This window comes from Hydra viridissima, unplaced genomic scaffold, assembly GCF_058129835.1.
Source record: "Hydra viridissima isolate aposymbiotic clone 2 unplaced genomic scaffold, HvirCarnegie_v1 scaffold_5, whole genome shotgun sequence".
Taxonomy (NCBI): Eukaryota; Metazoa; Cnidaria; class Hydrozoa; order Anthoathecata; family Hydridae; genus Hydra; species Hydra viridissima.
In genome coordinates, this window is record NW_028324304.1 from 10,262,591 (window position 1) to 10,363,795 (window position 101,205).

Below are 101,205 nucleotides of genomic sequence, written 5' to 3' on the forward strand. Positions count from 1 at the left end.
TTGTTTGCACAGATCTTTTAAAAAAGTTTGATAACGACATTGGGCCTTGAGTATATTCACCTCTTGGTGGAACAAGTATGGATAATTGTCCCAACTGTCAAACGTTGGAGTGAGTTTTTCTCTTTCCTGCTTATAATAAAATAATGATTTAAATTACAAGCAATATGATAAAATAATGATTTAAATTACAAGATACTATAGATCTCTTTATCCTTTATAGTGATGTTAGTTTGCATACAAATGGTGTAATTTTCTTTCGGATTACAGATCTTCGATGGCTAAGAAAATATGTGGGGATCTAATTTCGACGATGGACAATTCTTTTTTGACAAATTTTTCCGTTTATCTACCACCTCAGTCTAAAAATATTTACAAGTATCAAATAAAAATTCAGCTGGTGGAGATAAATTTTGCCACAAACTTGTAAAATCAGTGCAAAAAAGATGTAGTGTGGAAAAAGCAGTCTTCTGTAAGTTTAAAACCATTTATTGATATTTACAACTGAGAAGTTAAAATACAAATACTTCCAATCATAATTATAATCAAAAACTGAACTGCTAAACAAAATTCTGAATAACTAAGACAAGTTAAGTTTACCAAGTTGGTTGCAAAGCTCACCAGCTTAAACAAAATTAGATAAAAAATCCACTTGAGCTGTTAAAGGCTAAATACATGAATCTGGTCAATCGTTTTCTTACGAGGAATCCATAATAAAACAAATTTTTCTTTCAAAATAAATTTAAACAGGTTGCTAATGGCTGGATCATCAGTTAAACTTAAAGTTAACACAACATCACCTATAGCAAAAAACGTGTAAGTAAGATCTTCATTGAGAATTAAAACATTTAGTTTACTATAATAATATTGCAACAAGAGCAAAAAACTAAAAGATTTACTTTTTTTTTTTTTTTTCTTCGCTCTAAAATTAAAAACTAATTTAATCAAAAAAACATTTAGAAACTCAAAAAAACTAAAGATTTTTTTGAGGATGTTTCTAAATGTTTCACTTTTAAAAACAGAAATTTTCATCAAACATTATGACTTTATTAAATAATTATTAGTATCACCTTCGACCCGTTATAAATATTTATAATTATTTTTTTGTACACGTTTTATGCATTTTTATTACATTTAGTAATTGATTGTTTAGAGTTTATATAAATTATATGATGGGAAGATCCGAACTAGTGGTCACATTTTTTATTCTTTTATCGTTTCCGCGGAAGGCTACTAAAACAAAACATACACGTTAAAATGTTGTGACTCCGCTGAGATAAACAATTTATTTTGAAAAATGAATGAAATAAGAAATATGTTAATTTATTGTTGGAAAAAACTTTTCAGTGAAGTTCATAAATCCAGTTTTATCACCCGAATGGCTTTGATAGGTAGTTTTGGTAAGTTGACCAGTGCTTTTACGCTTGTTATTTTTGGTTTTCTAAATACATGAAACTGTAGAAGAAGCATCAAAAAGTACATTTTCAGAAATTTTTAAGTTGTCTTTTTATAAGCCACAAAGACGTCCAATCTACTCAAATGAAATGATTAAAATCTGCAAAGATAAAAAAAAAACAGGCTTTAAATTTAGAAGAATTTCCACTTCCTTTATTTTCTTAATTAAAATCACTTGCGAAAGTTGCGAATTAACTCATTTTCGAGATCTTCTCTATTTCGAAACTGTCGATTCCTCATATGATTATCCAGGGCCAAAAACAGGTGATAGTCGCTTGGCGCAAGGTCTAATGAATACGGAGGGTGAGCTAGAATCTCCGATTGTAAACGTGCTAGAGTTTCCCGCGTGATTTTTACGGTGTGCGGTTTGGGGTTGTCCTGGTGGAATACAACACCTTTTCTGTTTGCCAAAGCTGCTTGTTTTTGGTGAAGAACAAACGAAACTCTGTCCGATCGGGCTGAGTATATCTCAGCAGAAATGGTTTGTCCACTTGGTAGCAACTCATAGTGAACGATAACTGCTGTAGTCCACCATACACACAGTAAAACCTTTTGTTGGTGAATGCTTGGTTTAGGAGTCATCGGTATTGGATCGTTACTGGCTAGTCAATGATATGTTCGTTTTTTGTTGCAGTATATAATCCATTTTTCGTCGCACGTCAACATCTGGTCAAAAAATGGCACTAAATTGTGGCGGGAAAGCAATGAAGAACAAATGGTTAAGCGCTGTAGCTTGTTTGTTTCACTCAACTCATAAGGTACCCATTTGCTCAACTTCCAACGTTTTCCAAGTTGGTGCAAATGTAAACGAATAGTTTCATCACTCACATTAAATCTTAAAGCAAGGTCCTGACATGTTTGACTGGAGTCCTGCTCGATTGCCAGCTTGATATCCTCTTTGTTTACGATGGATGGTCTTCCAGATCTTGGTTAATCTTCAAGGTTTTCATTTCCAGAAGAAAATTTTTTAAACCACTTTTGACCCGTCCGTTCTGCTATGGTACCTTCCCAAAAGCAGCGCATATCTTACGACAAGCTTCTGCAGCATTGGTTCCAAGTTTGAACTCATAAAGTAAACAGGCGCGAATTATCGCATCTGACACAGCCTTACTCCACTTAAGACTTTTAATTTTAAAACGCACTAATAAAACTTATGAAACACACTGATTGATTCTCCTTAAAACAAGCTTTAATTTATATGCAAAATCATCCCCCCACCACAACCAGTTTTCTTAATACATTTCTTAGAAATAGGCAATTAAGATAAACTGCACGAACTTTTTGGTTGCCTGATAATACCATACTTACAACACTGAGAGGTACTGCAACTCTTATGGAAGATTGGTGGGCTTTAAAGGCCAGGAATGGCTGCAAATTTTTAAATATATTGGCTTAAAGTCCTGTTTGGTTTAATTATAAAAAAAACGAAAAAAGTATGAAACATTTCTAACATTTCCCCAATATTTTCAAATTTTATTTATTTGCAAAAAATTCATACCAGTCAAAGAATTGTGAAAGAAAAACATCTGGGGTCTAATTATCTCTATAATATTTAATGAAGCCTTCTGACTTGATTAAAAGGACTCAAACCATGACAGGTCATCAGGTGTATGTGAATGAAACTGCTCAAAGTGTTCATGAAATCTTGTAAGAAGACTTCATGAACACTTTGACCAATACTTGTGGAATGAAGGAAGGGGTAATCATGCAAACAGTTGTGACACTTCAACTACAAATCAAAGATGTTTTCTTTGAGTTGTAGTTGAAGTGTAAAAATAAGAAGCAAATGAGTCATCATTGCTTTCACTCCTGTCACTACCAGATCTATCATAATATGTGTCACCACAAACACTATTATCACTGCTTTTAAAGTCACTTGTGTTATCTGCAGTTGTCATCAGCTCTTTAATTTATGAAAGTTCAGACTTATAATAGAGTCCTTGTAAAAGACTTGCAAACGTGGACAGGTTTATGAGTCATTAGAAAGTTTTGGGAATAGGAACAAGCCAATTTTTTAACACAAGGGTGTTGTATGAACCCTCAAGGCCTGGCACTATCTTTAAAATCATCCCAAAAGATATATGTAAATCTATTTAAAGAAAACAGTAATAGTAATTTGCCACCAAATGGTCAATATTATATGCCATAGATAATATAGTAACGTTAAATTTTAAAATTACTTAAAATCAGTATACTAAAATTTGTGGTAACATCATTTTGTATTAATTTATATTTAACAAATATTTTTTATCAAAATAGCAAAACCTCTCCAAAAAGTACAAGAAATACTAATATATATAAAAATACGAAATAAAATCTTTAACTAATTGCAGCATATTTACTCAAAATTATAAAATAAATGTAAGAAAATATAGAGAGGTTGACTAAATCATTTATAAAAAATTACTCTTTATAGTATTACATATTGTATGTAAAAATCAGCTTGAAGAAAAAACTTGATTGAGTATAATTAATAAGTTATTACTTGTAATATAAAATTTTCATTTAAAAATCATCTAAAGGAACCCAATTTAACCATCTCAAAAATTCTTGAAATGAAATAATATTGTTTCCATCCCGATCAAGTTCTGATAACGCAGCATCTAGCTTTGATGGTTCACCATTAACAGATCTAAACAAACGTTTAAATTCTTCTCGATCAAGTGATTGATTATTGTCAACATCGAACTTTTTAAACATCTCTACAGCTTGCTTTAATCTAAAGTATCGCGATTTATTATTTACATTTTTAAAATTTTCACCACTTTTTAACCAAGCGACAAATTCGTTAAAAGAAACTTGACCATTACCATCTTTGTCCAGCAGTAAGGAATAAACTTCGCATTGCTCTTTCGTAAATCCGAAATCTTCCTGAAACAACACCTTTAGCTCATCTTTATTTAATTGACCACTTCCATCAGTATCATACTTTGAAAATAAGCTCTTCAAAACAACAGTTGGAGCATTTGAATCAAAGTAGGTCTTCGGCGTGTCAACCATTTTTAAATAAAATCAAACCTCAGTGGCAAATTGAGAATGCAAGTTTTCTTCAAGTTTATTTAAAACAACCATCATGCAATTTAAATTTTTTTGATGACAAAATTTTAATTTTGAAATTACCTGCGGTGAAATTCTTAAAACGACTGCGGTGATATTTTAAAAACGTGTGGACTTATTATTTAGCGGAAAATTTGCTCAATTTAAAATTGTTAAATACTATATTCCGTGGTGTGACCTAACAAAGTCCCTATGCTTTAAGAAAGTTTTATGTAACAAATGATAAATTTTTTTATATAGTAAAATAAATATTTTGGGAAAATAATTTTGTTATTTTAACTAGGTTAAATAAAATGACAAAATTAAGCTGCAATATTTAGGTTTCTTTATTTAAATTCATCATCGCGTTGAAAAAATGAGTTATTAATTTTTTCAGACTGAGTTTAAAATAAATAAAGTTGGTCAAATAATATTGTTTCCTATACTTTTCCTAAGAAATAAAAATTTAAACTGCAGGGGTTTTTGTTATGAAATAATTACATACATAATTTTAATTGCATATGTAATTTGGTTCATAACAAAGACCAAAATTTCAAGACCAAAAAGAGGTGAATTTAATTATAATCTTGTTTTTACTTTTTATTAATGCTACATCATCATATGAACTTGAATTTGAGTTTACTAATTTTATAAAATGATCAAATGAATATTTTTTTTGACTTTCACAATTCGCTACTAAGATTTAAAGTATATGATTTAACCCTATATTATACAGTGTGTCTTTAAATTATCATACCATATATTAGCTGTTTACAAAGTTTAACTAAAAGCAGGTAACTCAAAATATCATTTTACTAATATAGAGATATGGTACTGAGCATTTTAAGTATGACTACTTTGCAAAATAAATTTTGATTACCATTTTAAAAACATTTGTGACTATTAATTTAGAGATAACCGTCTTACTACAGATTGTAAAACTTTAATAAACTTGCTTTAATATTTCAGAGCAAAATTTGAAATAAAAAATATTGATTTTAAGATAGCAACCTTGCTTTAGAAGCAACCCACCCAACAACAAGTCGTCTTAAAGACAAATTGAAGATGTCTTGAAATTGGTCTTAAAGATATCTTAAACTGGTCTCAAATGAAACACAGTAAGTCGTCTAAGACATCTTAAAGTTGCCTTATTTAAGACATCTTAAAGTGGTCTTAAACTGGTCTCAAATGAAACACTTCAAGTCGTCTTCACTAAAACGTCCTAAAGTTGACTTATTTCAGACGTCTTAAAGATGGCTTAAACTGGCCTCAAATGAAACAGTAAGTCGTCTTATTTAAAACGTCTTCAAGTTTTCTTATTTAACACGTATTAATGACGGCTTAAAAAGACGTGTATATATATATATATATATATATATATATATATATATATATATATATATATATATATATATATATATATATATATATATATATATATATAGGGGTAAGATGACGAATGGGGCAAGGTGACGACTTACCGCTATCTTCAAAACTCAACTAAATATGAAAGCTGACAGTAGCTGAGAGGGAAGTAGATTACATCTACTATAGTCATTTATGGTTTCTTTAAAATATTATTTTCGGGATGAAAGTAAAGTATTAAAAAGGTTTTTCTTATATTAAGAAGAAAAAAATTTATCCACTTGAATTTGATTTATTTCATCTTTACATCACCAGCTAAAGGTAAGGAGAATTTTCCATTCAGTTTTACGCCATGCAATTAGTATATTAAGCTAAGATAACCTATTTATGCATAGTTCTAAATCATTTTGAAGTTTGTGTAGCCTAGGGGCATGATGAAAGGGGCAAGATGACTCGTTCGTCGTTTTGCCAAGGTATGTGTTTTACTATAAACTTGTATTGCATGTAATTCTTGTGTAGCTTAGTCACATTGCTTTATTATGCATTAGAATATTTTGTTTGATATTTGCTTTATTTTGTTGTGTTGGAATTTGCTATGAACTGATAAGTAGGCTTTTTTTGCATGCTCATAATAGCATCCCTAAAGTGTATTGTGAAAAATGTAAAATAAATTTATGTTTTCCACCTGAGTCTGATTGTTTTAAAGATTTTCACAAAATTTAACAAAAATAAAAATTAAGTTAAAAAATTTTGTTTTTTCTCCATTTAATAATGTTGTTTTACGTTAACAAAATTTATATACAAATTTAAATTTTTTCTTTTTTTTTTTAACATTATAAAAACATGAGTGGTATTATAATTCCAGACTAAAATATTTTTTTATTTTTTATTTTTTCTTAATTCATGAAATATAGGATTAATGACAAATTTTCACTTACTAGTAAAAGTTTGACTTTGAAAACTAAGTATCTATTGTTTAGTTTGAGGGGGAAATGATAACCTTGATTAGTTTATTACAGTAATTTACAAAGAAATGTCTCTAGTTACTAGTGTTGTGACCAAAACTAAAAATTGTAACTAACTTAACTAAAAAAACCGTCACTAAATTTTGTCTACTAACATTTTAGTTTAACTAAAACTAGTCGACTAACTTTTTAGCGTAACTAAAACTAGTCGACTAACGTTTTAGTCTAACTAAAATTAGTCGACTTTTTAGTCTAACTATAATTAGTTTACTAAATAAAGATTTAGTGTTAAAAAAAACTGAATAGCCTTTACCATGAAATTATATGAACATGATATGAATTATAACAAATAAGTCAATTTAAAGACATTCATCAAAATTTATTGTTTTGTACGTAATATAATTTGTGACAATTAGATAAAAAAAAAATGTTTTGTTTGTACCTAGTATTGGCCCAAATTTTCTTTTATTGAATTAAATAAAAATTGGTTTGTTAGAAGAATAACTCCGTCAGAAACAGCTGATATTTTATACCGAAAACATAATTAGTTATTAGCATTTTAATAATAATTTTTGAAAGAAAAACAAAATTGAGAGTTGAACGAGATATATGTTCAATTACACAATATAGAAGTAATAAAAAACATTAATCGCCTAACTGTTTCAATCTTATTGTGGTCAACTGTCTGCGTTTTTATGAGTGTAGAACGAAATAAATTACTAATTATTACCTTAAAAAATCATTGCAGGTAGAACGAAATAAATTACGAATTATTACCTTAAAAAATAATTGCAGGTAATATAATATATATAAAGGAAATCCGAAAATGCTTCTGCACATAACACACCTTTCAAAAACATGGGACCATTTTTTTTATACAAATTGATTTCACATGTGTTTGTTTCACTAAAACTCGAGTTCGAAAACTCAATGACGAAGTGCTTACAAAATATAATAGCTGGATAATTATGGATGACGAAATGTACATTAAATGTGACTTCAAACAGCTCTTAAGTCCAAAGTTTTACACTTCAACTGTTCGTGGACGTGTCAGCAACAAATTCAAGTATAAATCATTAGATAAATTTGGTATGAAACTTCTCTTCTTGCAAGCATTTTAGTTTGTTCAGTTATTCCCAGTAGGTTGGTCTTTTGACATTTCTTCAAAATTCAAAGTGGAAATTAAAGTCTACACTTGGATATAATGCCCATGGGGCTAATTTCCACTTTGAATTTTGAAGAAATGTCAAAAGACAAACCCATTCCCGTTCTTGTTCCCGTAACATCGAATGACGTACGGGAACAAGAACGGGAATTTCCTGTTCCCGTATTTTATTTATTACGGGAACAGGATCCCGTTCCCGTATTTTAAATACCAAAAGCAGGAACAGGATCCCGCTCCCGTAGTTCTCGTAAATACGGGAACTTGGCGCACTCTAGTCACAATGTCCCCTGTTGGTTCTGGCTTGATCTTGCTTCTTAACATTTTTCTAAGAAGACTGTAGAGTGGTACAATTCGAGAGACACCAAGTTCATACCAAAAAGCTTAAATCCACCAAACTACCCGCACTTCCGTCCCATTAAGAAATTATGGGGAATTGGCAAAGGATATTTGCGTAAGAGTGGCAAAACAATAAGTACAGCTAAAGATTTGATTGGAGAGTGGACATTAATAGGGAAAAAAATTGCCAAAGGCACTGTGCAGAAGTTGATGTCGTCGATTAGCGTAAATGTTCGCTTATTTATTCGAAATAAAGAAAAATATTAAAATAAAAAGCATTTTTTTAATCTTCAAGTTCCTTAGATTAAAATAAATATCAAAGTTTTTGTATTATTTATATTATTTTATTATTACTTTTTTGAATTTTTAATCGTTCCAAATTTAACGATCGCATGCTTTATTTCGCAAAAAAAGTTAAAGCTTTTTAAAATCATATACTTTTACCACATCCTATATATGCAGTGTTAAGCTATATAGTCTGTGATTAAAATAAAGTTTTTGTATTATAGCCTTTTTGGCCCATTTTAAAATAAAATCAAGGTCTTATTGTGAGAAGACTGCAATTGATACAAAAAACGATGCTGATACGGTTTTATATACCGTATCTAGTACCAGTTTTTGGACCCAAAAATACTTTTTTGTTGTTAGCCTCTACAAACATTTTTGAGCTTCCCTTATGCGTAAAATATTTTTTTATCTCTCAGTGGCTTTTTTAAGCGAAATGTTTGAACGAAACCTTATCTGATGTATCTTAAAACCTTTATATTTGATATCGTATCCGTTAATATGAAAAAAAAAAACTGCTTAATATAGTTCAGGATTTGCAACTGATTATAATCAGTTGCAAATCCTGAACTATAATTATCAGCAATTCAGAAAATTAAAGGCGTTGTCACAGTTTGAACTGTGGTGTCCAACTATTGTTATTATTTACAGCGATGCAAGAAGAACTGCGTTTTCAAAGTTTTAAACTAATAATTTTGCTTATTTTTATTTTAAGATGGTTTTTACCAACTTGGTGTTTAAAAAAACGAAAAAGTTCGAAGGAGCTAGATGAAGTTTAGGTTCAGTTTTTTTTTTTTATAATAGCTTATTATGAACAAGAAAGTAAAGGTTTTGTAACGCAGAAAATCGAATGTTAAAATCGAATGTTAAAATCGTAACCTTTTTAAATTAAATCCCAGAATGTAAGCTAATTCAAAGAATTTGGTTAAAAATTAATTTAAAATATTTTGTTAAAAATTAACTCAAAACATTTTGATCGTTTCTTTAGTTTTTTGCAGAAACAACCCCATTTTGATCGTTGCTTTTGTTTTGCTATTTCTGAAACGTCTCCCAGAGATTTTGAGTGATATAGAGTAAGAACTACTAAACTAAATAAAAAAAGGTTTAAATAAAGCAGAGAAAACCAACTTTATATAGATAAAGCTCACGTAAAAATATAAAAGTTTTACAAATTGCTTAAAACAAGCAGCTTAAATAAAACTACCGAACTACAATTTTTAACCAGTAAAGCAAGCTGAAATAAAATATGATCATTCATCAGGAGGCGACTTGGTAACTGTAATAATATTGATATTCTCCAAATCTCTATTGTTTAACTCTACTTTAGGGCCGGGAAAATTTCGAACTTTACTAGATAAAGTCCAGCTCTTCCTCGCCTTCACAGTCAAAACCATGGATTCTGGGATATCATAGCTTCGTATTTTTTCCCAAACACACGAATGGATTTCTTTTGTATTCTTCACCTAAATTGTTAAATAAGTTTACAATTAATAAAAAGGCAATTAACGCGCTAAAGATAAGCTATTCAAATTCAAATTTATAGCTCAATCGACTACTCATCAATTTCTTAAAAAGATGTTCGTAATCACTTATTCTGTCATTTATTTAGCTTACCATATCGTTGCGTTTCAGCAATTTTGTAAATTTATTTTGATAGCCAGGACCAGATTAGACTAATATGAGGCCAACAATTTAGTTGGCTAAATCGAATTTCTTGGTTATTAAAAGCATGCATTAAAGCATTGTAATTTGTATTCATTTAGATGGTTCTATAGATTTTTCAATTTGAAAACTGATTAGATCAGCGTATTGCATATTCAAAAACTACTTCATAAAACAGGATGTGGTATTTAGTAGACTCATCTGAAGTATGTGGCATTGTGACGTCACAACTTATTTAATTGAGAGGAAAAGTTTCTCATTAAAAGTTTCTTTAATAAAAATAAGAATTTATTTTAAGTATAGATTTTCATGTATGTATTTAGTAAAAAATACTTACACGAAAATCTATATAAAAAATATTACATATATATATACACTAAAAAAACTTCAAAATTTACACTAGAGTTAGGGTAAGGCGATTTTTTTTTTGTTGAGCACGGGATTTTTTAGAAAAGTTTTTTAAATTGTTTTACCAACGTAATTTTTGCAAATTTAGTGTTTATAGGATTGGCCACCGATTACAAGTGTTAAATGAATTCGTGTTTATTTCACGTGCGCACCTGGTTTTATTCAGAATGAGTTATGTTTTGACCTGAACTCATGTTTCCTAAAGAATCCTAAAAGTTAAAAAATTATGAAAAAAAGTTAAAAAATTATGAAAAAAAGCTAAAAAATTATGAAAAAAAGCTAAAAAAAATCTATAATAAATCAAAAAAAATTTTTTTGATAACATTTCTTACAAGAAACAAACAAAAAAAAACAACAACAACAATAAATAACTGTAAATTTATTTTAGTTTTATAAACATTTATTGTAAATATTTAATAAGTATCTACAGTAAGATCCTTTAGACTCAGATACTTTTAGGTAAGTTTGATGATTTAAAGCAAACTGTAAATTGCACACATTAAAAACAAAAATTTTAAATTTCCTAGAAAATATTGCAGTTGAGTCCATATTTAAAATTACTTACTGATTGATCAATATAGTCACACCATCCGCCAAAATCTTTTTTGCTGCAAATCTTGATTACATCTTTTGGGAGTTCTGTGTGGTCAATGAATAGCTCCTTAATATATGTCTTTTCTTCACAAATGTATCCCATGGTAAGTGGTCCGCTTATGTTTCTATACAAATATTCTGAAAAAAAATTCCAAAAAGCATCCCACACTCTTTGTATCTTAAAAACTTTGGACAAATTGTATAATTGCAATAAATACACTAAACATGATTTAACTTTTAAAATTTTCATATAACTTTAAAAGATTTTTATTTCATATAACAGAAATATTGAATGAAAAACTTAAATAATGAAAAGAAATTGTTTTGCAAACATAAACAGTTATTAGCAGGATGATTCATATTCCATTTGAAAAAATCCATGAGTTTCAAAGGTAGTTGGTTTTTCTTGTTCTTTTTTAACTACAGATTAAAGCTGTGAAAATTTCTTAAAATCTGAATGTATTTTGGGGCTGCTGAAAAAGTGTTTTATACTCACACATTTTTATCACTAAGTCTTTCTTAACTTTTGTGCATCTTAATGGAAGACCCCAAGACAATTTTAAAAGCCGACTGTTGCCAGCAGGATGTTTTGAGAACCAAAAAAAAAAGGAAACATTTTGTCAAATGGATGCTGTGAAAACTGTAATGTCAAAGAATTTCATAGCAACTTAAATTTTGAACACTTTACATAATTTATGCAGGCATCTGAAGATAAAAGATCAATAAGATATAATAAATTTAGTGACATAGCACTACACAAAAGAATACTCAAAAACAGTTTATTGGACCAGATTTAAATTTATTCTTCGAAAGTGGCTGAAAATGCAAAGAGTTGGTATATCAGGATGCCAAAACAACTATGAATGCACTTAGAGTTGGTAATGACAATGCAGTAAAGGGAATAGCTCTTGCATTAAGAAATAGTTCTTCTATAAGACTGTGGAAAATCGCCAGAAGCAATTTCCAAACCAATGAAAAAAAATCTGCTCAAAATAAACTGGCATCATTAAGACATTCGATGTAAAGAAATACTATGAACACTATATTATTTCAAATGATCATCCTAGAACTCTTCTGTGCATAATAATAACTGACCTTTCTTAACTTAGTTTGGGTTTTTATGATTGGAACTTCACAACTACACTTAAAGGAATTGTGGAGATCTTTTAAAAAAGACCTCCATGCTTTTCTTACCCATTATACCTAATACATTAACCTTTGAGATAAGAGCTAAGACTTTTTTTCCCATACTGCATTTTAGTGTGATTACAACTCTCTGTTTGCCTTCACACAATGGCCAACTCTCCTTTTCTTTCCATTCTTGTGGAAGGGGAAGGAAAAGGAGAATTGGCCATCGGACAATATTACTTCCTAGGTTGCCAGGTTTGACAATTCTGGTTGGACAACATTACTTCCTACCTATTCACTATTATTAAATTAGAAAAGGTTAATTTGATTTGAACTACTGTTTGATTGATCTGAGTTAATAACCAAATTTATTACTATACATTCTGCAAAGATTACTATACACAGAGAAAAAATGGACTACACTAAAGATGGGCTCAAACAAAGCAAAAAAAACAAATACTTGGGAACAGGTAAAGAAAATAAATTTCAACATATCTGTTAAAAATCTTTAGATGGTATCATTTTTAATAAGAACAAAGACACTTAACTTAAGTTTAAGTTCATAGTTTAATAAATTTAATTAAAAAAAGGTATAAATAATTGCATAACTAAAACTATGACCTACCAATCTCATTTGCAGAGGCAAAAGAGGAACTAGTTGCTACAATAATATGACCAGCATATATATTTACACGAGCACCACCAGGAATATACAGAGATTTTGGATTGAAATGGTCTGACATACTAACTAATCCAATTTTCTCTAAGAAAAAAGAAATTAAATTACTAATAGCAATCTTTATGGCTAAAATAAAATAGTAAAGATAATCAAGAAACACAAGTTCATAAATTTTTTATATGTAAAATATTTATGACAATCTCTGAGTAAATTAAGTTTTTAAAAAAACAACCAACCTTTAGGATCAATTTGTACACAAGAACCAGCCTTTGATAAATAAGAAAAAAAAAACATTATACTACACACTGAACATTACATATACACACAAATTAAAGCAAAGCTGCTCAAAGTTGAAACCTACTTGCTTAGAACTAATTTTAAGGACATGCTACTTAGAAGTACAGTCCTCACTAATAATTTAAAATTGATAAGTGTAATATAACCCTTAAAAAAGTTAGAGAGAGGTGTTGAAAACAAGCCTATAATTTTTTTATAGGTGTATGGTGAACAAGTATAAATTTTTATAAGGCTTTTTTAAAAAAATCAAACTGAGATTATTTTGCTGGATTAATGCACAATATTGTTAATCAATTCTATTCTGGTAATCCTTTAAGACATTCTCCTTTTAGTTGAATTAATAATTTTTTTTTGTAGAGCAAACTTTCATATCATTTCAAGCCTTCAATTGACTTTATCACAAAACAAAAAGCAGGATTGTCTTTCTTCAGAACATAAATCATCTTTTACTATCCAGCTAACCAAAGATATTTTGGCTAATTGACATAATTGTCATCAGGATATTGTTTGTGTATGAACAGAATCAAAACATCTTTAGTGCAATCTTTTTTGTACATATTTTGTTAACTGAATAACCAAATTAAGCTTGGTTAATAGTCTAGTCATAATCTTAAAACTACTTGTAAGCCAAACTAATACTTTGCTCTAAAATTTAGCTTTTCTTTTGTAATTGAGGTTTGGAGAAACATTCTTGGGTTTCTTTTCTTTTGTAATTGAGGTTTGGAGAAACATTCTTGGGTTTCTTTGAGTCATCGCTCCCAATAACTGAGAAGTTTCACAAAGTAAAATAATATTTGTCATCCAAAATATAAATATCATCAAAAAACATTTTATAAAAACATCCACATTTAAGGCAAGAACTTTTGAATTTCTTGGTTCCTTTTCTGATGGATGCTTTGAGATAACTGTCAAAATCAAGAAGCAAGCTGCTTGATTTTACTTTTTGTCATATTTGTACTTTTTCTTTTCAAAGTTTTTTTGATTTTCACACTCAGTCCACTTGCATCTTTTAACTACACAATATACAGTTATTCTTTTCAGAACATTTTCCACTTTAAAAAGATAAAACATAAAGAGTGTTCCTTGTGTACTGTTATTTTTGAAGAACTAGTTATGCATATTTTCATACATCCACCATCTTCGAGCCCATTTTTATTAAAAAAAAAAAAAAGCCATTTTTCATTAATACATTTTTTTGTAATTAAAGATTGTCTAGTTTACATAAACATTAAGACACGTGTTTGTATTTAAACTTTTGCACATAAGCCATGGCATTTTGTGCAGTTCTAGTTTTAAGGGAACACCTGTTAATATAATGGAAGAGCAAACCAAAAAAAAACAACAACTTTAGCTTACTTCTTTAGTTTGGCTTTTTATATCTTTATTTTGTTGAATTTTATCATCTAGTGAATTAAGAGTTTTTGTTTAATAAACAGTTTTAAAAAGGGGATCATTTAATATTTTGATGCTGTATCATGTTATCAATAAACAGAAGTGAAGTTGATGTTGTCCTTTGGTAATTTTTTTGAACCCTTTCAATAGATTTAATTAATATGCATTTTTCTTTTTAACTTTTTATTGATGGCTGTAACTACACCAAAAACAAATTCTTGTATTAAAATGTTGTCTTTTCTTTACAACTAAGTGATCCAAAATGTGACTTTAGAGTAATGGGACTTAGAAAAAACTTCAATAAAAAAAAATGATACTAGAGGTTAAACTAAAGACAAAAACTGTTCCATTGCTTTGCAAAAACAACAACTGATATAACTTTTGCAAATAAAAAAAAGGAACTAAAAATTTTAATTACCATATAAGGATTTTCACAGCCTCGAATGTATTCTCCAGTAAGATCTTCTTTTTTTGTAATAGTGAGTGAGACATAGGTTTTAGTTTTAATATCAATAACAGTAGGACCTTTAAATATGAATGCTAAACAAATAAAAAACACATTTATAAAAACAGCTAAAGAAATAAATAAAAATAGAACTTCAAGAATAATTCTTAAATGACTGTAGTTTAAATTTTTTTAAATTAAAATTTATATAAAAAGTAATATAATAAAAGTAAAAAATAAGGTTATTGAATAAAAATGACAGATTAAATAAACATATTAAAAAGTCTAACTTGTAATACAATTATAATAAATTCTAACTAAATATATCTAACTTTTTTTGTTAATTGTTATTGGGAATGATTTATTATTTCTACTTATAAGTATAAAAACATTTGTAAATGATAAGCAAACGGAATGGTAAATCATAAATAAAAAATAAACAACATCAACATAAGCAATAAACAGAATAGATAAAAGAGACATTTTGAAGCTTCTTAATTGTGTTTAACAAACCTCTTTAAGCTAGCATGCATTCAGAAAACAAACCAAGCCATGCACATTTACAACTGATGTAATGATGCTACCACATAAGAACAAACAAGTGTAAAAGCACAAATAACTGATAAATATTTCTAGCAATACTTTTAAAATAAATTACTAGATTAGTCATCACTACAGAGCTTTTGACAACATAGCTAATCTTATTTATTTAGGAAGCAGCTTCAATGTTATAGAGATGTTTGTTAAAAATAAAACAATTTGGAATTGTTAAGTAAATAAAATGTGAAAAAAATCAATCTAACTCTTATGATCAGCTTCATAACAAAAACATTGTAAAGAATTTTACCAAAATAATAAAATTACCTTTGCCTGTTTTTGGATACAATATTACTTCATACTTGGCTGAAAAAAAAAATCTAATTTAACAAAAACTTTAGAATATGCAGATTTTTATGCATACAGTAGAATCTTAATGTAACAAACTAAATTCTTAATTCCCTCAGGCTAAGTTACAAGACTTTTTTTATTCAGTTTTGTATTAAATTTATGCTTTATAATACAAAATGATAGTAGTGTAGTGTTTTATATTTTGAAATTATTAGTTGAAATAAATCTATTGGGGAAATTTTGTTGCAAACTATTTGGCAAATTTTGTTGCAAGCAAATATAAAATAATTATATAAATTTAGGAGATAATAAAATAATCTCATAACCTAAACAGAGGATACACAAAGAGTTGAAAAACTTATCTAAAATACTTTTGATAATGGGAAAGTAAACAAAAATTTTCTTTCAAATTATCAAATTCTAATTCATTTTAATTTACATTTTAATTACAATTTTATATGGTTTTAAAAAAATCTTTATTGAATTAATATTGATATTTGAAATTGATGCAGAAATTAAAATATTACTTTAACATTTCCAAAATGCATTTTAGATGATAGCAATACATTCATAAAAATAGTTATAAAAAAAACTTTAAATAACTTACGAGGAACAAATATAGATTTTAATTTTTCTACCCAGTCGTATTCACTGGACACTTCATGAAAACTGTAGTTGTGTTTATTTGTTTTAAATTGGAAAATTTCACCCTCCAAACCCACTTTCCTGCAAGCAATAACATATGACCCGCCATCATCTACTTTTAGGTCATTAGCAAACATTTTTACGTAGGCATCAATAAATGAGTATTCTCCAGGAAAACTGTAGTATTTTGAAACACAGCAAGTCTTACATGTTTTAGTTACATCACTAACAAAGAATAAAAAAATGCATGTCAAAGTTTACCATAATGACGCTATACTTAAATAGTCGGAACTTTATAATTCAGTCATACAAAATTCTCAAAATGACCTTGAAATTTGTTAAAAGTTGAATATATTTACTTACCTAGGTAAAAATCTACTGATGCATAATTTTTTACAAAGTATTGTAAATTTTCTCTTTGTTAAGTATTCAATTTACAACTATTTCATTAGAAGAATATTTAGTTTAGCTCAATTATATTTCTGATCTTAGACATTTTAGACTCATAGAAAATAATATTATATTTTTGATCCTAGGCATTTTTGAAAAGATTCCATGGTAACAAATTTTCTGAAATTTAGATCAAACAAGGGGACTTTTAAAAAAAGAGGTTTTTCATTTTACAAATTTTACACTTTTTTTTCTGTTTGCATAAAGCCTCCAGTAGGAAAACTTTTTTTTCAACTTTTTTTTTTTAAAGTTGTATCAATCATATTTTGCAAATAGCAATCAGTTAAATTAAACCTTGTTTACACTTCTTACATAAATCATCTCTAAAGCCTCAATCTTACTATTGAGAGAAAATGTTGACCAACAATTGACTCTCAAAAAATAACTTGTCAAAACATATACCTGGATAATAAAAAGCATAAAAATTGTGATTTTATTGTAATTTTTGTTTTTGTGTCTGAAAAAATAAAATAAATCAGTTTTAGGGGTTTAAATATTTATAATGACATAAAAAATTTCAACAGAAATGAATATTTCAAATTAACTTTTTGTGATAATATATTTATGATACTAAGCTTTAATTTTTAAGTAATTTTTTACACTTTCATAAAATAAAATGTTAAGGTTAGAATTTTGTTAGTAAACATTCAAAACTCACTTTAGCTAAGTGAGTTTTGAATGTTTTTTTTTTCAATTCAAATTCAATTCAATATAACTACCTACCTTGTCATTGGCTTTAGAAAATAATCCAACCATTTTTTATCCATCTTTCTCATCTCAGCTACTTTTCTTAATGAAGCATTGTACATAATTTCATATATTGGTTTGTTCTTTTCTTTTAATAACTTTGGATACAATCCTATAATTCGGAGAGCAAACATTTGTCTTTGCATTGAGAGAATTAAAAATTCTTGAACCTTTAAAAGGCATCGGTCACATGAATCTTGTTTATTACAATTTTCTTTGATGGACACTTCTAAATCAATTAAGATTTTTCCGCCCTAAACATGACAAAAAGGTATATTATATATATATATATATATATATATATATATATATATATATATATATATATATATATATATATATATATATATATATATATATATAAATATATATATATATATATATATATATATATATCTACATACATGTATCCAGACTAAACATATGGTAAAAAGTCTTCATAAACTGCAATTATTTAATAAACACAACATAGAAATTACCTGATCTTGATTTAAAAACAAATTCTCTTTTTCATTAATGAACTTTTCTAAATCTGAGTTCTTTATATGATTAGACTTTAACACTGCTTCAATATCAATTTCAGCTTGCTGAATACCACGTAAATAATACAGTGTGGCTGCTCTTATCTCATCATCTTTAAACTTTTGAAAAGCTTGATTAATTCCTTCTATTATGAGTTCTGTTTGCGATTTTGCTTTAAAAAGAAAATTAATCATCAGTCTAAATTAGTCAACATAACTAAAAAATGTAAAAAAAAAAAAAAAAAAAGTTTTTTGGTATTGTATAAACATAGACAAAATGCATGAAAAACTTTCACACGCAATAGAAGCTTTCACATCAAATCCAACAACCTGCAGCATTAAGACAGAAAATTAGAATGGAGAAAAATGCAGAACAGAAGAATTTCAGAATGGCAAAATGTACTCTTAGTGTGACAAAATTTCAGAGCCAAAAGAAATCAGAATGGAGAAAATTTAGAACAGAAACATGCCAGAACAGATACAAGAAAAAAACAGATTCAAAAAAATGTCAAATTAGAAAAAAATTGGAACAAAAAAGTATAAAAAACGAAATAGTCTGAAAAATTGGTTTTCTGTTTGAAACTGAAATTGAAGTTGAACTGTTCCAATTGTAGGAAAATTTTATTCAAAGATATTAGAAATTACACTCTAAGACAATTTTTTGGTTATGTTTGCAATATTAGTGCTTTCAGCCATCTTTCCAGACTTATAAAGTAAAATGTAGACAAGAAAATGAGCCAATGGTTTGAAAGCCAGTAAAGAATCTATTGAATTCTGAAAAGAATACAAATACCTGATATGAGTTTGTTTATTAACAACTGGACTCCAGAGAAGTGGAGAAAATTTATCTAGACCTATTTAAATCAGATAGAACTGTGGATTATTTTTTATTCTAATTAGGAAACATAAAGTATTAACTGCCAACTTTAAAAAATTACAGAGAAAAGAGGATTGTAAACATTTAAGCCAATATTCAATCAGACCTCAAATATGGTAATATTTGAGGTCTGATTGAATATTGACTAAAATTTAAAGTCGACAAATAAACAGGATTACTTTCAGATGATTAAGGATTCTTGATTTTTTTTACCTTTTTTAGACCCAAAAGCACATAAACCAGCTGAAATAAGAGACAGAATCGATCCAACTAATACACCTTTAGGGCCAGCATATGCTAGGATAGAGGAAATCATATTTAAACCACCACTCACAGTTTTTAACCAATCTTTATCCTTGACTCCAGTTATTACTGTAACTAGACCACTTCCAACTCCTTTAACCAAATCTGTAAAAAAAATATATACTATATATGAAGAGTTTAATTTTCATAACCTTTGGAAACTGCAAAACATCTACATACATCTAACATCTAGCTGGACAATCTATATAAGATTATTTAGACAATAACAGTATTATCAGAATCATTCAATTTAAAAGTTTTCAGGTGTTTATATATATATAGCATACTTATTAGGTAAATTTTACCTATGCTTTATTTCAAGAGTATCAATTATTTATGTATATTGTGCATGTGTTTATACCAATATTTTTTTTAGTTTTCTCTTTTGCCTTCTCTTTTTCTTCTGGTGATTTTTTACTTTCTTTTCCAAATACTTTTTTCCCTGAATCATACACTTCCTTGAACTTTGTTTTCAGTTCCTTTGTATTAGATAAAAGAGATAATGAGTTTTTCCCACTGCTAGGTGACTTTTCGTTCTAAAAAAAGTTACAATTCCACAGTTACTCTCCAAACTCAACTCAAGCTACAATATCTCAAGTATAATTTTTCTAACTACAAGTTGATCTTAGTCTCTCAAACTAAGTGAACTCATGAATGAACCAGCCATTTTTATATGGTTATTTTTTTCATTAATACACTCTTGAAAAATCTTTAAAAAAACCTTAAATTTTAAAAAGCAATTAATATGGCATCAAGGTTAGACAGAATTTTAGTACAGAGTTCACTATAAAAAGTGATAGGATACACCATGGAATAAGAGAATCTTTTATTTAAATCCCCTAAAGTAATTACTGATAAAACTATTTACAATAAGATAATTATATTATCAAATAAAGCTACAGCTTTATCATTTGTTGGAAGAAATGGGAAATCTTGACAAATATAAATATTTTTTACATTTAAATTTTCAAAGTACAAAATGTGAAGTTAATAAAAATTTTAGATATCTCTCATTTTAAAATATACTGTAGGTATTTGTAGAGGAGCAATAGTGAAAAATTTGAGTCTAATTATTTGTTTTCAAAAAGTTATTTGTCACAGAAAAGTTATGCATAAAGTCTTTTTTCCAATTATATTTCATTACTAAAAACCAGTTGGTCTTTTAGAGGTTATAGCAATTTTAAGGTAAAAATTCCAATTTTATAAATGAATATTTCTTTGCAAAATTTGGTGTCACCCTTGATATTACCATTTTATACACATAGAATCAATAATCAAAAAAAGTATAAAAATGTGTGATTTTTTCTGTATATTTATATATATTTTGGGTAATAAATTTTTGAATTTTTTATAAATGAGATTTTTTTTTTAATTGCTTTAATTTTCTTAGCAAATACATAGTAAGATTAATAATTTATCAAAAAGCATAATACTAAGTATTAAAAAAAAATAAATGTAGATTTGCTGCATTGAGAGTTAAATATTCAGTGTCATTAAGCTAGCCTATTTAAAGTTAACTAACTTAGATGAAATGAAGAACGAAGAAAGGAAGGAATTTACTTGGATTATTTAACAGGATAGAATGTGAATTTGTCTTATTCACCAAAAATATTATAGATCAGTAATGTTTTTGTGTTTCAATTGTAAATATTAGTTGAAAGTAAATGAGAACATTCATTTTATTTTGCATTTCTACATCATTAAAAAGTTCAAAAGTATATATAAAAAAAAAAAATTTTTTTGTTATTTATACATTCAACAAATAGAAACATAAGATACAGTGCTTTCAATTTTGTGGCCTATTTATACAGTGATCTATTCAACACTCTTGTTTAGAATACTTTCTAAAGTCGAAGAAGCAAAGTATCCTGAGAACAGTAAAGAAACAACAATCATATTAACAATGTTAATCATAGTATTATAAAGGAATACTCTGTCAATAAAATGAAAATTAGATCATTTTAAATTATTCCTGGCAACAAGTTCATAAAGTCTTAATTTCTGGTGGAATGAAAAATTAATTTTCTACTTTAGAGTTTCTTGCTATTGTAGTCCACCAGACAAACTTGCAGCCACTTTCAATACTATGGATGGTCTCTAAATACTATAATTTATCTCTAATATATATTCCAATGAGTCTTGAGACTGTGGTGAAGTGTTTCAGTAGCCTGCTCACTAAGGGAGTCTTGACTCTTGTATGAAGTGTTGGATGTAGTAAAACACTGCATGGACTTTTGGAGTAACACTTACTCAGTCAAGAACCAGATAAGTGGCCTGAAATGCTGAGATTTTTTCAATATAGTCTGATTAAGGTTGAGGCTTGATGTGAAGAGCCTTGGGCCACTGATCAGCTTTAGACCGCTTTCCTTCAATGCTTTGAACAGATGGTTGAGAACTTCAAGGAGGAGTTGGAGTTCCATTAGTGGAATGAGGTTCAAGACCAGAACATTATCAGGCATAGCTAAAAGAGGCTCATGAACCACATTCATAAAATCTTTGGCTCTATTTCAGTCCATGCCATTTTCCTGAAATTTTTTGAAGCATCTTCTCAATGAAGCAAATGTTTCATGACTTCCACATGCTGATAAGTCTTTTGAGTCACTATACACCAAGGACATGGATGAGAGCTTGAATGGGACTGTAAACCACAGACAATATTGACTAGCTTAAAATCATATGAGAGAAGGAATTGAACACCCTTAGGACAAATAAGACTAAAATTTTTCTAAAGTAGGTTTTTGATTTCAGGAACCTCTTCTACTAAAGCAACAAGCAGTTGTCCACTTTGTTTTGCTACTTGTGATACCAAGGTTTCCTTGAAAGGTTGAGACCTAGATTCCTCCATTTCTTGAATGCCCAGACTAATCTTAAAGAAGCCACCACCATCATCAAGTCCAAGATTCACAATGTGATAGTTTAGAATTGCCTTCAAAGCAGGACATCATTCAGAACCTCTCCTTAGTTTTTGCAGTGCATAACTAATTGCTTCCTTTTCTATGATCATTACCTATCTCAATGTCAGTTTGCGTAAAATCAGAAAATCGCCTCTTTCTGATAAATTTTTAAATACCTTTTGGAACTCGTGAGCCTGAAAAATTGAATATTGTGTACTCATGAATTGGTCATTCAACTCTCCTGTCACTTTTTCATCCAAAGGATCCAAACTATTTTTCTACAGTTTTCATGAATTCTCTTTGACTTTGGCATTTTTAAAAACTGTTCCTAAAATTTTGTTCCTTTATATTGTCAGTGTTCCGGCAAAAGTACAAGCTTGCAAAAATATGTATATTTATACCAATGGGTAAAACAACAGCTTATAATCTCACGTATTGCATCTACCATCAAAATACAATAAAATTCACATAACTATATTATTAACATTAAATACTCATTATTGAAATGCAACTGTCTAAAGATATACAAAAAAATTATCATAATATTTGGACATTTAATTGATTAAATATTTTTCATTAATTTTTTAGTAACAATTCTGAAGAATCAAACTACTAAAAATATTTTAAAAACATACAATTATTGATGGCTGTAAATGCTCTAAATTAGCAGATAGCTCTTCTAACTTTTTTAAATCTTCTACTGCATCCTTGTATGAATCTAATAAATCATCTATTTCTGCTTTTACAAATCGGCTTCCATAAACCACCAATACAACAAACACTATAAACCAATTCATTTTCACTAAAAGTAAACAATAACAATTTTTAGATTGAAATTATTAAAAAATTGTAAATTTTTTTTTTAAAGCTCTGTTAATTTCTGTTTGTTTGATAGTTGTAGTTTGCTTCTAAGGCGATAAGTTTTAAGGTTATAAGACTATATTTACACTGTTATTAAAGTAAAATCTTTTTAGTTTTCTATCACACCATCTTACAAGTTACATAATCATGATTTATAAGAATTTCCCCTTTTGACACTTTTTTAATCACCTTTCACTCTAGCACATTTATGTGTGAACTTGTGTAAGTTTAATAAAAACAAAAAAGATTAGAATTAAAAGTTTATGAAAGAAATTACTTCAAATACCACAAATATTGTAACAACCTTAACATTTTGAAACGTGAATACATGTTAAAAAAATATTAGAGACTAGAACTTAAAAGTTTCTTTTATATATTTCATACAGTATTTTTTTGTTCAAAAAAAATGCTTTAATTTCTTACATTGTTTTATTTTTCAATTTCAGCATTTTATTTATGAAGTCTTGTTTGTTACAAATGATTGCTTTTGTAGTCAACAGCACAATTGAAAAGATGTTTTCCATAATCTGGATGATTTGGGATGCGCTTGTACCACTCTCAAAAAAACCACAAACTTTGAGTGTAATGCTTTTGCAAATGTTCATGAGATTAATTGCTAGCAAAGTGTCCACCATGATATAGCTGGAGCTCAATGTGCAACAAATTTGGCCATTCTTTGGCACCAGACCATAAGTCCAAAAGGTTCTTGAAAAGATGATTGACAATTCCAAGAATAAGATGGAGTTCCATTTGAGGAACTTCATGCAAAATGAGTGCTGAATCTTCCATGATTATGATTAATGGTGGCTGGATTACATTATCAAAATCTTTTTGCAGACTTTGTATCTAAATCAGCACCAACAAATGCTTAAAATTTTTCCCTCATCAGGGAAAAACTTCTGGAAGTTCCACATTCTGAGAGATTGCCATAATCAAAATTGCACCAGCAACAAGGATGTTTGCTTGAATGGATTGAATTTCACAAATGATATTGGCCATTTTGAGATCATATTTAGTGCGGAATGAAACATTATTCACTTGATTGATATTCATCAACACTCTAACATTCTTATACACTTCAGAGACATTTTGAGCAATCGAAAGAATGAGCTGACATTTGACACCTGTTTCGAGGGTAGCTAAATTTGTCAATGATTTGGCAGCAGTTGCAAACTTCTGCTGGATAAGAGGTTAAACAAGTCAACTTCTGTTGCTTTTTTCAGTGTTGAGGCAAGTTGTCTCATTCCTGTGTTAGGTGGCCCAATGTTCAGCTGTACATTTAATAAGCTTTGAATTGTAACTATTAAACTGGTTCATTTGTGTGCAGATACAGGGCCTAAATAAATCAAATAAGATAATTTAGAAGATGCTTGCTTAACGTTATCACTTGTGGATGATCATAACATTTTTTGAAAACAAAAGTTCAAAATTGTGCAGAGGGCTATTATTACCTGGATTACCTGGTGTTAATGAAAATAAATGTACTCATCTTGTTTGACTCAGACGGATAGTTCCTCCTGGTGATGCATCTTTTGAGCTAATGGCACCAGATGCAATTTGCTCAGCTCCAACTGGATCTGACTGTACCAAAGCTTGAAGGTTTTGTTGTCTCGTTCCAATAGTGCAGAATTGTTTGAAGCCTAGAGCTATAACTAACAAAGATTGCTGGCATCTTTTTTGTGCTGACTGAAAGTGAGGACTTGAAGAAGGTCCAGGCTTGGAAGTTTCTCTTTCTTCAAGGTTTTTGGTCTGTTCTTTTGGTCCTAAGAATACTTTTTTGTTAAGCTTGAGCTTTCCAATTCGGCAAATGAGGTAGTCACATGCATGAGATGTTCTTGTCAATGGCTTGAAAACAATCATGGAGAAGTTCTAGATTGCTGGCAGCAAACCACTGATGTCACCAGTATCTCTTTTTATCAAGAGAGTTCGGCAAGAGTTGGAAAACCCGTAAACCCTTTTATCAGAAAAGTGTATCACTTTACACAAATTTATGAGTTCTTTCAAAGTCATTTAACTCTGTCACCTTTTCTCAAGCAACGAAAAGATACAGATTTTCTATAGTCTTTGCTTTATTTAGCATTTTAAATTTTGTTGTTTTTATAAAATTGAAATAAAAATAATAAAATTGAAATAAAAAATGAGAAGAAACAATAAGTTTTATTCTGAAATATTATTTCATAATTTTCAAGTTAATCTGTTTGTATACTTCAGGGGAAGGGGAATGACCGAATAGGACTTATCCCCTAATTATAAAAGAAAATATTTGAAATTTTGTGTAGTTAACTTTTAGTTTTGCGCACGTGCATGCATGCTTACGCATGTGCTTGTGTGCATTTTGATTCTTGAACCAATATTGTTAACGATGTCGTAAAAAAATAAAAAATTGATGATTACATTGGATTATGTGACCTCTAAAAGTCTGGGAATTTTTAGAAATAGATGAGTTGTTTAGTGCATAAATCAATTAAATCCACTTTTTTTAAAAATATAAAATTTCCGTGTCAAACTTAGTATAGTCATAACTTTTTATATCTATAATAAATTTCGTGAATGATAAAGCTTAATACCATTAAAGAACAAAAAATTTTTGTATTAAAAAGAAAATTTTAAAAAGCAATACACATCACTTCATTGGATTTCTCAACTTTTTGTTTTATGAGAGCAAATCGATTTGCACACTGAACGGCTCATCTAAGCATCGCACAGTGGCTCAAAATCCTTAAAAAGTGGCAAAAAAGGAAGAAAAATAAAGTCTTTAGTTTCTAAATACAAATAACTTTTAATGATGGTAAGGCCAGATGCATAACAATTTAAAACTTTTTTTGAAGCCATTGCAAGTTTGTGTATTAATTTGAAGCACTTTATTAATGCTTTTTTTATGACGAAAAAAAACCGGAAATGTTCGATAAAATAGTCAGTTTTAGAAATTTATTTTATGGAGACATAGTAGCTAAAGTGTTAGTATTTTTTATTAATTTATTAAAATTGTGTCAATTCACAATGTAATTGAATGATTTTTTTCTAATCATTATTAGGTTTAAGCTATTACTCAGCATGAAGAAATCTATTAGTAAAAAAATTTTTTTTTATTTGTAACACATTATTTGTGGTACAAGAACAAAAATGTTCCGCATAACTCCACGCTGATTTTAGTGTTTTTGAGTACTGTCAGCAATATACCATTTGATGGAATAAAATTTACCTGCTCCAATTTGCTCCAATCTAAAATAGAGCTTTTATCATTTACTCGCTAAATATTACCTTTAGCGAGTATACGATAAAAGGTTGGAGTAAATTGAAGCAAGATATATATATGTATATATATATATATATATATATATATATATATATATATATATATATATATATATATATACATATATATATATATATATATATATATATATATATATATGTATATATATATATGTATATATATATATATATGGATTTTCAAAATACTATTAAGCTATAATGTAAATGACAATAAGATTGTTAAACTATTGATAACTTTTGTGTGTTATGTTATAGATAATATATAAAACATGAAAAGAATTGATCTTCTTCAAAAAGTTAAAGAGCTAGGTTTCAATAAAGTAAATCTGCTTGAATCTTTGTTTAAAGAAGTTTTAAATGTTTATAACCTTCATGAAGATGACTTCGATAAATCAGAGCTTACTAACTTAAAGAATAAGTTGTCTGTTTTTAAAGCAAAAGTGGGAGCTAAGTTAGATAAGCATAATAGAAACTATGACAGATTGATTTTAAAAGAAGGTGTGTGGCTGCAGGTAAAGAAACAGAGTTATTTGTTAATAATTTTTTTTTTATGCAATCATTCTATTTAATTAAGTTTCTATTTACAGGAGGAGTTTTTCCCCGATCTTGTTAAAAGAGTTAAATTTAAAGAAGGTCCAGGTAGAAAAAATAAAGTTTGGGAAAATCTTGGTGAAAGAAGCAAAAGAACTAAAATTGCCCATTTAGCTGAAAACAATCATGAAGCATTGGCATTAGCTTCTATAAAAAGTGCAGCAACTGAATCCAACATTAGTAGAAACAATTTTATTTTTATAGTAAAGAAGGCTTTGGACCCAGATAAAGCAAATGAAATTAGGAAAAACATGTCTATGCTTGAACCTGTTAAAATGAAAGTTGAAGATGCTCTCAGCCTAAAAATTCAATGTGATCTGTCCGATGAACAATACCAGATAATCAGAAATAGCTCCTTATTACAAAATGCAAACATCTATCCGTCTCTTCATAAAATTTTAATTGAAAAAAAGAAATGCTATCCTGATAATATGACTTTTTCAGAAACATCTGCAGTTTGCTCCCTTCAATCTCTTTTTAATCACACACTGTGTAGAATCTTGAGTCTAAATAGTTGCAATAAAATATTTTCTGAATTATTGGTTAAAGATATCAATCAACATGGAATCATGCATTTCAAAGGCGGTTTTGATGGAGCGTCTAGCCAGAGTCTGTATAAACAAAAATATTTAGATACAGCTCTAGATGAAGTTATTAAAAATGAAGAGAGTGTTTTCCAAACATCTATTGTGCCTCTTAAACTGACTGTTAATGATACAGTGATATGGTACAACAAAAAACCATCTAGTACACATTTCTGCAGACCAGTATGTTTGCAGTACAAAAAGGAAACAGATATGCTAATTAAAGAAGAAGAGGAACGATTACGAATTGAGATTCAGAAACTTGAACCATTTGTAGTAAGTTTAGAGTCAGAAGCGGCTGAGTCATCTATGATGACAGCAACTATAAAGTATAATTTGGATTTGACTATGTTTGATGGAAAAGTTGTTAATGCACTGACAAGTAATACATCATCTCAAAGCTGTAATGTATGTTCAGCAAAGCCAACAGAGATGAATGACGTTAAATTGATTAGATCTAAACCTCTCAATAAAGAAGCTTTATCTTTTGGCCTTTCACCTCTTCACCTTTGGATAAGATGCTTTGAGTACATTCTTCATCTTGGATATAAATTGAAAATTAGGTCATTTTATGCTAAAACCTCTGAGCAGAAAGAATCAGTTAAAGAAAGAAAAGCATTTATCCAAAAGAAGTTTAGGGAAGAACTAAGTCTTATTGTTGACATGCCAAAACAAGGCTTTGGAAACACTAATGATGGTAATACTGCCAGAAGAGCCTTTGAGGAATCGATTACTTTCTCTGAGATAACTGGTGTAGATGTTGACATTATTTCTAGACTTAAAACAATTTTAAAAGCAGTTTGTTCAGGATATGATTTAAATCCAAGCTCTTTTCAAAATTATTGTAATGATACAACAGATAAAATTCTTTCTGAATATAATTGGTATGTTATTCCTCCAAGCGTTCACAAACTTTTAGAACATGGTTTACAGATTGCCGATGCATTAGAACTTCCCATTGGAGTTTATTCAGAAGAATCACTAGAGGCTCTTAACAAAGAGATTAGAAATGCAAGATTAAACCATTCATGCAAAATTTCAAGGATAAATGTTATGAAAAACCAGTTTAACTATCTTATGATAAGGAGTGATCCAGTTATATCGAGCATGCAATTCACTAACCATAGATGTGAAAATGGGAAATTGCTTCCAGTAGAAGTTCTTTCTCTTCTTAAACAGTCGTGATTCTTTTGTGAAATTTTTTATTTATAGTTAAATTTGCCATCAAAAATTAAATTTTTCTATGAATTAAAATTTAAAATAATTATAATAGTAATGCTCAAAGTAGAACTATTATCTACTCTTTGTTGATGTCTGAATTTTTTTTATTTATTAATGATAATTCTTTTAATCATTGTTTTTATCAAAAGAGGAGGATATATATATATATATATATATATATATATATATATATATATATATATATATATATATATATATATATTCATATCTGGAGAATTGCCAGGCCAATCAAGAGTTGATGACAGAAATTTTGAAAAAATTAAAATTTTCTATGAATTAAAATTCAAAATAGTTGTAATAGTAATGCTAAGAGCATTCTATTATATACTCTTTGTTGATGACTGAATTATTAATATTTTTTTTGAAAATTCTTTCAATCGTTGTTTTTAGCAAAAGGGGAGGGGCCCGGTAATAACTATGACTTAAATTTGGATGGTAGTGTACTGTGTGATCACGCCTGATTACAAGTTGGAGTGAGTTAAAAAGAGATTTAAAAATAAATTATGTATTATGCAAACTATTACTTGATTCGAGAAGAAAAAGTTAAAAAAAAAATCTGCTTGCGCGTGTAAAATTTCATACGCGCGTGTTTTTTAGATACGCGCATGTTTTGCTGGTTGTTGCACGTAAAAATAACTTAAAATCACATAATTGATTTTTAGACAAAAAAAACAATAACTATTCATTTAATACATATTAAAATGCAATGGTTATATAATTTTTGCCGTTTTTTCTTCACTTTGAGTCACTGTGCATCGGCGTTTGGATTTCTGGTTTTTGACGAACAACAACGCATAATGACCAACTCCTACCTCAGTCTTTTAAAGTAAATTGAATTTTTGTAAAACTTAAAATTCTTTATGCATTTAACATTGGTTATCGAAAATACGATTTTCGGCAGTTCTTCGATGAAACTCTCTCGATATTAATTTTGAATTTAGAATTTTCATAAATCTCCAAACAATATTGAATAGCTAAGCTAATTTCAAAAACCAAAATGAATTTCGATTTTCTAGATTGATTTCGAAAAGTAAAGCAATTTCTCAAAATGCTAAGTTTTTTTCGAAAAATAAAATTGATAATGAAAAAAAAAGTTTTCTTTTAGTAGCTCACATTTAGATTTTTATTCCAAACTATCGGTTTAAATTTATATGAAATATTAATTAACGATGAAATAAACGAAAAAAATATATATATCAAAATAGAGTGAGACACCATGAGGGGCGGGGAACCATTATCATGTGCTACTTTCTTTTAATATTACTATTTTTTATATTAACACTTTTATCTTTTTGACATTTTCTTATGATTTATTTAATTATTCAGCCCTAACAAAAAATGATCTTTTTCGAGATTTATATGTAAAAAATACTTTTCCAAGTGTTGCCTCCCCGTTCGAAGGTTTATCAATACTCTGTCTGTTCGTTTATTGCCGATTTGTTTCTTGCGTTTATTAATTCAGTTAAATGGCTGAAGTGCTACATATTTATTTTGAAATTATGCCATAAAGATTAAAATTGCAAAGCTATTATAATAATTTTTGATGTTTTAATTTGACAATGAAACTTTAAGTTTTAAATGTGAAGAACCGTTTCGACCATTTTTAGAATTGTAGCAACATTTTGTCAAAAATATTTCGATTAAACTTTTAAATTTTCGAAAGAGAAAAATTGTTTTAGTGCTATTGTCAGAGTTTTGATAAAAATAAAAAAAAATTCGATGCAAATTTTACAATTTTGAAAGAAAAAATTGTTTATAAACAAAATTAATTAATAGGCAATACCCAAAAAAATATATAAGGAATGCGTTGAAAAGATAATTTTGATTTAAAAAAAAAAATAGAAAAAGGTTTTTTATAATTGAAATTTTAACCATTAGTTTCGAAAACAACCCATATGTAAATTGCCAAAAATTCGCTCATTTTCAAATCGGTGATTTTAGAAGTTTGTTGTATTACCGATATCATTCGTTAAAAACCGAAAAACTAAAAGTCGATGCTTGGAAAGTATATAACTAACGGTTAAAAACGAGCAAAAAAAAAGATAATTGTAACAGAATTTATAAACTGTGATCGTCAGCCATTAATATTTTGGATTCGATAAACAAAAGGTCGATTGTTTCAAAATGTTATTTATAAATGCAAAAATATTTTTTGTCATTTCTAAGAGGCCAATTTATATACATTTCATCCACTTGAATATCATTTTATGATTAATAAGAGATAGCTACAAACCTGAAGCTGAAAAATCGTCGAAAAATTTTTCGAATGTTTTAAAAAACTAAAAAACTCAATCGTCATGGGTGAAAATAACTCGATTATTAGTGTTATTGTTATACAACGTGTGATAATGCGCGTAGACAGATTCTTACTTTCGCAACCATGGAAAAATTTAAAAAGCGAACTTTTTTTAGAATATTTGAAAAACTAACAAATTTATGCAAATATGCTTTACTTAAAGCTGAGTTAGAGTGTCGGAATGGTTTTTATTTCAAAAAATGTTGTTAAAGATTTTTTTTTTGAATACCTTTAAGCACATGTGCGTAAACTAAGGGGGGGGGGGGGGGGAGAATAATTTTAGAGCTATTTTAAAACAATCTTACGGCAAAAAAGCAAATCTTGAAAATAAAAAAAACCCTGGTACCTAAAAGAAACATACGAGTTCGAATTTGAAACTTGATAAAAGTTCGAAGAACTCGAGTACACTTGAACTTTTTGACAATCCAATATAATTTAAACTATTTGAGTTTGAAAAACTTGAAGAGAAAATTTGACTGGTTTCGAAAAACTCAATAAATTTGATTCTTGGGCTTATGATACTCTCTATAATTTTATTTTTTAATGTTTTTTTGTTAAAAAATTTTTGTTAAAAAATTTAGTTTTCCTCTTGTAAAAATGACTTCGCTGCTTTAACTTTTTTTTCCAAACAATAACAAAAATAAATCAAAAAAATCTAAATTTTTATTACTAAGTTTGTTTTTAAATCAATCCAAATCTGAAAAATTAAAAATTGACAAAGCCAATATTCCCTCGAACGCTATTTACAAGAAGGTTTTTGCTCGTTTGCAGGTGGCTAATTACATGAAGGTTTTTGCTCATTTGCAGGTAGCTATTTACATAAAGGTTTTTGCTCGATTGCAGGTGGCTGCGTCGCATGACCTAGAAAAAACTCTTTCTACTGCTGATGATTTAGCTAGAATGGAAAGAACATTCCGTGCAAATTTTTCGAGAAGAGGATTAGTGTTGGCTATCAGTTTCCACCATTGCAAGGTCTTTGTGTTTTTTGAAGCCAAAGAAGTGCTGAGATATTTGTTAGCTGGTAAATGCAATTCTGTCGCATTTACCAGCTTGTCGCTAAACTTAGCTAAATTGGTTCGGGTATAGGAGTTGATAACTAAAAAACCTGGATATTCTTCCTTATCAAATATGAATGCTAAGCCCAGGGCCGTCGAGAGCCTTCAAGCCGCCCGGGACAAAACCTTTTTTGGCGCCCTTATAGACTTCGCTTCATATATATACTTAGCATAGAAGCAAAAAAGTACATTATGCATTTATAGCTACTTTAACTTTATTTCATTTTTTGCTAACTAACCGCATCATAAACAATTCCTAATTTAAATAAAATTTTTGAGCTTTTTTAGAGGCAAAATTATAAATTATTTCATCATATTACAATGATTTCGCGAGATCATTTTCAATAGACAACATCATAAGATTTTAAAGTGGCTCTTGTCCCATGGTGGCGTTGAAATGGTTTTTTATAATCTTAAGTTTACGAAAAGATCTTTCACCCTCTGCAACGGATATTGGCATTGTGTGAAAAATGATTAATTTCGAAAATATTTGTAAATTGCTTCAAAAATTATATATATATATATATATATATATATATATATATATATATATATATATATATATATATATATATATATATATATATATATATATATATATATGTATATATATATATATAGACCTATATATTTCTACTAAATCACCTTCAAATCAGTATTTTGATTAGTAGCTTTGTAAAACCAACGTAATTCTTGGAGCATTTGTTTATCTTTTTCACATTCTTTTACCCTTTCGGAAGCCAATGCCCTATTTTGGGCACCAGAAAGTTTTTTACGATTCATTATTAACAGTTACTGTAAATAAGCGTACGCGTCAATAAAATAATGGCATTGTCAACTATTCAAATTCATCAAAAGATTATAAACTTAATCTCAAAAAGCTAATGTCATAAATCAATATTTCAATAGTTAAATATAAATCTTAAACATGAATTACCATAAGTTGATTGTAAAGAGTTGAAAAATATTTACTATTACTTTCTAAATTCTGAAATTTTAGAGGAATTAAAAATAATGATATAACGCGAGTAATATATACATTTCAATTATGGCATTTTAAGATTAAAAAAACTATTTTTATTTTACTTCGGCATCTGGCGCCCCATCGACATCTGCCGCCCGGGACAAACTGTCCCTTTGGCCCCCCCCCCCTCTCGGCGGCCCTGGCTAAGCCACTAAGTCTTTTGAATGACGTTTTTACCTCTTGTTGAACGGCATCTTGAATCAAGTCGTAGAATAAAGGTAGTTTCTGTCTGGAATATGTTGTACTTGACTTGACAGCCATTTATTTATCAACAATTAGTATTTTTAAATTTGTTTTTGAACAAAGCCGATTTTGATTTTAATTTTCAATAAGTTTTTGAATCACCATGTTATTAAAATAATGTTAACAAATTGTTAACACCGAGTTGATTGCTAACACCGTGTTAATTTCATGACGATTCATTAGTGGATTATTTTATATTCTCAATTATTTAAAGAATTTTGTTTAAGTTTATAAAGTTGATAACTTAGTGAAATTGATCAAAATATTTGAATAAGTATGAAAGTTAAAAAACTTGAACTGCTGTTATTTGAAAAATTTTGCTATATGACGAACTTTTATGGAAAAACTTGACAAAAATTTTTAAACTCAAAAAATTTGAACAAATTTGACACACTTGCATGTGCTTACCCAGCTAGCACACTTACGTTGGGCCAACGTATGTAAAACCATCGCGAACGTCGGCTGTTTTTTCCAATGCAAAACCAACGTTGATCCAATGTCATATGTTTAATTATGAAATTAATACCGACGGAACTAAAAACAACTGGAAAATTTACATTGGTCCAACGTATGTTTTTACATCGTAAAAAGTTAATTGCTTTTACGATGTAAATCCAACGTTGATCCAATGTATTTAAATTGACATTGATTCAACCAACGTTGAATAAATGTATGTTTTTACATTGCAAAAAGTTTATTGTTTTTACGATCTAAACCCAACGTTGATCCAATGTAATCCCAGCTAACACAGTACGTTCGGGCACGTTCTAAGAACGTTCTGTAAAAGTTCTTTGAGGTATTGAGTATTTTGAGTCCTCCGGCCGATGCCTTGCAGACTTGCCCGAACCTCTCCAGGGAAGACCCAGAAGCACGTCGACCCTGAGTTTGCCTCCCCTTTGAGGAACGGGCGGAAAAAAAGAAAAGAATCTGTTTAATACAAGTACACCGGCCTAGCCAGCTCGCCATCAATCCAAGTGACTACACTTGATCTTAGCCATTAGGCCGAGAAGCGTAAAAGTTCTTTGAGCATATTCACCTAACTTTTTTTTAGCTTCAGTCTGACATCAGTTTGGCATAAGTTAAAACTGTAAAAGTCGTAATCACCAAACTTGCGCAGTTGCGTTTCAAAAAAACTTTCCTAAGTTTTTGCGTAAGTTTAGCACTGTCGGTATTCACCAAACTGAAATGGTTTCACCAAACTTTTTAGAAACTTGCTCTCCTCAGTTTTCGCAAGTAAAGTTAAGTTTTTAATGAGCTGCCCTTAACTTTGGCGTAACTTTAAAATCACTAAATAATGAGAATGGCATTACATTATTATGATGCATATATAATTCTATTGTCAGATTGATATATTATTAGGGATCTTAACATACATAAATTATATATATTATAAAAAGGTTTAATAATAATCATAGAAATTAATAAAAAACAACTGAATTTTAATGATATAACATCTTATTAAGATGTTATATTATTATATATATTAAGCTTAATATATCTTATATGTAATGATATAGCATCTTATATTAGATGATATATTGTCATATTGTTAATATGACATAATTTAATATCTTTATAATGTATATATATATATATATATATATATATATATATATATATATATATATATATATATATATATATATATATATATATATATATATATATATATAAATATAATAGCATAACATCTTTATAAAATGTTATATTATGCGAGGATTTGTATTATACAAGTCCCTGTACAACAATATAACATCTTATAAAGATATAATATTTTTATTATTAAATATATTTTCTTCTTCAGAAATTTTTTTTAAAAAGGTACATGTCTTATTAAGTATTATGATCATAATTCATATTGTTGTTTTAACAACTTTATAAAAGTTTAGTCAAAATGGATATTCCAATTATTCTAGCTGCAGATGGTCAAGATCAAATTTGGTTTTGCTTTAAGCAATTACTCTGATGTGGAATGTCTTCAAAAACTTCATTTACCAAAAAATAATATAAGAGATATTGTCAACACTTTACACGATGATTTGTCAACAATCATATTGAGAAGCAGCCCAATTTTTTCAGAAGCAAAAGTACTGATAGCACTAAGGCTTTTATCAACTGGGAGTTTTCAACCAGTAATTAGTAAGAATTATTAGTTAATACCAAAAAAAATTAGCAACAATCTTATGATTCTTTATTGTTAAACATGCTTGTTATTAATGGATTGTTACAAATGCAACTTAAAGGTGGTGCTTTATACAGGGTTTTTATTCAACCTAAAATGCCTAGCAAACCTAAAGGTAGCAAAAATCCCAGGGAAAACCTGGAAAACTTGGTTTACAGAAGAAAAAGAAAAAAGAAATAAAATAAAATTTATTTTTTCTCTATATGGAAATATGAAACTTTATTATTGTGTAGCAAAAATCAAACAAACCCTAATTTTTTTAACTTAGCATAATAGATTGTCAAAAGATTAATTTTTATACTGCACCCTCCTACTCTTCCTAAGTTGTGATTTTATATTTTTGCAGACTTTTGGTAAGGTTACTGTATTTTTCAAGTTATTTAGAGTTTAACCTTGTCAAAGTTCACTTTTCTCTCAGATAACTAACTTGCTTTGTTTAATTAAAATATAATAGTCAATATGTATATTTCGTTCACATATTGTTTCATGTAATTTTAGGTGACACCTCTCATGGAAGCCAGTCAAGCTACAGTTGCACACTTTGCCAGTTTTACAAATATTTTATTCAGCACTATCATCACCTTGTCAGATGGTATGATAGTCCAGAGGAGATGGCTGAAACAAAGAGAAAGTACTTTCAATCATTCGGAGTTAAAGGTCTCCTTGGAGTAATAGATGGTACAATGATACAAATCAAAGGATTTACTATGGCTGATGAGCCAGCATATATTTGCAGGTAAACTCACCATTTTAATTTAATACCTGATCATTTTGATTTGATACCTGATCATTTTGATTATATTACTTTAGGTCATTAGTCAAAAAGTTTAAAGTATACACTGCTTGGCCTACTTACACAGGCATAGTTAACATGAGAAACTTAAAAAGCTTTTGTTTCACAGATTTATTCTGTCTCTGTATGTTTGCATGTAATGCATGCAAGGTTCAAAAAAAATATTTCTGCTCTATTATTCTTTATAAAAAAAAAACTATATTTCCTTTTTTTTTAGGTGCTAATGCTTTTTATGCTGTATTTTATTTCACATTATTATGTTATTATAAAGGGCTTCATGTTGTTAATAATATGTAAAAAAATATATTTGATTCATGAAGAGACATTTCTTCAATTTCACAAAGTGCAACATGTTTATTACAAAAGTTGAATTTTTTTTTAATATTTTAAATACCACATCATAGTTCTTTAAAGTTTGAAAACATCAAGTTAGTTAACATAAGTGCTAAACTTAAAACAATATTATAATATAAGGTCATATAGTTTAAGGTGAACAGCTGTTCTAACATGGTGTCAATGTTTCCCAAAAAGGTTTTAGCTGCTCTCAGGATTTTTAAAAATTTTAACATTTTGAAGATTTTTAGCTTCTTTTTTTTAAAAAAGAAATCCTGTTTTGAACTGTCAGGTTGTCATTGATGCTGATGGAAAGTTTAGAGATGTTGTTGCAAAGTATCCTGGATTGTGCCATGATGCCTTTATTTTTTCTAATTCTGCATTAAAACAGACATTAGAATATGATCCAAATGCAGGTTTCTCAAACCAACCAAATTCAACTTGGTATTTTAAGAAGAGCACAAACCAAAAACTAAATATTTGTAATTATAAAAAAGTGATTGGAGTCTGAGAACAAGAATGTATGTATATATATATGTATGTATGTGTATATATATATATATATATATATATATATATATATATATATATATATATATATATATATATATATAATAATACTAGGTCATTAGACAGTTGTCAACTTACACGTCGTCAGCAAAAAACTTCTCTGGGCTCAAATTCTTTTTGTATGACTGCACCTCGAATTTGGAATGGTTTATCTATGAACACGCGAAACTCAACCTCTTTAGAAACATTTAAAAAAAGACTAAAATATGAACTTTTTATAAATGCTTTTTCAAACTCATAGCTAACTTGTTTTAGTGCTTCTGAATTACTTCATCACTATTGTGATTGTTGTAAATAATGGCACTTTAATCTCTAATTATTATTATTATAATTATATATATATGAGCTTTTTCACTGCAAGAGGTGTTATTTTGTGTTACATATATTTTTAAATTGTATACAGTTCAGCCAGTTGTGTCCATTATCCTTGACATGTAATAAATAAATCATAGTCTTTCAAATAAGCTTGATATGTAATTCAGCTGATAAAAATAATAAATTTTTACTTGTCAAGTAAATCTCTGAAAGGTCAAAAAAGCATTACATGTATATGGTTGGTTAAGTTGTATGTTAAGCAGTAGCTTTATAAGAGTAAAGATTGCGTTTAAATTTTTAGTAAACTCCATTTGAAAATATTCTTCTAAAATTAAACGTTCAACTGAATAAATTTATATATTATTAGCTTTTTATATAGTATTAGCTTTTTTAACTTTGTTATTGTTTTTACTTTTACTATTTAGTATTGTCTTTACTTTATGCTGCTTTCCATCTTAACAAAGCAGTAAAATCAACCGATGCGGATATTGAAGAGGTGATAAAACAATGGTTAAGATATGCATGCGATCGTGATAGCGGAAGGAGGGCGGGAAACAGGAAACAACTCAAGAAAAAAATCCATAATGAACAAGAAAGCGATGAATTTTATGAGAGTAGTGATATATAATTTGTTTTCTTTTGAATAATATAATCTTTACCATGTTAAACGGTGTTCTTTCTGTATACGTATTGCCTTTAAGCGAAAGGGTTTATCTAAAGAATCTATTTAGAATGCGGCGCTAAGTATTCGGCATTTCTATATAGAGACGCAACGTCGAATCAAAATAAAATACGACGTTAATTCAACATAAAATACAAATTTGAATCAACATAAATACAACATTGAATCAACATAAATAGAACGTTGAATAAACATAAAATACAACTTGAATAAACATACAAAACAACGTTGGATCAACATAAAATACAACGTTGAATCAACATAAAGTACAACGTTGAACAAACATAAAATACAACGTTGAATCAACATAAAATACAACGGTGAATCAACATAAATACAACGTTTAATAAACATAAAATACAACGTTGAAACAACATAAAATATAACGTTGGATCAGCATAAAATACAACGTTGAATAGGCATTATATACAGCACTGCGCCAACGTAAAATCCTACACTGTACCGACTTAAAATAAATGTTGTTCCAACGTTGGATTTTTGTTGTTGGCGACGTCGCATTTGTAACCATAATGATATAAAAACAACGTTGGCAACCGACGTTGGGCCAACGCTCCGCGCGACATTGTTCTAATGTTTTAACAACGTATAAGTGCTAGCTGGGTATACATAAAAAAGTTTTTTTTTTAAAAACTTAAAGCGCTTGTTTAAAATTTTCAAAAATTCTTAGACTTCATGAATTAAAAATCTTTCTTAATTTTCACTTATGAAAATGTTCATTAAACGAATAATTACATAATTTTAATAATTACATACTTCATGTGGTGTAAACTTCGAACTCATTCGAATAAAAGTTGCTCTTTTAAATAGTGCAGAGAGGAAGGTATGATAATCGTTTAAGCATATCTTGATTTTAACTTTACCTGGTAAAATTACAAACTAAACTATTCATCACACGATGTTTCTTTATGCTTCAGCAATCCTGATCGTTAACAAAAACCCTTTTTACTAAAGCGAAGCACTAACGATAATCAAACAAATTGTAACGTTATTTTATCAAAAAATGTGAGTTTAAGTCATATGACTGTTTGACTTTTGGAAAATGCGACTGGTTTTAAGACACAAAATATGCTGATATGATTAGTGGAACTTTTTTATATTTACAGATACAGATTTTACAGATCCGAGCGACATTCTATGTACTACAGGGTCCATTTTTTATATGGGTGGAAGCGCAGACATTTTTTTAGTTTACTACATCAAGTTTTTTAAATATAAGCTTGCCATCAATATAAAAGGACCATTATCTTAACGTCAAATAACGACAACATTATTGAGAACTTATACTTTAGTTTTTTTTAAAGTCTTCATAATGAACTCAAAATGTTTTCTTAATAAACTAAAAAGTTAGGAAACATGCAGGTGAAAATGAATGGAGTTTACTTATCACGTGTTGTAAGAAAAAAAAACTAGTTTAAGATGCCAGTAGAAGTTTTACAAATTTTTACATTAAATTACCAAAATTGAATGAAGAAAAGGGAAGCTTCCCGATTTTATTTCTAATTTCTAAGTTATGACCATTTGAATATTGATTCAAATTGACAAAATTTATTATAGTTGGAGAAGGGGGAGAGAGCAATTTAGATTTTTTTAAACTTGATTAAAAGTGTAATATCTTCTTCAGGGTGCGGCAAAATCTTTTAAAATTTGGGAAATTCTATTTTGAAGGATGGATTTCTATTTATTTTTTTTGAAAATTGTAATAGCGAAATTCTTCCTTAACATACGCGAACGGTCCGCCATATTGCAAAAGGTCCTCAAGTTCCACAGATTGTAAAAAAGTATTCTGGTTTATTCAAGACTTATCTCAAGACAATAAGTCTTCAAGATTTATAACAAGAGTTATGAACCATACAATCTCACTTTATATAAGTTTATTCAGAGATTGCAATTTTGTAAATTCCCTACCTTGTTGAGTAAAACAAAGCTACACAAACAAATCTGAGCGTGTACTTTCTGATACGTCAGCTTTATGTATAAGAAACTATCAAATTTATAAAAAGAAATTAAATTTAAGAACAATTTTTTAAAATATTTTTCAGATGACTACGCTGGTCAATATAAAAGTTTTAAAAATTTTATAACTTTGTATCTTTAAAAAAAAAATTCTGTGAGCCGCCCTTGGAATATTTTTGCCAGAGATAATCTTTTTGCAAAAAATGAACTGTGGAATTCTGATTTTTAATACTAAAGCAGGTGAATCAAATGAACTGTTTTTGAAACCAAATTTACCTGCAACATTCGACTGACATTTAACACTTCAGATGCCTATTTTCCACTATATTTACTGATGAAAACTGCAAGTTCAATTCTCTATTTTCCACTATATTTACTGATGAAAACTGCAAGTTCAATTCTCTATTTTCTGACAAATGCTTTACTACAACAATGATTAATGCAAAAGTTCGGCAAAATTTTTGGTAAAATCTCTTCGTCTCTGGTACGATTTCCGCCACTGAAAATTGGTTTTTAGTAGAGAATGTAACCCGAAGACTTTTCTGCCATTAATTTCATCAATAGAAACAAACGCAAACTTATTACTTAAAATCTCGTGTATGAATTTTATTTATTCTACATTCAAGATTTGATTGCGTTGAAAGAATTGTTATCATTAGATATAGTAGAAAATATCGCGTCAAAATAAAAGTATGCACGGTTTTAGAATAAAGTTAGAGTGTTGGGATTTCAAAGAACCTCGAGGATTCCTTACACCTTACACGCTCAACCTTTAATCCCTATCCTGTACCCCAGATAAGAAACTAAATAAAAATATGAATTATAATTACAACCCTAGGACACAAAAACTAACGGTAAAAACAGTTGTCTCAGCCTCGATTATTTTGTCAATACGGCCTCCTGACCACAGGACCACGAAACCAATTGCACAACTCGCTGGAGTTGGGGTTTTTCTAAAACTGAATAATTCTAAATAACGCAACATAAATTTAACATAAGTTCAACATAAATGACAGCAACTGAATCATAGCTTCGCTTAACATTTTTATTCATATAGGAATTATAAATTTATAACAAAGCTGGTTGACAAAATTTTTGACTTTTTTTTCGGACTTCATATTATAAACATGTAAAGATTTTAGCCAATTCAAAGTTTAAAAGTAATATAAGCTAAGTTAAGTTTTTCAGACTTAAATATTAAGCTGCTTGTAATGAACATTTTTAGTAAAATACCCTAATTAAGGGTTCTTTAGTTTTGTAGCAGAAACATATACAAGTATTGCAAGTTAAAATAAGAATAAGATAAGCTATGCACATTAGTGATTGGTAGTTCATCCAAAACCTCCGAAAAACGGTTGAGGATTTTCAGTTTCTTCTTCTTCTTCGCCTTCAAAGACTTCTTCGAGCACAGTCTCCTTTTGATAATCTTCAATAAATATCTGGCAATAGTTAACAAACTCTAAAAAAAAAAAAAAAAAAAAGTTTTCAAATTTAGTTAAATTTATAATTCCCTGAAATCTATTTAGCATGGTCCTCGCTTTGTGATGCTATTCCCTAAAGCTTTAACTCATACCTGTAAAATCAAAAAGACCGTCGTCATTTGGATCACATTTACGCATAATAAATAAGGCTTCGTCTGGAGTTATCATTTCTCCTAATTCGCGATAAACTATTTGAACATCAAGTGTTGAAACAAAACCATCGCGGTCAAAATCCAAGAAATCGAAAACATTCCGCAAATCATCTTCACTTGTGTTTCCTCTAATAACTTCACGCATGACTGCTTCGAACTTGTCGAATTTCACTCCACCTACTCCTAAATTTAAAAAGCGAATATTCAAACTTTGGTAGTTGATTTGCAGCGACAGTTAGAATACCGTCTACGTAACAAAAGTTAGACAAATTAGTGATATCGTAGCTACCAGGAGGGCAAGAGGTCCCCACCCTCCATCCCTCCCAAAAAATATTGTAAAAATATACCAAATGTCTTCCTTTTCTTTGGCATACTTCTGCCTGATGATTGACAGTAATTGATTTATTTAAATTACATTCATGTTTTCTTTTTTTGCCGCTTCAAATAGAAAGGAATAATTGCCAATTATTATATTCATTTCGAATGTAATTATTTTAAAATTTTTTGTTTATTTGTTTTGTGTTGTTGAAGTCAAGTACACAAACAATTGAGTGATGTTGAGCAAAAAGTGTGTTGACATATCTTAATGGTTTACAAAAGCAGTATAGTCCGTTTAACTAAAGTTTATATTTTATCATTAACAATCTACTGAGAGATTTATGTAAAACTCGCTATTTTGTTAAACTTTGCTTTTGTAAATCTTAGCTTACCATTGTAAAATTACGACTTTTCAAATGTTAGGTATTACAGATAATCGATACCGCTGTAATGTTGCCTAGCATTTTATTTTATTATGGAATTGGGGTTAGATCGCAAAATCCAAATTCCGTCGGAATCAAATTTTTTTATATTAAACGACGAAACTTACAGATAAGAAATTTTAAGTTTTAAAAATTTCTTAAAACGAAATTTACAGATGAGATTATTTTTTGTGTTCCATGATAATTTGCCAGCTTTGGTTGTATTAGTGGGCATATTTGGGTAGAATTACACATTTAATAATCCTACCTTCATTGTCTACTTCTTGGATTATTTCTATAACATCGCTCATGGTAACCTCTTTTCTCAGGAACTTCATTGCGCGATGCAGTTCTAAAGGATTTATAATACCGTCCCCATTATCATCGAAGAGCTTAAAGTATTCCTCTGCCTCATCCTTTAGTTTTGTGCGAGGCTCCTCTTCCGAGTATTTATTCTACGTAATAAGAAATAAAATTTAAAACATAAATGATGAATTAAATTGTCTTTTTAAAGCAAATAACCTTGCTTCAACCAAAAATCTCGTTCTAAGCGAATACACTCTTTTAATTCGAAAAGCTTCGTTTAAAGCAAATAAACTCGTTTAAATCGAAAAGTCTCGTTTATAGCGAATAATCTCATTTAAAGCAAATAAAACTTTTCCACAACACGAGATTATGCCCTTAACAAAAAGCCATTGAGTTTACGAAGTATATTATATTAAAAGTAAGTAGTTTCAACATGGAAAAAAATACTTCAAAAAATTCTTCTTTATTATAATTTATTGTAATTATCCATTACAATAAATTATGATAAAATTTATCCATAAAGCCTGAACTAACATTCTTGCAGAAACTTGAAAAAAATAAAAAAATACTTCCACTATTTTATTAACTGTTTTTTTTAACATTCTTGCAAAATCGAAAACTTTTTAACATTAAATCATACAAGAAATATTATCAAATTGATCTATGAATTGTAAAAACTTATGGTAAAATTAGATAAACAAAAGATAAACCTCTTCTATTTTTTTATCTTGTTCTTGCTTTGCTGATTTTGCTGATGCATCTGCCAAAGATGTACCATCTTTGTATGAAGTCATGTTTGATTTTGCAATGTAATAATTTAGAAACTATCAATAACAGCAATAGTAATGAATATAAAAAAAGTTAGAACAAAAGTCTTATCAATAACATCAACATGAACATCTCAAGATGGTGAGAAGGCCAAAAGAAATTTGTCCCAGAAGAAAAATTGTTTGTTATATTTTCTTTTTTGATATTCGTATTTTTGTGAGATTAGTAAATTATTAGTCTCACAAAAATGCGATTAAAGTATGATTAACTAAACTTTGTTATAATACTTCTTTTTGTTTTTTATTATTTTTTTTTCAATATTTATTCCAAGCAACCACCATACTCTTCATAATGATAGATGATAGATACAAGACCTGACTTTGGTTATATGTAGATGACTAATTTTTTTTTCAGCGTTAATTCTCTCTCAAATTGATAATAAATCAGAAAGGTTCCTTTTCTGAAATGTTATTTTGTCGTCGGGTGATAAAAAATAAACTTGTAGACATTTTATTTTTCAATCCAATTTTACAGAATATATATATTTAAAAATATGATTAATATTTGTAACATTACTATGAAAACATATCCACAATTTCATGTAAAAAAAACTCAGGGCTAATAAAATCCAAAAAAATCCAAGCAGCCCTCAATACCTATAGAGATTATTTCAGAAAAATTCCAAACGCATTTTTGAATTATTTATTGGGAAAAATGTTAAGTATTAATGATGTTATTGAATAAGGGTCTGCGTTCGCTTCGTTTTTTTTTTTCGAACAATTCCGATCATAATTTCGATTTCAGAAATTTCATTCCAAACGATCGCGAACGGACACTATTGACGTCAAAATTTTTTTCGAACGATTCCGATCGCGAACGAGCTTTAACGGATTTTTAACAAAATTTTAAAAATTTCCGAACTTTAACGAGAAGTAACGATCTAAATTTTATTTAGATAAAATAAATGATGTTTCAAATGAAATTTATTTATTTTCAGTCAAATTAGTATTCATAAATTTAAATAAAAAAAGTTATAAGAATTTACTTGAATGATAGCAACGCGAAGTGTTTTTGATCTTCAACGATAATTGGAGTAGAGCCGAGCCAGTTCGGCTAGTTGTTCTCAGTTGAGTTCCAGAACCATCTGGACAAGGATTTATAGCTGGACCTGTTGCTGGTGGTTGAGTTGCAGCTGCATCTGAGCAACATTAGAATCGTCTATACACAGCTGATAAAGTAGAGTTGATTAACGGTTACCAAATTTTTAATTTAATTTTGGTTGACTGACTTCAATACGTTGAAGAGGAATGGGTTCAATACAAAAAAGTGCAATGGCTTATTCTTTTTCCATTGTGACAAACCCTCGCAATACCTTTTTGCATTACTGATCATCGCATACTGAGTAAAACCTTTTTCAAAATGTCTAGTAACACCACAGGTGCATAGACCATTATCAAGTAAAAATCTCAACATCTTTATAAACTAATGCTAAAAGAAATTGAGAAAATTTATTGAAGATAAATAGGCGCGATACAATGCCCCATAATGCTTACTAAAAACGAGAAAAAGTTTTTCTCGGTGTTTGGTTGACATATGATGAAATGTGCTTTCAACAATTTAATAATTTAAATACCACTTGACAGCCAAATCCTGATAGTTTAATCTTGATCATGGATGATTATATTTTTCTTTAATAACTTTTTTTTGTGTGTATTTGCACATGGGAAAGGGTGTGTATGTATGTGTGTGTACATTCACGCGCGTGTGAGTAAATAAATAGTTCTATAGTTTACCTAAGCTTAGCAAATAAAGATATAACAAACAAGAAAATATCTTTCTTGTAATGATATTAGATGAGCAGCAGCATATTTATAAGTTAGGTGTTAGGCATGAACGTTGAGCAAGAGATGCAAGAAGTATGAAAGGTAATTAAACAAGTGTGCGGAAGTTCAAAGTTCCTAATCTCAATTTTAAAGCAAAAAATAGGTAGGAGTTGATTGATTAGAGTAATTCACAGCGGACGCAGTCACCAATGACAATACAGCTCACTGATGAGCAGCTGGAAGAGGCAAAAGAACATCACATTCAGCAAGCTGATCTTTTGGCAAAGTTACCGTGCCACATGCAAGGCTGTTGAACATTGTGTAAAGATGGTTTATAAAAAATTAAAATGGCAATTATCAACGTTGGAGACTACTAGCAAATTGGTGTGGCGAAGACTGGCAAAGATTTAATCGGTTATTATGTGGCTATTTTTAAATAAAATTGAGCCATACTCATATTGAAGTGTCACAGCTTATATTTTATAATAAAACTTATATTTACAGTTTTTTTTCCAAAAAAATTCTGTACCTTTATTTTTAAAGTAACAATAGTTAAATTTTCATCAATTATAAAAAGAACATCAAAGTTTTTTTAGATACGATTTCTGAACTTCCCAGCAATCAGTTTTTGCTCTACATATTTCTTTGTGACTGAGTGGCGAAGACTCATGGTCGCATGCGAACAGTGGGTGTTTTACCCTACATTGAATCTTATTACTTTTGATTAAATGTTCAACTATAATTTCTACTTATAATTTCTTTAATATTAAAAGTTTTGTAAACGAATAAATAAAGGACAGAAGAAAAGCAAGAAGCTGCATAGCATCTTTTTCAAAAATCACAATATCTAACTTAGGTAACTTTTATTTCAAGCAAGATATATCCACATATATACATTAGTTGTCTTTTTTGAATAGTCTACAATAAACATTTTACAAGGACAATAGAAAATTAGCATAAAGAAACAAGCAAATAATAAAATAGACTAATATCGCACGTGACGAAAAAAACTAAGAAGTTCTTCTCCTAAAGCACATGCCTGTAAAAGCCGAGTCGAAAAATGCTGATAAACTCGCTCAAATAATTATAACATTCAAGTAATCGTTAAATTTATGATCGAAAAATATAAACGCTTTTATCTCCTGTTGATAAATTCAACTGTACAACGTTATTCGGTTTACAACCAGGGGATTGATAGGTTTCTCCAAGTCTACAGCAAGCCATCTGCTGCGCACTAATAAAATTTTATGTAATTCAATAAAGACTATCTCTGCGTTGGCTTATTTTGGAGAGCTTTTGGCTTTAGATTAGAATCAGTTTTTGAAGCAAAGCTTTTCTTCTCCCACAACTCTTTCTTGATCATTACACCGTCAACTTGAATGGACAAGTGTTTGGTATCTAATGTATAAAACTCCTTAGCCCCGCTATTGTACCTAAAAAAATACGTTGTTAACATTAAGGGTATAAATTTTACAAGGAAAAAAAAAAAAAATGTTTTGCAAGATAAAAAAGGCATAACGAAAAACATTTTTAACCAACCACATTAAAATGACTTGGGCTTACTTGTAATATTTGGAAATCATTTTTGGGGAGAGAATTTTTGGACCAATTCCGTATATTCGTGTTATCTAGAAACGTTTAACAGATACAAAAAAATATCTTAGTAGCTATTTATAAGAATTATTTCATTTTAACAACAACTTGCATGAAGTAGAACATTTTCATACTGTTTGTTCTTCTGGGTTGTAGGCATACACAGAGCGAAACTTTAAGCCTTCTCGAAACAGGACAAGAAAGTGATTGGCATCGGAGAGGGCTATTGTCTAAATAAAACATATAAGCAAATACACTATATCGCCTCGCAAGTAATTTCTGAGGAAAGAGAGAGGATTTCTCACTTCTAAACATTTGGATTTCGCTTCTTTGTTTACTTCTCCGCACAAACAGCAATGCATGATTGCGTTTTGCATTATCTTTTTATTGGACTTCCCACTAGGCTTTTGGTAATTCATAGGCCCGTTATATTCACTAAAGACACTCTGAACAGCACTTGCACCATCATGAATAGGAGAACTGCACGCGTTAAACAATGTTTCAGCGTTGGTGTAGCTGTGAGGCCGATAAGCGGGATGATTAGGAACGGAAGTTTGTGTACGATTTTCTTCTCGCTGCATTGGTGGTTTAACGGTTGTTGGCAACTGCTCCTTTCTATGCGTTGAAAAAGATGATAAAAAAATTTATGACGTCTATTGCACCATAACAATTTTAGGATTAAAATGGAGTTTTTTTCTTACAACATCATTTTTCAGTTTAAGAGATAAACTTTATCTAATGACTGGAAAAAAAGAAAACAACTTCTTCGTTTTTTTTTAAACTGATATCAACAACAAGTTGTGTTTTATATGCATTTGATTAATTTTTTGCAGAACTATGGACAAAGTTAACACCACAACTACACAGGGTATTTTTAAATTCTCAGCAAAAAATTTTAAAAACTACCTAGGAGCAGTTTTTGTGTTTTAAACCTTTACTTTTAACCTATTTAAAACGTGACCATTAAGTGAAGTAGAAAACGAGTAGAAAAAATAAACAAAACAGCTAATCCTGAGTAAATAAATCTTTAAATCGTTTTTATTAACATCGAATGCTTAATGCCGATTTAGCATTCGCTTCGTTTTTGTTTTTTTTTCTAAAAAAAATTACGATCGAAGTTAAGAAAAAACAAAAAAATGTGAGGCGTTAAAAAAGCAAAAAAATGTAAGGCGTTAAAAAAGCATGCTCGCTGACCTGGGTGGTTGGTTGGTGTTGTAAGTTAATTCGTGAAGCCGTTTATTATACATTTTACTTTGAAGAGAAGTTGCTTCATCGAGTAAACGCTGCTCTTTGAGTTTCTCTTGAACAAGCCGATTTTCTTCTTCTTGCAACAATTTTGCAGCTACCAGTTTTTCTTCTTCTCTAAATTCAAAATTATTTTAATATCATTTAACCTCCATTAAAAAATACCTGTTCAATTTTCTCAAATTAAACTTTGAAAAAAGGAAAGAATCATAAATTAAAAAATGAATTCCAATATGAATTTAACAATATGAAACTTACTTAAAATTTACCAGCTGTTTCAATTTACAGTACTCCTACCTTGATTTTACATTATAACAAATTACATTTAATTCTATTAATACAAAATGTAATCTTTACACTGAAAAAAAAAGAAAACTGCCCTAATATTTGAAAGATCATGTAACAACAGCTTCCAGAGAGAGAAAAAAAATTTAAACTATAAAAAAAACAACAAAAAACAAAAAACAAAAATTGTACTGAGTTTTCTTTTCGAGTGCAGCTTTTTTCTTTTCTTTTTCTATCTGCAACTTTTTCATTCTATTTTGAATAAACCTTTCTTTCTTTTTCTGTTGCTCTGGAGTCATATCCTAAAATGTTTTTATTTTCCATTTTTGCAGATTTATACTAAACGATATACCATGTAATAATAATAATAATGATAATAATAATAATAATAATAATAATAATAATAATAATAATAATAATAATAATAATAATAATAATAATAATAATAATAATAATAATAATAATAATAATATAAATAATAATAATAATAATAATAATAACAATAGTAATTATGACAATCATAATAATAGTAATAATAATGATAGTAATAATAATAATGATAATGATAATACAAATAATAATAATAATAATAATAATAATAATAATAATAATAATAATAATAATAATAATAATAATAACAACAAACACTTACATTTTCTTCAAGTGTAAAGCCATAACTTTGTGGAGACTTGTTATCAGCATCTCCTCCAATAACTTGATCCATAGCCATGTTTGGAGTATTACTTTGATAAGAGGGCATTTCTTTCATTTCTGAGGTGTTAAAATCTGCCTCACTGGGATGAGAACATTTTTGTGGAGTATGTTGTACCTCATTATTATTGATTGATTGATATTCAAAAGCCTGATGCTTATCAGGTGATGGAGAAAAATTCTCTTGTGACAAATTATTAGAACTATATGTACTAGTATTACTATTAACTACAGAATTTGCAAAATTATTTACCAAAGGAAGTGGCGGGCCTTCAAGAGCCTTTTCATTAAAATTAGCATAAGATGATGCTGTCTGAGGAGAGTTATGGTCTTGGTCCAATGTAACTGTTCCATAGCCTGATGAAGTAATGCCAGGTACAGGAAAAACTGGTGAAAAATTAGTTAAACTAGTTGTTAATGGCTCAACCTCTAAACCATTATCTAACTGTTTATTAAATGAATTAGATGGTGTAAAATAATTGTCACTAAGCATCTCATTAGATCCATTATTTAAAGATAATCTGTTTAAGCTACTTGAAACAGAGTGAGAAATTGGTTCACTTTCATTGTCAAAACTTTGTTTCAACTCCACTTTGTTTGCTTCTAATAACAGCTTCTCTTCATCAACCTGATATTAAAAACTCAATATATAGTTCAAACAAAATAAAACAAAAAAACTCATTTTATTTGTAATAAGAAACAGTACCAATTCATGAGACCATCTTCGTCTCATTTCAAACACTGCTTTTTTAAAGCATTACAGCTATAATTTGAATCACTCATAAAGATCATTTACTAGATTAACAACAAGAAGTTTTAAACTTAAAAAATTCAGAAAGAAAAAAAAAAAAGCACTGTGCTACATAAGCTGAAAGGATTATATATTCAAAGCTGAAAAAAAGACATTCCATCACTACCGTAATCCCTACAAATGTAATTAACTCATGTAAAATACAGTGAAACAGACAATAGCATAAAGCAATAAATCTAAAAAAAAAAAAGAATGGGTATATTGTTTTGTTAACCAATATTTTGGTGAATAGTAAAAGTCATCTAAAACATATGAAAAAAACTGTTAAAAAAACAATTTCCTATAACTGCTACATTATTTTATACTCTACTATAAAGGAGTCAAAAAAAACTAATTTAACTGTAAAAGAAGAGGTTAAAAACAATATCTCCTCATATGGCCAAAAAAGCAACAGCACAAACAACATGGTCCCTTGTATCAAAGTTTTTTAGTTGTGTATGAAAAATTGTACTTTTGGTACAACAATATTTCTACTTTAATGCTATTATTTATACCTTAGCAATAGTGAAATTCATGCCAGTAGGCTCTGCTTCATTGAAAATAGCACCTCATTGACATAATTCAAAAAAGTACTTGACATTTAATTAAAATTTTCATTTTTAACAAAATATTTAGATAAAGTTAACTTGATCAAAAACAATAACCGATGGAAGATAGAAAAAAAACACATCTTTTGGCCTAAGCTGGTGTCAACTCATTTCACCAACTCCATTATCCAGACTTTATGAATGAGAAAATTATCATGTTTATTTAAAAAAGACAACCTGTTACATTTAGAAACACTAATTCTGCATATAAGAAGCAAGGTAACATTTGAATTTCTTTATCTAACTACCTTCCTGTCTTGAGAATACAACAAAAGCTTAAGAAGAGGTTGACCAGCATTAAATAAAAACAAATGCATTTAAATAATTATGACAAATATAGTCATGAATGAACCTTACTTTTGTATAAGATGAAGGTAAAAAACTAGCAGAACTGTTGTTTTTATAACTTGAAACCTCAGGTGAGAATGTGTCTCCATTTAACACTGGTGCTGTAAACTTAGAACTCTTCTGAAGAACATCTTTTGGATTATTCAATGAGCTTTCCAAATTACATTCATTTTGCACTAAATTGTTTGCAAATGTTGCTGCAGATGCTTGTGAGTCATTACTTGAGTAAACTTGCTCATCCACACCAACAAACCACATGGCACCTGGAGAAGTAGATGAACGAAGCAAACCCTTCTTCTTTTCAGTTTGCTTTGAAAGCTCAGTTGACTTTTCTGCAGTTATTGAAGGTTTAAGTTCTGCTTCCAGATTTGTTAAGTGAAAAGAATTATGTTCTATTAAAAAATAAGTTTTTCTTTTAGAAATATTAAGTTAATGCTGACAAGCTGACAAGCAGCTTAAAACCTTTTATCACTATATATAACCTTAATAAACTACACAAGCTAAAATTATGAGAACTAATTGAGAACTTTTGAGAAATATCTTAAGTTTGTGTAAATTATAATTAGCTATTCTATTTAATTTAGATCCCAGTTTTCCAAAATTTTTTTACTTAAAATTTGAAACTAAAAAATCATCAAAAACTCATTTTTGTCTGATACTGAATTTTGGCATCACTGAAGAGTTAAATACCTTTTTTATCTAAACCATCAAAGCAAATATCAGAAGTTGGCTTGCAATCATCGATTGTTTTATTTGGATCTTGGTTCTCCTTTCCACTGAAGACCACCTCAAAGAATGCATTTTGTAGCAACTTAGCTTTTTCCTAAAGAAAAAATTTTGTTTGACATATTATTCTGTTTCTTATGCAAGCATATAAATCACCAATAAAAAAAATATAAAAAAATCTTTCTAGAGATTGTTGAATGATATTATAACAAACATAAAAACTTGAAGAAAATTGTTTAACATTGGAAAATATCAGCGTTAAATCATTTGAATTGTTATGAATCAGTCATAGGTTTAGAAGTGAGAAAGATAAATGCTTTAAAATGTTATTTAACCAACCAACAAACATCAGCTGACAAATAAAACAAAACCAACACAAACAAACAAACATCAGCTGACAAATAAAACAAAACCAACAAACATACAAAATCTTGAAAGAAAAAATATTATAAAAAACATTACAATCAGAAAAAAGTTGCATTTAACATTTTAAAATATTTTTTAGACTTTCAAATATTTCTCTATATAGTGCAAAATTCATGATGTAAAACTAAATAATGGTGCGAAACAGCTGAAAAATAAACAACATGTTTACATTAAAAATGACATTTGTTCATCAAAAAAAAAAACAAAAAAAAAACAGCATTTGTTTACAAAACTCAAAATATAAACTTTTTTCTAGTAGTGATTATATTTTAACTTTTGCTCTTATTATTCACTTCTTCAAACTTTGTTTATTTTTATCTTAAACACCAATGAAATCTGAATAAATAATATCTGAAGATTGTTAACAACTCAAACAAGATCAACAAGAGAAAAAAATAGTATTCAGAATTGCCATTGGTTTGCAGTTTTATTTAGATTCAAAAATAGAAAACATTATTTACTCATTACTGGTGTTTTCACAATATCATATATCAAGTAATTAGCATCAATATTATTTTAAGTGATGAAAAGCAAAATAATTTCAGCACAAAAAATCACCCAAGAAAAGAAGAAATAATTAAATAAAATTCCAAAGTAAAAAAAAAAAAATTCAAACCTTGTTCCAATCGCTTTGCTTGCGCTTTTTCTCTTCTTCAAACTGACGCCTTTTTTCCTCAAGCTGCATACGCAATGCAGCCAAGCGTGAGCTTAATGGCTCAGGGTCATTTTCTAAACAAACACATAATACACAGAAAAATAAACAAACAAAAAAGATTCTTTAAAAAATTCAGAAGTATTTTTACATTAGGAGATTGTGTACATAAGCATATACAATAAAGTATAAAGCTATCACCATCAACTCAATTGATTTTTTATAAAGAATAATTGAGTTAAACCAAGTCATATGCAATTATAATCTACAAATGTACTTAAGTCTTAGAAAAAAACAAAAAAAAGAGTAAAGTGCTTGTCAAAATGACATTTCTCTGCAATATTTTTCCACAGAAGCATGTTGATACATATTTTATAACGACTGTGTTCTTTTTTCTTTTTTCAAACTTAGCTATCGTTAGATTCTTTTTCAACCCTACAAAATATATGATTAAGAAACATCAGCTACTAAGAAAGGCCACACTACACTTACTATTTTTAACTTCAGGATAGGACACCAAAGGCATTTTTCTGCGCAGGAATTGTGTATGTTTGGCTTTTTCGGTCTTTTGATTGACATTTTTTAAAGAAACCTGATTATTTAATTTCTGATTCTTTGGTAGTTGCTTTGAACTGTTATCTTTCTCTGTATTGGCTTTTTTATGTTGAGAAATATCATTATCTTTTTGATTGCTAACAGTTTGCTGTTCTATCTGGAATGGTAATGAATTTGAGTTAATATAACTACTATTATTAGACATAGCCTTTGATAAATTATTTTTTTTTTTTGGATTTAAAGAGGCACATTGTGTGTGACCATTATTTTCCACCTCAACACTGTCAGTAAAACTTGAATATGAGGTATCAGATGAGCCTGGTACTGTGAGTGAAGAATTGATCAAATATGTATTAGTTCTTTCAGCAGCAGAACCTCTTCTTCCTTTTTCCTCTCTCATCTTTACAAGCTGAATTTTATTATTATTTGGGTTTGACATTACCTTGTTAGAGACATTACTTTCCATTGAGAATATCAAGCTCTTTACATCATTAAGCTGATAACAATGTTGAGGATTAATATGCAAGGGATTTGCAGTATCATCAGACAATGTACATTCAGTATCAGTAATCTCATTGCATGCTTCATTTGAGTCAATAAAAATGAATGAATTCTCTTTTTTAATAACTGTGTATACATCCCCATTATCTTCTGGATAGAGTACAGTAAAAGTTGCTGAGCTATCACAAGATATTTGTCTATCAATTTGAGGCAACTCTATATCATAAACAGAATAGTCATTAACAGGATCTTCTATAGGGAAAGATATAGACCTACTGTAAGAAGGTTTAGGAGGGTGTGAAGCACTATTTGTTGAAAAAGGAAACTTTTGAAGATCATTTTCTGACAAATAAACATGGGGGTAATTTTTATCATGGTCTGGTGATATTGAGTATGTTCTCCCACTAACATCAGACAAAATAGAAAAAGTACTTCCTTCAGAACTGATACTAAAAGAATCATTTGAATTTTCTTGCTCCTTATCTCCAACATATTCATCACTAGAGCAACTACCTGATGAAAATCCTAAAGATCTGCAGTCTAAATTTTGGCACTTTACTTCTTGCTCTGATGTAATCTCCTCCTGAAGTAGTTGCAAGCTATTAAGTTTTGTTAAAGAAGTTGACATTATTGAGTTTAGAAGATTCAAGTTGGACATTGTTGGTTGACTAAAGAGATGAAAACCTTCTGATACACTGAATGACCTAAAAAGCTTTTCAGAAGAGTTTTTTTGATATTCATCATCTAATAAATTTGGATCACTTGAAGACCTATTCATCCCATCTAAAGGTTCAGGATCAACTATGTGCTCTTTGGTAGCTATAACTGTTGAAGCTTTTGGATAACTGTCACTTAAAGTGTAAGTAGCCCGCCTTACACCAAGAGGATTTTCAGTTCGAGTTTCATGTTTTTTTCTATACAGAAGAGATGAGTTTGAATCATTGTAATTACACAAATTACTCTCATAATTTGAAAATCTATGGCTCTCTAACTCACTGCCATCACTTTTAGCTTTAGCATTCAAATGCTGAGAATCCCTGACACAAAATTCTTTTTTTGATATTACATCATCCTGCTTATGATAGTCTCTTATTGAACTTTTAATTGAAAACTTTTCTTGGTTTGTAAAGTCATTAAAATTAAGATCAGCACTTTTTTTTTGCTCATCTGGAAAATTACGGCTGAGTAATTTTATATTTTCAGTTTCACTATTTACATTACCTTCATTTTTCAATTGAAAATTTTTAAAATCTGAAATGATATTTTTTTTTGAATTGTCAGTATTCAAACCTTTCTCTTCACAATTTTCACCATCTTTTGATAATATGTATGTACTTCGCTTATCAATATTAGATGAATAACTATGGTAACTTTTTGCTTCTAAAGGAACATTGACAGAGCTTTGACTAAAACTACATGGATTGAAACCTTCAGCACTGGAATGTTTTAAAGATACCCTTGTAGTTTGCTTCAACAGATGAGAGCTTTCAGTATTCTGCTTTAAGTGTTCTGTAACAACTTTTCGTGTCAATATTTGATCAACAGTTAAATCTAACCTTTTAAATGACTCCAAAATTTCATTTACCTTATCATTAATTAATGCTTCTAACTGTATTGACTTCTCATTATTTAATTCAAAGCTTCTTTTAGTTTTAAAGGAACTCTTCTGCTTTTCATCAAAATCTTTAAACACATCATCAGCAACTACACACAAATCATCAAGAGCATCAATGATTGGGATTCTATGAAACTTAGCATCATTGGCAGTTTTAATAGAAGAATCTTTAAGGATAAATGTGGAAGGCCTAATGCGTTTTTTAACTGATAATTGTTCCTGTGCTACTGGAGGTTGAGGTGTAAAAGTTTGAGAACCTGAATATTCTTGAGGGAAAAAAAACTGATCTTGATGACTTGATGTTTCACATGAATCCAACTCTAAAGTAGCTGGAGTATACTGATCAGCTTGCATAAATAAGCTGTCACCATTTTTATTTACTTTGTTTTTAATTTTAAAGCTTTCAAGGCATTTCTCTTTGTTTAACTCTCCGTTGTTGTCAGCAGCATCAGACAGCTTTGATAAAGCATCAACAATGGAGATTCCAGTATTTAGAGCAGAATCTAAAATATCTGCAACATCACCAAGTGTGAACATAATGTTGAGTTTGGAAAACTCTTAAAAATATTCTTAAATACACCATACAAAATACCCAAATATGAGCAACTACAAATATAAATTTTTGTGTCTTTGAATTCAAATTTAAATAAACTTTTTAAAAAGACTTTCGTATTTTTTGTCAGAAAATAATTCTTAGGCTTAACAAACTGTAATTTCCATATATTGATTCGGTTACCATTGGCAGCAATTATTGCACAGACGCTGATTAAGTTTAGAAAATAAAAAATTATCAAGAGCGTGATTGTTTCGCAATTATGTTCCTTTACTAACCTATATATGGTCTTGAAAGTAACGTATCGAGCATTCTTGCATGTTTTTACCTTCTACTCAAACGAAAGTTAGCAAAATCTGCTTTACGCAACAAAACATTCTAAATTACATATATTATTTGTAGAAACCATACATCTGAAATGGTTTTGGAACTAAACATTAAGTTATAAGATAACGCTATAATTTTCTCCAAGACTTCTTGAGCTGAACCGATTTCTTGCATTTATTTCACAGAACCTCAAGCTGCGTTAACGCATGTTGACCTCCCACGCATCATCGATCAAGTCTCACTTAAATATATTTAAGATAGTAAGCCGACGGTTACAATTCAAGCTCATAAGACACCGGTAAAAATTTAGAACAGACTCTACGTCACCGTACAATACTATTACCAACTTTTTGCTAAATATATACAATAGATTGTAGTTATATTACAACGTTTTTTTTTTTTTGTTGTTCGATTTGTTTTTGTAGCGGTTTTCCAGTCGAGAGGCGTCGCTCAAAAAAACTTAACTCAGCACATTCAGCACACTATTTCTGAACAGTGTTTACATAACGCTTTTATGAGATTTTTGTCGAAGGCTCATATTTCTGTTGAATCTTTTATATTTTTGTACTTCAATAAAAACCTCTGCGGTGAAAAATAATAATTTATTTACAACCTTTTAAATCAAAAATTGAAAAACCGTTTTGTTGTTAGTTTCCAGATGTCGAGTACGAGAAAGTACATCGAAAAAAAGCTTTTAATGAAGATAATCAGTGGGCATTTAAATGACGTCATTCAAATGATGATGCTTTTCTTGCGTAAATACTTTCCGCAATTATAAAAAAATGTATCAAATTATTAACCAACAGATCAGACTGACTAGACAGAAAAACAAATACATTTTAAAAAACAATTTGTAACTGACGAAAGAGAGAGAGAGAAAAAAATCATCCCTTAAATTTTGTAAGTGATCGATAGAATAACATTAAAATTTTCGATTTTTTATTAAATTATTGGTTTTGAATTGTTTAATCTCTAGTGAGTTTAAGATGTTTATGTTTTGCAAGAGTACGTTTATAGAGGTAAGTTCATGATAAATCTAATTTTCTCAAGAAACCACAAGAAAAACGCCGTAACGAAAAAAGGCAAACTTTAAACGCTTTAAAAGAATACGATTTATAATGGATAATAGGATTTCATAAGAGCGCAATAAGTTAATTGAACATTAAACCCCGTCATTCACATATGAAAAATTTCACAAACTAATCTTGATGACAAATTATCAATTGTTAAGTGGTTTGTTATCCTACGACATTCTTCAAAATCCTTATAACATTATTAAAGCTGATTCGCTAAATATTAGTGTTGCGTTAGTATTCAGCTAGATCCGGAAAAAGAGAACTTAATCCGGAAAACGTTGGTATGAAAAGCACGCCGCAATTCAGAGGAGGTTTACAAAGAAAGAAATGTGAAACGTTACCATCATTTAGAGGTTGCATAGTCTGAGCGAGATCTATCCATCTTTTGGTGGTAAATTTGGCTCTTTTTTTTGATCTCTGCAGCTGCAAAAAGAATCATATAAAATTAAAAAACCTTACTATTATTTACAATCAGTAGGCTACAGAAAAACGACTATGCGGAAAGCATAAGAACACAGCTACAAAATAAATCATATAAAATTAAAAAACCTTACTATTATTTACAATCAGTTGGCTACAGAAAAACGACTGCGGAAAGCACAATGAAAATAATATTGAAATAATTCGCACAACAGGATGTAACTAAAACTTGTCACTATTTAATTTTATTATCTTTGGGAAATAAATAGTAAGAAACCTAGGTTCTGGACGCGTGCGGATGAGGGACATTTTTAGTGATTTTTGGCGGACGTCGATATAAGCGCTCTTTTGGGTGCATTCAACTATTGTAGATTTCCTATTTTTGTGATTTTAGAAAGCTTGTGGCAACGTTTATGATTAAAAAAAAAAAAACGAAAAGTCTGCTGTGTATAATAGCACTTAAACGCTTACTTTGCAAAACAGATTCTCTATTTCTTTATCATTCATTTCCACTTTCGGTACATCAAACACTTCGCACCACGTGGTTGCATTATGATGTCGTTGATTTCTTGCATAGATCTTTTCCAAAGACAATCCGTTCATCTTGTTTTGATTATCATTTAACACAAACGGCCATAATTCGAAGGATGGATGATTTAGCAAACTGTGAGTGAGAGTAATGTCTCCATTGACTCCAGTTTTAAAACTCTGTAAAACTGATTCAGGTGAAGTATATAATGGAGCTCTTTCACCAACTGATGAGTTCTTATTGCTCATTTTTTGACATTCATATGTATTTTTTATAATAGGTATTTTTTCATCGTGTTTTTCTTCTTCTCTATGTTCTGGGAAAAAAACATCTGCATGTTCAGTTCTTTTATCGCCGGCATACCCAAGTTTATCGCCGGCATACCCAAGTTTATCGCCGGCATACCCAAGTTTAACGCGGCCTTCACTTCCTTGAATAGCATCATTACTAGATACTGTTTCATCTTTTTTATATAAATAATTTTCTGGAGGTGTATTATTAACGCAAACACTGTTCTGCAAATCAGAAGATACAGTAAACGCAGGAAGATCTTCTGACGTGCGACGCTCAGAAAGAGAATGAGGGGGAGAAAACTGCCGAGACGACTTACTAACGGTGCAAGTAAGCTCGTCATTTTGATACAAAGGTAAACGCATAAGTTCATCAGATTCTGACATATAGTTATAACTGAGTTTTTGTTTTCGAGTATTGTCAAAAGAAAATTGAAAATGAGAATAATCTTGAGAATGCTTTATATTATTGTCTTTCGTAATGACCGGCAAACCAGCAGCAATAGCAGCGTCTTCTGATAATCGATTAATTGTGTAACTTCCTTTAAGTAAATCGTCAGTGATCTGATGTTGTGATTCAATAAGGTGATTATCATCGTTCACTAAAGTAAGATCTAAAGCCTGATCACTTTGGAAGTTGTTTAAATCTGCACTAATCTTTTTTAAATAATTGCTTTCGTTTGATAAACTGGGCTCAACCCCTGAAGTATTGATATTTAATTGATTTCCCAAGTAGTCTAACTGATATGGATTCATATTAAAATCATCCATAAAGTAGTCCCTTTCTTTTTGTATGCCTAAGTCTAGCCTGTAAAGTTAGCAAAAAAATTCATTTATCAATTATATTTCCTAGTGCCAATTATTTGTTTAACAATGTAAATACATCAATAATCCATTTAACTGTGTAGAACTAAGTACTTTATTTTTCTAAAATAAGCTAAAAAAGCAAACAAAAGCTAAAGTACCTTTCCATGCTTGAACCATAGTTTAAAGTGTTTGTGCTTGAGTTAGTTGAAGAAGAATGGAAAGAATACAATGAAGGAGCTTCTGGCTCTGTAGCTTCGGTAATTGTTGAAAGAGCATCATCTTCATCAGTTTCTCCTGTATACCTAGACTGTTGAACTGTAAGAGAATTACGACAAGTAGTATTTTTTGCACGGCTTTTTTCTTCATATTCATTGACAGAATTAAAATCTTTTTTCGAGATGTCCTTGTAACCAGCATCATTCTCTTGGGATTTGCTTCTATCGTCATCCTGATGAGTAAAAGACCGTGGTTCGCTCGACATTTCTCTGTTGTCGATGTAGTCATTTTGATTTGTAATCAAAAATTGTTGAACTGATTTGCTTGTTTGGTGAGCAAAGTAGCGGGAGTCGTATTGCAAAGAAGAACCGTGAGATATAATCTGGTGTTTAGCACTGTCGTTAACTGCTTTAACACCATCACTGTAACTCGAATTCAAAGGAGTGTGTTTATTTTGATGATCACAAGTTTGTGGTAACACAACTAAAATCACATGACTTTTAGAGTAACGATGAGTAAAAAAATGTAAAAAAATTAAAATTTTAAGTTGATTTTCTTTTGTAAATTTACCCCCGTGTTTAGCATCCGAATAAAACTGATCTTTTTCCGAACTTCCATACAAGTTAGATCGTGAAGACGCAGAACTTGGTCTAAATTAATTTAAAAAAAAAATCATTAGAAGATCATTGAATGTTAAATCATTAGATATTGGAAACGCTAAAGGACAACATATCTCCTGGGGTTTCTTAAGCTTTGCAATGAAGTTATTCTTTTCTCAGCGGCTTTACACGGACTTACTGAAAATCTAACGATATTCTGCTTTTGCTCTTAATTTCATCTTGCGGTTGATTTTTGTGTTCAAATACTTGGACTGCATTCGATAAGTGATCAGAATTCGAACCTACTAAAAAAGTAATAGCAATCAAGATATGAGATTTTTAAAAAAAAAAAAAAGAAATCCACCCCCCTCACCCCCATATAGTGTATAAACGCGAGAGTTCAAAATAACCGAGAAAATCTTAAAAATAAAATTTAAAGAGAATTCTACTTTAGATCAAAATTACAGATCAAAAATTATTTTCTGCTTCGGGCTGCGACAAATTACACACAACTTTTTTAAGTCAATATAAGTTAAAAATACTTCGAGATTCTGTCTGAAAAATTGCCATCTGCTTTTTAGATCGTTTTGAAAGTAACGGTTGATGCACTCCGGTTTTTATTGCACTCCCATTCTGATCTTCCATTTTGATTCTTAGATCTGCTTCATGTACTAGATCAGGGCTCCTAACATAATTATTTTGTAAAACGTGAGGTTTAGTTTCAAAATCGACTGTCTCAACTGTGTGTTTTTTCAACATAACGTCCTCATTTTCATCAGTCTGTACAATAACAGACTTCCTGGCAATCTCAAGTTCAAAAAATATCTCGCAAAGCAGCGATATGAAATTGATTTTTAGATGATCATCGGCATATATAAAGTCTTCAAGACTCAAAGCAAAAACTGAAGTACACAAATGCTCAGCACATAAGTTACGAAAAAGTTCTATGTTGTAAACACGATCTTTGAAAGAAACTGTACTGGCCAGCTTGATACCTAAATTTATAAATGATGATGTATAAATATACCTTTTTTACTATGAAAAATATTGAATTTAAGTAAAAGTAAAGTTAAAGGAAAAAAAAATTTTCTTGTTAAATTCAACAGCTAAAAATAAAAATATTCTTACTGTCAACTGTCAGGTACCCTTCAAAATAGAATAAAATTATGGAAAGCAATGTTTTCCCGTCTTGAAGTGAAGCTTGAAGATCAGTCACAAGAGGAAACATTCTTCTTTCAATGAGTTGACTTTTTGGTATCCTTGCCAGGTTCTTGTCCTGTTGTTTGTATTGCTGTTGGATAAGAACCATGTTAGCTTGGTTAATTTTATTGAGCCATAATAATAATGCATCTTCAAGATCAAAAGGCAACTCCTTTGAAGCATTAAATGTAGAGAAATTTCTGTAAAAAATTTGAAAACTAGATACAAATAATTAAAAAAGTACTCCTATTGGTAAGAATTATTTTAGCTTTCATTCTAAAGTTTGATTTGGTGCATTTTGTAAGATATTAAGGAGTACACAGGAACAGAATGTTGTGTATATAAATTCAATAAAATTTATTTATAACAAAAAAGATATTGACTTCAATATAATTTTGTATTAATCTACCATGAAATTCTTTTCAAATGAAATTTTTTTTTTCAAACCTTAATTTTTGTTCAAATTGAAATAGATTAACTGAAGAGATTACTTCTTTAAGTAATAATTACTCTATATTATAACTACTCTGTATTATAACTACTCTGTATTATAATTACTCTGTATTATAATTACTCTGTATTATAATTACTCTGTATTATAATTACTCTGTATTATAATTACATAATACAGAGTAATTATTACTTAAACAAGTAAATTCATAAAAATAATTAAATAATAATAATTAACACTTAGTAATATTACAACATAAAAAAAAAAAAAAAAAAAAAAAAGGATATGTTTGTCTAATAAGTAAAATGAAATATTTTCATATACATAAATCATTTAATTAACATGTTAGTGCATTTGTAATTAGTAATGTATTAAGTTGAGAAGAAGTAAAAAGATTCATGAATTTTCTAATTTAACATTAATAATAGAAAGTACTTCTAAAATTTTGCTTTCAAAACTTTCATTATCATTCAGAGAACCACATGCAAGTTTGTCAAATTTGGTGGAATTAGTAAAAAAAAAACAACTTCCTGTTCAAGTTTTTTAACTTTCTTAATTATTCAAATATTTCCATCAAGTTTCACAAAGTTATCAACTTTATAAACTTTAACAAAATTATTTAACAAACACAATAACTATTTGAGAATATAAATTAGTCCAATAATGAATTGTCATGAAATTAACAAGGTGTTAACAATTTGTTAATATTATTTTAACAACATGGTGGATTCAAAAACTTACTGTGTAATGTTAAATCAAAATCGGATTTGTTCAAAAACAAATTTAAAAATACTAATTGTTGATAAAGTCAAATTGTTGTCAACTCAAGTACAACATATTCCAGGCAGAAATTACTTTTGTTCTATGACTTGATTAAAGATGCCACTCAACATGAAGTAAAAAAGTCATTCAAAAGACTTAGTAGCTTAGCATTCATATTTGATAAGGAAGAATATCCAGCTTTTCAAGTAATCACTTATTATATCCGAACAAATCTCAGCTAGATTCTGATGCCAGATTCTCTAGCTTGCAGCTCAGTTGAGCAGCAAGCTAGAAAATCTGATATCAGAATTGAATTAGATAAATAACTCAGCACTGCTTTGGCTTAAGAAAAAAACAAAGACCCTGCAATGGTGGAAACTGATAGCCAACACTAATCCTCTTCTAGCTAAACTTGTATGGAATATTATTTGCAACTAGCCTCATCATTATCAGCAGAAAGAGTTTTTCTTGGTCATGCTGCACTTTGTCACTCTTTAATTTATTAGTATTGGATTGTTTTAAAAAAAAATATGTAATAATAATTCAAAATTTTTATTTTTGTTATTTGTTGGAAAAAAAAAATAAAGCTGTGAAGGTAATTATACTTGTAAGAATGTAAAAATTAAAGGAAAATTAAATTTTTTAACTAAATAATAGTTCAAGTTCACTAGATTTTTTCAAATTTATCAATGGCAATTAATTAAGGAGCAGCAATAAATTACAAAGGCCTAAATGGTGATAGAAACCAGAACCAGGTAATGATAAGAAGATCACTAAGTACTTTAAAATTCAATATTTCCAAAGTAAAACCACCAATTAAAAAATGCATACTTAATAATTACTGATAGTATATGGGTATTTCTCTGCACACAATTTACCATAAATACCAATATTTAACTCTGTAAATAAAATCATTTTTGATTAAAAAAGTTTGGTTTAAAGCCTCAACTCAAAATGATAGTTTATGTAAAAAATGAGAATAGCAAAATTTTTATGTTGCCCAAGAATATTGAGAGATTAGTGATAGACCCCAGGCAAAACAACTTTTACATCACAGAATAGTTTCTTTTATTCATTTTGTTCGTAGAAATATCCACAAAAAATATTCCAGATCTAAGTGTAGGGGCTCCAGAACAGAGAACAAATTCATCAATAAAAAACCCAACATTTTGATAAACAGTATGCTATTTTACCATTAGTTTAGAGAACAAAGCATTAATTAGTAATTTCTAAAGTAGCCCATAAACTTTAAGAACTTTTTTCATTAAATATTTTGCTCAAACTTTAAAAGGTACATTAAAGTATTTAAAAACACCTATATTGTAAGTGGCTAAGAGGAAAATATTTCTTGTTGAAAGAAACAAAGCTAGACCTCCAACAGGGTTCCAATATGAAACAAATACTTACCAAAAAGAAGTTGATGTTCAGATTTTATTTCTTGTCCATTGGATGAAAATTTTAAAACTGTGAGGATAGTCTTTATAGAAGTTTTCATTGAGTTCTCTACCTAATGAAGAAATTTTGGTTTAAGACTAGATAATAGCACCCTCATTAACTACCAGTTAGTAAGGTAAGTTCATTTAAACATTTGATTAGATCTATTGATGATGATATTTGAGAAAGTTAATTTTTCAAAATTTCTAAGAATAAAACTGGTAGTTTCTCTAGGAGATTAGTTGGTTAATCAAGGAAAACAAATATAAAGATCTTCAAGCAAAAGTAAATAGCAATTTTCTATAGATCAGAGAGGCCTCAGAGTGCAGCTTATTTATGAAAAGAACAAATTTTATTCACAAATGTTCAGAAAAGATAATTAACATCAAAACAAATGACCTGCTATTAGTAAAAATATAGCAGACAGAAGCACACAAAGTTTCTTGTTTATTTTTTAAAATATAAATGTCAAACCAAGCCCATCTTTTGGCTGCTAATTAAAATTAGTATAGCCAAAAACAATTTTAAAAAATTTTGAAATGTAAAACTGGGAGAATACTTTTCACACAAGTATTATTAGATTATTATTTTAATAATTTATTTGCGTGTTTACTTTTTTTACAACGACATTTTTAAAATAATATTTTTTACTTTTAATAAAAAGTCATAGCATGCTCCAATGATTTTTAGAAACAATAATCTAAACATTTAAACAGTGTTTCACAATCACTGGGACATTAGTAAAAAAAAAAAAAAAAAAAAACTTGTAGCGACTTGTAAACTGCTTTAAATTAATTACTAAACATTGTTGTTATACTTCTGAACCAAAATGAATAAATCAAGCTATTTTGGAACTTTCTGTGATGCAAAAGTTTTTTTTATTCTAGTGATTAATTATAAAAATCAACAAACTAAAGCTATTTCAATACACCTTTTCATTAATTACTAACATGCCTATAAAATAGTAACATACTGAAAAGTAAAAATCTCAAGCAATCTCAAGCGATTTCAAGAATTCAAAGGTATTCTGGGTAAAATGAGAATTATATGAATTCAAAGGTATTCTGAGTAAAATGAGAATTATATGAATGAAAACATTCCTCATTTTTACCTTAAAACTTGAAAAGATTAACTTTTTTATTTTAGATACAGAAAAAATAATCTAACCTCAATATAGACTATAAATATAAACAATTCTATGAATAGACCCTCAGTACTATTAAAAGAATAATTTAGAATAATAAGTAGTACTAAAAGAAGAAAAACAAAAACAAATCTGAGGAGTTGTTTTGACGACCATGGCCAACCTGTTAACATTTAATTATTCAAAAAAATCTTAGTGACAATTTGAACAGGATGAGGCCATTTTTGGTTTTACTCTGAGGTTTGATTTTTTTTGTGAATTTTATATACAGGAATAATTATGTCAAATAATTATTCTTCTATTATTCCTGACAATCTGCTAGACACATAACAAATTGTGAAAGTGAAATTTGAAAAACTATTTATAGAACTAAAATCTCTGTAGGGAATCTTATTGCAGCAAGATGAAAATATTTCTGCTATCGGTGTAGACTAACAAATGTAAATGCATATTTCCTTTCTTGAGGCAATTACAGTAAATTTGGGATTTTAAAATTAAAATTCAATTAGCTTTTGAATTTTAAACTTTATTTCAAAAAAAAAATTCTATTTTAAAATTTACTTCAAAAAATTATAATGGAGAAGCTTGGTTAATATTTTATCAACATAATGACTGGAATCCTTATCAACACTCCCTTAAATGATCTGGCAATGTTAAAAAAGATTGTGAAAGAAAGTGCTCCGGGTTAACATAAAAATGCTCTCATTTGACTACATATCTAACTTCATGATGTATTATGATGCATCAAGAGACAAAAAGTTTGCTGAGATGTTTCATGTTTATGTACTGCATTTAAAAAAAAAATAGCAAAGAAACATTAACTGACTTGATAGCTGTTATGACATCATTAATTGTAACTAAGCTGTTTGAATGCATTTTCATGATTGCATCCATGAGAGCCAGATGAGCCAGCTACAAAGTATAAAAATTGTATAAAAAATTGTATAGCTTTATAAAAATGCAAAAAAAAAAATCTTTTCAAAAAACAAACAAAATATTTTGAAACTTTAATTAAAAATACTGCTTACAATGTTAAATGGCTGAATAGCAACAAGATCATGCTCAGAAACAGGTTCATCATTAGAATCTATAACATAAATCCCATCTTGAGACAACACCTGCAGCAAGTCCCAAAATGATCCAGGATTTGCCTTAGTTATACTCTGAACCACAACAAGGTACAAAGTTGCTGATGTTAGATACTCAATAACTGTTGACTTCACTTTCACAGTGCCCTTTCACAGTAAAAGGAAAAAAAAATTTTACTTAACAAAAAATGCATGCTATTTAAGAAAGTATAAAATATAAAGACAGAGCTAATACAATATATAATATTTATTTCATTTACAAAAAATTAATAAATATTTTTCATATAGTAGATATAAATACATAAGATGCCATATCAAAAGTATCGCCTTAAAAAAATTTAATTCTTAAACATAACTTTTCTTAAAACTTAAAATATTCATGTCTACCAGTTTTGTGACTTCAAATGGATTTGTTACATCTGGAATTATTATGCAATTGACATCCTCTCCAACATGACAGACAAACCACAATAAGGAAGCACAAAACTTTGCCTAATAATGTAAAATTAAAGTCAATCATCAAACATATCTTGAACTTCAGCAGTCAGATACAAAATTCACAAAAATATCATATAGTAAAAACAGCTGCTTTGGTGGCTTAAAATACTGCAAACAATAACTTGCAATATCTGGAGACAGGGTTGCCATTACCCAAGGACAGAAACTTAGTACATATTTATGTGAAACGGAATCAGCTACCCCCCCCCCCCCTTCCAAAAAAAAAAGATTTTAGTCGTAGAAAAACAAACTGCTATTTTTTGCTACTAGCACCATTTATCACAACAAAAAAGAATAGAACACACATACTTTATTCACCTAATTACACTTTAGATGGCAAGAGTCAAGAATGCTACTACAACTCATGTTTCTTAGAACTTTGAAAGAAGAAAGATACTTCTTCTGTATCCCATAGAATCAGTTTATAAAATTTACTACAAGAAATATTTTAAATTTTACACTGAAATTGAAAATAGCATTAGCTGATTTCAAAAGAGAGTCTGTTTCTTTCCTCTGCCTATTGGGAATTTATGAATGAAAATACTCGCTCAATTTTTTTTTGTGCTTAGCAATACCCAATCAAAATGTTGGAGTTTTATTAAAGGTTCAACCAATATTAAATTCTGACAAACAATTAACTCTTTAGCCTTAGAAGAAAAGACTGTACACGAACAGTCTAGATAGAAAAGTGATTACACATTTTGACAATAATAGTTTGATTGTCTTTAGAGAGCACATTATGTACAACATTGGTCAGGCATCTTAGACCTACAATTGACCTATCCAAATTGTTCTTTAGTTTTTTGAATACATTTACCTTGAAACAGCCCCCCCCCCAAAAAAAAAAAAAAAAAAAATTTGTAATTGTTTTGCCTCCTCCAAAAGCCCTCACCTTATCACTTACATTGTATTCTGTTATCACTTTATACACACACTTGGACACTACAGTGTCCAAGTGTGTGTATAAAGTGATATCAGAATACAATGTAAGTGGCATTTCCCACTAAAGGCACATTGACTCATCTTTCAATATAGACAATTTTTCTATGTTGTTATTAGTTTTCTTTGTTGTATATACACTGACCTATGGATCTGTCAAACCCAACTTTACTAATTTCAACTAGCGTTGAACAAGGGGTTTGAAATTTCTCATGATTTAAAGGAGTCCACATCTGGTTTGCTGTGTGATCCAAGAGTCAAATTCTTCCTATTTTGTCATCCTTTATTCAGTAATATTTACTGATAGGCTGAAATGTGTTTTTTAACAACAAATAATTTAAAACTAAATAAATACCTTTATAGTCACTTATTATTGACATTAATGAGTCTAATTTGGAAAGACTATACACAACTAAATGAAGCGGTAATAAAAGTAGCTAAACTTTTCATAAATTCGCCCTGTAAACATATCTTGTTGAAATGTGATTGGTCTCTTGTCAAGAAAATTTACATTTAGGTATATTCTCTAATAATAATTAAATAAATGGTCATTTATAAGATAAAAAATTGATAAGCTTTTCATTTTTTGGTGTTAAATGCTTATCCAAAGTGTTTATGCTTATCCAAAGTGTTTATCTCCTAAAAAGAACTTTTAACATAATCTAAGCTTTATTTTTTTAAAAGCTTATTAAAAACCATCTCAACATTTAAGCTAAATACTAGATAAACTTTTAAATTCTGTTTTCTTCAACCTTTCAACCAGTTGTTCATGCAGAGTTATGGCTAAAAAATTTGATTAAACTGTTCCACTTTCCATTTTAGGTTCTTTTTTTGTGGCAGTTTCATAATATCGGTTATGACAATTACCTATATGTTGTAAACAGGGTGATTCCATGTGAAAACATCCAATTTTTTTTGAAAATGCAACCCTAAGTCTCAAATTTTGCTGATTTTTAAACCACTTAAAGATTTTAGTAAATTATGAACATCCTGAAAATTTTATCATGTAATTTCAATCGGTTCCTAAGATATAGCTATTTAAAGTTTGCCTCCAACCAACAAAAATCTGCCATTTTTAAAAATGGTTTTGGTCCTAGTTTCTGTTATATGTGTGTTGGAAAGCTGAAAATTTGTACCTTTACATATTTTGGGCCCACGAATCCAATGAAACAACTTAAAATATTTAATAAGGAACATAACACCTAAAATTTAAATGTTTACCACAATTTTACTGGGGCGAGTCCAACCACAAAAATGCCGATGTAGATTTTTTTTTTTTAAATTTTTTTTAGAATTTGTCCTGAATAGTTAAGTTATAGTTATTACAAAGAATTGGAGAGTGGTCTTTTCTAAAACAGATATAAAAACATGATCAAATCTACTTAAGTTTAGTGCTTAAAAACAGGTATTTTGATAAATTAAACGAGAAAAAAGGGGTGTAATTTGACAGTTTTGTAACTGAAACTGTTTTGGCAACATCAAACTGTACTTTTAGTTGTTGTTGACTAGCTGTTTCTGTAATTTTATAGAATCTAATCCTAAAATATATTGTTTCAAAGGGGGAGATTTTATAAATGCAGATGTATATCGCAAGTTTAAGTGTTTTTTTCAGAGGTTGTATTAAATAGTTTAGTTGGAGTTATAAGAAAAAATCAGATTGCAAACTTAAAACAGAAGTAAAAACACCTTCAAATATACTTAAATTTATTACTGACAAAACATTGGTTTCATATTTATCAAACTAATACAAATAAACTTAAAAAAAGGCTCCAAAACAAATAGAGCACTTGGAAAGAAGTTCAAGAAACAAAAGTAATATATAAAATTTAAAAATTAGAAACTCAAAAAAATTAAAATTTATTAGTTATAGCGTTATAATCATTCACATTAATGTTATATGTTTGCCCTGATTTTGTTGTTGGGACTTTGATTACTGCAATTAAACTTGACAATGGTACCAACAGATATCATCCATCTGTGGCCAAATGAAGTTTTGAGAAGGACTGTGAGGGTGCATAAACTTAATTTGAATATCATTTGTAGTAATATCTATCTCTGTAACCATTACTATCCACCAAAAAGAATCGTACTTGCATGCAACAAAATCATTTAGATTTAGTACAATTGCACCATCAGACATTACTGGCTTTTGACAATATAAATCTGTCAACACATTTATGTTCGCTTTTTCTTTTAAAACTAATTTCAAATTTTAAAATGGGTATGTAATGATGATAACTTCTGGTACCTGGAACAGTTTTTCCTGTTTTGAATTGCTCTTTTAGTTGCTGTTGCATTGAATTAACTGCTTCTTTGGTAATTTTATAAAAAATGATTGTTTATATTGGTGATGCAAAACTCAAGCATATCATCAACTGTCAATATTTGGTTTTCAAACTTGCATTTGCTGTTATTCTTTTAAATGTTCCACATATGCCATCACAAGTGGATTTTCCATGGCTGGTTGCAAAAAACACCCATTCAGCTGTAATCTTGAAATCTTCCTTATGGTAGCATAGATTTATAAAGTTTTTATAGTTTTTATAATGAGCAGAACATCCATCAGAAAAATAATAAATTTTATTGATACTAACTAAATGTTCTTTAATCTACTCTACAATTTTCTTTTGAATATCATACACAAAGCATGTATCATAATCATTGTCATCACTTAAAAAACAGAACGACTTATGCTGAATATTTGTTTTAGAAATTTCCTTTAAATATATAACAACAGGATGTAGTGTACATTATTGTTTATTCCAATGATAACTTTGTATTTCATCCTGTATAACAAATTGATAGTTCACTGCAAAACCTGGCTGTATAATACATTCATTGTAACCTAAATTATTTTTTAGCTCCTTCAAATAGCGAGTTTAGCATTTAGCAATATATGAATGTGAAGTTAGTTAATGTGAGAAACAACAATTACACCTTTTTTTCTCGTTTAATTTATCAAAATACCTGTTTTTAAGCACTAAACTTAAGTAGATTTGATCATGTTTTTATATCTGTTTTAGAAAAGACCACTCTCCAATTCTTTGTAATAACTATAACTTAACTATTCAGGACAAATTCTAAAAAAAATTTAAAAAAAAAAAATCTACATCGGCATTTTTGTGGTTGGACTCGCCCCAGTAAAATTGTGGTAAACATTTAAATTTTAGGTGTTATGTTCCTTATTAAATATTTTAAGTTGTTTCATTGGATTCGTGGGCCCAAAATATGTAAAGGTACAAATTTTCAGCTTTCCAACACACATATAACAGAAACTAGGACCAAAACCATTTTTAAAAATGGCAGATTTTTGTTGGTTGGAGGCAAACTTTAAATAGCTATATCTTAGGAACCGATTGAAATTACATGATAAAATTTTCAGGATGTTCATAATTTACTAAAATCTTTAAGTGGTTTAAAAATCAGCAAAATTTGAGACTTAGGGTTGCATGCCCTGGATGTTTTCACATGGAATCACCCAACAGCATATTTTTCAAGCTCAACTCCTATTAGTTATAGTTCCTATTGTTTAGTCCTAATTTAAAAAAATTAGGAATAAACAATATTGTTAAACAATTTATTGTTTAAGTCCTAATTTAAAAAAAAAAAAAAAAAAATCTTAAAAAGATATTTTTCAAATAAAATGGGCTATTACATTCAATTTTCAGAATAACTGAGACTAAGATATCAATTTACGTTACATTTTTCAGAACAGAAACTATTATCTGTAATGTCAGCAAATACCAGTGTTTTGGTACTTTTCATTATAACTTTAAATTCAAAACCCTATTTTTAATTATTGAAAAAGTTGTGCTACTATTACTTGTTTTTAACTCACAGTTTCTTTACTTTACTTTGCTTTTATTATAAATAATGGAAGTGGTGTTTCATTTTGAAAAATTGTTCTGCACACAAAAATTCCCAAGAAAACTTTTCAGAGGTATGAATATGTGCATATGGTTGAGTAAATATGTAAAATATCAAAATCTTTTACCTTTGTCTAAGAGATATTCAATTTTTAAGCTTTTGATGAATGATAATTTCAATTAACAAGTTTCAGGAAAACAATTTTTTTCTTTAACCTTAAGCATTTCATAAATGATTTTAAATAAAAGTCAAAACTACATAAGTAGATAATTTTATATTGAATACCATAAACATTAGATGTATTTTTATATTAAAAATCTGAATAGATAATACTCAATAAAAATTCTGTGCAAATCATGGATACACTTGTATGTATTGGTGGGATTTTACCTTGCTAAAAACTTTCAAATATCTATTTAAAATCTAATTTAAAATCTAATATAAAATCTAATTTATCTAAAGTCAAGTATCAATTTGAAATGTAGTTGAAAATTTTCTTCAATGACTTTATAAATGTTTGCTGTTGTAATTGACAATGCTCTGTAAAAGTCATGCTCTGAATATGATTTGTTTCTTTTGTATCTTTTCCAGGTATCTTTAAATTTTGAATGCACCACTTCTGTTTCACGTTCACTGAATAATCTAAGTGAATTGCTATGGCATTCAGTAAATTCTGGTGCATGGAAACTGTCATCTAAAGTTTGTCTAAAACATGAATTAGAATTGTTTCTAAAGAGCCTGAAAGTTCCACTGAAGCCTTGAACTTGAATGGTAAAAATCATCTGATTTTATATGTATGTATGATTGCATGTATGTATATGTATGTATGTATGTATGTATGCATGTATGTATGTATGTATGTATGTATGTATGTATGTATGTATGTATGTATGTATGTATGTATGTATGTATGTATGTATGTATGTATGTATGTATGTATGTATGTATGTGTGTGTGTATGTATGTATGTATGTATGTATGTATGTATGTATGTATGTATGTACACACAGAGAGATTAAATGTTTTGGTAAAAAAGAAAAGAAAATCATAGCATACTTTCATTGAAAAATAAAAAATACATAGTAAAAACACAGTAAAAAAATTAGAAGTATTAAACATCTAGTAAAGATATATTTCTATATATTTTGTCTGTGTGTATGTGTATGTGTGCGTGTGTGTGAGTCTTTTATACTAATGTAATAAAAACATGTAAGAAAAGAAGCTGTTTTCAAACCTCTGTTGGATTATAGCCATCCCTAGTTTCATCTTCCATCATTTAATAGAACACATTGATTTTGCATTGAACTGTTAATATCATTGTTTTATTAAAATTCATGTTTGATAAAAATATATTTTTTTAGATAATTGTACTTCACTAGAATGTGAAAATAAAAAGCAAGTAGGTAAGCTGATATTTGTATGTAGTTAACAAGGTATAATATTGCTAATAATAGAATGTAAAAAATGTTTTTAGCTATTTAAAAAAATCAACAAAAAAAACAAACTAAAAAATAATATGCTTAACATTACAGGCTTCTCCTAACTTTGACTGTAACCTACCTGGTTAATTTAAGTCAGAATTTATAAAAAAAAAGTTTATTTGGCTCTAACTGAATTATATTTTAATGTTTATTTACTTTTAGATTGAGTATGCCTATATATAATACTATATTGCAGCCCGGTTGATGTCAGTCTCTTAATCAAATCTGTCAATCGCAGTAAACAAATCCGATTTGTCGGGTAGTCAAATCCAATTATATGGTGATTTTGTGAAGATCGTATTTTGTTTAAGAGTGTGTGTCCACGATGACTCCATAAAGTAATTAAATAATTAAAGACCCGGGGGTTCATTTGATATTAAACAAATTGTAAAATTTTCCTCAAGAAAATCTTACTTTAAAACTATAATTACAAACACCTTTTTAGGTAATATTGAATTAAATTCAAGTTAAGAACATGAAGAGATAGAAATGAAATTTATGTAAGAAACACCTGAAAAATGATAAAAAGCTTGCCACAAGTGTAAAATGATTCAGCCAAATAAAGGTAATATTAGACCGACTTCTGGCCTAAAAGCTAATGGTTAGGCACTTTTTAGATGCAACTTTTTCAACTCAACGGAATATATGAATAAAGTTGGTTGTTCCTCCGTAGTTATTTATACTTTAACAAAACTTGAAGAAAACGCGACAAGAAAAATTGAAATAAATTAGCTTAGGCTGATTATTTTAGCAGTTGACTAAACCGCGTATTTTATTTGGACATTTAACAACAAAATATCAAATATTATCTAACGGCTTGCAATAGGATTTTATAATAACACGTCATACTTTTTTTAAAGCTGGTTTTAAATCGCTTTTTTAAACTTAAACTTTTGCATATAAGCTCATTATTATCACTTTTTATAATTATCATTTTTGTTTGTCTGAAATATTGCTTATCACAGGACAAACAAATCAAACCCTGATTCGAATCATTGATAGAGTTGTATAATGTAATTTAATTTCATAGCATGTAACTTGCGTGCAAAGATACGCAGCTCAATAAACTGGTATGATATAAGATGTAATGTAATGAAAAATAAGCCAGTAAATCTCATTAAGCAGGAAAACATGCAGGAAACTAAAATTTTAAACTAAATTTTTTCACTGATTTGCTTAGAAAAAATTATCTATTGAAATTATTACTGCGTAAAATGTAAAGTTCCTGCATTGCAGATCCGATAGTTAAACCATTTAACCAAGTTAAAATCAAGTGTAAAACTTCATGTTAAGCTCATAAACAATATTTTAGCCTGCTTATATTTTTAAAAACATTTTCAACTTAATCTTATTTTCAATTGAAATAAATAATGGACAACTATTTATAATGAATAACAGATAAATGGATTGGAGACATTTTAAATACAGATGTTGGACATATTGTAAAATCCAGGAAATGGAGACGTTTTAATTGAGAAATTGAGACATTGTAAACGAAGATACATGCAATTCGGTAACGGAAACAATTGAGAAATTGTGAATGGAGTCTAGATTTTGTTAATGGAGAACATAACAAACTTACCCAATTATATCTAAGATTTCTCTTTTGTTTATGCTATATTTAATTGCCTTCAATCATATTGTTAATTTTATATTTTTAGTAAAAACTCTTGCTCTTTTTAATCATAACCTGTCATACAATAAAAAGAAGCAGTTCGTGTTAAGGATAATATCCATATATTAGTCAAAATAATTAACTATTGCAGAAATTGCTTCCATGCACCATCACTGGTCTACATATCTCTCGTACGTTTTTTTTAAAAACTAAGCATGTTGCCAGTTTTCTTTAATAGTAATTGCATGTCTACACTAGTGGTGCGCATAACATTTTGATGTACGACCTTATAATATTGTATAAAATTTTATCGCGACCTCTTAGGTAAACAGTGGATATTTTTTCAACCATAAATGTAGTTATAGTCAAATAAAATACATAAAATTTCATTAACTAACACATTAATAAGTTTAAGAACGGTTTTATTTATGCATATATAGTGACATTAAATATAAAACTAAAGTTTTATATCTAAGCATTAATTTAATGAAAATATGAAAATGTGAAGTATGAGTTTGTAAAAAGCTCATAATTGCTTTTACAATTGGATTTATGTTGGAAATTGCGACCCGTTAATCATGCTCTGGATCTAATGAGATCGATATTTTGTTTTAATAGCTATTAATTTAGAAAAATCAGTTTCATATAGGTACGTTGATACAAATTAAATCAAAATGTTAACCACCTTCTTCTTTAAATCGGTGTCTTTATTTCCAATTGTTAACAAAAAGTTGTGGCAAGTCGAAGACTTAAATTAAAAAATGAAATTAGAATCAAAAGATTAAGTTAAAATAGAAATTAATATCTCATTTTCTTTTGCAAAGTAGATGTTTTCGTTTGCAAAGAAGTTGTTGTAATAATATAATGTATAATAATATTTTCATTGACAACGTTAACATATATTTACGTGTATGAAATTGTGCATTAAAATTTTTAACGCACACTTTTAATGTACGTTTGTATCATACAGCATGATAGTTTATATTTTTATTTTACAAAAGAAGGGCAAAAAAGAAGATAAAACGTTGTAAGACACTATAGCCGTACTTTTTACACTAGAATAAATATTACTTATTTCACATATCAAAATCTATCAAAATAAATTTGAAATAAAAGTTGATATAAATCATAGAGGTGGATATTTTTTTTCAGCACAGAAAAGTTATTGGTTTGTTTTCTATGGCTTTGTATTTTTTATTCTCAAATACATTTCTTTGAATTTGGCGACCCCCCAAAAATTTTTCGCGACCCCCATTTTGTACACCACTGATCTACACAACTTCGGTAAGGTAAAAACAAGCAATCATAATAAAATCATTTGCAAAACAACTAAATAATTTGCTTAAATGATAATTTGCATATGATAATTTATATATATATTTTATTTATCATATTTTAATTATACAAATTATGTCATATATTTATTAATATTTATGTAAATTACCATATGATAATTAGCATCTATGTTAATAAAAACATGAAATAATTAACATAATTAAAATATTATAATTCTATGTTAATTATCATTTAGGAAAGCACATTGTTAGTATTTTTAAAATGATAATATTACATTATTTATTATTTGGGCAACAGTTGGAGAAAATACCATCGAAAGTATCAATATAATAACTGAAGTAATGAATCAAGTGCGGGTAATAGAAAAAAGATTATTTCAAACATGTCTGATATGTTCTACATAGATCATATGCAAGACAGAAAAGATAATTACATTCAGCAATTTCATAGCTACCATGTGATCCCAAACACAGTAAACAATATTAGCTCTGAAAAAAACGCAAAAAGTGCTGCTGTACAAGTAGTCTCAAAACTTACTTACCTTAAGGTGTCTTATTTTAAAACTTACTCTGGGGATCAATAAATAATGTTCAATTGAAACTTTTTGTTCAGTACTCTAAGATCATAGAAAAATATTTTGTGCCTCCGATCAAAAAAGCAGCTCTGTTTTTATTGTAATGTAAAAAATTTCTTTTCATCAATTTTTAACAAAATAATTTAAGCTGAGTTTGTATCGGTCAAATTTACGGAAATTGTAAACGTTAATGATGAAATGTTTCACTGCAATAAACAATAGCAATTAGCAAATAAGTAATAATTTTTTAATAGTTGCGACTTTTTCCTATTTGAACGGCTTTTTATTTTAAAAAAATTCGGCTTTTATATGCAAATCTCTGTGCATTTAAAAGATGCTTCCAAAATGAATAAAGTGCCGTGGGTTTCCTTGATTTAATCAATAAATGGAATTAAAATAGAAATAAATGGAATTAATATTAAAATAAAAATAAAAATCCTTTTTAAAATTCATAAGATATATATACAACAATTAAAGTATTCTAAAATAAGATTTGTTTTATCCTATCCATTTAGAGTTGGAAAGAACTTATTCAACCATTCCAAACATATCATTTAACAACTATTCAGGCTCATATTTATGTTGCAGGTTATCATGTAAGGTTATCCTACTTTATTTAACATAAAGAACAAAATCTTTTCTACGTCATCTCTTCATAAACCACGTTGATAAAAAGATAAGGTTCGTAAATACTCATTACGAAGCAAAAAATGATAATGTGGTTAACATGAACGTTGTGGTGAGGATTTTGTAATAAAATCTCAATATAAATGTTGAGATTTTATTACAAAATCCTCACCACAACGCTTACATCAAGATTTAGAATGCAATTTTAGAAAATCTAAGGCACGTATAGCAAGATACCATACTAATTTAGCATTAGAATTATCTCTTAAAGCTAAAATTGCTTCTCTTAAGGAAACTGGCATAAAAAATACAGTTGTGGAATGAAATAAAAAGTATACCGCTCCAGCATCAGGACTATTGTTTAAAACTATTAAGCTACTGGTAAATATGCTTAATAAACGCGAAAGTGATTGTCTCAAGGGTCTAGGTAACGGATATCCTTGCGCTGTTCGAAAGGGAAAGCTAAAAATCTAATATATTTAACAGAATAAATTGCAATAACTACTGGGAAGACTTATTGTACAGATACCGATAGAAGTATCCTCAGAAAGGAAGTATTTCATTTGATGTAATTATGTTAAGGAAAAAATCTCTCATAAGTAAATTTAAAAAAATTGACTGCTATTTGCAACACAATAAAGAATTTAAATCTTGATAAACCCAAGTTTTCAATTAAAAATTTGTTTTTGTCCTGCATACTGATGAAAATAAAATGATCGATAAAAAAAAAAAAAAAAATCTTTTGAAGTGATTTGCACCAAAACAACTTTAAGACAACATCACGATCGAAAATTGCATCAAATCAACTAATGACCTGTCTTTTAAAAATTTAATCTCTTTTTTTTATTTATCTTCTTAATTTGTGCTCTACAATGACATCAATAAATCTTATTAAACACCGACTTACTAAATGAATGATAGAACTTTCAGATATTAAAAGCTAGAACGGCAATTAGCTGTAAGAACATCCACTAAAGATTTGTTTTCATAAAAAACTGTTCTGAAAAAGCATCGAGGTATTTATAAAGTATTTTAAATTTATAAAAACATATTTTAACATACCATACGCGTGTTAAAGTTTGGTTTTCAACTTTTATGAGATTCTGTGATCGTCCCAAACAATTTTCCGAAAAAACTGTTTCGCCAAATGATGTCAATAACTTTGAAGATAAAAAATATGTAAATAACTCTTCACGCGGGAATGTCAAGGTCCTCGGAAGTAACTAAGGACTGTTTACACTATTAACAAGAACCTAAAGATTTGTGGGACTACGGAACAGAAGTCTGGAAGTATCAGACCCATTTCAGTTTTTAACCGAGATTTTATCAACAAGATCAAGAGGAGGATCCGGACCAACCCAGCTAACACAATCAAAAGGATGGCCCGAGATCTTGGGGTAAGTTTTTTCTCTGTCAGAAATGTTGTGAAAGAAGCTGGGACATGGTCTTTAGCCAGGACAAAAAGATTTATGTTCACTAAAGAACTAAAGGCCTCTAGACTTGAAAAATATAAGAAAATCAGATCATTCCAAAAAAGAAGACACCAACTATTCTATTTTTCGATAAAAAGTATTTCACAGTAAATTCGGTCTCAAATTCCCTTCATTTTTAAAAGTCTCGGATATCCCAGACAATGTCAAGTTCGCATCTTAGACAAAGCATCCCTCACAAATCATGATTTTTGGAATGGTCAGTTCCGATGGTGAAAAAATGCCACCAGTATTTACATTTTTTTGGCTGAAAATGGGTAAAGAGGACTACATTGAAAAAGTTTTAACGCCTCAAATCCTTCGTTGGGTTCAAGCCAATTATTCTGAACCTGAAAATTATGTTTTCATGCACGATAGAGCTCCGCATCAAAAAGCCTATGTTACCTAGCAGTGGGTTGCTAATCACCTGAAATTCTTGCCCAAAAATACCTGGTAGCTATGCTCTCCTGACCTTAATTCTTCGGACTTCAGACTGGGTAAAGTCCAAACATAAACTTGTAAGCAACAGAACCCTAACACTGACCAAACGCCAACTCAGATCTTAAGTCTAGACTGGGTTAACAAACAAATATATCAAGTAGACCTGCTTAAAGTTCCGATTTCGGATTGAAGCAGTGTTCACAGCTGAAAGCAGTTGCATTGATGCAAAGTAAACCTTATTGGTATGTTTAATTTGATGAAGTAAAATTTTTTTCTTTATTTTTTGTAAGCTCCGTATCTTTCTCAGAAAAGTGCCAAATTTTAACACGCGTACGAGAAATCCTCATTAAAGAAAGAAGAAAACTTCGTCTGCGTTAACAAGATCAAAAATCTTAAGAATCTTTTTTAAAAAAATTTGGAAAAAATTGCTAAAATACTCAGCATGATATTTGAAAAGAAATGATGGTCTTATATATCAAATGATGTCAAAAATCCTGCCGAGTTTCCATTCTTTTAAAATATCTTACTAATTTACTAATTGCAAATATTTGTACAACTTGTAAATATTTCTAAAACTTTCCTAATTTTTGTATATATCTTAAAGATAAACAATTAAAAATATTCATAATTCTTAATCACTGGTTTTGAAATTTTTTACCCGGACATAATTTTAATCATAAAAGACGTGTAAAGAGGTATGTAATTGCGTGCATCATTTATTTAAATGTATTTATAATATATTTGAAATTTGTTTATAAAGTTTGTGTCATCTTTCATGAATATTAAAACTCAGCGTCTCAGAGCGTAGAAAAAAGAAAAAAATTTTATTGCAGTTTTTCCACACTTTGTATGAAAAAATAATTTTACTAGGACCCGTACAAAGCATGTTAACTTAAAACAATTTATAACTTCAAATTTAAAGTTTTTTTTTATAAAACCCATTTTGTTATTGCAATACGACTAAAACTCAGATTCCAAAAGTTGTTAGAGGAATCATAAAAATAATGCAACAATGATTGATTAATCATCATTCATAGAATGTTATACAGAACTTATTTCGATTGACTTTTGATGGCATCAGTTCATTTTTCACCGTCATTCTAATTTAATTACTCTAATTACTGATTGAAAATAATATGACAACTTAAGAACTCTGGCTGTTTGTGTTATCTTTATACAAAAAATACCAAAAGCAAACCATCTTCAGTCATGAGCTGAAACAGCAGCATAAATGTTTTCTTTAGGTTCAAAATAGTTTCTAACTATTCCAAACATTTTCATTATTACATGCTGCAAGAAATCTTTTTCGTTTGAACCATATTTTTATTTTTTATGAATTCTAGGGATTGTTTTGAGAAACGTGTGCATCCCATTTGCGCATTGACCGCTGAATTTATTGTTTTTAAGGTAATTGTGCTCCAATCTTGGCTGAAGTTTGGTCTTCACTTCCATGCTTATTTTATTCATATATATAATCAACCATGGGTTATTTATATCAATTAAATAATGGATTATATTTTAAATATTTTAAATTCATTTTATACGAAACAAGAAGTATATTTTAAAAAAATTATCATTTAAAAAAGATTAATTTAAATAGAAAATCTATTTGAAATACTCGTATTTCGGTAGCAGCAGCTCTGATAATTAAATCCCTGCCACCATACTTCAATTACTCGCTAAATATTTTAAGAATATTTATGGTATTTTATATTTGTATTTTTTCAAACAATATTTATTTTTTTAGATAATTTAAATAATACAGATATACATAAGTTAACAATAAAATATAATTTGATAACTCATTGCCGACAAAAAGTTTAAAGAGAAAAAAGAAAAGTAAACTTTTTGGGCTCTTTGAAGTTTATTTAATTTTTTTCCTCCCTTTCCCACAAACATAATCAGTTCTGTTTTACATTTTATGTGCTGTGCAGATTTAGCTATTTCAGCCTATTCTGATTCCGAAACAACTGTAGATGCATCTAGATTCTGAATTTACCTTTTAGACTCCTTTCAACTGCTCTTTGAAAATGTGTACTTGAGGCTCTTTTGTGAGACAACTACAGTCTTAGGAGCAGGTCCCAAAAGTGGCCAAATAAATTTAAAAATAATGTTATTACATTTTGATGTGTGCGTGTGTGTGTGTGTGTGTGTGTGTGTGTGTGTGTGTGTGTGTAAGGGGGGGGGGGGGGGATTAGCACAGTGCAAATTGCAGAAATGATCCAATCTATAAAATATCATTTGAATATTTTATAAAAATAACTTTACATTTTGTTGCAATTCTCTTTTTCTGATTAACTGATAACAATCATCTAAAAGATTTAACTGAATCTTTAAGGTCTGTGCACTATTTGAAATGGTTCAGAAACAGATGTGGTTTTCTAATGGCATAGTTTCCATTCTTTTTTATTACGCGAACAAACCTTTTCTGTTGGTACTGGAATAAGCTGCTGTACTCTTAGCAGGGGGTACATACAACTTTTATGATAGTTTAAGTAAATGTACAACCTCAGCTGTTTTTCATCTACCTGCAAGAGCGTTGCATTCTCTAACTTTTTAACCCAGGTCACCTTTAGCTTCTCCAACCTCTTTCTCATTTCATTCTCCAGAAAAAATTAGTTATGATGCAACTTCTTTTCAATAAATTTTTAAAATTTTTTAATAGTTGTTTTTCTCTATAAACTTAGTTTTAGAAAACAGTTATTCATGGGAAATTTTATTTTATTAGATCTAAGCATCGGCGTTTGGTTCTTAGGTTTTTAACGAATAATAACGAACAAACTATAAACTTTTTTATAAAATTTTAAAAATCAAGTTTTAACCAATTTATGTATTTAGACATAAAAAGCTAGAAGATTCTAGAAGAAAAAAAAGCGATACCACATTCTTTATGTTATTTTGTTTCAACCCTTTAAAACTATGCGCAAAACTTCTTTCAATTCAAACCATTAAACTTATCTTTATAAAAAGTTTTAGATAACTAGCTTATACATGAATATAAACTTGATATACCAAAAAATTATTTGCATTAAACACATCAACAGTTCCATTATAATAAACTTCAGAATTTTCGATTTATCTTAAAAAGCAGATGTAGATAGGTTGGTCATTATTCTTTATTATTCGTTAAAAACCAAAAAAACAAACGCTACTTATTAAGACCTCAAGATTAAAAATTGGAAAGTTTTAATTTTTTTTATTTCATACTCATAAATCTTCATTTTCCGTTTCTTTCCATTCTTTCTGTTATACAGCTACACAATACTTTGACAATTGTTTCAATTACTTTAACCTTGATTAGTAAAACTATAGTTATATCTTGGTTTATACAACTATAGTTTTATGCAACGCAAGAAATGATTTTTGTCATAGTTTTTATTATTTTTTTTTTTTGTCTAAATGTAATTTTTTGTTTAAAAGAAAAAAAAAAAATTAATTTAAAATTTCTCTGAAAGTTGACATTTTTAAATTACTTTTATATTTGTAAAAGAAATGTTGTTATAATTTATTGTTTATGACCGATAACTCAATCCTGAATCTTTTTTACCAAATTTAAGAAAAGAGAATGGCTACAATTTTGTTGATTGAACGACTGTTTTTTCTGGTGCTATTTATGGTTACCGCTTCGCATTTATCCCGAAATGATACGAAGCCTATGAGCACAAAAGGACGATCGGATTCCAATTGTAAGAGAATTTGCTTCATTATGTTTATGGTTGTGCATTGAGTTAATCAAATGTTTTTTTTTTTTTTATTTCTTTTTAATAAATAATATCTTGTTACATCTGCGTGTGGTAAAAAAAATCAAATGTGTTGTGATCCCAAATTCTAATAGTTTCATTACTTGTATTTAGAATTAAAATAAAATGATGTTTCTTTTTTATTTGAAGAGCATTCATAGGGTTGGCAGTATTGGTTTTTTATGTAGAGGAGAATTTAAAAATATCCTCTCCATTGTCGAATAAATACCAGGGCTTACTTGCGGAAGACGGGCTATTTGTGAATAAACAAATATATTTTGAGAAATTCAAATATTTCGATATTATTCTAGTTGTCTTTTTGATGCTATTATCGCTTTCTTTACAAAAGACCCTACTTCCTTTACTTTAAATATCAAAGGTTTTAACGCCTACTTAATGTTTTTAACTCAATTGATAAAAAAGAAGTACGACAAACCGATCAATAAAAAGTAATTCCCCCCCTCCCCAGAGTCGACCTTGCTTGAACTATTAAGAAAATAAAATTAAAAGCGTTTCATGACTTTAACTCTAATGATTTCTTAAAAAAATCTGTTTTTTAAAACAGTATAATTTTAAGTTATTCTACTTTTTATTTGTCTTACTGAAAGTTGAAACATTTTTATTTTTTTTTTAAATAAAAATGTTTAGAAAGAAATGACTTAAATATCATTTAAAGCTGAGATGCAAAATTTACTAATAATGATAATTTTAGTAATTACTGAAAAACTTTAAAGAAAGTGAATTAACTAACTGAAAAAATTTAAAGAAAGTGAATTAAAAGAACAATATTTTCACAGAAAATTCGTGTGGATTTTCGAAAACCAGAACCTTGGGAATGAGGTTCGACACGTGTATGAGGTTCGACCATGGCCAAATATAGTGACAGACCAAGTAAACATACAGCTTTTAAAAAACTGTGGGCAAGTTGTTTTTTTTATGGAAGCATTCGTTTTTTGGGTTATTTAGTAAATAGATTCATTAGTTCATTAGATAGTAATTAATTTATCATAAATAAAGGTTTTTGTACCGAATAAAACCTCTTAAGTGAAAAAATCGTTAATCAAATGCAAACCAGCCCCATTTCATTATAACATAGTAAAGTCTCACTTTTTATACTACTAAAAGCTCGAACATCTTTATGAAAAAAAAACTAAAACATAACTTTTGAAAATAAAACCACAATTAGTTGAAAAAACAATATTATATATATCACGTTTAAGATAGTTTTCAATATTTTTATTTTGGGTTCCTTTAAAGATCGCAGGGAGTAAAGATGGCAATAATCATTAAAAAATATATTGGCAAGGATTCTACAATGTTTTTTTGAGACATTGATAAATCCATAAAAGTCAGATACCATCAAAAAGCTGTTAGATAAGCTAACACGACAGACACATTTGTAAAGATGGTTAAAGAAAATGTAAGAATAAAGTATCATATGGCAGATGTTATCACCAGGCAAAGTTAACCCACCATGATTATTCTCTCTGATACATTCTCCAAAATTGGTCAAAACAAAATGATGTATCTTCAACTGGAGGACATTCTCTACTGATATAAGCAATATATTTTTCATAATGTTCTTGTTATTGAAAGCGATTTGTCTAAAGAAATTAAAATGTCTTTGGTCTATACCAAAGACATTTTGATTTCTTTAGACAAATCGCTTTCAATAACAAGAACATTATGAAAAATATTCAACCAAGTATCATCTTGCATTACATAATTACATTTGTCACACAAATGACTTGATGAAACTTCTAAATCATTAGCTATGATACCAATATTTAAACAAATTTTTTTTTTTTATGTCAAATTTTTGCAATATTTGCTGAACGTTTGTAAAAAAGGTACCACCTGATCCTTGTTTTCCAAATGCTTTCTCAATAGGGTCACCAGTAAAATGTCCAGGACAAACATACTTATGACTTGTTATTAGTAAATGTTTCACTAGTTCAACCATTCCACAACACGTATGGGAAAAAGCACGAGAAGTATCTTTGGTTAAGTTTTTTACTTTTTGGCCTTGCATTTCAGGTGCCATTTTTTCAACCATATCAGTCAAATTTAAAAGAAAGTTCAAACATTCATAATTGTTTGATGAAAAAACAGCACAATTATCATCTTTAGTACAAATGTTTTCATAAAGTCCTTTAAGATTAACAATTTTAAAAAATTTGATAAAAATAGATAAAAAAAAAAAACTGTAGTCATCAACATTTTTTATGGATGAAGAGTTTCTAAAGCAGCTACAGTCTCATCACGAAATACTCTCAAACAAGTTGACATATTTTGACGTACAATTGGTTTAGGAAAAATTGCAGTTTCATTTAGTTTTATAATAGCATCTTTTTCAAATTGAGAAATTTTTTTAAGATCTGACAATTTTGCACTTCTTAAAACACCTTCATAAATAAAACATAGTACTTGGCATTTTTCTGTGAGCGAATTATTGTGAGCAGATTTTGTTAAAAGAACAAAGCCATAAAGAAGAAAAATATTATTATTAGTGCATCAAGTATTACAGAGATTAAACATTCCAAAAAAATTTTTATTTACTTAACTATTTTAGCAAAGAATAGCAACAACAGAACCACCACAATTTTTTATTGTTTCAATCATTTACATTGTCTGATCATACTGAAATTTAGCATCTAAACCTGTTACTTTTAATGCTTTATACAAAAACTGTTTTCCACCAAACAAAGAACAAATCAGTAAGCCCAAAACTGTTTTTGCCAATTCATTTGGGGAGTTAGCAGATTTACCAAAAATGTTAACTCCTTGATATTTTAACTGTGGTTTAACATAAATTTCATCAATTAGTAGAATAACCAGTCTTTGAGAAATAGAACATTTGTCAAAATACAACTTTAAAAAATCATCATCTCCAACATTTCTAACTTTTGATGTCAATTTTATCATCAGTGATATACTTGTTAGTCCATAGTCATCACGTAATCAAGAACAAAGAGTTCTTGACAATGAAAGATACTCAAATGCTCTGGCAACCATCATCAGGAGAATATTTTTTTTCACCTATAAGCACTAAGGAAATATACTTAACATCTGTTCAATGATAATACTTTTTTTTTGATCAATTGGTAAAGAATTCAGATAGTGTATTGCAGCATGGAGACAACTAATACAGTCAATAGTATTTATATGATTGTAAGAAAGAGGTTTTATGGTGCACTTAATACCACAGTGGTAGCTATCAAAGGATAAAAAAAAAATTTTTATCTTTAAAATAAACTTTGGAACACCCAAGTTGTCTAATGTATCAGCAGATTGAGGATGTAAACAGTTTTCATAGATGTTTGATATTATTGAAAAAGAAAAAAATATAGATTTAGGCATTTTTTCACATAAATCGTCAAAGGATAAAATATTGTCAGCTTTTAAAAAATCCTCAATTTCATCAGGCACAATACTTCTAAAAGATGGTAATGGTTTACTTGTTGGTCTTGGCGGTGCCTGTGGAGTTGGAATTTGACTCGAATTTACACAAGAAAATACAGATGGTGGATGTTTTGGTCTTAACTTTCCGTAAACTAAAACTTTTTCATAGTTTTTAGGCCAATGATCTTCAAAATTAAAAGTATTTGGGCCATCTGGAATGTTATCTCGAGGTATAGTACTTATCCATCTTTTTCGTTCATCCAGATTTTTTTTATTTGGAAGGTGAAAAACTTTCACAGACTTTGTAACATCGTAGTTACCTCTGCATCCTGAGACACAACACTTAGAAACCATATTTTATGAATTTAATTATTTAGATCTAAAAAGAAAGTAAATTTAGCACACATACAATATAATTGAAATTAATTGCATATCAAATTGAAAGACCATGCCCTTTTCCTTGATCGCGGCATATTACATATTATTAAAAGAAAAACTCGCCTACAGTTTTCTTTAAAGCCGTACGTTTACTCGGCCTGTCACTATAGTAGGCATGGATTCGACACGTCTTTTCTTACAATTCCCAGGACAAAATCTTCTTTGGGTGCTATAGGCGATAATTCAAAAAGTATTTTTTAGGTAATTTGGGAGCATACACCTTTCCAGACGAGGCTGAAGAACACGAAGGTACGTGGTTGCAATGGCCGCACGAATTTGAATATGGAACTGAGTACAGCGAAAGGCTTGATGGTACCTGGGTAGCTATGACAAAAGCACTCTGCATCAACGAAAAAGTTCATATTATCGCTTACAACAAAGAAGAAGTTGAAAGAATAACTGAATTGCTAGAAAAGGAAGGTTTGTCTCTAACTAACGTGGACTTTAAGATATATAAAACAAACGATGTTTGGGTCAGAGATAACGGACCAATATTTGCAAGAGATAGCGCAGGGCGATTGGTTATTCAAGATTGGGGCTTTAATGGGTGGGGTGGAAAATGCAACTACAAAAATGATGATTTAGTTCCAACTCTAATAGGAAAAGATATTAAAATGGATGTGGTTAAGGTTGGAATGGTCAATGAAGGCGGAAGCGTTGAGTTGGATGGTAAAGGAGTTTTATTGGCAACCCGAAGTGCCATAATTAGCCAAAAACGCGTCAACACAGTTAGAAATCCTGGAATGACGCAAGGGCAAGCCGAAATATATTTCTCTCATTATTATGGAGTTTCAAAATTTATTTGGTTGGATGGTGGTTTTTCGGTCGGTGATTTTACCGATATGCATATTGATGGTATTGCAAAATTTGCACCAAAAAATAGATTAGTGACTATGAGTAAGAACGATTTAATTGAATGGGGAGTCTCTGAAAACGATATTCGTACCTTATATTCTGCATCAGATGTGAACAATAAAGTTTATATCAAAGTTATTTTGCCTTTATCAAAGTATAACGTTAACACAACTTATGGAGAGAACCTTGGGTACAAAGGCAGCTATATAAACTACTACTTGGCAAATGATATAGTATTAGTTCCTAATTATAAAGATCCCAACGACGAAGTTGCCAACAACATCATTGCAAAGCTGTATTCTGACCGAAAGGTTATTGGAATAGATGTTAGAAATCTTTATAAAAACGGTGGGATGATTCATTGTGTTACACAACAGCAACCAGCCTTATAAGTAGAACTGGTTTTTTGTGATAAAAAGATGAAAACTAATATTGCCTCTTACTGTATAAAGTTTGTAATCTGCTTGTTGTAAAAGAATATTTGATTTTGTAATGATTTTTTAAATCTTTTACTCTGCAAGTTTTTTAAATATATCAAAAAATATGAAATTGAGTGTTAGTTTCTTGTTTATTTCATTTTTGAAATTTTCTATTCAAAGTTTTTTAAAGTTTTATTATTTATTAGATATTGTTAGGCTAATTTTACAGTTAACGTTAAATAATGATTTCGAGTTTAATTTAGTAGACATTCGGATGCAAATAATGGGAATAAACAACTTTTTTCAAATTAATTGCTGAAAACTTGAGAAGTAACTTGAGATTTTTTTTTCGACTTTTCTCAATTTGAAATCAAAAATATATATTTTTAAATTTCTTTCGCACAAGACATTTCTAAAAAAAAACAATTCTTTTAAATTCTCCAATTTTAGTTTCAAAGTTTTAGAACTTAAAAAAATTTGATTCATTAAACTAAATTTGTGATCAAAATTATAGTCACGTTTTTAGGAAAATAGGAGACAAGAAATAGAAAAAAATAATGGAAATAATTACTTATATTAATAATCTTTACCAAACACCTCGACAATTCCGCCATTATACTTGTGATTTTAAGCATATTAGTTGAACATTGATAGAGATTTTTAATCAAACTTAATTTTTAAATGCCAATGAAAATAATCTTTTTAAAAACTTGTGGCCATTTTTAAATAGCTCTTAAAAAATTTTCATTTTTAGAGTCACAAGTAATTTACCCCAACTTATTATCTATACTTTCTGAGAGTCACAAAAGGAAACCTGTAAAAAGTTTCTAATTTTCTTCAAATAAATCCTCAAAAATAAGCAGTTTCTCTCAATATGGTGGGAAGCTTTTATATAAATGAAACGATGGAAGAAGTTGACCAAATTCATATCCAATTTGTGATTGAAGAATATTGATTTGTTATCAATTTTTGAAGCGACATAAATATGATGATTGGAGGTAAGGGTTTCCAGAATAACAATTTTTCTCTAGGGCCTATAGGTCTGAAAATGTAAATAAAATGTAAACTTTGACGTTTGCAGTATATTTTCGTTTATAAGTATATATAGCTGTTTTGAACCAAACAGTTTCTCATAGAAAAAGAACAGAGCTTATGTCATATGATTTCCTTTACCTCCTCACAATGGTTACCCTCCTCCCCAATGTAATCTCACTCCTTTAGTGTCTATATACTCATAACCAGCTCCATTGTTGATCATTGTAAAGTTTAAAAATATTTACATAAAATCTTCGAAATTAGTGTTAGTAAACAGATCTTCATCACTCGGGTGATTTAAGGCATGTCTGGCTCCAATCAGTGTTCAGTTACACCACTTAATATCTCTTTTGAGAATAACTTTTTTGGGAAAAAATTCAATAAAATGAACGTTACAAGGGAAAAGTTGTTAAAAATTAAAGTATTAATTTTTTACGACGTTATGTGTTCTGACGGATTTTGTCTTATCTTAAAAAGGAGAATAAAACAAACGAAATAGTTTTTAATGGCACAACTTTTTCAGTAATGTTCAGTCCAGCACACCTCGATACTTCTTATTATTCACTTGTACAATTGGTAATTTTTGGTAGGATTAGAAAATCCCACGTTTTTTTATAAACTTCCGGCGTCGCCCCTAACACGACTAAAAGGAGCGAACATCGTTAACAACACTTTAAGATATAAAGTCCCATAAGCCAAGTAAAGGATTGCTTTTTTGTCAGGTGAAACCATGTGATCGAATTGACATTTTTACTTGACAAGATCAGGTTGTGATCAAATAACAATTGTTGAAAAGCTAACAAAGAGGTAATAACTATGGGAAATGAGTCTCTTCTGCCGTTGGTAAAAAAAAAAAAAAATTTATATTATGATCAGTAAATAAAAAGAGACTTAAACTGGCCTATGAAATTTTAGATTTTTAAAAACTTTGAAACAGTTTCAAGCAAAACAATAATCATTTTCTAGTCTGAAAGTTTTACATGAAAATATGCTAAACCAGTTGTCTTTTTGTTATGTTTTTGTTTTTGGTTTTTACTTAAAATAAATTTAATGTTTTACTTAATCTTTTTTAATTTTTGTAATAAATTTTCTGTGTAATATACTTGGTGTATGTTTACCCATTATATCTTAAAACCTTAAAAATATAAATATTTGCAGGTATATACTTGCATACATACAAACATACATACATACATACATACACACATACATACATACATACATACATACATACATACATACATACATACATACATACATACATACATACATACATACATACATACATACATACATACATACATACATACATACATACATACAGCGGCGGCTCGTCAATAGGGGCCATAGGGGCCCGGCCCCACTTATATTTATTTAAGATAAAGTATTTGGTAATATAATTACGTATTTATATATATCTAAATATGCAACTATTAGCCTAAACTATTTGCAGACAGGTTTTATAAAGATAAATAGTTCTAAGTTAGTTCTAATTTTAATCTATATTAATTTATAAGTAATGTTTATTTGCAATTTATTCAAAGTATTGTTGCGTTGTTTTAATTCATTCCCAATAACGGCTGGGCCGATTTTTACTGGCCCTATTTATTTTGTTTGTAGTAATATTATTTTTGATGCGCGCGCAGAATTTGTTGTGCTTTCAGATGGGACGAAAAAACGCACCGCAGGGCCTCATTGAACTGGCCCTTGAAGAAAAGAACCTTAAAAACATCGCTAAGTTCAAAAATTTTTCGGTTAATATTTGCTGGCCCCACCAAAGTTTAATGTCACCGGCCGCCACTGCATACATACATACATACATACATACATACATACATACATACATACATACATACATACATACATACATACATACATACATACATACATACATACATACATACATACATACATACATACATACATACATACATACATACATACATTTATGCATGCATGCATGTGTACATTTAAGTTGTGTGATCTATTATATGTTGTTTATTTTTCAATTAGTACTACAGGTTTTATAAAATTTTCACTTTTCAGCAAATCTAAAAATAATAAAATACAAGACAAGTTTTAAAAGTACAAGGAAAAGTTACAAAATCCAAATGTTTTTCATCAATCACTTGTCTTAAGTCAACCTTGAAGCTTTAATTAGTGGTGGGTCTAAATAAAACCTTTGCAAATATTAGAAAGAATTTTTTTAAATTTCTTCCTTAAATTCCATTTAATCATTTTTTATTTATTATACAATAACTACATTTGTATGATTAATTAGTATTTAATATAATCGTTTCTTATTTTTACAATCAAATAATCTGCTTAATTCTATGATCTCATTTCCATATATTGCATTTTGAAGAATGCTTGATATTTATTTTTCATTGTTTAATGAGAAACAAGGTTTGTTAATATTAATCTAACACCATGCATAAAATGTAAGGTGTTGGATTAATACTAACAAACCCTGTTTCTCATTGTTTTAAAAATAGTGTTCATTATTTTTTTGCAACTAATTTTGAGGTTCAAAATGAAAGCAATAACTGCACAAAGTTGAAGGTTGAATACAAAAAGGTTTATTAAGCTTTTTAAAGTTAAGTAATAAGACTTTTTTAATAACTCCATAAGTTGAATTAAGTTTATACTACTTTTGCTTTCGTATCTTAAAACTAGTCTTCTACAAGAACAAATAGTGAGTACGCATGCATACATTAATGTATGTATGTATGTATGTATGTATGTATGTATGTATGTATGTATGTATGTATGTATGTATGTATGTATGTATGTATGTATGTATGTATGTATGTATGTATGTATGTATGTATGTATGTATGTATGTATGTATGTATGTATGTATGTATGTATGTATGTATGTATGTATGTATGTATGTATGTATGTATGTATGTATGTATGTATGTATGTATGTATGTATGTATGTATGTATGTATGTATGTATGTATGTATGTATGTATGTATGTATGTATGTATGTATGTATGTATGTATGTATGTATGTATACAAAGGCAATATGCAAGGTTATGTATAGCACATGGTGGATCAGATGGCAGGGCCAGTAAACCTAATTTTAATGTTTAAAAAAAATATCTTAAACTGTATTTTGTTTTAGAAAGAAAATATTTTACTAATTTATATTTATCTATAAATTTTTGTTTCCTAAATTCAAGTAAGTTATTATCTTCTGATTTGTTAGTCAAAGGTTAGGATGTAGCCTATACTTGAGGTAATGAAAAGGGTCAATGTAGCCTATGAAAGGGTCAATGTAGCCTATTTTTGAGGTAATGAAAAGGGTCAAAAAACCTGAAATTTGACCAGGGTCAATTTTCAGGCTTTTTGTTTTATAGGCAAATGGACAAATGTCCTTTAAAAGTCAAAAGACTTATTTAGGCTAAAATTAGAATAATCTACTATGCTTTTCCTATTTCTACGGCTCAAAGTTCGAATTCTGCAAAAAAAAAACAAACAAACATTAAAATTCGAACCTAAGAACAAAGCTAAACTTTGAGTTTTTTTCTATGAAAGCTGAAATCTTGGATTTCTTTTTTTTTTTTTATATATATATGTAAGCTGAATGATGGATTTGATGATTTTTTTTAATGATTTTTTTAATGTGAAAGCTGAATGAAAGATTGCTTTTAGGCCTATGAGGCCTAAGAGAAATCCATCATTTAAAAAAAAAAAAAGAAAGGTATACTTTTGTTGCCAGTTTCTTCACATTCATGTCGAAGAAAGATACTTCTACAAAAAATCTAGTGAATTGTCCAATTTTTTTCCATAAAAAAAGTTTGGTTAGTGAAGCAAGAAAAGGATTGAGCATTATTCTCAAAAACCATGGAATATTTTGGAACCTCAAGTTCATTTAGAACACACACTTTATAATAGGTAAATATAAACATTTACATTTAATAAAAATGATACTTTATTTTTATTGAATATGAATGTTTATATTTATCTGTGTTTTTTTTCTATTATCGGCTGTTCCTGCAAAAACAATGCCGGTCTTTGAAGACTGCATACTTAACGTGAAATTCTTAATGTGATCAATCCCGAGAGGTGAAAACACGTCACAGATGTTTAAAAAAAATAACACGAAAAAAAATAAAATTTTCTCAGACTAGCCTTAAATCACCCGAGCAAAAACTAAACTTTCAATGTCTTTCTTACAAACATCTAAATCTTTGAAAATCAAATAACTATTCTAATTAACTAGTTTGGCTAGTTCTGTACTTTTGGGAGTAAAGACAGCTTCTGGTTTTGAAACATAAAACTTCTCAGGAACATCATACTCCAATTTAAGATAATTTTTTTTTTGTTTCAATAGATAAATCATTACTCCTTAAAGGCAGCACTACTAAGTGAGGGGAATTATATACCAGGCATGCCTTTCAAAAGCTTTGCGGCAAAGCTTGTCCTACTTCGGGATTTATCTTCCTTATAACATAAGAAGTTTTAATAGCGAAGTGATCATTGGCTGGAGCATATACACTAACAAATCTTTTCTGTAACCAACACCAGTGGCGTATCTAGGGTAGGGCAGGCAGGGCACGTGCCATGGGCGCCAGCCTGAAAGGGGCGCAAAAGAGGCTTGGTTGCGATACAATAAGCGAGAATTATTTAAAATAAATTAAGAAATAATATATCATATAAAATAAATATATTATATAAAATAAAGTTTGTGTCATCATTTATTAAAAAATTGTAATTAAGCACTTTATGTGGGGGAAGAGGGGCGCGAGATCGGTGTTTGCCCCAGGCGCTATTTACCCTAGGTACGCCACTGACCAACACACAAAAAAGATAGCAATAAAAGTACTGGCTTCCTTCGTTTTAAGCTTTTCCTGGTTAGTCATTATGTTAATGATGATTTGGATTATTTAAAGAGTTAGAATATATCTTCAATCTAGAATATATGCATCTTCAAGAAAACTTCCTTCGTGATCCTAGTTGGTGGAATCTAAAATCTGGAAAATCTGCTCCAAGGAAAGAATATAATGAGTTTACAAACTGTTCCAAAGTTTTTTTTTGGAAAGTTCTTCAGTTTAGAGGCTCTGAAGTAAAAATTCAAAGAAATCTAGCTTTTCAGGTTTTTGATCATTATAGAAACTAATATCTTTGTCTTTAGCAGCACTGCTTCTCATTCTCTTAGCCAAGAGCTGATTAATTGATCAATAAATTCTTTTTCCACTTTTGAAAGTTTCTCAGGACACCTATTCCAGTTCAGAGGAAGCATTTTCATCACGTGCTTGTATTGATTGTGAAGTTTTAACATTTTCAGTTTAATTCAATGTTCGGATATATTATAGTTTCTAAATCATAAATTGAAATAAAAGCAGAGTTTTAAGACCAAATACTTTGGTCTACTGGTGGAAAAAAGACAAAAATGAAAAATAATCACAGATTTACTAGCCAACATGTGAAAACGTATAATTAAATACTGAAGTGTAGTGTACACTGCACTGTACTGCAGCAACAGGGGTAGAAAAAAAAAAAAAAGTTCTGCGGTTGAGCCTATAGGTAAAGATATGTAATTTATGGTTTCTTATCTATCATTTTTAATCGTCCCAGAAACCTAAAACTAATAAACCTCAAGACCAAGAGAATTTTTTTTTTGCGATGTTTACAGGACACCCTATTGAAGGTGTTAAAGAGTTTTGAGTTAAACAGAATTGTATAAAACAATAACAGTTTTGTGATGTGTAAGCAAAAACTGTTTATTGAAGAATTAGTAAAACACCATTTTGCTTAGAGATTACCCAGTAATTGTTCGAAGATCATTATTTTGTGTGTCCATTTAATTAGCATTTAATTAGCATTTAATTAGCATTTAATTAGCATTTAATTAGCATTTAATTAGCATTTAATTAGCATTTAATTAGCATTTAATTAGCATTTAATTAGCATTTTAAATCGTTTTCATAACTTTTACGAAACAATCTCCTACTAAATTCTCAACTCTCTGTGTTGAATGGTGCTAACTCTTACATGGTGAAAAACGGGTTTTTAAAATTATTTTGTAAATGTAACTTTTTCAAATAGAAGATTTAGGAAGTGCAATCATTAAAAATTGGGGCTTTGCAAAACCAATTAAATCATTTATATTTTATAGAACCATAATATACTGCTTAAGCCACCTTTAAAAATAAGACAGTAAAAAAAATACAAGATTCGCGGGGCTTATTTGGCAGAACTTAGAACACATAAAACATTAACGATTTGAATATATAAAACATACTGGTGAATGTATTTAAGCTAGCCGTTGCTCATTTTCATGGTTTTCGTAAGGTTTTAAAAAAGTGGTTGAAACTTCTTGATATTTGGAGAACCTAATAACAAACTTTTCGCCATATCGTGCAAACATGTTGCTTAAAATAAGAAAAAGTAAAAGTATTTGACTGAGAGACTCATTTCTAAGTCCAATTATTATTAAAGTAAAAACTGATGCCAGTTCTTAAACTCTTTATACCGCAAGAAAAGTTTTTTCATGATTATTTTTGATCTTATTAAAACAACGCTCTATTTCTCAATTAGTATTGAGTCTACATACATTAAAATACCTACAAAATTATAGAAAAATAACCTGCACTTTACAGTTCATACAAACAAATAAAACCATCTGTTTAAAACCCAACAAATATGGTCATATATGAATTATTAAGGTCTAACCTAGCCCTAAATATTTAGTACTTCAGTATAAACCAATTGTCGGTTGCCTTTTTACTCTTGCACTCAAACGAGAAAAAAAAATAAAACTTGCCCAAATTCTTATTCAATAACTATTTTGTTCAATATCTTGAATGACATTTTAAGTTTATTGACACATAAATTTTATTTTGCACTCTTCAATTATTATTTATTATCAATTCAATTATTATTTGTTATCAATTCAATTATTATTTATTATATGTTTAGGAAGGAGCTGAAACATTTAGATAAAGACTGCTAAAGATATATATATATATATATATATATATATATATATATAATTTATGTTAATTATGATTAATAATTTATTTCATATTTATATAACATTAACTCTTTTCAAGAGATTATTTCTTTTTTGTTTATTTTTGGATCTAATTGTCTCCCCCTCACCTCCCGTGGGTGCCACATCGTCATCTTTAGTATTACGTGTAGGAAAATATAATTGCGTACACGACAAAAAACAGTATTGCTTGCGTGTATTAAATTTCCCGTTCAACCTCTTTAATTATGTAGACATTGTAACAATATCGGCTTGAATTAATAATGATATTTTACCAATCGTACATATAAAAAGAAACAGCAAGAACATTTTTCTTAAATTAACAATAATGTTTGTATATCCAAAGTTCATGATTTTATTTGTTACAATTGTCATGGTCAGTATTAGTGTTGATACACGTGCGACAAAATACACTAACAGTTCAAGTAATTTTTACGCCGACAGACAAGGGTTAAAACCAAAATGCGTAGAGTCGACAGTGGTGTACTGCTTTCCATTTGGAACGGTGACTGTGTGCGAGGAAAAAATTGAAGTAGAATGCTTTTCCTAGAGCGTATGAAGTCCCTTTCAACTCGATGGTTTTCAAAAAAGAGCTGTTTCTTACTTATTCTAAATTATTTGTTATTTTACTTGTAAAAAGTTTGTTTAATGTTAGTTTGTTTGTTAACGTTTTGGATGTTTTAATATTAACAGAATATTTCAAAATTTAAAAATATTAAAAATTTTTTTTAAATATAATTTTCTTTTAATTTTTGATACTTAAAAGAATGCAAGTTTGTTATCATTTTCTATGGTAAACTATTCCTGCATTATAAACATAGTTAGATGCATTTCTCAAGTAAAAAGTCAAAACTATTCTAAAGTGATTTGACTAAAAACATCACAACATAAAAATTTTTTAATCATTTTTGTTAGCATAAGACGATTAAATAATATGATATGAAGAATAGTAATATATGAATGATAAGATAAGAAGAATGATAATTGCAAACTAATAATTATGCAATTAATGTAAAACTCAAAGTAAATTAATTAAATCAGTTAAATTCGTTTTTTAAACGTATCAACCTTGTTGATATTTGCTACAATTATTCATTAATTCAAATTACACTAAATAAATTCAAATAAAAAAAACCTATTTGAATGAAGTTTAGAAAACTTGATTTTTTTAGTGAATTTTTTAACACTGGTAAAAAAGCTTGTGCTTTATTCCTTTTTATTGAGTTAAACTTTCGTAGAATAAATTATTGGGGATCATTGTAGGTAACATTCGAGGAGAGCTGATAAAAAACACAGCACTTATGCTATGTACAAGGTAGGGGTACACTCTTATATGACCAGAAGATTATCGTGAGAGTATATTCCCCATTTCCTTTGCCAGCACTAATAGGGCAGGGTAGGATATGTTCCCAAAATAAACTTTAGCAACGTTAATGTGCCCTTTTCCAGTTTTTGTTATTAAGAACATTTGTAACTCCCGCTTTTTTTGTACATTTAAGTTATTTTTTTCTTTTTTGTCTCTTTTGTTTGTTTTGTCCCTCATATCGACAAATCCTTCCGACAATACTGTTTATACTTATTTAGAGATGTAAAAAGATGATGTTAGGAGGAGTTTCGTTCCGATCTTTCTCCTCTTATGAACTAAATATTGTAAACTGGTTTTCATGATCCTAATGTACTCGAATATTTGAGTGGATTAAATTTAATTAACACTCTAAATGCAGAATCAATATTGGAAAAAAGATATAACAAAAACTTGCAGATGAATTATGATGAATGATGATGATGATGATGATGATGATGATGATGATGATGATGATGATGATGATGATGATGATGATGATGATGATGATGATGATGTTGATGATAACAAAAGATACTTTTTTTATAAATAAGAATCTTTAGAGTATTAAATCTCTTAGATGATCTTTGTTTTAAAAGAAATATAAGAAGTAAGAAATATTTATCAAACTTGATCAAACCACAATGCTTACTTGAAAAAATCTCTTTTTAAACACTTCTCATATAAAATAATTATTATTAGATGTGCTTATTGAGGACGTTTTAGCTTTTATCATTTGTAGATGTACTTATTGAGAGCGTTTTAGCTATATCTTTGGACATATTATCATTTAGAGGGAATTAAAAATTCTCAAAGGATAAAATATCGCGGGATTTTGGAATTACACTCTAAAAATTAACAAAAACTAATGAATCTTATGTAATAGTTATTCATTCACCAAGGAAGAACCAAGGAGTTAAAAGCATTGTCGATCAAAATAGTTTGAGAAAATCTATTGGAATACCCTAATGACTTAGCTGTTTATTCATTATGAAAAGATTTTTGACCTACTCTTTAGCACTTAAGTGGCAACTCTTACTTATGTGTACTTATGTTTTTATAAATATATTGATAAAAATTTTAACGTTTGCTAATAAAAAAATAGAAGTTAAAAAAAAAAATTTACTAGTTTTGGAAATAGCTTAGTCAATTTTGTTGCGGAGTTTGAAAGGAAAGAAAGAAAAAACTCATATTGCAAAACTCATATTGCAAACTGATATTGCACAACTCATATTGCAAAACTCATACTGCAATAGTTTGCCTGTAATTTTAAATGCTAAACATATAAATGAAAAATGAAAGTATGTTTAAAAAATGAATAAAAAACGAGCTGTATATCAGGAGTTAACCCTTCTGACTAATTTTAAATTTCAGAGAAAACTTTTACTACGAAAATAATTATAATACATTTTGATAAAAGTGGTGGTACTTTCTTAATAAATGCAGTGTCATCGTGTTGTTAATTTCAATTTCTGTTTACTCATTTTTAAATTCAAATATAGAAAAATGAATAGGATATTTTATTACCTATATTGCCAATACAGAATTTTTAAACAATCCATCGAAATGCATGTTTTAAAATTTACGTAAATCGATAGTCTCCACACATCTCCATTTAATCCCTTACCCCAAAAACCTCAAGTTGATAAAAAGGTCTCCGGTAGCAAACTCGACCATTACGATATTGAATTTTTGGAGAAAAATGTATGACATAGGGCTCGTCGTTTTAAAGGTTAAGTTTAAGATTTATTCTAATAATATTGCATCAGATTACATAAAAGATTATTTTAAAATTTAGCATGATGATGTGTGTAAGTGGAGCAATTAGCTATAGATTTGTAATAGTGAAAATAAGATTACAGATTTTTTAGCAAAACTTATATATTAGATCTTCAATATAGAAAATATAAAGTAATATTATAAAAAAACAAATGCGTCTTACTTTATCTAAAATGACTAAATTGATTAAAATTGCGCCACAATTTTAAAACAAGATTAGCTTATCACTTCTTTCAAGACAGAATAGAAAAAGAAAATCAGTTGCTATCTATCTTGTCGTTGTAAAAATTTAGTTTTATGACAATTGTTTTTACTTGGCTGCGCTGATTTATATCTTCATTAAAGCAACTCATTATATATTTTAGATTTATCTAATTACATTGTTTGGATTTTAACCATTAAATAGATTCAAATATTACACCGTTAATATTTAAAAAAGAATAAGCAAATTAAAGGTGTTTTAGATTTCCCAGTTTACACTTAATAATAAAATCATGGCTAATAACTCAATTCTATTTGATATAATAAAGCGTAAAATCAGGATTTTATACGACAAAATCAGGATTTTTATACATCGCGGATGACAAAGAGAAAAGCATAAAACTTTTCTGGAAATTTTTAAATATATGTTGTTAAGGAAAAAATATCAGATATTTAAATATTATTTATTTGTAAAAAAAAAACCAGATAAATTCACCTTTTACCGCCCGACGCTCCCATATGGGTAAACTACAAAAAGATAATTTTTAAACTGACATATTTTAGTTTTTCATAATTACGAATTGTCATCTTTACCTTAAATTTTGATAGCTTATTTATGTAAAGGTTGATAGCATTTGTAAAAAAACTGCATATTTTTAAAATTGACTAAAACACGAATTTTTGGAGCTTTGACTCCACTCAAGTTGAATTTTCATGACTGAGCTCCAAAATTTTTTATCTTTTGAGAGAAAAATAATTAATCCTAGTTGTAAAAACAATATAACATTCACTCATACTAATACACATGCTATAAATAGGAAATAATTGAAGTAAAACTGTTCCTATTTGGGAACATTTTACTCCAAAAAAATTTTTAAGTAACTAAATTGAAGTAAATATTGTAATTAAAAAAGTAATTTATTAATTTCTAAAATAATATAAAAGTAAGTAAAGAAATAATTCATTAACTCTTCAATATGATTATTAAATAACTAGATTTAAGAATTGACAAACTATTTCTAGAAATTATTAAAATGCATATCAATACATCATATATATATATATATATATATATATATATATATATATATATATATATATATATATATATATATTGCAAAACCTAACGTAAAACTTGAAGAATTATTAAAAAGAAAACTACACCTCAATGGATGTGCGCTACATCAAATCGAACTTCCTTTTTAAAAAACAAGGTGGTAAAACAACTAGACTAGGAAGTTTCAGTGGCCAACAGTATAAACAAAACGTTTTATCTGAACATGTCAAAAATCCAATAGTATAATGGCTATATTCCAAAAGAAGTACTGAAAGATCTTAGTAGTGATCAAGACTTTTAGTTGAGTATCGCAAAGGAATAGTTTCTGATAAAAGGTATTATGAAGCA

At 28.8% G+C, this 101,205-nt stretch overlaps 6 protein-coding genes and 2 pseudogenes across 14 annotated transcripts; 2 read left to right on the top strand and 6 right to left on the bottom strand.

The window, feature by feature from the left end:
* Positions 1 to 1,623: 1,623 nt before the first annotated feature.
* On the bottom strand, positions 1,624 to 2,034 carry LOC149888571 (histone-lysine N-methyltransferase SETMAR pseudogene; annotated as a pseudogene).
* Positions 2,035 to 3,826: 1,792 nt separating this feature from the next.
* Positions 3,827 to 4,498, bottom strand: LOC145199138 (calcium-binding protein SPEC 2A-like). 2 transcript variants are annotated; one of them, XM_090088235.1, is made up of 2 exons: positions 4,263 to 4,498; positions 4,038 to 4,171 (listed from the first exon to the last, which is right to left on the bottom strand). In XM_090088235.1, exons 1-2 carry the CDS (start codon positions 4,450 to 4,452, stop codon positions 4,167 to 4,169), a joined length of 195 nt encoding a protein of 64 aa, XP_089944361.1. In that variant the 5' UTR covers positions 4,453 to 4,498; the 3' UTR covers positions 4,038 to 4,166. The 2 variants fall into 2 exon arrangements, with proteins under 2 accessions (XP_079930345.2, XP_089944361.1); XM_080074219.2 differs by having other exon boundaries at positions 3,827 to 4,498.
* Positions 4,499 to 9,732: 5,234 nt separating this feature from the next.
* On the bottom strand, positions 9,733 to 39,475 carry LOC149888572 (uncharacterized). Of its 5 annotated transcripts, XM_090087127.1 has the most exons (15): positions 39,356 to 39,475; positions 34,132 to 34,240; positions 23,819 to 25,158; positions 23,170 to 23,336; positions 20,002 to 20,176; positions 19,551 to 19,745; positions 18,419 to 18,633; positions 17,916 to 18,193; positions 16,705 to 16,967; positions 16,074 to 16,112; positions 15,183 to 15,304; positions 13,312 to 13,342; positions 13,022 to 13,159; positions 11,240 to 11,406; positions 9,733 to 10,067 (listed from the first exon to the last, which is right to left on the bottom strand). In XM_090087127.1, exons 4-15 carry the CDS (start codon positions 23,329 to 23,331, stop codon positions 9,855 to 9,857), a joined length of 1,998 nt encoding a protein of 665 aa, XP_089943253.1. In that variant the 5' UTR covers positions 23,332 to 23,336; positions 23,819 to 25,158; positions 34,132 to 34,240; positions 39,356 to 39,475; the 3' UTR covers positions 9,733 to 9,854. The 5 variants fall into 5 exon arrangements, 3 of the variants coding, with proteins under 3 accessions (XP_089943253.1, XP_089943252.1, XP_089943254.1); XR_016452424.1 differs by lacking the exons at positions 23,819 to 25,158; positions 34,132 to 34,240 and adding an exon at positions 15,723 to 15,789 and having other exon boundaries at positions 39,356 to 39,454; XR_016452425.1 differs by lacking the exons at positions 34,132 to 34,240; positions 39,356 to 39,475 and adding an exon at positions 15,723 to 15,789 and having other exon boundaries at positions 23,819 to 25,620.
* LOC149888573 (uncharacterized) lies at positions 26,925 to 29,077 on the top strand. The gene is made up of 2 exons (XM_090087868.1): positions 26,925 to 27,183; positions 27,259 to 29,077. The coding sequence occupies exons 1-2, from the start codon at positions 26,941 to 26,943 to the stop codon at positions 29,029 to 29,031; spliced, it is 2,016 nt and encodes a 671-aa protein (XP_089943994.1). The 5' UTR covers positions 26,925 to 26,940; the 3' UTR covers positions 29,032 to 29,077.
* Positions 39,476 to 41,886: 2,411 nt separating the features above from the next.
* Positions 41,887 to 44,054, bottom strand: LOC149888574 (neo-calmodulin-like). The gene is made up of 4 exons (XM_090087154.1): positions 43,945 to 44,054; positions 43,197 to 43,383; positions 42,129 to 42,371; positions 41,887 to 42,014 (listed from the first exon to the last, which is right to left on the bottom strand). The coding sequence occupies exons 1-4, from the start codon at positions 44,026 to 44,028 to the stop codon at positions 41,887 to 41,889; spliced, it is 642 nt and encodes a 213-aa protein (XP_089943280.1). The 5' UTR covers positions 44,029 to 44,054.
* A 2,619-nt stretch (positions 44,055 to 46,673) lies between these two features.
* Positions 46,674 to 73,457, bottom strand: LOC149888575 (uncharacterized). Of its 3 annotated transcripts, none has more exons than XM_090087123.1 (21): positions 73,315 to 73,457; positions 67,164 to 67,268; positions 66,717 to 66,923; positions 66,515 to 66,600; positions 61,826 to 62,097; positions 61,240 to 61,692; positions 60,897 to 60,999; positions 60,669 to 60,748; positions 60,041 to 60,581; positions 58,728 to 59,883; positions 58,178 to 58,259; positions 53,174 to 53,286; positions 52,096 to 52,228; positions 51,415 to 51,797; positions 49,601 to 50,287; positions 49,141 to 49,250; positions 48,613 to 48,780; positions 47,724 to 48,033; positions 47,553 to 47,648; positions 47,389 to 47,453; positions 46,674 to 47,258 (listed from the first exon to the last, which is right to left on the bottom strand). In XM_090087123.1, exons 1-21 carry the CDS (start codon positions 73,354 to 73,356, stop codon positions 47,090 to 47,092), a joined length of 5,361 nt encoding a protein of 1,786 aa, XP_089943249.1. In that variant the 5' UTR covers positions 73,357 to 73,457; the 3' UTR covers positions 46,674 to 47,089. The 3 variants fall into 3 exon arrangements, with proteins under 3 accessions (XP_089943249.1, XP_089943248.1, XP_089943250.1); XM_090087122.1 differs by having other exon boundaries at positions 60,897 to 61,002; XM_090087124.1 differs by lacking the exons at positions 58,178 to 58,259; positions 58,728 to 59,883; positions 60,041 to 60,581; ... (6 more) ...; positions 67,164 to 67,268; positions 73,315 to 73,457 and adding an exon at positions 53,702 to 56,705.
* LOC149888576 (uncharacterized) lies at positions 69,618 to 71,125 on the bottom strand (annotated as a pseudogene).
* Positions 73,458 to 78,563: 5,106 nt separating the features above from the next.
* Positions 78,564 to 88,567, top strand: LOC145189573 (uncharacterized). 2 transcript variants are annotated; one of them, XM_090087148.1, is made up of 3 exons: positions 78,564 to 78,689; positions 83,141 to 83,269; positions 87,365 to 88,567. In XM_090087148.1, the coding sequence occupies exons 2-3, from the start codon at positions 83,149 to 83,151 to the stop codon at positions 88,408 to 88,410; spliced, it is 1,167 nt and encodes a 388-aa protein (XP_089943274.1). In that variant the 5' UTR covers positions 78,564 to 78,689; positions 83,141 to 83,148; the 3' UTR covers positions 88,411 to 88,567. The 2 variants fall into 2 exon arrangements, with proteins under 2 accessions (XP_089943274.1, XP_089943275.1); XM_090087149.1 differs by lacking the exon at positions 78,564 to 78,689 and adding an exon at positions 80,140 to 80,278.
* Positions 88,568 to 101,205: the final 12,638 nt, after the last annotated feature.

What these genes read in the sequence shown, in the direction of transcription:
- LOC145199138 (XM_080074219.2), bottom strand. Translation starts at nt 4,452, where the DNA reads ATGGTTGACACGCCGAAGACCTACTTTGATTCAAATGCTCCAACTGTT.
- LOC149888573 (XM_090087868.1), top strand. Translation starts at nt 26,941, where the DNA reads ATGAAAAGAATTGATCTTCTTCAAAAAGTTAAAGAGCTAGGTTTCAAT. An exon ending in AAGAAGGTGTGTGGCTGCAG is followed by an intron (nt 27,184 to 27,258) that starts GTAAAGAAACAG and finishes TTCTATTTACAG; the next exon opens with GAGGAGTTTTTCCCCGATCT.
- LOC149888572 (XM_090087126.1), bottom strand. An exon ending in TGTTTTTAAATCAAGATCAG is followed by an intron (nt 18,194 to 18,418) that starts GTAATTTCTATG and finishes TGTCATGTTTAG; the next exon opens with GGCGGAAAAATCTTAATTGA. An exon ending in TGCCTCTGCAAATGAGATTG is followed by an intron (nt 11,407 to 13,021) that starts GTAGGTCATAGT and finishes ATTTTTTTTCAG; the next exon opens with AATATTTGTATAGAAACATA.
- LOC149888574 (XM_090087154.1), bottom strand. Translation starts at nt 44,028, where the DNA reads ATGACTTCATACAAAGATGGTACATCTTTGGCAGATGCATCAGCAAAA. An exon ending in AAGATAAAAAAATAGAAGAG is followed by an intron (nt 43,384 to 43,944) that starts GTTTATCTTTTG and finishes CTTATTACGTAG; the next exon opens with AATAAATACTCGGAAGAGGA. An exon ending in CCAAGAAGTAGACAATGAAG is followed by an intron (nt 42,372 to 43,196) that starts GTAGGATTATTA and finishes TTTTAAATTTAG; the next exon opens with GAGTAGGTGGAGTGAAATTC.
- LOC149888575 (XM_090087122.1), bottom strand. Translation starts at nt 73,356, where the DNA reads ATGATGGAAGATGAAACTAGGGATGGCTATAATCCAACAGAG. An exon ending in CTATTCAGCCATTTAACATT is followed by an intron (nt 66,601 to 66,716) that starts GTAAGCAGTATT and finishes TATACTTTGTAG; the next exon opens with CTGGCTCATCTGGCTCTCAT. An exon ending in TATGCAACCTCTAAATGATG is followed by an intron (nt 53,287 to 58,177) that starts GTAACGTTTCAC and finishes GTGTTTGTTTAG; the next exon opens with AAAATGACCCTGAGCCATTA.
- LOC145189573 (XM_090087148.1), top strand. Translation starts at nt 83,149, where the DNA reads ATGGCTACAATTTTGTTGATTGAACGACTGTTTTTTCTGGTGCTATTT. An exon ending in AGGACGATCGGATTCCAATT is followed by an intron (nt 83,270 to 87,364) that starts GTAAGAGAATTT and finishes AGTATTTTTTAG; the next exon opens with GTAATTTGGGAGCATACACC.